Here is a 144179-nt window from a genome sequence, read left to right on the forward strand (position 1 = left end):
TTATTAGCAATCACTAGATAGGCTCATGGAGAAGGCAATGCCAACCCACTCCAGTACTCCTGCCTGGAAAATCCCACAGGCAGAGGAGCCTGGTGGGCTACAGTCCATGGGGTCACGAAGAGTTGGACACAACTGAGTGACTTCACTTTCACTTTTCACTTTCATGCATTGGAGAAGGAAATGGCAGCCTACTCCAGTGTTCTTGCCTGGAGAATCCCAGGGAGGGCGGAGCCTGGTGGGCTGCAGTCTATGGGGTCACACAGAGTTGGACACGACTGAAGCAACTTAGCAGCAGCAGCAGCAGCAGCAGATAGGCTCAAAGAGATGTGTTATCCACAGGTGCTGCACAGGTGCAGGCCATAACGTCCTTCAAGTCCATGAAATTCTCCAAAGCAGGGGAGGGGTTTTGGGAGGTGTTTGCCTTTCTGGTGTCCCTTGTGCTTTCAAGACCATTGAAATCTGTTCATCTAAAAGAAAGAAAGAAAGTGAAGTCCCTCAGTCGTGTCAGACTCTTTGCGACCCTATGGACTGTAGCCTACCAGGCTCCTCCATCCATGGGATTCTCCAGGCAAGAATACTGGAGTCGGTTTCCATTTCCTTCTCCAGGTAGTCTTCCCGACCCAAGAATCAAACCAAGGTTTCCTGTCTTGCAAGCAGATGCTTTATCCTCTGAGCCACCAGGGAACATCCTCCAAATAGCATAGTTAAGCAGTTTTCATCTGCAGAGGTTACTGTGTGGATATTTTCTCTAATATGACAGCAGGAGGGGGTACATTTGGGAATTTGCTGCACTAAGTCACCCAAACTGCCATGTGAGAGGCAGGACCACATAGAGCATTCTTAGACCAGGAGGAAATAGCTTCAAGGCCTAAGAAGTGCATGATGTTGACATAAGTATGGGGCCTGGGAGTCTTGCAGGTCAAATACAGTGGTTAGCAGCAGCAGCAGGGATCAAATGCTAGGAACCAGGAGATATCGTATAAATTCAGTTCATGATCCCAAGGATTTAGTTTTTGTCCTAATGGATTAAACTGAATGCAGATGTTCCAACAACACATGAAAGGTTGATGGTTCCTGTATTCCTGCCTAGAGCAATCATTAGAGTTCTAATTTAATTTTATGGTCTGAAAATATGTAATTTGTGGGAATATCCTGGAGAAAATAAACTCTTGATGATTGTCAATATCTGCAGCAGCTTTTTGAATGAAAGGGCTAGAAATATTTATGGGGCTGAAGATGTGGAAATCAGCTATTTTCAATGTCCTGGGTAGATTTTCCATAAACCGTAGGATTAATAAGACTGCAAAACTTGTAGAGGTAGCATATATACACATTCCTTCCTCTGATTAAGGTAAATACATAAATCTCAGAAGCTGGTGTGAGAATGTATTGTTTAAATCTCTACTGTATGCTATGAACTTTAAAATAATAACAAAAGCAACAAAAGCAGGGGAAAGAGGCAGTCTGTGTGTATATTCATATGAGCACATACCTATTTGGATTAAATATTTGACTTTATGGTCATGTGAGGTTTTTATTATGGTCTCATGAATGGAGAAGAGCAAAGTGCAATCTAAAGTCCCCTTCCAGCTACCTTGTGTCTTTGTGCTGCGCTTCTGTTCCTGTTGGTTGGAGTGCATAGAGGGGAAGCAACTGAGTGGTCTGACTGACGCTTCTAGGGCTTCAGTATTTCAGAGGAGGATTAAGAGAAGAGAGATGTTCAGTGTGTGCTAATAAACTGATATTTTCTGTTGGTGATTAAGCCAGGTAAGTGTAAAAAGAAACTTTTATCATGTAGAAGAAGGGCACTGGTGGAGTGTGTGTGTGTGTGTGTGTGTGTGTGTGTGTGTGTGTGTGTGTGTGAAAGGTCAATAGAGACAGCAGAGACTCTAAGAAAAAGGACCTAAATTTAGCATCTTTGACTCATGATTTGTCTTTCTTTGTTCTGATTTCTTTCTTTCCCTAGTTAAAAAACATTAAAGTTTCTTCTAGAAAAGCTGTAATCCTCTCCAATCTCAGATATTAGGCGTTTTTCTTACTCTCTCTGGTCCTCAGAACTTATTTATCTCTAGTTGATTCTGGATACATTTCATGTTCCTTACATTATCTCTACATCTCTCGGTTTTCTTTCCATCACTGTCTATCGTGGAGAGGCATTTCTTCTGTGTCAGATGAGAACACTGAGTCTTTCATCTGCATTTCCTCCCCTGAACTCTATCTCTCATCCAAAACCAATGCAAGAATTCATTCAGGCAAACATTCCTCTAAAGGTCTGGGATGTTTCCTACCTCTTCCAGCTTCTCATACCTCCTTTGGGAAGGAAGATGGAATGAGAGCAGGTCTGTGCAGGTGGAGCTTCCCTCACTCCCGTGTGCTGGTGCTGTCGGAAGAGGTCACCTCACTCACAGCACAGGACCCAGGAGAGAAGCTCCTTCTCATCCCAACCCCTCCTTGAATTCCCACCTTGGGCCAACCCAGACCCAGCAATCTTCCCTTGACTCCCCAGGGAATGATGGAGGTCAGCGTTCCTGAGAAAATGGACCTGAGCTGTGATTTTTCTGTTTACAGGAAAGAAGGGAAGAAAAACACACTTTTGTATATAGGAGCCAACTAAGAGATCTCTGGAGTTCCATATTTCACATCTGACATGATGATTAAATCATTCACTGACATTTTGGCTGCTATGGGATATGGTAAGTTTAAAAAATGAGTGAAGTGATAGATCTGAATATTTATAATTCTAGACTTCTGCATGGTGCCAGAAAAGATCTGAACAGTGTTTTAGCATATCTGAAGAAAGTAATTTCTATGGACCATATCTGATAAACTCACTTTATCATTTCATCATTCAGTGGCCATATAAAATCTGTATTAACTCTGGGAATCAACATTGCCAAAGATATCAGATTATATTTTCCAGAATCTGCAGAGTCCACAAACTCTAATGGAGAGAGAATGATTAAATAAATAAAAGACTTAGGGAAAGGAAAGCTTTGTGAAATGTAGCAATTATTTTACTTTCAAATACATAATGGACTATCTAGTTTGATGAACAGTCAACTGAGGGGATTAACCAGGCAGAATTAGGACCATATGGAGGCTAAATAACACGCTTCTGAATAACCAACAAGTCATAGAAGAAATCAAAAAAGAAATCAAAATATGTATAGAAATGAATGAAAATGAAAACACAACAACCCAAGACCTATGGGACACTGTAAAAGCAGTGCTAAGGGGAAGGTTCATAGCATTACAGGCTTACATCAAGAAACAGGAAAAAAACCAATTAAATAACCTAACTCTACACCTAAAGCAATTAGAGAAGGAAGAAATGAAGAACCCCAGAGTTAGCAGAAGGAAAGAAATCTTAAAAATCAGGGCAGAAATAAATGCAAAAGAAACTAAAGAGACCATAGCAAAAATCAACAAAGCTAAAAGCTGGTTTTTTGAAAAAATAAACAAAATTGACAAACCATTAGCAAGACTCATTAAGAAACAAAGAGAGAAGAACCAAATTAACAAAATTAGAAATGAAAATGGAGAGATCACAACAGACAACACTGAAATACAAAGGATCATAAGAGACTACTACCAGCAGCTCTATGCCAATAAAAGGGACAACTTGGATGAAATGGATAAATTCTTAGAAAAGTATAACTTTCCAAAACTGAACCAGGAAGAAATAGAAGATCTTAACAGACCCATCACAAGCAAGGAAATCGAAACTGTCATCAAAAATCTTCCAGCAAACAAAAGCCCAGGACCAGATGGCTTCACAGCTGAATTCTACCAAAAATTTAGAGAAGAGCTAACACCTATCTTACTCAAACTCTTCCAGAAAATTGCAGAAGAAGGTAAGCTTCCAAACTCATTCTATGAGGCCACCATCACCCTAATTCCAAAACCAGACAAAGATGCCACAAAAAAAGAAAACTACAGGCCAATATCACTGATGAACATAGATGCAAAAATCCTTAACAAAATTCTAGCAAACAGAATCCAACAACATATTAAAAAAATCATACACCATGACCAAGTGGGCTTTATCCCAGGAATGCAAGGATTCTTTAATATCCGCAAATCAATCAATGTAATACACCACATTAACAAATTGAAAGATAAAAACCATATGATTATCTCAATAGATGCAGAGAAAGCCTTTGACAAAATTCAACACTCATTTATGATTAAAACTCTCCAAAAAGCAGGAATAGAAGGAACATACCTCAACATAATAAAAGCTATATATGACAAACCCACAGCAAGCATCACCCTCAATGGTGAAAAATTGAAGGCATTTCCCCTGAAATCAGGAACAAGACAAGGGTGCCCACTCTCACCACTACTATTCAACATAGTGTTGGAAGTTCTGGCCACAGCAATCAGAGCAGAAAAAGAAGTAAAAGGAATCCAGATAGGAAAAGAAGAAGTAAAACTCTCACTGTTTGCAGATGACATGATCCTCTACATAGAAAACCCTAAAGACTCTACCAGAAAATTACTAGAGCTAATCAATGAATATAGTAAAGTTGCAGGATATAAAATTAACACACAGAAATCCCTTGCATTCCTATATACTAACAATGAAAAAACAGACAGAGAAGTTAAGGAAACAATACCATTCACCATTGCAACAAAAAGAATAAAATACTTAGGAGTATATCTACCTAAAGAAACAAAGGACCTATACATAGAAAACTATAAAACACTGATGAAAGAAATCAAAGAGGACACAAACAGATGGAGAAACATACCGTGTTCGTGGATTGGAAGAATTAATATTGTCAAAATGGCTATTCTACCCAAAGCAGTCTATAGATTCAATGCAATCCCTATCAAGCTACCAACGGTATTTTTCACAGAACTAGACCAAAGAATTTCACAATTTGTATGGAAATACAAAAAACCTCGAATAGCCAAAGTAATCTTGAGAAAGAAGAATGGAACTAGAGGAATTCTTTTTTAAATCCACAGTAAATTTTTACTTTTTTTCAATTTTTTTTCTTCCAGGTTTATTAAAAGTTAATAGGCAACACTGTATACATTTAAGGCATAATGAAAGGCATCTTTTGCCTTTCATTTATCATGAAATGATTATCACAATAATTTTAATGAACATCCTCATCTCATACATATTTATAAAATAGGAAAAATTTTCTTGTGATGAGACCTCTTAAGATTTATTCTCTTAACAATGTTCACCTATAATGTAGAGCATTGTTAATTACCTCTCAGTTCAGTTCAGTTCAGTTCAGTCACTCATTTGTGTCTGACTCTTTGCGACCCCATGAACCACAGCACACCCGGCCTCCCTGTCCATCACCAACTCCTGGAGTCCACCCAAACCCATGTCCATCGAGTTGGTGATGCCATCCAACTATCTCATCCTCTGTCATCTGCTTCTCCTCCTGCTCTCAATCTTTCCCAGCATCAGGGTCTTTTCCAATGAGTCAGTTCTTTGCATCAAGTGACCAAAGTATTGGAGTTTCAGCTTCAACATCAGTCCTTCCAATGCACACCCAGGACTGATCTCCTTTAGGATGGACTGGTTGGTTCTCCTTGCAGTCCAAGGGACTCTCAAGAGTCTTCTCCAACACCACAGTTCAAAAGTATCAATTGTTTGGTGCTCAGCTTTTTTTATAGTCCAACTCTCACATCCATACATGACCACTGGAAAAACCATAGCCTTGACTAGACAGACCTTTGTTGGCAAAGTAATGTCTCTGCTAATTACCTCTATCAGGTTGTAAATTATATCCTTATTAGTTATGCTGGGAAAACTGGACAGCTACCTGTAAAAGAATGAGATTAGAACATTTTTCTCACACTATATACAAAAATAAATTCAAAATGGATTAAAGACCTTAATGTAAGACCAGAAACCATGTAACTCCAGAAGAGTACATAGGCAGTACACTCTTCGACATGTTTTAGCAATATTTTTTTAGAACTTTCTCTTCAAGCAAGGGAAACAAAAACAAAAATAACAAATGGAACCTAATTAAGTTTAAAAGTTTTTGTGCAAAAGAAAAGACAACCTACTGAATGGAAGAAAATATTCAAAAATGATATGACCAAGTGGGTTAATATCCAAGATATATAAACAATTCATAGAACCCAATATTAAAAAGAACTGATTTATAAAAGGGCATAAGAACTGAAAAGATGTTTTTCCAAAGAAAATATAGAGATGAGCAACAAGCCTTAGGATCCTTTTTTAAAAAAATCTCTCAGAGATCTTTTTTCAATGTCTCATTTATTTTTTGTTTTACTTATTAGAGTCTTCTTTTTTCTTAATCATGTCTAGCTAAGTGCTTGCAAATTTTATCTTTTTAAAAAAATCTCAGTTGTTGTTTTGTTAATTTTTTCATTGTTTTTGTTTGCACTGAACCTTATTGTCTCCATTTTTTTGCTAACTTTGAGTTTAGTTTATTCTTTTTATAGTTCCTTGAGACATAACATCATTTATTTGAGATCATTTTTCTAAAACTTTGGAGATATTTTTAGTGTAATCTTTTATAACTATAAACTTCCCTTTTAGTACTACATAGGCATATATGTAATAATCCTCAGTCAAAAACTAGCAAACTGAATTCAACAGCACATCAAAAAATTATACACTATGACCAAGTGGGATTTTACCACTGGGATACAAGATTGGTTCCATGTACCCAGATCAACAACATTATCACCTCAATAGATGCAGAAAAAGCATTTGACAAAATTCAACATCTATTCATGCTTTAAAAAAAGAAAAATTCCAAAAAAAATAGATATAAAAGGAATTTAACACAATAAAGGCCATATGTAAACAGCCCAAAGATAGCATTATAATTAATAGTAAAAAGCTTTTTCTTTAAGATCCTGTACAAGGCAAGCATGCCCATTCTCTCCCTTCCATTCAACCTAGTAATGGAAATACTAGCAAGAGCAATTACACATAAAAAAATCAAAGCTATCCTAATCACAAAGGAAAAGTAATATTTTCTCTATTCCCAGATTGCATGCTTCTACATGTAGAAAACCATAAAGATGTCACCAAAAAACTTCTAGAACTCATAAACAAATTATATAAATTTTCAAGATAAAGAAACACAAAATTCAGTACCATATCTTTATATTAAAACCAAAATATCCAAAAAAGAAACCAAGAAAACAGTCCCATTTACAGAAAACAATCCCATTTACAGAATCATCGAAAAGAACAAAATACATTTAACCAAATACAAATACAAGGAAAGTTAAAGATCTATATACTGAAAACTACAAAATATTGATTAAAGAAATTTAAGAAGACACAAATAAATGGACAAATATCTTATGTTCATGGATTGGAAGAATTAACAGTATTAAAATGGCCATACTACCCATAGTAATCCACAGACTCAATGAAATTCCTAAAAAAATCTCAATGGTATTTTACATAGAAATAGAAAAATCAGTGAAACCATCAAAGACACAAAAGATCCAAAGCAATCTTGAACAAGAATAAAATGGAGATATAACGCTTCCTTGATTTCAAATTACACTAATCCAAATGATATGGAACTTTGGAACTGTCATGCAAACAAACATATAGACCAATGAAACAGAATAGAGCCCAGAAAAGAGCACATGCATATAAGGTCCACTAATTTTTCAGCAATGGGGAAAGGATAGTCTTTTCAAAAGTGCTTGAAAAGCTATACATTTACATTAAGTTGAAAACAATGCAATCTATATGTAAACGGCAATGGCAAGAGTGTGATGGATGTTTGTCCATATAAGTCATTCAGGATGATAATAGTATATACACTATAGATAAGAGGCAGAAATAAAATCTGTGAAATAGTCTGTGAGAAACAAACTGAAAATTAGCCTTCTCACTTCCGACTTGATGGACATGGGTTTGAGTAGACTCCAGGAGTTGGTGAGGGACAGGGAGGCCTGGCATGCTGCCATTCATGGGGTTGCAAAGAGTCAGACACAACTGAGAGACTAGACTGAACTGAACACCTCTCTAGAACACAAACACAAATTTTCTTAATTATTCTTCTGTTTAAGTAAATGAAGAATACTTTCCTTTTGATTTTTAGTGATCAATACAGAGAGAGAACATGAGTAATATTTTTCTTTAGTGTTATACTAGTGCTTATCCTATTTGTGAATTTTTCAGTACATTTTTGTATTCTTTGTCCCCACTGGCATTTACATACTTATTTTTAAATTTCCTCTTTTCTATCCATGACTTCAGGAAAATGGCAATTTTATATAACTTTGTTGGTAACCAGATTGTTCTATCTTAATCTTTTATAACTTTTATTCTTCAACTTTAATCTGTCCCATTGCTCTATTTCTTTCACTTTTACTTTGCTTACTAACCATAATTTTTCTTTTGCTTTTAGTGATCAGTACAGAGAGAGGTGAGTAATATTTTTGTTTAGTGAACTCCAATGATTACCATATTCTTTGAGATGTTGAGATGAGAGTTACCGAGGTATAAAGATGTTGAGATGAGAAGTACTGATGTATAGAGCCTGAAATCACTATTTGTAGAATAGCTTCTTCAAAGCTTTTTAGATTTTGGTTACTTGTTGCAATTTCTGATATAGCATTTCCTTGAAGCACTCATTTTAATTTTTCCAAATCTTCAAGGAGCCTAACTGTATCCAAGTTAAGTTAAAAAGTTAAGTCACTCAGTCGTGTCCGACTCTTTGCGACCCGGTGGACTGTAGCCCACCAGGCTCCTCCGTCCATGGGATTCTCCAGGCAAGAATACTGGAGTGGGTTGCCATTTCCTTCTCCAGGGGATCTTCCTGACCCAGGGATCGAACCCAGGTCTCCTGCATTGCAGGCAGACACGTTACCCCTGAGCCACCAGGGAATTTCTTTTTGGTGACTATTACTTCAGAGAAATTCTTTTTAACTGACATTCATAAGAAATCTTTATTACCATCTTAAAAGATCAAAATCATAATTTCTCCTTTGTCACTCTGTCATTGTTGAATGCTCCCATTTATGATTTGTCAGAAGACGTTGCTTTGGGAACCTGTATCACCAAACTGAATGATTTATCTGCTTCCTCATTTTATTGACTGAATTCGATCTTTTCTGCACAGCTTTGTCAAGAAACTGCTCAGAAGCAAAAGAAGATGAGTTTCATTGTCCTATTTACATCTACTTATTCGCTACTGCTATTTTTTTTTAGCTTTTCAGTTTTTCCCTTGGACTTTCACCTTCCATTGTATTTCTTTATGGTCCTAGGCATATTGCTAAGTCATTTCAGTCGCCTCTGACTTTTTCAGACGCCATGGACTATTGCCCTCCAGGTTCCCCCATCCATAGGATTCTCGAGGCAAGAATACTGGAATGGGTTGCCATCTCCTCCTTCAGGGGATCTTCCCGACCCACGGATCAAACCCATGTCTCTTATGTCTCCTTCTTTGACAGGCAGGTTCTTTACCACTAGCGCCACCTGGAAAAATGTATCTCTCAGATTGAGGCTTGCGTATGCTCAATCACTTCCAACTCTTTGCGACCGCATGACTGATTGTATCCCTCCAGGTTCCTCTGTCCCTGGAATTTTCCAGGCAAGAATACTGGAGTGGGTTGCCATTTCCTACTCCAGAGAATCTTCCTAACCCAAGGATCGAACTCACATCTCCTGCGTTGGCAGGTGGATTCTTTACCACTGCATCACCTGAGAAGGTGTATAAATAATATTTAAATTTGACTCTCAGACTGAAGGTTACATGATTTTTAAATGTACCCTTTCTTCCACGCATTGCCTTCTTTTTTCTTCACACCTACTCTGATTCTGACATTCCACCTCCCTCTTTCACTTATCCTTGTGGTTGCATATGACCCACCCAGAAAATCAAAGATAGCTTCCCCATCTGGATGTCAGCTTAATCACATTTGCAGAGTCCCTTTTGCTATATAAGATAGCATACTCACAGAATCCAAAGATTAGTATGTGGGCATTTTTAGAAGACCATTATTCGTTCTATCACAAAATATGCTTCTGCATCATTGTCAACTATATATGGAGATATTTTGTAGTTTTTGTGCTTTAGAGATTTGTTTGTAAAATATTGTATATGCATACAGTGCCACAAGATTGTTTTGATAAAGAGAAATCCTCAAAAAATCACTATGGATTTTTTAATACAAATTTCAGGAAACCAGACCATTTTTGTCTCTTTTTATGTTTTATATAAAAATTATTCTTTTATATTGGAGGAGGGCCTGGCAACCCACTCCAGCATTCTCGCCTGGAGAATCCCCATGGACATTGGACCATGGGGTGGCAAAGAGCTGGACACGACTGTGTGACTAAGCACACAGCACACATTCTTTTATATAGATTTTTGTGAATATGGAATGACACACTATGTCCTTATTTTATCTTCTGGCTTCTTCCAGTCAGTAATTATTTTGATATTCATCTGTGTTATTTATTACTGAGTAGTATCTTATTATATGAATATGTCACAATTGATTCATCTACTAACCCGTTCACAAGCACTTAGTTTGTTTCCATCTTTTTGGATAGTAAATAAAACTGCTATGTAATTTTTGGGAAAGTATTTGTATAGATGTATGATTTCATTTATCTTGAAAGTGGAATAGCTATATCATATATTTTCTAGTTAATTTATTTCTACTCTAATCTCTATTATTTTATTCCTTCTAATTTTCATGGATTTCATTTGCTTCTATTTTCATCAGATATTAGGTTGGAGGTTTAGATTTTTTTAAAATTTTCATACAATTTTTAAAGGTTACTCTCCATTTACAGTTATTAATGAAATACTGTTTATATTCTCAGTGTTAAACAATACATTCTTGAGCCTTTCTTACACCCAATAGTTTGTATCTCCCTGGCCCTAATCCCTATATTGCCCTTTTCACCTCCCCACTGATAACCACTAGTTTGTTCTCTGTATCTCTGTCTGCTTCTTTTTTGTTACATTCACTAGTTTGTTGTATTATTCAGATTCCACATATAAATGAAAGTATACAATATCCCTTTATCTGTCTGGCTTATTTAGCAAAGTCGTGCCCGACTCTTTGCAATCCCATGGACTGTAACCTGCCAGGCTCCTCTGTCCATGGAATTCTCCAGGCAGGAATACAGGAGTGGATTGCCATTCCCTTCTTGACGGGCTCTTCCCAACCCAGGGATCAAACCAGGTCTCCCAAAGTGCAGGCAGATTCTTTACTATCTGATCCACCAAGGAAGACCTGATATTTGGCAAGAAGAAAAACTAAATGGAAAGAATTTTTTATGGCAAAGACTTCTCTTTCCTTTAATATTCTCCATCTTTAACATTTGCCATTTTAATTCTTAAATGACTTAGTGTAAATCTCTTTGAAATCACCTCACTTATGACTCTGTGCTTCCTGGGCCTAGCTACCTGTTTCCTTCCCCAGGGTAGAGAAGTTTTCAGCCATTATGTCTTCAAATGTGTTTTCTTTTCCTTTCTTTCGTCTCCTCCTGGGACCTCTATAATGTGAAAGCAAGTATGCTTGATATGGTTGCAGAATCCCCTTAAACTCTCTGCAAATTTTCAATTCTATTTCCTTTTGCGGTTTTGATTAGGATCCATAAAAAGTCTCCACAAATTTTCTTTCCTAGTTTAGTCCTCTGTGGCTAAATTAAGTTAACCAACCATTCATTGGCCATTTTTCTAAGGTGTACTTAACCTTTTAAGGACAAGAACTCCTGGAGATCCAACTAATACATCACATAACTGTAGGGAACCTTCCTGAGCAAAGAAAGTGTAATTCTGTTTCGATGTATTTCCAATCACAACTAGTGTAATATCACAAACATAGCTGATGTTAAAAAACATGTTTTGTTTTTTTGAACAAAAAGACAACCTTAAATTCCTCCAGATGGGAGAAGAAAAATCAAAGTGGGTTCTTTTAGGGTGAAAGGGTAGTAAGAATGAATATTGAATCTAACTGTACATGTCTATATTTTGTTTTGCATTTCAGAAAATTTTTCATGGAAATTTATAATGGAACTGCTTGGAACTGGATTGCTCATAATGACTGTATTTTCCTATTGCAGAGAAATCCACAAGAAACTGGGTAAGATTTTAAAACGCATTACAATAAATTATGACAAAGCCAATAAAATGAGTGGGAGAATGAAAATAAGGAAAGGGTAATATCAATTTTTGTCCTGCACTGTTTAGGAAAAAGCAAGATTCTCAGAGAAGGAAAAAAAATTCCCCCATCTCTGTCTGTTCTTTTGCTGATCTAATAATGAAATTGACACAGGTAGATTAACAGAAGAAAAAAATTAATTTTGTCCATACAGAGGTCTCATAAATGTGAAAACTAAGAAGTAATCAAAGTAGGATGTTTATATACTTTTTAAACAAAGAAGCAACAAGTTTGTGAAGAAGTGACATAGCAAAGAAATTTAGGCCATGTTACTAATTAATGAAGAAGAAATTATTTTGGAAATACACATTATCATGTACCCAAGTGTTCATGGCAGCACTATTTACAATAGCCAAGACATGCAAGCAACACTAATGTGCATTGAAATAAAAGACAAATATTATATAATATTCACTTTTATATGGAATATTAAAAATAATACCAAAATCCTATTTACAAACAGAAACAGACTCACAGACATTGAAAACAAACCTCTGGTTATCAAAGGAAGAGTGGGTAGGATAAATAGAAGTAAGGAATTAACAAATACACACTACTACTTATAAAACAGATGAAAAACAAGGACCTACTGTATAGCACAGAGAAGTATATCCTATACATTATAGTAACCTATAACGGAAATAAATTTGAAAAAATATGCGTGTGCATATATATATGAATTACTGTGCTGTACAGCTGAAATTTAAACATAATTTTGTAAATCATTATACTTCAACTTAATGAATGCCTAACTGATGTCAAAAGTGATTAAAAACCTTTTAAAAAGGTTACTTCTAGGACTAGCATTCCTAAAATACTCTCTCAGTATAGTAAATTGACTTAATTTTTTCCCCCTCTGAATTTATGGAGATACAGTGAGCAAATGGAGGGTTTCTCACTATGGATGTGTTAGGTTGTGGGTATCGATATTCCTATTTGAGCTCTTCTGTGTATATGCATGTTCTATCTGAGTGTTTTGTGTGCATGTGTGTGTTTCTGAACACTAATAAATTGAACTGTAAATGCAAATTTTACAGTAGAATAGAGTTATTATGTGTTTGTATCTTTTGATATTTACATGGATCTCTTTATTTTATTTTTTGAATATTTTAGGGGGAAAATTGGTAAATATTTTGGACAGTTCTCCCATAACCATTTGAATGATTACTATCATTCCCTCCCTTTCTGTCTCTTTGGCATCCATTCACTCATTCTTCCCCTCATCCCTCTCCAATTGTTAGTATATGGACTACTTTCATATCAACTACTTCTGTTTTTCCCTAGTTCCAACTCTTCCTATTCCTTGCTTTTCATTATATACCTAGTCTTTTCTACAAACTTCATTGGTTTTCTTTCTTCCTTTTAATGTCTCCTGAGAGTTGTCTTGATTTGATTCTAATTTTTGTAGGGATGAGGGCTATCAGGCTGATCACCACATCACTCCCATGCAACAGATGTTTTCATGCAAATGACCATTGATGTTGAGTCATTGTGACCTTTCAAGTTCAAGGGACAATAACTATGTGATCGATACTGACCCAAAACTTAAGTGAACAGAAGATTCCAAATTTGTTGAGTAAATTATTCCACCTTCTGCTCTTTCAAAGACTATTAATTCAGATGATGTTCCTTGATTACATGTGACCTCTAAACCTACTCTCCCATTCCCCTGATCTTATTTCCCAGTTGTTCACGAGTACACAATGCTTTATCTAATAAGGAAGCCCCAGAGTATTGTGCAGCCTTTCAATTCAAAATTTCTGTTGGTGCAAAATGCATACTTTAAAGGTTTATTCAGCACACAATAATTCAAACTACAGTTTATCTCCTTTATTCTCTTGATGTTTTTCATTTATAATTTTGTTTCAGAGGAAATAGAATTTAGCAGTATAGTAGGAGGCTAAAAGTGGTTACTGATCCATGTGTACTAAACGTCCCTTTATATTTCCTCATCACTTTTTAAATATGCTGCTCATACATCAATTCATGCTAATTTTCTATTCTGAGATAGGTAGAAGTGCTAACACAAAACCAAGGATCTGATACTGTTGAACTCAAAACTCCTAATTTAACTCTTCTGATGAGGCCATTTCCAATCTTGGGTCATTTTGCACAATGGAATATATGGAATGAAAATGGTTATTTCTCATTAGTATGGTGGACTTTAAAACTTTTGGTTTTAATTCTAATAAATGGTGGTCCATTTAAACCAAAAGAAAACTAAGGAAGTTTTCCCAATTTTTGACCTAATCGCTTTCTGACATTGTTCTCTTTTTTGAATGAATTGAATTTCTTTTCCTTTGTTGATCATTTAGAGTGAAGAAGGAAAACATATGATACATAATGTATTTCACTATGATTATATGTATGGTTTCATCTGTGTTTTTATACCTTTCTTTACTCAACAATCTATTTCCATGTTTCTAAACACCATCATACAAATAGCTTACATGATTTGTCTTTTTATTTAATCTTCCCAAATTTAGTTTGCCTTCTGCATTTGGCATTCCATTTTCCCCATTAGTACTTCTGTGATTTTCTCTTCTTCCTACAATCTAGGCAGACGTTTCTTTTTTGTCAACAAAATGTTAATATTCATATATTACAAAGATTTACCAGTTTCAAGCTTCTGAAGTGTGAGTTTTCTCCAATATATGCTCAGCCTTTTGATGCACAAACCCTTTCACTATCATTTAGTACTCATACATTTTCTTCATGTGTTTTCATACATGAAAGACCTGCCTCACTTAGACTTTAGCTAAAATAGAAATTTGCATAACACTATTTTATATATATATAAAAGGTCAGTTTTCATTCCAATCCCAAAGAATGCTCAAACTACAGCACAACTGCACTCATCTTACACTCTAGTAAACTAATGCTCAAAATTCTCCAAGCCAGGCTTCAACAGTACCTGGACCGTGAACTTCCAGATGTTCAAGTTGGTTTTAGAAAAACAGAGGAACCAGAGATTAAATTGCCAACATCGAAAAAGCAAGAGAGTTCTATTTCTGCTTTTTGACTATGCCAAAGTTCTTGACTGTGTGAAACACAATGACCTGTGGAAAATTCTGAAAGAGATGGGAATACCAGACCACTTGACCTGCCTCTTGAGAAATCTGTATGCAGGTCAGAAAGTAACAGAACTGGACATGGAACAACAGACTGTTTCCAAATAGGGAAAGGAGTACATCAAGGCTGTATATTGTCACCCTGCTTATGCAACTTATATGCAGAGTACATCACGAGAAATGCTGGGCTGGAGGAAGCACAAGCTGGAATCAAGATTGCTGGGAGAAATAGCAATAACCTCAGATACGCAGATGATGCCACCCTCTTGGCAGAAAACAAAGAACTAAAGAGCTTCTTGATGAAAGTGAAAGAGGAGAGTGAAAAAGTTTGCTTAAAATTCAACATTCAAAAAACTAAGATCATGGCATCTGGTCCCATCACTTCATTGCCAATAAATGTTGAAACAGTGGAAACACTGAGGGACTTTATTTTGGGGGGCTCCAAAATCTCTGCAGATGGTGACTGCAGCCATGAAATTAAAAGATGCTTGCTCCTTGGAAGAAAAGCTATGACCAACCTAGACAGCGTATTAAAAAGCAGACACATTACTTTGCCAACAAAGGTCCATGTCTAGTCAAGGCTATGGTTTTTCCAGTAGTCATGTAAGGATGTGAAAGTTGGACTATAAAGAAAGCTGAGTGTTGAAAAATTGATGCTTTTGAACTGTGGTGTTGGAGAGGACTCTTGAGAGCCCCTTGGACTGCAAGGAGATCCAACCAGTCCTTCTTAAAGGAAATCAGTCCTGAATATTGATTGGAAGGACTAATCCTGAAGCTGAAACTCCAATACTTTGGCTACCTGATGGGAAGAACTGACTCATTTGAAGAGACCCTGATGCTGGGAAAGATTGAAGGCAGGAGGTGAAGGGGACAACAGAGGATGAGATGGCTGGATGGCATCACTGACTCAATGGACATGAGTTTGAGTAAACTCCAGGAGTTGGCAATGGAGAGGGAGGCCTGGCATGCTGCAGTCCATGGGGTTGCAAAGAGTCAGACATGACTCAGCGACTGAACTGAACTTAACTGAGTTTATATATTCATTTATTGACAAACATGTGAATAGAATCATCCAGTCTACAAACCCTGTATTTCTTTGACAATACTGCTTCAACATGTTGCACAATCTTTGTAGCTCTTAACATTTTAGATACTACAATCATCAATTTAGCCCCATCTATTAAGTAACAGACAAATTTTTAGAACCAATAAACTGAATAATTATACATTAGTACCATCAACGTAGGTAAAGATCATCTTGAAAAGGTCAACTTCAGAACTGACATTTTAATACTTTTACCCAATTAAGACAAGACTTTTATTTTTACAGTATACAGGAGAATATTATATTTAAAAAACAAAATGAGCTCTTATTCACAGTCCACAGTGTATGTTTTCTTTTTCTTTTTTTTTCTTCTTTTTTAAATTAAATTATTTCTTTTAATTGGAGGCTAATTACTTTACAATACTATAGTGGTTTTTGCCATTCATTGACATGAATCAGTCATGGATGTACATGTGTCCCCCATCCTGAAACCCCTCCCATCTCCCTTCCCACCCCATCTTTCAGGGTGGTCCCAGTGCAACAGCTTTGAGTGCCCTGTTTCATGCATCAAACTTGGACTGGTGATCTATTTCACATACGGTAATACACATGTTTCAATGCTGTTCTCTCACATCATTTCACCCTCACTTTCTCTCACAGAGTCCAAAAGTCTGTTCTTTATATCTGTGTCTCTTTTACTGTCTCACATGTAGGGTCATCATTACCATCTTTCTAAATTCCATATATGTGTGTTAATATACTGTGTTGTGGTTTTTCTTTCTGACTTACTTCTGTCTCTAATAATAGGCTCCAGTTTCATTCACCTCATTAGAACTGATTCAAAGTCATCCTTTTTAATAGCTGAGTAATATTCCATTGTGTATATGCACCACAGATTTCTTATCCATTCACCTGCCAATGGACATCTAGTTGCTTCCATGTCCTAGCTATTGTAAACAGTGCTATGATGAACATTGGGGTACATGTGTCTCTTTCAATTCCTATTTCCTTGGTGTGTATGCCCAGCAGTGGGATTGCTGGGTCATATGGCAGTTCTATTTCTAGTTTTTTAAGGAATCTCCACACTGTTCTCCATAGTGGTTGTACTAACTTGCATTCCCACCAACATGTAAGAGGGTTCCTTTTCTCTGCCCCCTCTCCAGCATTTATTGCTTGTAGACTTTTGGATAGCAGCCATTCTGACTGGCGTGTAATGGTACTTCATTGTGGTTTTGATTTGCATTTCTCTAATAATGAGTGATGTTGAGCATCTTTTCATATGTTTGTTAGTCATCTGTTTGTCTTCTTTGGAGAAATGTCTGTTTCGTTCTTTGACCCATTGTTTGATTGGCTCGTTTATTTTTCTGGTATTGAGCTGTATAAGCTGATTGTATATTTTTGAGGTTAATTCTTTGTCATTTGCTTCATTTGCTGTTATTTTCTCCCATTCTGAAGGCTGTCTTTTTACCTGGTTTATAGTTTCCTTTGTTGTACAAAAGCTTTTAAGTTTAATTAGGCCCTATTTGTTTATTTTTGCTTTTTTTCCATTACTCTGGGAGGTGGGTCATAGAGGATCCTGCTGTGACTTATGTGAGAGAGTGTTTTGCCTATGTATTCCTTTAGGAGTTTTATAGTTTCTGGCCTTACATTTAGATCTTTAATCCATTTTGAGTTTATTTTTGTGTATGGTGTTAGAAAGTGTTCTAGTTTCATTCTTTTACAGGTAGTTGACCAGTTTTCCCAGAACCTCTTGTTTTCTCTGTGTTTGTGTGTGTGCCTTCTGATAGCTATCATTTTAAACATGATACGTGTATGATACATGATATCATATGTATCAATATTTTCCATAAATTTTATTTCTTGATCTTCCATTTCCATGATTGACCTTAAACTTTCCATTTTATTTTTCTAAAGAACCTCAGGAAAGGACTGACAAGTAAAACTTATTACTCATAAATGAATTTTACACGACTAATTTCTTGACGCCTAACAATTCCCACTCTCTTAATCCTTAGGTTTCCTTGTCTTGCCCTTCCCCTGGATCTGTTTAATATCTCCAAATTTGTTATAGACTTATTCAGAGGATGTTCTTTCCATTTAGTTTCTCCTCCTGGGCCATTTCACTTTCCACTTTTCCCATTCCACATCATTTCTTTCCTACACATATCAGTTTTTTCTGTTTTCCAGAGGCTTCTTATAGGCCCACTGAAAACTTAATGAGAAAAAGGACATTAAATTTAAAGCACAGGATTCCATCCTATTTATCTTCTGGGAACATTCCTAGTCAGGAACTTCACCATTTTCTATTTTAAAGGACACACATTTAGGTCAATGAGACTTCCCTAAATCTTCAGAGATGAAAGAAGACACCTAACAGGCTGAGAGAAGTTTACCTATTTATTGTCCCTTCAAAGTCTGTGTAAATTCTGCTTTCTTTCCTTGGTCCATAAACTTGATATATTCTTTTATGGTACCCAAATACATTACCCTAGCATTCCCAGACATAAGAATATTTCCAGTTATTCTTGGAATTTTTTTCTTCCAACAATGGTAGTTTTTGTTTTTTCTTTTATTTGATTCTTTGTTTTCATTTTGAATGCCACAATGAACATCTTGGCAACCCAAACTTTGTTTAATGTTTTTAGAAGAAATATATATTCCAGGAAATTTTCAGTTGTGTGTTCTTAACTTTTGATGTGAAAGTCAAAGAAAATATTGTCATAGGAAGTAAATAAAGAATATTTTTTCCTACAACAGGAAATAATCCTTGAAACTTTGACATTTCTTAAAGACATTTTTAATGATACTGTTCTTTTCAAAAATAATTCAATTCAGTTAAACATCAGATTTATTTATATAGCATGTTTTATCTGACTACAGTTACAGCTAGAATTGTGGACAGATGGGTGCCTTTATTCTGTCCTTCTCATGTCTCTCTCTCTTTTTTTTCCCCACTATTTTTTATCGTGGTAAAATAAACAGCATAATATTTGCCATTTTAAGTGTAAAATTCAGTAGCATTAAGTACATTCACATTTTTGTCCAACCATCAGCACTCTCCAACTCTAGAACTTTTTCATCTTCCCCAGTTAAAACTCTGTTCCCATTAAACAATATTGTAAAATAATTAGCCTCCAACTAATAAAAAAAAAAATCAATCAATAAATAAAAAATAAAATAAAAAAAAAACAAAACTTTGTTCCCATTAAACAAACATTCCATTTCCTCTCTCCCCACCATGTGGCAAACACCATTCTATTTTCCATCTCTGAATTTGACTTCTCTACCTCTCTGATAAATGAGTTGATACATGGTTTCCTTATGCTCTGGAAAAGGTGGCAGGCCCAATGAAAGAACCATGATTGATGATAGATTTTTATCCAAGAAGGGCTGCTATACTACCACTTTACCTGTGTCATTATCAATAATATTCTTTTTTGTACCTAGGCAAATATAGAAGCATAACATTATTTTATAATTAACGAGATAGTCTTGGAATCTCACGGTTTCAGTGCTCAGAAACATGTGTCTGTGAGAACCTCACAGATAACTACAATAAGTTGAAAATTTTGTCCTCTTTCCTTCCTGACTTTTTATTTTCATTTTGAGTGAATTTTTTATTTGTTCCTTTGACTTTATGAATAAATGTGGGGGGAAAGTGGCAAGTCCTATTAGTGTTTTTCCCTGTGTACCTAGTCATGGATCCATCTGATATTGTATTTTTGTCATTAATGTTTAGTTACAATCATTTTCAAAGATATTGTATGAACATTCCTGTATGATTTTTCTCTCATTTCTTTGTCCTTTCAAGGACATTTGGCTTATTCTGCTGTTATTCAGTTTTCCCCATTGGTACTCTTATGATCCATCCTAGAGTTGCAATCTCTGCAGATGTTTTATTCTGATCCAGTTAAAGCTAGTGATCACATACCTCTGAAATACTGTCATACTCAGTGTGACTGATGTAATATGTTTGTCTAATACAGATTGTTGTCCTGTAATTTAGAACTTGTTTCACTGGAATTGAATGTTTTATTTCCCTTCCTTTCATGAGATTTAATTCAAATGATTTCATTTAGGCATTGGCTCAAATGTGTGCATGTGTGCCAAGTCGCTTGTCATTTATGATTCTTTGTGACAATTTGAACTGTAGCCTGCCAGGCTCCTCTGTCCATAGAATTCTCCAGGCAAGAATACTGGAATGGGTGGCCATGCCCTCCTCCAGGGGATCTTCCCTATAGAGGATTGAACTGGAGTATCCTACACTGCAAGCAGATCCTTTATCATCTGAAACCTTAGGGAAGCCCAGAGATGCATTTGTTGTTGTTCAGTCACTCAGTCTGTGTCTAACTCTTTGCAACCCCATGGACTGCAGTATGACAGGCTCCTCTGTCCTTCACTATCTCCTGGAGTTTGCTCATCACCATCCAACCATCTCATCATCTGTCACCCCTTTCTCCTCCTGCCTTCAACCTTTCCCAGCATCAGGATAATTTCCAAAGAGTTGGCTCTTTGCATCAGGTGGCCAAAGTTTTAGAGCTTCATCTTCAGCACCAGTCCTTCCAATGAATATTAAGGGTTGATTTCCTTTAGGATTGACTGGTTTGTTCTCCTTGCTGCCCAATACACTCTCAAGAGTCTTCTCCAGCTCCAGAGTTTGAAAGTATCAATTCTATGGCCTTCAGCCTTCTTTATGGTCCAGCTCTCATATCCGTACATGGCTACTGAGAAAAAAAACATAGCTTTGACTATGGAGACCTTTATCAGCAAAGTGATGTCTCTGCTTTTTAATATGCTGTCTAAGTTTGTTAAAACTTTTCTTCCAAGGAGAAAGTATCTTTTAATTTTATGACTGAAGTTACTATCTGTAGTGATTTTGGAGTCCAAGAAAATAATGCCTGTCACTGTTTCTATTGTTTCCCCACCTTCTTGTGATGAAGTGATGAGACCAGATGTTATGATCTTGGTTTTTTAATAAAGACCTAGAATGTTGAGTTTTAAACCAGCTTTTTCACCCTCCTCTGTCACCTTCATCAAGAGGCTCTTTAGTCCCTCTTTGCTTTCTGCATTGAGGTGGTGTCATCTGCCTGTCTGTGTTTGTGGATACTTCTCCTGGCAACCTTGATTATAGCTAGTGATTCATCCAGCTGGGCATTTCACATGATGTACACTGCATGTAAATTAAATAAGCAGAGTGACAGTATACAGCCTTGACATACTCCTTTCCCAATTTTGAATCAGTCTTTGTCCATGCCTGGTTCTAACTGTTGCTTCTTGACCTGCCTACAGATTTCTCAGGAGGCTGGTAAGGTGGTCTGGTATTCTCATCTCTTTAAGAATTTTCCACAGTTTGTTGTGATCCACAGTTAAAGGCTTCAGCATAGTCAGTGAGGCAGAAGTAGGGGTTTTCATGAAACTCTCTTGATTTTTCTATGAACCAACAGATGTTGCCAATTTGACCTCTGCTTCTTCCACCTTTTCTAAATCCAGCTTGTACATCTAGAAGTTCTCAGTTCACATACTGCTGAAGCCTAGCTTGAAGGATTTTGAGCATTACTCTGCTAGCATGTGAAGTGAGTGCAAATGTGTGGTATGCTTGAGCATTCTTAGGCATTTTCCTTCTCTAGGACTGGAATGAAAATTGACCTTTTCCAGTCCTGTGACCACTTCTGAGTTTTCCATATTTGCTGCTATATTGGGTACAGCACTTTAGCATCATCTTTTAGCATTTGAAATAGCTCAGCTGGAATTCTATCACCTCCACTACTGTTTGTAGTAGTGTTTCCCAAGGCCCACTTGACTTCACACTGCAGAATGTCTGGTTCTAGTTGAATGACCACACCATCATGGTTTTCTGGGTCATTAAGACCTTTTTTTGGTATGGTCATTTTGTGTATTCTTTCCACCTTTTCTTAATCTCTTCTGCTTCTGTTAGGTCCATACTGTTTCTATCCTTTATTGTGCCCATCTTTGCATGAAATGTTCCCTTGGTATCTAATTTTCTTGAAGAGATCTCTAGTCTTTTCCATTCTATTATTTTCCTCTATTTCTTTGCATTGTTCACTTAAGAAGGCTTTCTTATTTCTCCTTGCTATTCTTTGGACCCCTGCATTCAGATGGATATATGTTTCCCTTTCTTCTTTGCCTTATGCTTCTCTTCTTTGCTCAACTATATGTAAGGTCTCCTCAGACAACCGTTTTGCCTAGTTGCATTTCTTTTTCTTGGAGATGGTTTTGGTCACTGCCTCCTGTACAATGTTGCAAACCTCCATCCATAGTTCTTCAAGCACTTTAACAGATCTAATCCCTGAGTCTATTTGTCATTTCCACTGTATAATTGAAAGGGGCTTGAATTGTTATTCCTGAATGGTCTGGTGATTTTCCCTACTACCTTCAAGATGTGTAGCAGCACCCAAACAGCTTGTTTTGTCTTACAGACTGAAAAAGACAGCCAAAATAATGACAAATAGAATTAAGAAATTTTTTAAAAGGTAAATCCCAGGACTAAGTTTCTAAATTTATTTCCAAACATATTACATTTACTCACTTTATGACCCTCTCCATTTCTGGAGAATATCCTTCATCAAGAGCAAGATTTGCCAATGTGGACTTGTGAGCATATTTGTGTGTGTGTGTTCTTATATATTCATGTCTTCCATAGAGGTGTTCCTATTATGTGTGTGTATATCTGTACATTTATTAATTTATAGCACATGCAAATCTCTGTAAAATTTTTCAATACAATTGAATTATCTTTTTTCTTTTGATATTTACATTTTATTTTTCAGAATTTATGGGGAAAAATTGATCATTTTTTCTGACACTCTTTGCCCCATAACCTTTAAATGAATGCCTTTCTATGTGTATGCCACCCATGGTTCATCCTCCCCTCCCAATTTTTTGGATGTAGACTATGCTGTATTAATCTCTTTGATCTGTTTTTACTAATTCCTTCCTTGTTCATTTCTTATTTTTCATTGCATACCTTTTCTTCTCTGTAAGTATTAGGGTTTCATTGTACATATTGTCAGTGAAGTGCCCTTATTTTATTGATTTTTGTAGGCATGAGAGATATTAGGCTGGGTATTAGAAGTTCACCTTCTGTGATTGTTATTCAGTTTTCTCCATTAGTACTTCTGTGATTTCTCATTTTGATGTATCTAGGAAGACATTACTTTGTGTCAACTAAATGTGAGTGATGGTGCTTTTCATACTTTTGCCATTCTCAAGATTAATTAAAGTGTGGGTTTTCTCCAGTATATGCACCATCCATTGTTTGATTTATAACCAATTTCACTATCATTTAGTAGTGAAATCCCTTTTTCATGTGATCTCATTAAGACATGCATCACTCAGGTTTCAGCTAAAGTAGAAATTCACATTTTATTTCAAGAGTTTATGTATTCACCAGTTGACTTAAGAGTGAATAGAATCACACAGGAAATGAACCAGGCATTTTCTCTATGTCAATGGTTCAAGATGTTATTTCAATGTTCATGTCTTCTTAATACATTTTAGCTATTACAATAATAAAGTTGACTCCATCTGCTTAATAACTGCCAAAGAACCTATTGGAGTTAATAAAAAAATATTAGCCCTAGTAATAACTAAATAGATAAAGAGCATATTTTGAAAGTAAACTTCAAAACTTCTTTTAATACATTACCTCCATTAAGACACACAGTTTTAACTTTTACCCTATTCTCATATGGAAGAAGAGTCTCCTGACAAAATTAGCTCTCAACTACTTTGTGTGTGTGTGTGTGTGGTGTGTGTGTGTGCCTATTGTGTGTGTTTGTATATGTTTTCAGATAGCTATAATTTTGAATATGAATTTTTCAATAAATTTTGGGTTTTTGGTGTTCCACTTCCATGATATTGCCCTCAAACTTACATTTTATTTTTCTAAAGAAACACAGGAAAGAAATGGTATGTACGCTAAAAACTTGTTGCTCACAAACCGTTTTACATGATGGAATTCTTGAGGCCTTAATATTCCCAGTCTTTCCTTTGCTTACCCTTCTCCTTAATTTGTACATTTACTCCAAGTAATGTTATTTTAAATGAAAATTCTATTTTAAGAGGAATTCAATTCAAGCATTTATTGATTCAATACTTCTATAAAATTGTGTATGAGTTAGCAACCGTCTATAAGTTTAGCAGGAGGAGAAGGGGATGACTGAGGATGAGATGGTTGGAGGGCATCACTGACTCAATGGACATGAGTTTGAGAAGGCTCTGGGAATTGGTGAAGGACAGGGAAGCCTGGCGTGCTGCAGTCCACAGGGTCTCAAAGAGTCAGAAATGACTGAGTGACTGAACTGAACTGAAGTTTAGTAATGCAGAGAGTATTGGACAAGTGCTTCTTTCTGCGTATGCCTTTTTTTTATTCTTAAAAAAGTCAAAAGCCCAATAGAAATCAGTGATTGATGTATCCTATAGTCTTTAACCCAGGCTTCCCAGGAGGCACTAGTGGTAAAGAACCTGCCTGCCAATGCAGGAGACATAGAGAGGTAGATTCGATTCCTAGGTTGGGAAGATCTCCTAGAGGAGGGCATGGCAACCCACTCCAATATTCTTGCCTGAAGAATTCCATGGAAAGAGGAGCCTGGTGGGCTACAGTCCATAGGGTCTCAAACAGTCAGACTCAACTGAAACAACTTAGTATGCATGCACATAGACTTTAACCCAGAGAGAGTACTATTCCACTGCCTTGCATTCTGTGATTTCTGCTTAGTCCCTTATCATCAAGAGATATGCAGAAGTGAAATAAAACTTCCTTTGATTAGTGAGATGGTCCTTGAACACTGAACTTTCAATTATCAGAAAGCAACTGTCAGAAACAACTTTGGAAATGCTTGAAAGTTTTGTACTCCTCCTTTGTGACTTTGTGCCTCATTTTGAATGAATGGTTTCTTTCTTTTTGTTATTGACAAAGGTGAAGAAAAAAACATAAATTCCATAAATATGCTTCCCTGTGTACCTAAGCATGGTTTCAACTCTTTATTGTTTAGTCACTAAGTGGTGTCTGACTCTTTTCAGTCCCATGGACTGTAGCCTGCCAGTCTCCTCTGTCCAAGGCATTTCTCAGGCAAGAATACTGGAGTGGGGTTACCATTTCCTTCTCCAGAGCATCTTCCCAATCTGTGGGTCGAGCCCATATTTCCTTCTTGGCAGGTGGATTCTTTACCACTGAGTCTGGTTTCAACTGTTACTTGTATTATTACCTTTATTTCAACTTCCAAACATTATTTTTCTCAACTCCAAGATATGCATATTTTACATGATTTTTTCACTTCAATCTTATCTTTACAACTAAGGGCTCCACCTTCATTAGCTATTCAATTATCCCCCAGTATAGCTGTTTGATTTGTCCTATTGCTGTAATGTATGCAGACATTCCTATTGACTCATGTAAATTTTATCAATAATATTTCTCTAAAGTATTGTCTGTGCTTGCTTCGGCAGCACATATACTAAAATTGGAATGATACAGAGAAGATTAGCATGGCCCCTGCTCAAGGATGACACACAAATTTGTCAGGTGTTCCATATTTTTTACTGGGAGAATAAGACTGAAATCCAGATGCAAGAGGCTTAAGCCCAAAACCTGAGGACACCAGAGAATTCCTTACTACAGGGAACATTAATAAGAGGTCATCCAAACACCTCCATACCTACACTGAAGCCAACCACCACCCAAGAGCCAATAAGTTCCGGAACAAGACATACCACGCAAATTCTCCAGCAACACAGGAACATAGCCCTCAGCATCAATATGCAGGCTGCCCAAAGTCACACCAAACCCATAGACCCCTACTGAACACTCCATTGCACTCCAGAGAGAAGAAATCCAGCTCCACCCACCAGAAAACCGACACAAGCTTCCCTAACCAGGAAACCTCGACAAGCCAATCGTCCAAACACACCCATCAAGAGAAACCTCCACATAAAAAGGAACCACAGACCACCAGAACACAGAAAGGCTACTACAAACACAGCAATCTAAACAAGATGAAAAGGCAGAGAAATACCCAGCCGGTAAAGGAACATGAAAAATGCCCACCAAGCCAAACAAAAGACGAAGAGATAGGGAATCTGCCTGAAAAGGAATTTAGAATAATGATAATAAAAATGATCCAAAATCTTGGAAACAAAATAGAGTTACAGATAAATAGACCGGAGACAAGGATTAAGAAGATGCAAGAAATGTTTAACAAGGACCTAGAAGAAATAAAAAAGAGTCAATTAAAAATGAATAATGCAATAAATGAGATAAAAAACACTTTGGAGGGAACCAACAGTAGAATAATGGAGGCAGAAGATAGGATAAGTGAGATGGAAGATAAAAAGGTGGAAATAAATGAAGCAGAGAGGAAAAAAGAAAAAAGAATCAGAAGAAATGAGGACAACCTCAGAGACCTCTGGGACAATGTGAAACACTGCAATATTCGAATCATAGGAGTCCCAGAAGAAGAAGACAAAAAGAAAGGCCATGAGAAAATACTCGAGGAGATAATAGCTGAAAACTTCCCTAAAATGGGAAACAAAATAGTCTCACAAGTCCAAGAAACCCAGAGAGTCCCAAACAGGATAAACCCAAGGCAAAACACCCCAAGACACATATTAATAAAATTAACAAAGATCGAACACAAAGAAAAAATATTGAAAGCAGCAAGGGAGAAACAATATATAACACACAAGGGGATTCCCATAAGGATAACAGCTGATCTTTCCATAGAAACTCTTCAGGCCAGAATTGAATGGCAGGGCATACTTAAAGTAATGAAAGAGAAGAAACTACAACCCAGATTACTGTACCCAGCAAGGATCTCATTCAGATATGAAGGAGAATTCAAAAGCTTTACAGACAAGCAAAAGGTGAGAGAATTCAGCACCACCAAACCAGCTCTCCAACAGATGCTAAAGGATCTTCTCTAGACAGGAAACACAGAAAAGGTGTATAAACTGAAACCCAAAACAATAAAGTAAATGGCAACAGGATCATACTTATCAATAATTACCTTAAATGTAAATGGGTTGAATGCACCAACCAAAAGACAAAGACTGGCTGAATGGATACAAAAGCAAGATCCATATATATGTTGTCTACAAGAGACCCACCTCAAAATAAGGGACACATACAGACTGAAAGTGAAGGGCTGGAAAAAAAATATTTCATGCAAACGGAGACCAAAAGAAAGCAGGAGTCGCAATACTCATATCAGATAAAATAGACTTTAAAATAAAGGCTGTGAAAAGAGACAAAGAAGGACACTACATAATGATCAAACAATCAATCCAAGAAGAAGATATAACAGTTATAAATATATATGCACCCGACATAGTAGCACCGCAATATGTAAGGCAAATGCTAACAAGAATGAAAGGGGAAATTAACAATAACACAATAATAGTGGGAGACTTTAATGCCCCACTCACACCTACAGATAGACCAACTAAACAGAAAATTAACAAGGAAACACAAATGACACAATGGTCTAGCTAGTCCTAACTGATATCTATAGGACATTTCACCCTGAAACAATCAATTTCACCTTTTTCTCAAGAGCACACAGAACCTTCTCCAGAATAGATCACATCCTGGGCCATAAATCTAGCCTTGGTAAATTCAAAAAAATTGAAATCATTCCAGTCATCATTTCCGACCACAAGGCACTAAGATTAGATCTCAATTACAGGGGAAAAAAACTATTAAAAATTCCAACACATGGAGGCTAAATAACACCCTTCTGAATAACCAACAAATCACAGAAGAAATCAAAATATGCATAGAAATGAATGAAAATGAAAACACAACAACCCAAAACCTATGGGACACTGTAAAAGCAGTGCTAAGGGGAAGCTTCATAGCAATACAGGCTTGCCTCAAGAAACAAGAAAAAAGTCAAATAAATAATCTAACTCTACACCTAAAGCAACTAGAGAAGAAAGAAATGAAGAACCCCAGGGTTAGTAGAAGGAAAGAAATATTTAAAATTAGGGCAGAAATAAATGCAAAAGAAACAAAAGAGACCATAGGCAAAATCAACAAAGCTAAAAACTTGTTTTTTGAAAAGGTAAATAAAACTGACAAACCGTCAGCCAGACTCATCAAGAAACAAAGGTAGAAGAACCAAATCAACAAAATTAGAAATGAAAATGGACATATCAAAACAGACAACACTGAAATACAAAGGATCATAAGAGACTACTACCAGCAGCTATACACCAATAAAATGGACAACTTGGAAGAAATGGACAAATTCTTAGAAAAGTATAACTTTCCAAAAGTGAACCAGGAAGAAATAGAAGATATTAACAGACCCATCACAAGCATGGAAACTGAAACTGTAATCAGAAATCTTCCAGCAAACAAAAGCCCAGGACCAGATGGCTTCACAGCTGAATTCTACCAAAAATTTAGAGTAGAGCTAACACCTATCTTACTCAAACTCTTCCAGAAAATTGCAGAAGGCAAACTTCCAAACTCATTCTATGAGGCCACCATCACCCTAATACCAAAACCAGACAAAGATGTCACAAAAAAAAAGAAAACTGAAGGCCAATATCACTGATGAATCACAGTGCAAAAATCCTTAACAAAATCCTAGCAAACAGAATCCAACAACATGTTAAAAAGATCATAAATCATGACCAAGTGGGCTTTATCCCAGGAATGCAAGGATTCTTTAATATACACAAATCAAGCAATGTAATACACCACATTAACAAATTGAAAAATAAAAACCATATGATTATCTCAATAGATGCAGGAAAAGCCTTTGAAAAAATTCAACATCCATTTATGATAAAAGAAAAAAAAAAAAAAAAAAAACCCTCCAGAAAGCAGGAATAGAAGGAATATCAGTCAGTTTAGTTCAGTTCAGTCACTCAGTCATGTCCAACTCTTTGCGACCCCATGAATCACAGCACACAGGCTTCCCTGTCCATCACCAACTCCCGGAGCTTACTCAAACCCATGTCCACTGAGTCAGTGATGCCATCCAACCATCTCATCCTCTGTTGTCCCTTTCTCCTCCTGCCCAATCCGTCCCAGCATCAGGGTCTTTTCCAGTGAGTCAACACTTCGCATGAGGTGGCCAAAGTACTGGAGTTTCATCTTCAGCGTCAGTCTTTCCAATGAACACCCAGGAATGATCTCCTTTAGGATGGACTGGTTGAATCTCCTTGCTGTCCAAGGGACTCTTAAGAGTCTTCTCCAACACCACAGTTCAAAAGCATCAATTTTTCACTGCTCAGCTTTCTTCACATTCCAATTCTCACATCCATACATGACCACTGGAAAAACCATAGCCTTGACCAGATGGAAATTTCTTGGCAAAGTAATGTCTCTGCTTTTTAATATGCTATCTAGGTTGGTCATAACTTTCCTTCCAAGGAGTAAGTGTCTTTTAATTTCATGGCTGCAGTCACCATCTGCAGTGATTTTGGAGCCCAAAAAATTAAAGTCTGACACTGTTTCCACTGTCTCCCCATCTATTTCCTATGAAGTGATGGGACCAGAAGCCATGATCTCAGTTTTCTGAATGTTAAGCTTTAAGCCAACTTTTTCACTCTCCTCTTTCATGTTCATCAAGAGGCTTTTTAGTTCATCTTCACTTTCTGGCATAAGGGTGATGTCATCTGCATATCTGAGTTTATTGATATTTCTCCCAGCAATCTAGATTCCAGCTTGTGTTTCATCCAGCCCAGCGTTTCTCATGATGTACTCTGCATATAAGTTAAATAAGCAGGGTGCCAATATACAGCCTTGACATACTCCTTTTCCTATTGGGAACCAGTCTGTTGTTCCATGTCTGTTGGTCCTTTAATGGACCAGAACCTGGTGGGCCAGAGTCGACGATAAGAAAGTAAAGAGAGAAAGAGGCTGATATCCCCTGGTTTACACGGAAAGCCAATAGTCCTGTTCTTAGGGCTCGCGCTGCTGCACGTAGGCACCAGGCGCCCTCTCGAGTGGGTGAAGGCACAGTGCACCTTCTCGAGAGAGTCTTAGAAGCCCAGGCAAGAAAGTGAGCTCAGCGGGCCTCCACGCTCCAAGGAATTAGCCAGAAATAGAGAGAGAGACAAAGACAGGAAGAATAAAAGGAAAGAAAGACACGGAGACCAAAGCTCTGATGGAGCAAAGGTGTTTTAATCAACATGGCATGGGCATATATACTGTCTTACAAGGTGGTTATTCTCAGCAAAGGCAAAGATTAAAATTCCAGACTTACAAAACATAAGATGATCCCTATCAAAGAGAGAGTTGCAAACAATCACCTTTTACCATTTCGCTCATAATAAGGAAGAGGGTACTTATCACTGTAATGAGAAATGCCTGGATTCCTCAGCTCCTGGAAAGGCGTGCCTCTCCTCTTAATTCCTGAATATTCAGGAATCAATAAGGGCCAGAGGGTTCCTGAAAGATCCAAAACAGCACACAGGAAGCCTTTTGTTAAATGCTTCCTGACACATGTCCAGTTCTAACTATTGCTTCCTGACCTGCATACAGGTTTCTCAAGAGGCAGGTCAGGTGCTCTGGTATTCCCATCCCTTTCAGAATTTTTCACAGTTTACTGTGATCCACACAGTCCAAGGCTTTGGCATAGTCAATAAAGCAGAATTAGATGTTTTTCTGGAACTCTCTTGCTTTTTCGATGATCCAGCAGATGTTGGCAATTTGATCTCTGGTTCCTCTGCCTTTTCTACAACCAGTTTGAACATCTAAAGTTCACAGTTCACATATTACTGAAGCCTGGCTTGGAGAATTTTGAGCATTACTTTGCTAGTGTGTGAGATGAGGGCAATTGTGTGGTAGTTTGAGCATTTTGGGGGTTGCCTTTCCTAGGGATTGGAATGAAAACTGATCTTTTCCAGTCCTGTGGCCACTGCTGAGTTTTCCAAATTTGCTGGCATATTGAGTGCAGCACTTTCACAGCATCATCTTTCATGATTTGAAATAGCTCAACTGGAATTTCATCACTTCCACTAGCTTTCAGAGTGATGCTTTCTAAGGTGCACTTGACTTCACATTCCAGGCTGTCTGGCTCTAGGTGAGTGATCACACCTCAACATAATAAGAGCTATATATGACAAACCCATAGCAAACATTATCCTCAATGGTGAAAAATTGAAAGCATTTCCCTTAAAGTCAGGAACATGACAAGTGTGCCCACACTCACACTACTATTTAACATAGTTTTGGAAGTGTTGGCCACAGCAATCAGAGCAGAAAAAGAAATAAAAGGAATCCAGATAGGAAAAGAAGAAGTAAAACTCTCACTGTTTGCAGATGACATGATCCTCTACATAGAAAACCCTAAAGACAATACCAGAAAATTACTAGAGCTAATCAATGAATATCATAAAGGTGCAGGATATAAAATTAACACACAGAAATCCCTTGCATTCCTGTACACTAACAATGAGAAAACAGAAAGAGAAATTAATGAAACAATACCGTTCACCATTGCAAAAAAAAAAAATGTATAATACTTAGGAGTTCATCTACCTAAAGAAACAAAAGACCTATGTATAGAAAACTATAAAACACTGATGAAAGAAATCAAAGAGGACACATATAGATGGAGAAATACACCGTGTTCATGGATTGGAAGAATCAATATAGTGAAAATGAGAATACTGCCCAAAGCAATCTATAGATTCAATGCAATCCCTATCAAGCTCCCAACGGTATTTTTCACAGAACTAAAACAAATAATTTCACAATTTGTATGAAAATACAAAAAACCTCGAGTAGCCAAAGCAATCTCTAACACCATACACAAAAACAAACTCAAAATGGATTAAAGATCTAAATGTAAGGCCAGAAACTGTAAAACTCCTAGAGGAGAACATAGGCAAAACACTCTCTGACATAAATCACAGCAGGATCCTCTATGACCCACCTCCCAGAATATTGGAAATAAAAGCAAAAATAAACAAATGGGACCTAATTAAACTTAAAAGCTCTTGCACAACAAAGGAAACTATAAGCAAGGTGAAAAGACAGCCTTCAGAATGGGAGAAAATAATAACAAATGAAGAAACAGACAAAGGATTAATCTCAAAAATATACAAGCAACTCCTGCAGCTCAATTCCATAAAAATAAATGACCCAATCAAAAAATGGGCCAAAGAACTAAACAGACATTTCTCCAAAGAAGACATACAGATGGCTAACAAACACATGAAAAGATGCTCCACATCACTCATTATCAGAGAAATGCAAATCAAAACCACAATGAGGTACCATTACACTCCAGTCAGGATGGCTGCTATCCAAAAGTCTACGAGCAATAAATGCTGGAGAGGGTGTGGAGGAAAGGGAACCCTCTTACACTGTTGGTGGGAATGCAAACTAGTACAGCCGCTATGGAGAACAGTATGGAGATTCCTTAAAAAACTGGAAATAGAACTGCCATATGACTCAGCAATCCCATTCCTGGGCATACACACTGAGGAAACCAGATCTGAAAGAGATACATGCAGCCCAATGTTCATCGCAGCACTGTTTATATTAACCAGGACATGGAAGCAACCTAGATGCCCATCAGCAGACAAATGGATAAGGAAGCCATGGTACATATACACAGGGGAATGTTATTCAGCCATTAAAAAGAATACATTTGAATCAGTTCTAATGAGATGGATGAAACTGGAGCCCATTATACAGAGTGAAGTAAGCCAGAAAGATAAACACCAATACAGTATACTAACGCGTATATATGGAATTTTAAAAGATGGTAACAATAACCCTATATGCAAAACAGCAAAAGAGACACAGATGTATAGAAAAGACTTTTGGACTCTGTGGGAGAAGGCGAGGGTGGGATGTTCTGAGAGAATAGCATTGAAACAAGTATACTATCAAGGGTGAAACAGATCGCCAGCCCAGGTTGGATGCATGAGACAAGTGCTCAGGGCTGGCGCACTGGGAAGACCCAGAGGGATGGGATGGGGAGGGATGTGGGAGCAGGGATTGGGATGGGGAACACATGTAAATCCATGGCTAATTCATGTCAATGTACGACAAAAACCACTACAATATTGTAAGGTAATTAGCCTCCAACTGATAAAAATAAATGAAAAAAAAAAGTGAACAACAAATTAATAATTCAAAAAATGAATAAATGAAGTATTGTCTTTTCAAGTGGCTGAAGTGAAAATTTTATCCAAAATGTGCTCAGGTCACTTCATTTAGATCTACATCACTGACTTTTAATATTTTTTTTCTATTCATGGAAATAAGAAAAACTTTATTTGTGCATATTTAAAAGATAAATTTGCATGCACCAAGTTATATATTCCTTAGGTGATGAAAATATTCTTAATAGAGGAGGCCAGGTAATATACCCTATAGTACCTCTGGGAGCAGTGGTCTAAGATCCTCCAAATCAGTGTTTGTGGCTATTTTATAACATATAGATGTCATAATAACCAGATTGAATACACATGTTAATTAAAAGGCAAAGTAATTATTACAACATACAAAGTGAAAGTGAAAGTCTCTCAGTCGTGCCCAACTCTTTGCAATCCAGTGGCCTATATAGTCAATGGAATTCTCCCGGCCAGAATATTGGAGTGGGTAGCCTTTCCCTTCTCCAGGAGATCTTCCCAACCCATGAATTGAACCCAAGTCTCCTGCTTTGCGGGTGGATTCTTTACCAACTGAGCTATCAGGAAAGCATACAAACTGAATAATAAAAACTTAACTATCTCAAAGAGGAGAAGGAGAGCTGAGAGCTGCTATTTCTAAAAATTCTCTCAAGTCAGAATGCTCATTCATTTTATGCCCATTTTCACTTTGAGAACAACACTCATTAGATAAAACTGAACTGTCAGCTACTGGGCATATATGTGAATGTGTGTGCCTTCCTGCAGTGTTAAGTACATGTGTGTATTTGTGTGCACATTCATGTGGGTTCAATTTGAAAGATAGATTTTGCCTTAAATTGGAATTATCTTCCCATTTTTATATTTATTTTGATCTTTTTGTTTTCTTCAGAAAGGACTCCAGTGAAAATAGATAAAATTTTCAAAAAAACCTATTGCTCCCAACACCATTAAAATGATGGTTTCTCGGTGCGTTGATGTCTTTTGCCTTTTAATATATAACGATCCATTGGCTTGCTCTTCTCTGATATATCTACCTTCCTTCTCAATTAAATATTTATGCACTTCTTTCTTAAGTTTCTTGAAGTTAATTTCCTTTTACTTTCCCATTTTCCTTCATTTTCCATTCTTACTTCATTAATTTTATACCATTCTTTACCTATGGACTTAGACTTTTTTTGTTTTCTGGAGAGTTGCAATAGCTTCTTGGAGAAACTGGTGAGATGAAAGGCAATTAAGTTGACAGGTATATTTTACTGTCTTTCTAAAACACATCCAAAGATAGGAACTCTCACATATACCAAGTTCAAGAGATCATGTCTATCAATATATCAATGATATATCCTAAATATTTAGAGACAAGAGAAGATGTCTATCTTCTCTTGTTTTCTCCATCCATTGTCCTCTGAAACATGAGTAAATTTCAATCACTATTTAATATGAATTTGAGGCTCATTTATTAAATTCTTTTTAAAATGTTCTCAAAATATTTCCAGGTATACAAATAATTTTACATGATTCTCTTGGAAAATTTTTAATGAGCAATCATTCTGGTTTTTTTATTTTTATATTTTCATTAACATAATTTTAATTGCCTAATTGGCCCTCCTGATACACAAAGACCTATATCTCAGGAATTGCTCTATTATACATATCTCTAAAATATCAGTTTTCATTAAAATTTCATGAGATGCAATTACCAGAGATGATGTCAAATATTTTTCAACTACAGGGATATATATATTTTTTTAATTGAAACATCAGTTCGCTTCAGTTGCTCAGTCATGTCCAACTCTTTGCAACCGCATGGACTACAGCATGCCAGCCTCCCTGTCCATCGCCAACTCCCGGAGTTTATGCAAACTCAAGTCCATTGAGTCGGTGATGCTATCCAACCATCTCATCCTCTGTCGTCCCTTTCTCCTCCTGCCTTCAATCTTACCCAGCATCAAGGTCTTTTCAATGAGTTAGTTCTTCCCATCAGGTGGCCAAAGTATTGGAGTTTCAGCTTCAACATCAGTCCTTCCAATGAATATTCAGGGCTGATTTCCTTTAGGATGGACTGGTTGGATCTCCTTGCAGTCCAAGAAACTCTCAAGAGTCTTCTCCAACACCACAGTTCAAAAGTATCAATTCTTCGGTGTTCAGCTTTCTTCACAGTCCAACTCTCACATCCATACATGACCACTGGAAAAACCATAGCCTTGACCAGACGGACCTTTGTTGGCAAAGTAATGTCTCTGCTTTTTAATATGCTGTCTAGGTTGGTCATAACTTTCCTTCCAAGGAGCAAGCATCTTTTAATTTCATGGCTGCAGTCACCATCTGCAGTGATTTTGGAGCCCCCCCAAAAAATAAAATAAAATAAAATCTCTTACTGTTTCCACTGTTTCCCCATCTATTGCCCATGAAGTGATGGGACCATATGCCATGATCTTAGTTTTCTGAATGTTAAGCTTTACGCCAACTTTTTCACTCTCCTCTCTCACATTCATCAAGAGGCTCTTTAGTTCTTCTTCACTTTCTGCCATAAGGGTGGTGTTATCTGCATATCTGAGGTTGTTGATATTTTTCCCAGCAGTCTTGATTCCAGCTTGTGCTTCATCCAGCCCAGAGTTTCTCATGGTGTACTCTGCATATAAGTTAAATAAGCAGAGTGACAGCATACAGCCTTGACATACTCCTTTCCCGATTTGGAACCAGTCTGCTGTTCCATGTCCAGTTCTGGCTGTTGCTTCCTGACCTGCATACAGATTTCTCAAGAGGCAGGTCAGGTGGTCTGGTATTCCCAACTCGTTCAGAATTTTCCACAGTTTGTTTTGATCCACACAGTCAAAGCCTTTGGCATAGTCAATAAAGCAGAATTAGATGTTTTTCTGGAACTCTCTTGCTTTTTTGATGATCCAATTGATGGCAATTTGATCTCTGGTTCCTCTGCTTTTTCTAAATCCAGCTTGAACATCGGAAAGTTCACAGTACATGTACTGTTGAAGTATGACTTGGAGAATTTTGAGCATTACTTTGCTAGTGTGTGGGATGAGTGCAATTGCACGGTAGTTTGAGCACTCTTTAACATTTTCTTACTTTGGGTTTAGAATGAAAACCGACCTTTTCCAGTCCTGTGGCCACTGCTGAGTTTTCCATATTTGCTGGCATATTGAATGCAGCACTTTCACAGCATCATCTTTTAGGATTTGAAGGAGCTCAACTGGAATTCAGTCACCTCTACTAGCTTTGTTCATAGTGATGCTTCCTAAGGCCCACTTGATTTCTCATTCCAGGATGACTGGCTCTACTGAATGATCACACCATCGTGATTTCAGGTGTACAGGAAAGTAATTCATTTATATAGACATGTATCTATTTTTTTCAAATTTTCCCCGTTTGATATATAATAAACATTAGGGTAAGTAGAGTTTCCTGTACTATAGAGTAAGTCCTTGTTGACTATTTTCCATATAGTAGTGTATATCCATACAATTTTTGTCCTATTAACATTAGCTTTTTCCTATTTTACTGAAGTAAAAGTCGCTCATTCGTGCCCAACTCTTTGCAATCCTGTGGACTATAGTCTACTAGACTCCTCTGTTCATGGAATTCTCCAGTCAAGAATACTGGAGTGGGTTGCCATTCCTTTCTCCAGGGGACCTTCTCAACCCTGGGATTCAACCCAAGTCTCCCACATTGTGGGCAAATTCTTTACTGTCTGAGCCATGAGGGAAACCCTTTTAGTGACTTGTTATAGGTTCTCTAAGATATTGATGAAATTAAGAAAATTAAGGTAAAAGGCACTGGGCTCCACTCTGTTTATCTCCCAGGATATATCCCTAGTTAGCACTTTCAAGAAAATCTAATTTCATGGGTCCACATTTATGTCAATGAGACCTTCTCAAACCTGCAGTGATGAAAGAAAATGACTGAGTCAAATTTGCATATTCATTGTCCCTTCAAAGTGAAAGTGAGTGAAAGTCACTCAGTTGTGTCCAACTCTGTGCAACTCCATGGATAGTCCATGAAATTCTCCAGGCCAGAATACTGGAGTGGGTAGCTGTTCGCTTTTCCAGGGGATCTTACCAAAACAGGAATCAAACCAGGGTTTCCTGAATTACAGGTGGATTCTTTACCAGCTGAGCTACAAGGGAAGCATTGTCCCTTCAAAGCCTGTGCAAATTCTGTTATCTTTCCATCATTCATAAACTTGAGACACATTCTTCCATGTCCTTGAGTACATTACCCAAACACTCCTAGTTTTAAGAATATTTCCAATATTATTTTTAGATTTTTTCTTCCAAGAATAGTAATCATCTTTTTATGCTTTTTGTTTTATATTGTGAATGACAGCTCATCATGGCAATCTGAATTCTGCTAATGATTGCAGAAGAAATTTATATCTCAGGAAATGGTCCATTGTTTATATTATTCTCTTTTCCTCCTTGACTTTTGATGTGAAAGATAAAGAAATTATTACCTGGGAAGTCACTGAGAATTATGTTTTCCTACAAGAGGATAAAATTTTAACAATTTTAATATCCTTTAATGACAATTTTCAGTAATAACTTTTATTTCAAAGATAATTCAACTCAGGAATATATCAAATTAACATATTTGACAGGAGTTAAATGATGATAGTTACAGGGTAGATTTGTGGACAGAGGAACTCTGTCCTCCTCATGTCTTCTCAAGTACCTCTCTTGCAAATGAGTTTTTGTTTGCTGTCTATGTGTTCTGAAAAAGAAATGGCTTAAGGCAAGACCTACTACTGATATGATTTTTATCACTAAGGGTGAGCTATACTACCTGTTTGCTTGGTGTCATTTTCAATCTTATTCTTTTCGGAACTCAGGCATAGAAGATGTACTACTCATTTCCCTCTAATTGCTGAAATAGGCTTTGAAATAGGCTCTCATGGTTCAAATATTTATAAATGTATGTTGGTTAGAACTCCACAGAAAAATATGGCAGTGTTGGAAAATATTGTCCTCCACCATTCCTAAAAGGTTACTTCTTTAGGCATGGATCATCTATTTGTGCCTTTGATTTTGTCAGCAAGTGTTAAGCAAAAAAAAAAAAGGCAAATCTTGTTAACATATTTCCCAGTGTACCTAGTCATAGCTTCATTTTTCTCTTGTAAGTTTGCCTTCGATGCTCGATCATCATCTTCCTCAGAGTCAGTACACACATTCTTGTATGATTTTATCTCATTTTTATGTCCTTTCAATGGCTGTGTGCCATATTTACTTGCCAGTCAATTTCCCACATAGGTGCTTCTGTGATTTGTCCTGTTGTTGCAATCTCTGTTGCACTGTATAGCACTGATGAAGTTGACTCCATTTATAGAGTAAAAGCCCAGGGACAAATTAGACATAATAAGCTGAAAAGCAACAGCAGTAGTATATTCAATATAGCTAGTGAATATTTTTAAAATGTAGACTTTAGAATTATTTTAAAATTTTTTTCACAATTAATACAATACTTTTACTTTTTACCCATATTCCTTTTGGGAGAATAGTCTCTTAACCAAGTGAGCTCTCAGCCACTCTGTGTATGTGTGTGGGCATGTTCGTGTATTTCCATTTAGATAGTTAAGAAATAAACATGAATTTTATAATACATTTTGTTTCCTAATGTACCATTTCCATGACATTGCCCTTAAACTTCTCATTTTATTTTTCTAAAGAAACTTAGGGGGAAAATGATAAGTATTCTTAAACAGGTTTCTCACAAACCTAATTTACATAAGTGGTTTTTTGAGGCCTTGACATTCCCAGTCTCTTAATCCATACACTTTCTTTGTATTGCACTATTTTTGTATGTCTACTTTTATCTCTCCAAATGTTAGCTATAGATTTGTCCATAGAGAGTTCTCTTCATGAATTTCCACTTCTAAAAACCTATTTCAATGCCTCCTTATTCCATTCCATATCGTTTCTTTCCTGTTAACATTAGCTTTATTTCTTTTTTAAGCAATGTTATAGGCTTACTTAAAAGGTGAGGAAATTAAGGATATTAGGTTGACAGGAACTGTGTTCCTTCTCTTTATTTGTCAGAACATATCACAATTAGGTCCTCTGCCTAATTCCAATATCTAGGGCCCACATTTAGGTCAATGACACTTCCCCAAACCTGCAGAGATCAGAGAAGACCACTAACAGGTGAGTAAAGTTTGGCTACTCATTGATTCCTCACAGCCTGTATAAATTTTTCTTTCTTTTCTTGGCCCGTTAACTTGATACTCATTCTTCCACTGTGCCTGAACACATTTTCAGATATAATAATATTTCCAGTATTATCTTGGCAATATTTTCTTTCAGTATTAACAATCTTCTCCTTTTTCTTCATTATCTTGCACTTTGAATAACACATGATCTTCTTTGCAACCAAATTTTATTTATTGGTTTTAGAAGAAATATCAGTTCAGTTCAGTTGCTCATTCGTATCTGACTCTTTGTGACCCCATGAATCGCAGCACGCCAGGCCACCCTGTCCATCACACAATCCCTGAGTTTACCCAAACACATGCCGATTGAGTCGGTGATGCCACCCAGCCATCTCATCCTCTGTCGTCCCCTTCTCCTCCTGCCCGCAATCCCTCCCAGCATCAGGGTCTTTTCAAATGAGTCAGCCCATCGCATGAGGTGGCCAAAGTATTGGGGTTTCAGCTTCAACATCACTCCTTCCAATGAACACCCAGGACTGATCTCCTTTGGATGGACTGGTTGGATCTCCTTGCAGTCCAAGAGACTCTCAAGAGTCTTCTCCAACACCACAGTTCTAAAGCATCAATTCTTCAGCAATCAGCTTTCTTTATAGTCCAACTCTCACATCCATACATGACTACTGGAAAAACAATAGCCTTGACTCGATGGACCTTTGTTAACAAAGTAATGTCTCTGCTTTTTAATATGCTGTCTAGGTTGGTCATAACTTTCTTTCCAAGGAGTAAGCTTTTAATTTCATGACTGCAATCACCACTGCAGTGATTTTGGAGCCCACAAAAAATAAAGTCTGACACTGTTTCAACTGCTTCCTCATCTATTTGCCATGAAGTGATGGGACCGGATGCCATGATCTTAGTTTTCTGAATGTTGAGTTTTAAGCTAACTTTTCACTCTCCTCTTTCACTTTCATCAAGAGGCTCTTTAGTTCTTCTTCACTTTCTGCCATGAGGGTGGTGTCATCTGCATATCTGAGGTTATTGATATTTCTCCCAGCAATCTTGATTCCAGCTTGCACTACATCCACCCCAGGGTTTCTCATGATGTACTCTGCATATAAGTTAAATAAACAGGGTGACAGTATACAACCTTGACTTACTCCTTTTCCTATTTGGAACCCGTCTGTTATTCCAAGTCCAGTTCTATCTATGCTTCCTGACCTGCATACAGATTTCTCAAGAGGCAGGTCTGCTGGTCATGTATTCCCATCTCTTTCAGAATTTTCCACAGTTTATTGTGATCCACACAATCAAAGGTTTTGGCATAGTCAATAAAGCAGAAATACATGTTTTTCTGGAACTCTCTTGCATTCTCGATGATCCAGCAGATGTTGGCAATTTGATCTCTGGTTCCTCTGCCTTTTCTAAAACCAGCTTGAACATCTGCAAGTTCACAGTTCACGTATTGCTGAAGCCTGGCTTGGAGAATTTTGAGCATTACTTTGCTAGCATGTGAGATTACTGCAATTGTGCAGTAGTTTGAGCATTCTTTGGCATTGCCTTTCTTTGGGATTAGAATGAAAATTGACCTTTTCCAGGTCTGTGGCCACTACTGAGTTTTCCAAATTTGCTGGCATATGGCGTGCAGCACTTTCACAGCATCATCTTTTAGGATTTGAAATAGCTCAGCTGGAATTCCATCACCTCCACTAGCTTTGTTCATGGTGATGCTTCCTAAGGCCCACTTGATTTCACATTCCAGAATGTCTGGCTCTAGGTGAGTGATCACAACATTGTGATTATCTGGGTCATGAAGATCTTTTTTATACAGTTATTCTGTGCATTCTTGCCACCTCTTCTTAATATCTTCTGTTTCTGTTAGGTCCATACAATTTCTGTCCTTTGTTGAGCCCATCTTTGCGTGAAATGTTCCCTTGGTATCTCTAATTTTCTTGAAGAGATCTCTATTCTTTCACATTCTATTGTTTTCCTCTATTTCTTTGCACTGATAAGGCTTTCTTATCTCTCCTTGCTATGCTTTGGAACTCTGCATTCAGATAATTATATCTTTCCTTTTCTCTTCTCTTCTCTTCACAGGTATTTGTAAGGCCTCCTCAGACAGCCATTTTGCCTTTTTGCATTTTTTTTCTTCATGATGGTCTTGATCCCTGTCTCCTGTACAATATCATGAACCTCCATCCATAGTTCATCAGGCACTCTGTCTAACAGATCTAGTCCCTTAAATCTATTTCTCACTTATACTTTACAGTCATAAAGGATTTGATTTAGGTCATACCTGAATGGTCTTGTGGTTTTCCCCACTTTCTTCAATTTAAGTCTGAATTTTGCAGTAAGGAGTTCATTATCTGGGCCACAGTCAGCTCCCAGTCTTGTTTTTGCTGACTGTATAGAGCTTCCCCATCATTGGCTTCAAAGAATATAATCAATCTGATTTTGGTGTTGACCATCTGGTAATGTCCATGTGTAGAGTCTTCTCTTGTGTTGTTGGAAGAGGGTGTTTGCCATGACCAATGCGTTCTCATGGCAAAACTCTATTAGCCTTTGCTGTGCTTCATTCTGTACTCCAAGGCCAAATTTGCCTGTTACTCCAGGTGTTTCTTGAATTCCTACTTTTGCATTCCAGTCCCCTATAATGAAAAGGACATTTTTGGGGGGTGTTAGTTCTAAAAGATCTTGTAGGTCTTCATAGAACCATTCAACTTCAGCTTCTTCAGCATTACTGGTTGGGGCATAGACTTGCATTATTGTGATATTGAATGGTTTACCTGGGAAACGAACAGAGATCATTCTGTCATTTTTGAGATTGCATCTAAGTACTGCATTTCAGACTCTTTTGTTGACTATTATGGCTACTCCATTTCTTCTAAGGGATTCTTGCCCACAGTAGTAGATATAAAGGTCATCTGAGTTAAATTCACCTGTTCCAGTCCATTTTAGTTCACCGATTCCTAGAATGCCAATGTTCACTCTTGCCATTTCCTTTGACCACTCCTTGACCAGTTCCAATTTGCCTTGATTCATGGACGTAACATTCCAGGTTCCTATGCAATATTGCTCTTTACAACATCGGACCTTGCTTCTATCACCAGTCACACCCACAAGTTGGTGTTGTTTTTGCTTTGGCTCCATCTATTCATTCTTTCTAGAGTTCTTCCTCCACTGATCTCCAGTAGCATATTGGGCCTCTACCCACCTGGGGAGTTCATCTTTCAGGGTCCTATCGTTTTGCCTCTTCATACCATTCATGGGGCTCCCAAGCCAAGAATATTGAAGTGGTTTGCCATTCCCTTTTCCAGTGGAACACATTTTGTCAGAACTCTCCACCATGATCCGTCCATATTGGGTGGCCCTACACAACATGGCTTAGTTTCATTGAGTCAGACAAGGCTGTGGTCCATGTGATCAGATTGGCTAGTTTTCTCTGATTGTGATTTCAGTCTTTCTGCCCTCCGATGCCCTCTCTCAGCGCTTACCGTCTTAGTGGGGTTTCTCTTACCTTGGACATGGGGTGTTCCTTCATGGCTGCTCCAGTAAAGCACAGCCGCTGCTCCTTAGCTTGGACGTGAGGTCTTCCTCTCAGCCACCGCTCCTGACGCAGCACTGGGAGCGGCGGAGAGGAGATAACCCATGTCCAAAGGATCTTTGACATCCCTTTATTCCCAAAAGACTTTAAAATGCTTGCTTTCCTGATGTCTTAACCATATACCAGTTTTCAGTCAATATACCATCCTTGCCTTGCACTATCCAGATCTCTGCCAGTCTAAGGCAATGTTTTGCTTGTTGACTTCTCCATGGTACTCTCTTTTCTGGTCTTTCAAAGCCTAAATTATATCTGAAATCATTCATTGGTTACAAGTAAACTTGAGGGTCATTCTTACACTGCCCTAAATTCTACTACTCCAAGTATTAAAATACTTTTCTTCATTTTCCCCTCCAATTTGTTTTATATCTGAAGAGAAGAATTTTAATTCATTGTTCCTTACTTTTATTAACACAACTGTCAATTTGGTCAACTGCAAGTACTTCAAATATTTGTGGAAAGATTTGGTATTGTTAGGAACTTTAAAAATAATACATATCTCTTAACTTGAATATTTTATGTGAATGAAGCAACAAACTATAGTCTTTAATGCTTTCAAAAAATTTTCCCATAAGATGCAAAATTATCCATTAAAATTTAAATATCCTATTTTCTAATGACATTTTTCAGTGTATTTTTATTTGCAGAGAAAAATCAGATTACCTCTTTAATGCATTCAGGCACTGCTACATACTCTACTTTGAACAAATGAGTGATTCTTTTTCTCCTTAGTTCCTCATCTCTTTTTAACCAATTCTGTTTTCATGGACACATGTTTACTTTTTTTTTTCTGAAAAGGCAGTGACGATAAGATGAGCTTCATTTTGCCATGGGCTAAAATAGCAGTTCACCAGAAAGAAAATCATGTCATCATTGCTTAACAAAGTATGAATAGAGGTTCCTAAGAACCAATCCCTGCATTTTCCTCTTGAAGCAGTCCAGTATTCTCTAATTCACTGTTTGTGGATGCTTTATGCAACATAGCTACAATAATTGTGAGACTTAATAATGTATATTTAGTAGCAGCCAAAGAATTTATTAAAGGTAATCTACCAAACCATAACAGCCCATGAAGTGTCCAAATAATTCAAGAACATTTTTGCAAGGTACACACCACTACTAATATGCCTGAAATTTTTCCTCGAGTCAGCAAGATTGTTCCTTTTCTTCCTTTAATTTTTGATCAAGACCAAAGGAAGCTGTCAGAAACTTTGGCACATTCTGCATATCAGCACGTTTGTGTATGTGTTTGCACGTGTTTAAATCTTATTACATTTTATGTGAATTTTTCACTAAATTTGAATTTCCCTGGTGCTTTAAGCCCTCTATACTTACCTGTGGGTTTTCTTTTAATTTTTCCTTTAATCTTTGGAAAAAAATAGATAAATTTCCCTGAAAACATTTTTATTCCAATAAGCTTTAAACAACTACTTTCTTGGTTCTTTTCACATTCCCATTCTTTTTATCTATATGCCCAAATTTCATTCACACTTTATCTTACTCTTTACTCTTCTCTCCTCAATGTTTTTGTTTATGGACTTCTGTCACATTAAATTTTTTCTATCTATTACCCTAACCTGATTCTTTCTCAGTGCTTCTTGTTTCATTTCCTATATTCCCTCCCTATATACCCTGTCTTCTTCTCTCATCCAGAGCCTTGTCAGTTTCACTACGAATTTTGTGAGATGAAGGGGATGAGTCCGATGGGCATGTGGTTTACATTCTGTATTTATTTTCTGGTACTCTTTCCATAACTTAGGGTTTCTGTCATGTATTCAAAGTTCAAGGAGTCTTTAATATGCCACTGATACCTCTCCAAACTTTAAGACCAGACTCTATATTTGCTGACTGAGTTTTTTCCAAGTCTTATCCTTTCAAAGACTGTGCAAATTCAGGTGTACCTTATAGATCCAGTGTGGTCTGTAGGGTCAAGTGTTCAATGCCCTAGACCATTCACTGGAGTCTTCTCTCAGGCACAGATACTTTACATACCACTTTCGGCTTAATTTTCTCTCAAACCATAGGAATTTTATTGTCTTTTTCTTGCATTTTATTGACATAAGTATTCATTTATTGCACTGCAATAACTTTTAAGTGTTTGCAATAACTTTAAAGTGGAAGGACTTTATATATTGAGCAAGATTGTTTATAACATATTTCTCCATTTTGAAATTTTGTATGAATGACATGAGAGGCTAGAGTTCTAGGATACTCATAAATATATATATATATATATATATATATATATATATACTTTTTAACAAAACAATATTATAACCATTAAAAGCTTAACAACCTTCCTTTTACAGAGATTTTTCAATTATATTTTGGGATACAGATTAGATGGAACTAAGGAATACATCTCTTTAATGCATGAAGGACTTCATAAGACTACTGCTATCGATAGAGTTTTAGCTAGATGGGAGCTTTTGTTGTAGGCTCCCTCATGATTTCTTAAGCACTTTAAGCACTCATGTATGTGTGCATGTTTGGATTGTATTCTGAAAAAAAGGAGAAAGACCAGTGAAACATGTATGATTGATACATATTGTTTATCCCAGAGGAAATCTTCTTCTACCTCATAGTGTCATTTTCCATCTCTATAACTTTTGCATCAGGTGGTGTGCATGTGTGTGTGTGTGTGTGTGTGTGTGTGTGATATACCTTTGCCCCTGTTTGACAAGGCGTCCTTTGGGAATATTTGCCTCCAATTTAAAAAATATTGGTCATTTTGAAACTTGGAGTAAGCTACAAAAGCATTCCATATTTCTGTTCTCTTCCCATCAGATGTAGCCAATTTCTTTGTTGCAGTTTTCATTGCTGTTTTCTTTGTTTATATCACATTAATAGAGTTATTTTAAACTTAACATCCTTCTAACTAAATTTTCTATTACAATTTTATCTTCAAAGAGAATGGAATTTAGGAATATATTTCTTTAATGCATGTAGCAGGATTCATATGACTATTGTTATACATTGTTTCTGAAAAATGAATGCCTTTTCTCTCTGCTTCCTCACCTCTTTTTAAGCTATTCTCTTGTTCAAAGCTGTGAGTCCCCAATTTATTCTGAAAAATGTAGAAGGTTTAATATAGGACCAATGACAGACATTGTTTATCCAAGAGGAAGTTCTATTCTATCTCCTTCCACAGTGTCATTTCTTGTCTTGATTCCTTTAACATCAAAGGGTGAATGAAAGTAAAACAATCTTTTCTCTGATTTCTAGAAAAGTCTTCAAATCTTACAAAAAATTAGGTCATGTTTGAACCACAGAGTAAAGTATGGGAGTTTTTCCAATTTTTCCTTTTTCTTCCTCACATTGGATTATCACTTTAAGTGCATTTTGAGTTCTTTTTCCTTTTTTATGTGAAGAGAAAAAGGTCAAGTTTCCAATGTAAAGGCATCTTCCTTGCTTACCTAGTCATGGATTCATTCTTTTCTGGTACCTTTGTCTTTAAGTCTCTATACATACTTTTGTGTAGTTTTGTCTCATTATTTTGTCTTTTCAAGTGAAATTTACCATCTTTATTTCTCGTTCAATTTCCCCAGTTATCACGTCTTTGTCACTTTGCTTTAACTGGCTTAAACAGACCCTTTCTGCTGTGTAAATTTTATTAATCATGCATTTCTAACATATTGGCATTCTCAGGAACTAATGTGAAAGTTTCTCCCACATATGCCCAGTCATTTTATTTCAATCCCCATATGCTATGTCTAGAGCATCATTTCCTTTCTTTCATGTGATTTAATTAAGATGAACTTCATTTAGCCATCAATTGAAATATTAATCTATGTTTTAAAAGTTATAGTTGACTCAGTTGTATAAAATTTTGTGAAAACAAGCACCCAGGAACCTAACTTGGTATTTTGTCTATTAGCAGTGGTTCAGACTCCTTTAATTCAGTGAGTGTGGCTACTATGTACAGCTAGTGCTAGTAAAATAATAAGCAATAACTCTGTATTTAGTAGCAGTCAAGGAACTTATGAAGGTTAACTTCCAACTAATTAGAAAGTTAAACAATTTGAATGGTATCAACATAATTTTCATAAGATAATAATTGGAAGAAATAATGATTTTTTTCCAATTGAGAAAGTTCACTCATTTTTATCCTTTTCATTTTTTAAAGAAATTCTTTGCAAAAATTACATAAAACCATGTCAGAAACATTTTTTATTACAACTGTCCCAGATATTTTTCCTAAGTAAATTCATTGTTTCTTCTTTTACATTCTTAACCAATATTCTCCTGGAAAAGGTAACTTTCAACTGCTCTGTGTACATGTGTGTGTGTGTGTGTGTGTGTGTGTGTGTGTGTGTGTGTTTGCATGAGTGTGTGTATTTTGTGGGTTGGCCCGCATCCTGCTGCATTTAACACTGCATATGAATTGGCATTAAATTTATATTTTCCTTCTTTTTCTGTTCTCTAACACTTATATGGACCTTTTTACTTTATTTTTCTAATCAGGGTTTGAATTTTGGTAAATTTCTCTGACAACATTTATACTCCAATAAGCCTCTAAGTGACTGCTTCCTCACAGTCTTTCCTATTCCTTTTATCTATATGCCATCTTTGACATACCCTACCCCTCAATGTCTGTTATTTTGCTTCATAAACATCATCTATATTAAGTTGTCTCCATTTCTGTTTTCCTACCCTCTACTGTCGTTCTTTTCCATCCCTTTATTTTTTCAAAACAGATGTTCCTTCCCTATAACCACTGCCTTCTACTCTGTAGTCTTTCCAGAGTTTCAGTGTGCATTTTATAAAACAAAAAAGAAGAAACTGTTGGGTACATGATTACATTCTGTTCTTATTTTCAGAAAACTATCCATTGTTAGTACATTTGTTATATATTCAAAGTTCAAAGGCCATTATTATGCAATCGATACCTCCCCAAATCATAGGAGATGAGCCAAAACTCCATTCTTTCTGAGTGAAGCTTCTTGGTCTATGGTCCTTTTAAGGACTATGTAAACTCAGATATCCTTCATGGTTCCAGTGTGAGGCTGAGACTCCCTCTTCCACTGACCTTGATCATAACACCCAAGTACCCTAAATGCAAACATTTACATGGCATTCCTTGGCTTTATTTTCTTTCATACTGTACTAATTGTTCCATCTTTTCCTTCATTTTTATTCTGACATCATTATTAATTTAGCAATTTATACTTATTTTGGTAGAAGGACTTTTAATTTAAGGAAGTATGCAACACAATTCTCAATGTAAATTGTTATGTGAATGACATGAGAAACTAGAGTCCTACAATACATCTAAAAGATTTTTTCATAATACAGTACTAAAAAAATCCAAAATTTAGCAACTTTGTTTTGCTAATGATGGTTTCCAATCATTTTTTGTTTACAAGTTTAATGAACTTAGCAACACACCTCTTCTTTATACTGAGCAGACTTCATAAAACTAGTTACAGATACAATTTTAGACTGAGGGACACTATTGTAGACCTCTTTATAACTTGCTAAAATGTGACTCATGTATGTGTGCTTGGTTCCCTCCACCCTAATAAAAGAAGGTCCACTGAAAGATGAACAATTGATATTGTTTGCCTTTGTAGCCCTATTCTACCTCCTCTCCTTGAGTCATTATATGTCTTTGCTACTTTGGTCCAGGAATTGGAGTTGGAGATGGTGGGATATAATACAATAGTAACTCTGATTACAAGATGTCCTGTGGAACATTACCTTTACACTTTGGTCAACTTGACTTATGGAGTCAACTACAGAAGGATTTTAAATTTCTGCTCTCTTTTTTTTTTTTTTTTTACATGTGTTAAATTACATGTGTTGTGAGAATAGACTTTGCCTTCTCTACTTTTCCTGAGGATTGGGGTCTCTAAGGAATATATAGTTTCCGGGTTATGCCAAGGAATTGGGCTATTTGTTGAGTGATTTGGGAGGTAAAAGCTGGCCATTATCAGATTGGAGGGAGAGTGGGAGGCCAAAACAAGGGATGATTTCTCATATGAGAAACTGTGTTAGCTCTGAGTCAGTTTCTGATCTCATAGTCAAAGCCTCAATCCACCCTGAAGAAGTGTCTACTAGAGTAAGCATGAGTTTTATTTTTCATGTTGGAAGCATGAGAGTGAAGTCAATTTACCAGTCCTCCCCTGGGATATGGCATTGGGCCTGATGTGTTGGGAGAGGAGCAGATAATGCAAGACTGAGTGATTTGTTGTAGGAGTGAAAGGTTAGGATAGGTGATAAGAGGTCTTAAGAGATGATAAAGAGGTTTAGTGCCTATGAGTAGGGCCTGATGAGTGTGGAGGGCCTGATGAATGTCCATAAGAATCTATGTGGCCACGAGATTTCGGGAGGAGATAGCGGCTCTGTTTTTGTAACCTCTATCCTTGTGGTTGTGCTCCCTCTTGTAATAATCATGGCTTTTCTTCAGGGAAGGAAAGAGGCTTTCTGTTGGGGATTACCATGAGTTGTTGAGCAGGTGATGGGAGTGAGGCTTATTTTGCTTCTCTGTCTGTGGCATTGTTGCCCTGTTTAATGGGGTCTGAGGTCACCTGGTGACCTGGACAATATTTGATGCCTACTTCAGTTGGCATGTTACCTGCATTTAAAAGCTGGAGTATAAATGGGGTGTTAGTTATGGGAGAGCCTTTAATAACTAGGAGCCCTCATTGCTTCAAGATGGCAGCATGTGAGCGTATGATGTGGAAAGTATATTTAGAATCAGTGTATACGTTTGCTCTCTTGTTAGCTATGATGGTAAGTGCTCTAGTTAGTGCAAAAAGCTCTATCTTTTCAAAAGAGGTTCCTGAGGGGATGGGTTGGGAATCAATAATTTCAGACAACTGCATATGCAACTATCTTTTTTTTTCCTTCTGATGTAGAGGAGCTGCCATCAGTATAACTAGTAAAATCAGGGTTATTTAAAGGGGCTGAGGAAATGTGGGAGAAATAGGGCATCGGGTATTCTAACTCCTCTTTGCAATTATGGATGGGGGACTCAGAAAAATTAGGGATAAGTGTGGCAAAGTTAAGTGTAGGACATCATTCAAAGAAGAACTTGGGAGATTCAAGAAGGGTGTCATGAATTAGTTGGATGTGTAAAAGAGAGAGAAGGGTCATCGATTTGTGAGAAAGTAAGTCCTTAAGTCATGTGGTGAACGAATGACAGTGGGTGCTTCAAAAGTAAGTTTTTTACTTTCCTGAAGAAGGAGTGCAGCTGCTACCAGAGCACATAGACAGGCTGGCCATCCTTGAATTGTGGTATCTAATTGCTTTCATAGATAAGTGATAGGGTTGATGTGGGGGGTATGGGGGGGCTGATTTTGTCCCAAAACTCCTAGGGCAATTTGTGTCTCTCAGTAGTGTAGAGTATAAAGGGACAAGAAAGGTCAGAATGTGTTAGAGCTGGGGCTGAGATAATGGCTTGCTTAAGGGTGTTAAAGTCTGAATGGCTATCTGATTTTAGCTCTAGGGATTCTGAAATATCTCCTCTGGTGGTTGATATAGGGGTTGTGCCAAGAAGGCAAAATTAGGAATCCAAAATTAGATATCCAGCTAAGCCCAAGAAGGACAGCATCTCTGCTGAGAGCTGCTCAGTCATGGCTGACTCTTTGTGACCCCATTGACTATATCCTGCAAAGAGTTGGCATAACCGGAAAAAAAGGTTGCTGAGAATCTTAGTCTATTTCACTGGCTGCCAAATGTAGACCATATGTTACCTTGGTATGCAGAGAACACACTCTCAAAACACAGGAAATAATCTGAGAAGAAGAGGTAGAAATTTTACATCTCAAAGACAAAAGGACAAAAGTACAAGTTCCCCCTTGGAGGAGTTTTTTTGTTTTTTTTTTTTTCCTTTAAAGTCAGAATTCTAAATAGATGATCCATCAAGCAAGGTCTTTTTTATTTTTCATTTTATTTTAAAATTAACTAATTAATTTATTTTACTTTACAATATTGTATTGGTTCTGACATACGTTGACTTGAATCCACCATGGGTGTACATGTCTTCCCTATCCTGAACCCCTCTCCCATCTCCCACCCCATCCCATCCCTCTTGTTCATCAGAGTGCACCAGCCCCGAGCAGTGTATCATGCATCGAACCTGGACTGGTGATTTGTTTCACATATGATAATTTACATGTTTCAATGCCATTCTCCCATATCATCCCACCCTCACCCTCTCCCACAGAGTCCAAGAGACTCTTCAATACATCTATGTATATTTTGCTGTCTCGCATACAGGGTTATCATTACCATTTTCTAAATACCATACATATGCAATAGGAAACTGTATTGGTGTTTTTCTTTCTGGCTTACTTCACTCTGTATAATAGGCTACAGTTTCATCCACCTCATTAAAACTGATTCAAATGTAGTCTTTTTAATGGCGGACTAATATTCCATTGTGTATATGTACCACAGCTTTCTTACCCATTCGTCTGCTCTTGGACATCTAGGTTGTTTCCATGTCCTGGCTATTATAAACAGTTCAGTGATGAACATTGGGGTACATGTGTCTCTTTCAATTCTGGTTTCCTCATCGTGTATGCCCAGCAGCAGGATTGCTGGGTCATATGGCAGTTCTCTTTCTAGTTTTTTAAGGAATCTCCACACTGTTCTCCAGAGAGGCTGTATTAGTTTGCATTCCCACCAACAGTGTAAGAGGGTTCCCTTTTCTCCACAACTTCTCCAGCATTTATTGCTTGTAGACTTTTGGATAGCAGCCATCCTGACTGGCGTGTAATGGTACCTCATTGTGGTTTTGATTTGCATTTTTCTGATAATGATTGATGCTGTTGAGCATCTTTTCATGTGTTTGTTAGCCATCTGTATGTCTTCTTTGGAGAAATGTCTGTTTAATTCTTTGGCCCACTTTTTGATTGGGTCTTTTATTTTTTTGGAATTGAGCTGCAGGAGTTGCTTGTATATTTTTGAGGTTAATTCTTTGTCCATTGCTTCATTTGCTATTATTTTCTCCCATTCTGAAGGCTGTCTTTTCACCTTGCTTATAGTTTTCTTTGTTGTGCAGAAGCTTTTAAGTTTAATTGGGTCCCATTTGTTTATTTTTGCATTTATTTCCAATATTCTGGGAGGTGGGTCATAGAGGATCCTGCTGTGGTTTATGTCGGAGAGTGTCTTACCTATGTTCTCCTCTAGCAGTTTTATAGTTTCTGGCCTTACATTTAGATCTTTAATCCATTTTGAGTTTATTTTTGTGTATGGTGTTACAAAGTGTTCTAGTTTCATTCTTTTACAAGTGGTTGATTGGTTTTCCCAGGACCACTTGTAAAAGAAATTGTCTTTTCTCCATTGTATATTCATGCCTCCTTTGTCAAAATAAGGTGTTTGTAGGTGTGTGGATTTATCTCTGGGCTTTCTATTTTGTTCCATTGATCTATATTTCTGTCTTTGTGCCAGGACCACACTGTCTTGATGACTGTGGCTTTGTAGTACAATCTGAAGTCGGGCAGGTTGATTCTTCCAGTTCCATTCTTCTTTCTCAGGATTACTTTGGCTATTCAAGGTTTTTTGTATTTCCATACAAATTGTGAAATTATTTGTTCTAGTTCTCAAGAATACCATTGGTAGCTTGATAGGGATTGTGTTGAATCTATAGATTGCTTTGGGTAGTATACTCATTTTCACTATATTGATTCTTCCGATCCATGAACACGGTATATGTCTCCATCTATTTGTGTCCTCTTTGATTTCTTTCATCAGTGTTTTACAGTTCTCTATATATAGGTCTTTTGTTTCTTTATGTGGATTTATTCCCAAGTATTTTATTCTTTTCGTTGCAATGGTGAATGGAATTGCTTCCTTAATTTCTCTTTCTGTTTTCTCATTATTGTTGTATAGGAAAGCAAGAGATTTCTGTGTGTTAATTTTATATCCTGCAACTTTACTGTATTCATTGATTAGGTCTAGTAATTTTCTGGTGAAGTCTTTAGGGTTTTTTATGTAGAGGATCATGTCATCTGCAAACAGTGAGAGTTTTACTTCTTTTCCAGTCTGGATTCCTTTTATTTCTTTTTCTGCTCTGATTGCTGTGGCCAAAACTTCCAAAACTATATTGAATAGTAGTGGTGACAGTGGGCACCCTTGTCTTTCTCCTGACTTTAGGGGAAATGCTTTCAATATTTCACCATTGAGGATAATTTTTGCTGAGGGTTTGTCATATATAGCTTTTATAATATTGAGGTATGTTCCTTCTATTGCTGCTTTCTGGACGGATTTTAGCATAAATGGATGTTGAATTTTGTCAAAGACCTTCTCTGCATCTATTGAGATAATCATATGGCTTTTATTTTTCAGTTTGTTAATGTGGTGTATCACACTGATTGATTTGCAGATATTGAAGAATCCTTGCATCCCTGGGATAAAGCTCACTTGGTCATGATGTATGATCTTTTCAATATGTTGTTGGATTCTGTTTGCTAGAATTTGGTTAAGGATTTTTGCATCTCTGTTCATCAGTGATATTGGCCTATAGTTTTCTTTTTTTGTGGAATCTTTTCAGGTTTTGGTATTAAGGTGATGGTGGACTCATAGAATGAGTTTGGAAGTTTACCTTCCTCTGCAATTATCTGGAAGAGTTTCAGTAGGATAGGTATTAGTTCTTCTCGAAATTTTTAGTAGAATTCAGCTCTGAAGCTGTCTGGTTCTGGGCTTTTGTTTGTTGGAAGGTTTCTGATTACAGTTTCAATTTCCGTGCTTGTGATGTGTCTGTTGAGATTTTCTATTTCTTCTTGGTTCAATTTTGGAAAGTTGTACTTTTCGAAGAATTTGTTCATTTCTTCCAAGTTGTCCATTTTATTTGCATATAGTTGCTGATAATAGTATCTTCTGATCCTTTGCATTTCTGTGTTGTCTCTTGTGATCTCTCCATTTTCATTTCTAATTTTGTTGATTTGATTCTTCTCCCTTTGTTTCTTGATGAGTCTGGCTAATGGCTTGTCAATTTTATTTACCTTCTCAAAGAACCAGGTTTTGGTTTTGTTGATTTTTGCTATGGTCTCTTTTGCTTCTTTTGCATTTATTTCTGCCCTAATTTTAAAGATTTCTTTCCTTCTACTAACCCCGGGGTTCTTCATTTCTTCCTTTTCCTGTTGCTTTGGGTGTAGAGTTAGGTTATTTATTTGACTTTTTTCTTGTTTCTTGAGGTAAGCCTTTATAGCTATGAACCTCCCCCTTAGCACTGCTTTTATAGTGTCCCATAGGTTTGGGGTTGTGTTTTCATTTTCATTCATTTCTATGCATATTTTGATTCCTTTTTTAATTTCTTCTATGATTTGTTGGTTATTCAGCAATGTGTTGTTCAGCCTCCATATGTTGCAATTTTTAATAGTTTTTCTTCTGTAATTGACATCTAATCTTACTGTATTGTGGTCAGAAAAGATACTTAGAATGATTTCAATTTTTTTGAATTTATCTAGATTAGATTTATGACCCAGGGTGTGATCTATCCTGGAGACGGTTCCGTGTGCGCTTGAGAAAAAGGTGAAATTCATTGTTTTGGGGTGAAATGTCCTATAGATATCAATTAGGTCTAACTGGTATACTGTATCATTTCAAATTTGTGTTTCCTTGTTAATTGTTTACTTGATCTATCCATAGGTGTGAGTTGAGTATTAAAAATTCCCACTACTATTGTGTTATTATTAATTTCCCCTTTCATACTTGTTAGCATTTGTCTTACATATTGTTGTGCTCCTATTTTGGGTGCATGTATATTTATGATTCTTATATCTTCTTCTTGGTTTGATCCTTTGATCATGATGTAGTGTCCTTCTTTGTCTCTTTTCACAGCGTTTGTTTTAAAGTCTATTTTATCTGATATGAGTATTGCTACTCCTGCTTTCTTTTGGTCTCTATTTGGTCTCCATATATTTTTCCAGCCCTTCACTTTCAGTCTGTATGCATCCCTTGTTTTGAGGTGGGTCTCTTGTAGACAACATATATACGGGTCTTGCTTTTGTATCCATTCAGCCAGTCTTTGTATTTTGGTTGGGACATTCAACCCATTTACATTTAAGGTAATTATTGATCAGTATGATCCTGTTGCCATTTTCTTTATTGTTTTGGGGTTTGAGTTTATACACCTTTTCAGTGTTTCCTGTCTAGAGAAGATCCTTTAGCATCTGTTGGATAGCTGGTTTCGTGGTGCTGAATTCTGTCAGCTTTTGCTTGTCTGTAAAGCTTTTTATTTCTCCTCCATATTTGAATGTGATCCTTGCTGGATACAGTAATCTATGCTGTAGGTTATTTTCCTTCATCACTTTAAGTATGTCCTGCCATTCCCTTCTGGCCTGAAGAGTTTCTGTTGAAACATCAGCTGTTATCCTTATGGGCATCCCCTTGTGTGTTATTTGTTGTTTCTCCCTTGCTGCTTTTAATGTTTGTTCTTTGTGTTTGATCTTTGTTAATTTGATTAATATATATCTTGGAGTGTTTCACCTTGGGTTTATCCTGTTTGGGACTCTCTGGGTTTCTTGAACTTGGGTGATTATTTCCTTCCCCATTTTAGGGAAGTTTTCAACTATTATCTCCTCAAGTATTTTCTCATGGTCTCTTTTTGTTCTCTACTAGCACTCCTATGATTGTAATGTTGGGGCATTTAACATTGTCCCAGAGGTATCTGAGGTGGTCCTCATTTCTTTTAATTCTTTTTTCTTTTTCCCTCTCTGTTTCACTTATTTCTACCATTCTGTCTTCTACCTCACTTATCCTATCTTCTGCCTCCATTATTCTACTGTAGATTCCCTCCAGAATGTTTTTTATCTCATTTATTGCATTATTCATTATATATTGACTCTTTTTTATTTCATCTAGGTCTTTGTTAAACCTTTCCTGCATCTTCTCAATCCTTGTCTCCAGGCTATATATCTGTAACTCCAATTTCCTTTCAAGATTTTGGATCATTTTCACTATCATTATTTGGAATTCTTTATCAGGTAGAGTCCCTATCTCTTCCTCTTTTGTTTGGTTTGGTGAGCATGTATCCTGTTCCTTTACATGCTGGGTATTTCTCTGCCTTTTCATCTTGTTTATATTGCTGTGTTTGGGGTGGCCTTTCTGTATTCTGGCAGTTGGTGGTTCTTCTTTTTTGTGGAGGTTCCCTGCTGTGGGTGGGGTTGGACAGGTGACTTGTGAAGGTTTTCTGGTTAGGGAAGCTTGTGTCGGTGTTCTGGTGGGTGGACCTGGGTTTCTTCTCTCTGGAGTGCAATGAAGTGTCCAGTAATAAGTTTTGAGATGTCATGGAGTTCAGGTGAAGGGGAGAAGTATGTTTTCGGTTCCTTTGTTGGTCACCAAACCAAAATTTTTTACTGAAAAACAAATGCACAAGCTAAAAGTTTCAAGCTATGTTTTATCTGGGGACCTTACTCAGGACTACAACCTGGGAGACAGGATCTCAGAGAGTTCTGAGGAACTCTTCCAGAGAGGTAAGAAAGGATTCAAGATATCTTGGAGTTTTTACTGGGGTGAACTGTAATAGGAACACATCAAGATTATCTCTGAGAATAATTTTAAAAAAGAAACAAAACAGGCATCTCAAGTTCATGATGTTAATGCCTTTCTATGTCTGGTAAGATACAAGTGTCTGGGCTCACTGAAATTATTCCTTTGATGTGCATCATAAATACTGGGCCAGTATACTGTTTTTCTCCATTCTGAATCTCCTCTTGGGTTCTGATGGCTTCATGGTGAGCAATATTCTTTGCATACCAAAATATCAGGTAAGATTTTTTTCTCTGCAAGAACAAATCTTCCATTCTTCCCAAGATAAAAATATTGTGTCCTTGGTATTTTTCAGGACTTTTTGTTTCTTTGGTTTTTTTTCTGATTACATACATCTTATCTATTCACTGATCAGGGGAATTTTAATTCCACTTTCATAAATTATACTTTTTCTTTGAAATTTACATGAGTTTTTCCATTATATTTTTCAGAACTCAGGAAAGAAAATGGTAAGTTTTATCACTTTTTTTTAAAAGATTCATTTCCTAGATATATTTTCCTCTTATTTTATTTTCTGTATTGCCTTTCCTTGAAATTTACAAGAGTTTTTCCATTGTATGCTTCAGAACAACTCAGGAAGGGAATTGGTAAGTTTTATGACTTTTTTAATAAGATTTATTTCCTAGATATATTTTTCCTTTTATTTTATTTTCTGTATTGGTTTTCCTTGAATTGACATGAGATTTTCCATTATATTTCTCAGAACAATTCACAAAAGAAAAAGGTAAGTTTTATGAAATTTTAAAAAAGATTTATTTCCTAGATATATTTTTGCTCTTATTTTATACTCTGTATCGGTTTTCTTTGAAACTTACATAAGTTTTTCCATTATAATTTCAAAACAATTCACAAAAGAATATGGTAAGTTTTATGATTTTTTTATAAAGATTTATTTCCTAGATATATGTTTGCTCTTATTTTATTCTCTATGTTAGTTTTCCTTGAAATTGGCATGATTTTTCCATTATTTTTTCAGAACAACTCACGAGAGAAAATGGTAAGATTTATGATTTTTTAAAAAAGATTTACTTCTTAGATTAATTTTTTCCACTTATTTTATATCCCATTTTGGTTTTCCTTGAAATTGATGTGAGTTTTTCCATTATATTTTTCAGCACAACTCATGAGAGAAAATGGTAAGTTTTATGACTCTTTTTAAGAGATTTATTTCCTAGATGTATTTCTCCTCTCATTTTATTTTCAATATTGGTTTTCCTTGAAATGGACATGCATTTTTCCATTATATTTTCCAGAACGATTCACAAAAGAAAATGGTCAATTTATGACTCTCTTTAAAAGATTTATTTACTAGTGATTTTTTCCCCATGTTTTAAATTCTGTTTTGTTTTTCCTTGAAATTGACATGAGTTTTTCCATTATATTTTTCAGAACAACTCAAGAAAAAAAATGGTAAGTTTTATGGCATTTTTCAAAAATGTATTTCCTAGATATATTTCTCCTCTTATTTTATTTTGTATATAAGTTTTCTTTGAAATTGACATGATTTTTCCATTATTTTCTCAGAGCAACTCACAGGAGAAAATGTTAAGTTTTATGACTCTTTAAAAGAATTATTTCCTAGATATATTTCTCCTTTTATTTTATTTTCTATATTGGTTTTCCTTGAAATTGACATGAGTGTTTCCATTATATTTTCCAGAACAATGCACCAAGGAAAATGGTACGTTTCATGACTTCGGGATTGGGAATACATGTAAATCCATGGCTGATTCATATCAATGTATGACAAAACCCACTGGAAAAAAAAATATATAATAATAATAAAAATAAATTAAAAAAAATATTTATTCCTAGATATATTTTTCCTCTTATTTTATATTCTGTATTGTTTTTCCTTGAAATTTACATGAGCTTTTCCATTATATGTTTCAGAACAACTCAAGAGGGAAATTGGTAAGTTTTATGACTTTTTAAAATAGATTTATTTTCTAGATATATTTTTCCTCTTGTGACATTCACCACTTACACACCGCCGCTTTCCTTTGCCTTCTTGTGAATTTCGCATTACCTTCTCCAGTTTCTTTTTGTCTTCATGAACTCATCCTATATTAAGTATCTTAATTCCCTCCTCTAGCTTTTATTCTTTCCTTTTTATTTCATCTTCCTGGTGATTACCATGGAAGGAAAGTTATGACCATCCTGGATAGCATATTTAAAAGCATAGACATTACTTTGCCAACAAAAGTCCGCCTAGTCAAGGCTGTGGTATTTCCAGTGGTCATGTATGGATGTGAGTGTTGGACTGTGAAGAAAGCTGAGTGCCGAAGAATTGATGCTTTGAACTGTGGTGTTGGAGAAGACTCTTGAGAGTCCCTTGGACTGAAGGAGATCCAACCAGTCCATCCTATAGGAGATCAGTCCTGGGTATTCATTGGAAGGACTGATGTTGAAGCTGAAACTCCAATACTTTGGCCACCTCATGCGAAGAGTTGACTCACTGGAAAAGATCCTAATGCTGCGACAGATTGGCGGCAGGAGGAGAAGGGTATGACAGAGGATGAGATGGCTGGATGGCATCACCGACTGGATGGACATGGGTTTGGGTTGACTCCTGGAGTTGGTGATGGACAGGGAGGCCTGGCATGCTGCAATTCATGGAGTCGCAAAGAGTCGGACATGACTGAGCGACTGAAATGAACTGAACTAAGGTTTTATTCTTTCCTTTTTACCTTATGTTCCTGGAGATTACCATGACTTCATTATAAGGTTGATGGGAAAAAAAAAAAAAAATGGTATGATCAAAGGATTAGGCTAAAAAGAATGTGGTTATTTCCATTCAATAGAAAGCTTATTTTAACTTCAGTTTTTTCTCATGTGCTCTGAGATGGAGTCCCCATATTTTATATATATTACATTCTTTCAAATTAAGAATAGTGTTCAGACTCCAAAGCTGCTGAATAAATTCCTCCTTTGTTGATCTTTCAAACACTTTGCATATACTAATATCAGGTAATCTTGATACACTTTGCTTGACCATAATCTCCAGTAATCTAAAGTATATAAATATTTTTACATGAATTTGCATCATTTTTTCTATCCAAGCAAAATTACTACTGTTTATTCTTTTTTATTTTAACTATTTAATAGCTAGTTCAAAAATTTCTCTTCCTTCAGGGTCTTGAACATGCATTTTTCAGTCACTCAAACAAACTTCATTGGTAATTTACATGTAAATTCTATGGCTATCTTCTAAAGTAATTCTACATTATTTTTAGTAACCCACTACAAGAATTATTAAATCTTCATGCCCTTTCATATCTGATTATACTCTTCAAATTATAGTGAAGTTTCCAGATGGAATGAACTTCACACATTTCTTTCTTTGCTTTTGAAATGGACATTACTTAGCAAGTTTCAGACACAAATATTGAGTGATGTATGGTGTTACTTGCATCTTCTTTATGATGTTAAGAACATCTGTTTATATATACATGCATGATTTTGTATTTTCTTTCAGAGAAGAAGAAGGCTCAATTCAAGTCTGGTGAGTAATGATTATCTCTCAGACACCTTTACTGTTCTGTTTTTCTTAGGTTCTGCCCTTACCCTAGTGGGATAGAATGCAAAAATATTTTTTTAAAAAATGCTTAGTGTAAGCAAAACAGCACTGGAAGCATTATCTTTATAAATATCAATGCTTTCAAAAAATTCCCTCTGAAGTGAAGCAACTACTGATCACTCAGCATGTAATTCCTCTCCCTTTAGTTTGTTTGTTCCTTCCTACTGTCTATGCTCCTTCCTTCATGCTTCTATCCCTGCCACCTTTGTTTTTTCTCAATTTCTATCTACCCTTCACCTGATAATTTTATCACCATGTTTAAAAATTGGAATATGAGGATATAGGATAAAAAGAGAAAGTTCAAAGGATTCAGTAGAAGAAATAGAACAAAGACAAATATTTCTTATATTTGCTTTTAATATAGCAAAAAAGACAATGAAAGAAGACATGCAAGAACAAAACTTAAGTTTTTTCTATTTTGTTCTTTTGCAGCATGAAGGGAAATACCATTATATGCTGGTGAGCAACATGGACTCTGATGAAGAAAATTCTATTATCAAAGATATTTTAAATGAACACCTACTGTGTGCAAAATGCTTTGCTGAAAATTAAGGAAACTCCAAGGCTTTATTCCATGAATTCAGTAGATTACTCATTATTCTAACAGATAATAATGGGTTTAGAACATTACATTTTAATAGTTTTATTATTTATAGTTGCCTATAACATTGTGTTTTGAGTGAAGGTAGAATGGTTATCATCTACTAAAATCTGAAGAATCTAAAGTGAACAATAAGAAATTTTTTCAGGCCCATTATATCCTGTATTTCCTTTCAAACATCCTAAATAGATTACAAATATTTTTCCTATATGAGTTTTGAATGAGGAGAGCATAGCGTTGGCACAGGTCTTCAAGTCATACATAATTTAACATCTTGTAAAAAGAGGTTCAAGTATATAAAAAGAGGTTGGTTTTTCCTATCTTTTTTGGTTGCTGTTATTCTTCGATTAAGAAGTATTTTACCATAGTATTCTGGACAGACAGGAAGCTCTGTCTGTTAGATGGTGGATTCTTATGTTCATTTGCTTTTTGCAGATTGGAGGAAAGAAGAGTTCCAGACTGGTGAGTCTGTAATGATTCAAGACAGACCCAGCTCCTTGTGGGCTAGTCCCAGGGAAGATGGGGAGTTGGGTTGTGGTGGGGAGGTGAACTGGATCTTTCCAGGGCCAGAGGAGCCCTCATAGAAGGGAGACTCTTGCCTAAGCCTACTGAGACCCTCCCAGAAATCTGATGATCTCTTGTCTTTGCAGTAAATCTGACTCTGGATTCAGCCACTGCCCATCCTGCGCTCTTTCTGTCTGAAGAGGGGAGAAGAGTAACCTGGCAAGAACCATGTCAGGAACTTCCCAGCTGCTCACAGAGATTTGTCTCCCTTCCCTGTGTGCTTGGTCAGCTGCATGTCAGCTCAGGGAGATACTTCTGGGAGGTGGAGGTTCAGAACACACATTCCTGGGACCTGGGAGTTTGTAGGAATAATGTAGCAAGGAATGGGAGGGTCACAATGTCACCACAGAATGGTTTCTGGGCCATTAGGCTCTATGATGGGGTGTACTGGGGCCTCACATCCCCAGAAACTTCTCTTATTCTAAAAGAAAAACCCTGTAGGGTGGGAGTATTCCTGGATTATGAGGCTGGAGATGTATCTTTCTATAACATGACAGATGAATCCCACATATTCACATTTTCCAAACAAAAATTTTATGGTGTCCTAAGACCACTTTTTAGACTTTGGTCCTCTGACTCAGGTCCTCTGATCATTGTCCAGATGGAGGAGAACACAATGATGCTGTAATTCATATGCCTAACCTTCCACGATGATTATAATTCTTCCCACTAGACACAAATTTATACTTTTCTTCCTCCTTTACTGATTTATCCTAAGTTGAAGCTCTGATACACAGACTGATGGTTGTCTCCCATATTACTTCTCCCTTCTTCCTAAGTTATAGATCCCTCTTCTTCTCACTCTGCCTATGACAGCCTAGTACAAAGATTAGTATTCCTGGCATCCCCTGCTGAATGTGACTAAATTATGAGCAGTGCATTTTAAGATGAATTATGCTGTATGACTCTTTGGAAAAGACCCTGATCCTGGTAAAGATTGAGGGCAGAAGGAAAAGAAGTTGACAGAGGATGAAGCAGTTGGATGGCACCACCAATTCAATGGACATGAACTTGGGCAAACTCTGGTAGATGGTGAGGGACAAGGAAGCCTAGTGTGCTGTAGTCTGTGGGCTTGCAAAAAGTTGGACACGACTTGTCGACTAAACAACAACATTCAGTATGATCTCTGGAATGTGTTCTTAAAGGAAAACTATGTGATTTTCTTCTTTTCTCTATTTGAATGGCCAGAACGTGGCATGATGGATGGATCTCTAAGAACATCTCTGATCATGTAATATCATACAGACAGAAAAGAAGATACTAATAGAATAAATCTAGAGTTTTGACAGCTTTATGAGACTACTATATTCTCACTTTCTGAATTACTTCCAGTAAGAAACAAATTTTGTATCTTTAAATCATTTGTATGTTGTATTTTTGTCTATTGTGACTGAATCCAGTACTATCTCAAGCATGCTGCCTTTAAGGATGGTAGCAGATGACATCCACAGTTGAATATTCAGATGAAACAGAAGTGTAAAGTCCTGTACTTGCTTGCTCAGCTACTCCAGTGTGTCAGTCTCATTTAGGGTCTTTCAATTTCTCCTGAATCCTCAGCCCCTCTTGACTTTACTTCCTATCCTCTTCTTTGTGGGTACCATGGTTAATAATTTTAAGTATTATCTTAAGAGTGAGTAAAGATCCCTGGCCTCATTGCCCTTATATCACATGTACTTGAAAAAAAACTCCAAATATGGATAAATCTAATTACCCATCTCTCATACTGGCAGTTAAACATGCTATACAAATCCACACATGTGAGCAGACTGTTCCTCTTTACATGTGTGATTACCTATCACAACTTGGACACCAGCACTATCAAGTAATCCTCTCATTCATTAAAAAATCTACCTTCATTCAACTTCCAAATCTACTCCCACCTTATACTCAATGTATGACTGTGTTCTCACTATGAAAATTATTAATAACAATACTCAATTAGAAGACAATTACCTCATCTTTGCAATAATAAATGTAACAAATCTGAATCTCTACCTCTCCATTACTCCTCTCTCACTGTGTTATTAAGAGAAGTATTTCCCTTTCTTCACAGGGAACACCAACCCATCTTTATCTCCATTTATTCTGTACCGTGCTCTCTGGACTTCGATCTTGCAGTTGTTCCTCTCAGACTTTCCACAAGCTTTTTCCCACGAATCTTATGTTTTTCAAAATTTCCTCCACCTTAAAAATCAAAACAATACAATTTGCTACCAACTCTAGATCCTCCTTTATACTCTTCTATCTTTCATAAATTTCTCAAACTAATTATATAAAAACTGGATGTATTTCTCTGATTCCCATTTCCTTCTGAATATACTCTAGGTTATGTGTTAAGCTATATCTCCCTCACCACCTCTCTTAAATTCAAGTATTGAAAGCCCTAACGTCCAATCCCTCAGAATGTGACTTTGTTTGGAAATAAGGTCATTGCAGGTATGATTAAAGATGTGCATCCCTAATACAGTGAGACTGTTGACCTTAAAAAGGGGCAGGGGGGGGGGGCGGGGATTTAGACATCGACATAGGCACAAGGAGAATGCCATGTAAAGTTTGAAGTCTGATTCAACAGACAAGGAATGTCCAAGATTGCTAACAAAATATTAGCTGCTACGAGAGAAGCTTGAGAGAGATTCCTCCCCAGCACCTTCAGAAAAAGCACAGCCCTGCCACACTCTAGTATCACAATTCTTGCCCCCAGAACTGTGATATAATAAGCTTCAGTCATTTAAGGTAATCAATGTCTGATACTTTATTATAGTCTGTTAATAGTCCCAGTTAGCCAATGTACTCTTTTTTATTTTGTTTTGTTAAACACAATCGGATCATTTATTCTTTTAAAAAAATAATAACCCAATACTTGTTACAGAAACTCCAGAGAATTTCTGCCTTTATATAAACTTCGAGAAACAGTTGAAAACCAACATAGGAAAACAGTTCTAAATTCTACGACTGTAATGAATTTGTGTAAAGTACTTAATTCTATGATAATTATGTCTATATTTCAGTGTTCATACTTCCTCATGACTTAATACCCATTGTTTCATGTTAAAGCTATCAATATCCTTAATTCTTACTTTATAGATGAGTAAAGCAAGGCTTTGGTTATTTATATTGTTATCAGACTTTTAATATTCTCCAAAGTCACGCATTTACTAGACGTCAGAACTAGAACTAGAATCTTAGTCATTTAACTTCACAAATCCAAGGCAACTTTTGCTAAACAAACTCACTCTTTTCTTATTTATATAGACCAAAGCATCATGATACATATACTTCATGCTAAGGACCAGTTACAGGTTTATGATTAAAGAAGTAAAATCAACAGCAGTGTGACCAAAGAAAGTTATAGTAAATGTATGTATGCTATGCTCAGTTGCTTCAGTTGTGACCAACTCTTTGTGCCTCATGGACTGAAACCCACCAGTTTCCTCTGATCATGGATTTCTCCAGGAAAGAATACTGGAGTGGACTGCCATGACCTCCCCCAGGGGATCTTCCCAACCCAGGGATCAAACCAATGTCTCTTACATCTGCTCAATTCGCAAGTGGTTTCTTTACCACTAGCACCACCTGACAAGCCCACGTTATAGTTAAAAAGTGGATGTTAAGGCTCTTAGTTTAAATGACCACAAGCTATTCATTCTCAAAGTATGGTTCCAAGGAACATTAGTTCTGCGATAGCCTCTTGCTTAAATAAAGCTCTCAAACTCTTTTCTAATGTAAAAATTATAAAATTCTATAGGCTGCGGTATTTTCTAGAAAGTACTTCTAAATTATTCCAACCCTAAAAGTGAAGCAGTCAAAAGAAATGAATCTGCCAGCTTGCCCTGCCCTGTGGATTTCAGATTTGATAGTCCTCACAATAAGTAAACCAACTACCCTACCCCCTCATAATAAGTAAGCCATGGAAGCCAATTCTGACTCCATGATGCAACTGTTTCTTTGACTTACTTTCATTACTTTTATTATTATAATCATACAGAATGATTTGCCTCAGAATCCTGCCCCTCTATGCCTGACTGTAAAACTAAAGTGCCTTTGTTCAGAACCCTGTCCACCTGTGGATGGCCGGAAGGAAGATAATAACACATCCCATGCCTGAGGCTTGCCAATGGGGGCCAAGGAATTGGTGCTAAAAATAGAGGGAGGAATGTGGATACCCAAGGATGAAACACCAGATAAAACCAAGGAGGGTCTTGGAATGCAGGAACTGAAAAACCAGACCCTTATCATCCTGCCCTCCACCATGTTATAACAATTAACGGAGTTCAGGTCCTCCTGAGCAGTATAACCTGTCTCTCCTCCTACCCCACAAAGGGAGAAGGTATTTGCCTTACTCTTCCCCCACCAAATATATGTGCCTCATTCAATCAGCAAATGACCCGCAAGACACCTATCCCATTCCTTGAACCCTGGGTATAAAAGTGGACTAAAAATCCCTGTTCAACTTCAGTTGTCCCTTTAGCTGGCCCACTGTCCTAACAGGGTCTCCCACTCTAATAAACTTTATTCTCCTTTAATTCTGCCTCACCTCTGGATATTCTTTTCCAATCCACACTTATACCATGGCATTTTCAATGGCCTGAATGGGGACTTGGGGTCTCTACCCCACCTCTTCACTTCTCCTTTCTCATAGCGACCCACTGTGAACAGGCAAGTGCTATGGAAGCAACTGAGGAATTCTGGCCAGGGTTACCCTCTGGTGTGTTCCAAAGGCCCTACTGCTCACTGCGCCCCAGTAACTGACAACTGAATTAGTGAAGGTCTCTCCTTTAGACTCCTTTCTAACTGAGGACTAGGCCAACCAATATTGTGTGGGTACGGGTCAGGCACTTAAAAGCCATTAGGGTGCCTGCCACATGAAGATGCCCATGTGAGGATAAGGGGGACACAGAACAGAACAGGCTACAAGGGCCACACTCTGCAAGACAACTTCCCTGTACTGCGTCAGGCTCATAGTGGTTGAAGCAAAACAGAGACCATTGTCCCCTGGCCATCGCCTCCCTGATAGGATTGTAAGGCGGATTCCCCAGCCTTCTTCCCTGTTACTTTGACTTCTTCCCCTTTTGGTCCAAATTGATTTACAGGAGCCTAGGTGTTGCCTCTGAGTCATCCCAAGTGTGCCTTCCACGTTTCAGGGAATCACCAAATGGTGAGTCACCCAGTTGCTCCCGGGAACGTCTGTCTGCCCAAGTCACGTGGTGCCTTAGCCGCTTGGTTGTATCACATGGTGCTTTAACTGTCACATGGTGCCTTAGCCACATGGTTCTCAGGAGTCACCTCTCACTCCGGATGCGACGTTGGGACAGATGGCCATTTTTGCGCCATTAGTCGCATGGAGAGATCACTGGGACCAAAGGGACAACTTTCTGTCAGCCGGTGACTCTCAATATCCCCATTCTATGGCAGGAAGGCTAAGAGTGGGTTCTGGTACATCGAGCCTCTCTCAGACTCACTCCTTGTCTACACTCTCAGAAACTGGAAAATTTTGACCCTGCAAAAGGCATGGCCCCAATACAAACTGGGGGACCCCCACCCAAAAAATGGCCTCTGAATGGCACAGTAGCTTTTGCAAAAAACAGAGAGAACACTTAAAATTTCCTTACCTTCAGTCCTTCAAAGCCCTCAGTCAGGATCCGGATTTGAGAGACTCATGCTGCATGTGTCTTTCTGTTGCCTCCCTATCTCTTGTCCCTCTCTGTCTCTCTCCATCATATTTCCAGACAACCCCTACTCAACCTTTCAGTTCCACGTGATCTCTAGGAAAGGATACTGAGGTTCCATTTGGTCCAGGTCTTTTCCTATTTTCAAAAGTCTGAGGGATCAAATTTGCCCATTCCAGTCCATTTTAGTTCACTGACTCATAAATGCTGATGTTCACTCTTGCCATCTCCTGTTTGATCACTTCCAATTTACCTTGATTCATGGACTTCATATTCCAGGTTCCTATGCAATATTGTTCTTTACAGCATCAGACTTTACTTCCATCACCTGTCACATCCACAACGGGGCACCGTTATCACTTTGGCTCCATCTCTTCATTCTTCCTGAAGTTATTTCTTCACCCTTCTCCAGTAGCATATTGGGCACCTACGACCTGGGGAATTCATCTTTCAGTATCATATCTTTTGGCCTTTTCATACTATTCATGGGGTTCTCAAGGCAAGAATACTGAAGTGGTTTGCCATTCCCTTCTCCAGTGGACCACGTTTTGTCAGAACTCTCCACCACGATTTGTCCATCTTGGGTGGCCCTACAGGGCATGTCTCATAATTTCACTGAGTTAGACAAGGGTGTGGTCCATGTGATCAATTTGATTAGTTGGATCCAACAACTGTTGGATCATCAAAAAAGCAAGAGAGTACCAGAAAACATCTATTTCTGCTTTACTGATTATGTCAAAGCCTTTGACTGTGTGGATCACAACAATCTGTGAAAAATTCTAAAAGAGATGAGAATACCAGACCACCTTACCTGCCTCCTGAGAAATCTGTATGCAGGTGAAGAAGCAACAGTTAGAACTGGACATGGAAAAATAGACTGGTTCCAAATTAGGAAAGAGGTACATCAAGGCTGTATATTGTCACCCTGCTTATTTAACTTATATGCAGATTACATCATGCAAAATGCCAGGCTGGATGAAGTCAAGCTGGAATCAAGACTGCCAGGAGAAATATCAATAACCTCAGATGTGCAGATGACACCACCCATGTGGCAGAAAGCAAAGAACTAAAGAACCTCTTGATGAAAGTAAAAGAGGAGAGTGAAAAAGTTGTCTTAAAACAACATTAGCACTCAGAAAATAAAGATCATGGCATCCGGTCCCATCACTTCATGGCAAATAGATGGAGAAACAATGGAAAGAGTGATAGACTTTATTTTGGGGGGTCTCCAAAATCACTGCAGATGGTGACCACAGCCGTGAAATTAAAAGACACTTGCTCCTTGGAAGAAAAGTTCTGACCAACCTAGACAGCATATTAAAAAGCAGAGACATTATTTTGCTGACAGAGTTCCATCCAGTCAAAGCTATGGTTTCTCCAGTAGTTACGGTTTTTCCAGTATGGATGTGAGAGTTGGACTATAAAGAAAGCTGAGCACCAGAGAATTGATACTTTTGAACTATGTTGTTGGGGAAACCTTTGAGAGTCCCTTGAACTTCAAGGAGATCAAACCAGAAGGTCCTAAAGGAAATCATTCCTGAATATACATTGGACGAACTGATGCTGAAGCTGAAGCTCCAATACTTTGGTCACCTGATGTGAAGAACTGACTCCTTGGAAAAGACCATGATGCTGAAAAAGATTGAAGTCAGGAGGAGAAGGGGATAACAGAGGATGAGAGGGTTGGATGACATCACTGACTCAATGGACATGAATTAATTAACATTAAGCATAATATTTTTATTGTGCTTAGGTTTATTATAAGTTCAATATTGCTATATCTGTCACAAGTTTGTCAACAAGGAAAGTGCCTCTAGAAAAAAAAAAAACTCCTAAAAAATATAAATGAGATATGAGCTTTAGATAAACTATTAAAAATAATTATACTTTTAAAATGTCTGTCTAAAATAGTCTCTCCAGATTTTGGTAACATGAATTACTATTATTGCGCTAAACTAAGTGATGAAAGTTTATTGAATAGCTAGGTCATTTCCAAATAAAATCAGATTCTGAAACATTCACTACTTAACACTAACTTCCTCTTACACAGAAACTAATGAGATTTTTTAGTATTAATGAACAGTGTTTGGTGCCATCCTGAGATGTTCTCTATAAGAGAGCAAAATTGTTTTTAGAAATTTTCACTGGTATTTATGTTCACTGATCTATAGAATGCTAATATAAAAGTCAGTTTTTTGGTTGCTTAAAGAAAGTAGGATGTATGTTTCATTAATAAAGAAGGTATAAGGAATGAAACTGCATTTTATGAAGGGAAAAAGAAGTAGTTCTGATGTACAGGTGGCTGTTTCAGGAGAGAAGAACAAAGGAATGGGTACAGAAAGTGATAAGGAGGTTTTTATGAAAAGTGGGCCCCCAGAAAAGAGTTTTGCACATATTACAAGTTTTCTTGAGACGTTGAACTGCCTTTGATAATGGATTTTAAGTTTCTTTACCTTATCACAGAAGTGATCTGTTCTATGTTTACCTTTGAAATCTTCTCTTAACTTTGGCTAAGCGAATGACTGTTTCACAGTGACTTATATGATCCTACCTGACTGTTATAAACCCTTTTGATATTAATTGACAAAACTTTCTAAATAATTTGACTTCTAGCTAACTTTGGGATGGTTCAGAGGGCCCCTGAGAGATTAAAGAGAGTATTTAATCCCAAAGAGAGTATTAAACTACCTGAGTTCATTTGACATGTTAAATTACATGGGAAGTATTGTTAGAAGAATGATTAATCCTCTCAGGTTATAGTGTATGGTGATGTTACTAATATAGATATCCTAGAAATTATGTGAAATTCATGAAAATCTGATATGTCCTGGTAAAATGTTGTCAGTTATAACTCTAGTTAACATATTAAAGTGTTACAAGTTATAGCAATGACCAGGTTACTTTGTCAACTGCAATTTAATCAGATTTTAAACATGCCTTCTATGATTTCATTCTGATGCCTTTGCAAGAACGCTGATATTGCAAGATGTATGGAAGGCTTTTCTAAAGTTAACAAATAAACAAATTTTGTTTGTTTGTTATCTGGTAAGCTGGTACCAGACTGGAATTTAGTCTACTCTCTATGTTAAGAGAACAAAGTTTTCTTAGAATGCAGCTTTCACTAACAGATTATGAATTCCTTAAACTTTAAGTGATTTATATTTGTTTTCAAAATCTTTTGTTACTTTGGTAACGCAAATAAGCACTACTTAAGATTATGGTACATGTAGAAAAGCTCATTCTGCCTCTACAAAAGTAACACCTCACAGTTAGAATTTTGCTATCCTGATGTCCTTAAAACATGGCATAGTCTGCTCCTAAATCAGGGAATTAAAAATGGATGAACAATAGCTGTAATCAAAGAGTCAGGGCTATGGGAAACCCAAGATGGTTGCTTGGCTTTTCTCGGCTCCCTGAAAAACCTCATTTTTATTTGATGGATTAAAGCCTTCCCTGGCTACAGGGTTAATGTCCTCACAATGACAAAAAATTATATTTCACTTGATATTAAGTTCTAGTTTTGTTAATTAAGGCCTGTGTTTACAACTCACTTCTGAGCTAGTTCCTTGTTATTATGTTACATTGCTAAAAGGTTTAAATTAAGTTATTAAAAAGGACACTCTAAGTTTGCTTCTAAAGCTTATCTCAGTAACCAATCTTTGGATCAAGGTCAGATGCTCCATGAGGAGAATAACAAGGAGATTAACACCTGGCTATAATCATTTAACTAAGTCAGATGACCTGCATTATACTGGGCTACATCTAATGAAAGTTCTTGACTTAAATTCTTGCTTGTGACCTTACTAATAACTGCTAGCTATATTATTTTCTATGTCACTTGTTTCAGAAGATTGTTTCTTACGTTACAAAATGTGTGACTGAGCCTGTGATAAAATGCTGATATGCAGTTTCATATGAGATCAATGGCTATAATAAAGTAATTCTAGATATGGGAAGAAGCAACAAGAGGGAATATTTTCCTGGGCCAAGAGGCTAGTAAGACAGGTATGGTCCAGAGACTCTTGCTATTTGCAAGGCCTGGTCTAGTAACAACACCATGAGTGGCCTGTCAATGGAATCTTCATTAGACCTGGGAATGAGACTTCCCAGCACCATGGGACACAATGGTCATGAAATGCCCCAAAGCATGGTCAAATATGTGGCTATGAAAGGACGCTGCTGACTAGAAGTTGGCACTTGCCAGCTGCCTCTACAAAGATAAATCATGACCACTGCAAGCTGCTTACCTTCAACACCCCTTGAAAGTAATTCAGGTTAGAGATCAGAAATAAGGCACTCTGTGCTCTGGGAAAAAACCTGGAAGAACAGGCTTTGAGATAGTCAGGTGTTTTGAGATAAACATTTTATGAGCCCAAATTCTTGCATATTCTCATTCCTAGTGAAACACTAATGTCACAAACCAATGTCTAGTCCTAGTTCTCCTGGCTACCTCCTCAGCAGATTTTCTACTTCTATTGCAGGAAGAGGGACCCTTTCCAGGGCCCAAAACTGGGCTCTTGTCTAACACTTGGAAATCAATTGCCCGAGGAGACACATGTACTGACAAAGCAAGAGATTTTATTGGGAAAGGGCACTCAGGTGGAGAGCAGTAGGGTAAAGGAACCCAGGAGAACAGCTCTGCCACATGGCTCACAGTCTCAGGTTTTATGATGATGGGATTAGTTTCTGGGTTGTCATTAGCCAATCATTCTGACTCAGATTCCTTCCTGGTGGTGCACCCCTTGTTCAGCCAAGATGGATGCCAGAGAGAAGGATTCTGTGAGGTAGTCAGACAGGTGCTGTCTCCTTTTGACCTTTCCTGAACTCTTCCAGTTGGTGGTGGCTTAGTTCCATGTTCCTTACCAGGACCTCCTGTCATAAAGCAACTCATTCAATGGTTACTATGGTGCTTGGCCAGGGTGGATGTTTTCAGTCAGTGTGCTTCCCCTAATACTTCTATTAATCTTTGGGCCATGTATCTTTAACTTTCTTGAGAAGTCTGCCTCTTCTAGAATACAACAAATCTCCAAGTGGTAGTACAACAAGAATAGTCCCTAGCCAACACCTGGACAATGCTGAAACAAGCTGCCTTACCATCTGTGGACTCTCATCTCCCTCCATAAAGCACACTGACAGCAGGCAAAGAGAACCCCAGACCCCAACGACACCCCTGTACAGCCTGAAGAAGCAAAAACAGTTATCGCCCCTTTTCCTTTGAGATTGGGTTCCCAAAGGCCTGAGAAGAGAAATAGGTAGATATTTAGACATGAGCAGGGTATCAAAAGGGGCCAAAGAACTGGCCCTAAAAATAGAGGGAGGAATGTGGTGACCCAAGGATGAAAGACCAGATAAACTGTTAGGTAGTTAGAATGGGAAACAGGAGTCCAGAATGGAGATAGCTAAAAGACAAGGGAGGGGAAAGCCCCCAAAAATAGAACAAAGGAAGGTCCAGTGCTCTTTGTCTCTCTTTCTCTCTCTCTCTCTCTCTCCTCTTTGTGTCTTTTGGTCAGCATTCCCCCACGCCTCGAGGATGTATTTTCCTTTGTTTTCTAAATAAAACTGAGGGAGCTATAACATTGTCCAAGAGCTGTGACGCGCGAAGGGCTTTAATGTCCGTTGCTTCAAATTTTTGTTGAGAAGTGACAGAACCTAGATTACACTCCCCCGACATATGTGGTGCCGTGACTCCTATTTAACCTGGCTGAAACAACCTCCGTGCGGTCCACGCAAGGAGGAGGCCAAGAACAGCAGGAGCCCAACTTGGAGAAAGCTCCCGCGGTGGAAGCAGAACATGAAGAAAACCCAGCACAAGGGAAGTGACAAGAAGCCCATCATGCTGGAAAGTGGGACAGTGAAAAATGAAGTCAGCAGAAAGCTCACGTGGCTCAGTCTTAGATCAAGAAGACCTCTGGTTAAGATAGAAGGTCCTCTTAAAAGCTTTTGCACAACAAAGGAAACTATAAGCAAGGTAAAAAGACAGCCCTCATATTGGGAGAAAATAATAGCAAACGAAGCAACAGACAAAGGATTAATCTCAAAAATATACAAGCAACTCCTGCAGCTCAATTTCAGAAAAATAAATGACCCAATCAAAAAATGGCCCAAAGAACTAAACAGATATTTCTCCAAAGAAGAAATACAGATGGCTAACAAACACATGAAAAGATGCTCCACGTCACTCATTATCAGAGAAATGCAAATCAAAACCACAATGAGGTACCATTACACGCCAGTCAGGATGGCTGCTATCCAAAAGTCTACAAGCAATAAATGCTGGAGAGGGTGTGGAGAAAAGGGAACCCTCTTACACTGTTGGTGGGAATGCAAACTAGTACAGCCGCTATGGAAAACAGTGTGGAGATTTCTTTAAAAACTGGATATAGAACTGCCATATGACCCAGCAATCCCACTTCTGGCCATACACACTGAGGAAACCAGATCTGAAAGAGACACGTGCACCCCAATGTTCATAGCAGCACTGTTTATAATAGCCAGGACATGGAAGCAATCTAGATACCCATCCTCAGATGAATGGATAAGGAAGCTGTGGTACATATACACCATGGAATATTACTCAGTCATTAAAAAGAATTCATTTGAACCAGTTCTAATGAGATGGATGAAACTGGAGCCCATTATACAGAGTGAAGTAAGCCAGAAAGACAAAGACCAATGCAGTATACTAACGCATATATATGGAATTTAGAAAGATGGTAACAATAACCCTATATGCAAAGCAGAAAAAGAGACACAGAGGTACAGAACAGAATTTGGGACTCTGTGGGAGAAGGCGAGGGTGGGATATTTTGAGAGATCAGCATCAAAACATGTATATTATCTATGGTGAAACAGATCACCAGCCCAGGTGGGATGCATGAGACAAGTGCTCGGGCCTGGTGCACTGGAAAGACCCAAAGGAATCAGGTGGAGAGGGAGGTGGGAGGGGGGATCGGGATGGGGAATACATGTAAATCCATGGCTGATTCATGTCGATGTATGACAAAAACCACTACAATATTGTAAAGTAATTAGCCTCCAACTAATAAAAATAAATGAAAAAAAAAAAAAAAAAAAAGATAGGAGATCCTCACTCCTACGGCTGAAGGGACATATGGCTAACGAAATCTTGATTCTTTTACAATCTCTCATTTCTTGTTTCCTCGAACCTCCCACAAACAGGAGAGTGGCAGTGCACAACTGGGGGAGTCTGGAGAGGCTACTCCTCAGTATGTCCCAAAGGAGTACATACAGTACTCCCAGCTGAGCCCCAGTAGCTGTCACCCAAGCTGGTGGGGATTCTTCTGTCCTTAATCTTTGTGCCAAGGATCAGTCCAGTGAAAACTGTGAGCATAGGTCAGGTATTTATGAGATCTTCTGGCAGGCTATGAAGGGGATTCCTTGGCACATCTTTCCCGCTGCGTTTTCCTCCCATCATTCAGCTCTCTCTCCAGCCCAGCCAAAACCCATGATGCCTGGCTTCAGGACCTAATGAAGCTCAGGCTCTGATGTCTCATTGCAAAAATTCAGTGAGAGACACAGCCATAGCTAAGAGGTGGATTTATTAGGATTCAGAGAGAAGTACACTCTGCAGGGTGTGGTCCATTCTCTTAGGCCACGGAATGAGGCCTGGCTAGGTGAATTCATATGCTAATGAGTGGGAGGATCATCCCAACCATTGTGGAGTCACCCACTCCTCCATCTTTTGACAGTGCCTTGGAGCTGTCCTGACACCTCTGAGTGTGCCATTTAGCTTACAGATTGGGGGTTAAGGTTTATTTGAATTTGACGTGTCATCTTGGACCCAACTGATTTTAATCAGTTTATGTTATGCCCTTGTGCTATGTCATTCTTTCAAAAGTTATGCCCTGCTCTCTTCCCTCCTGTCTCATGCTCTTTTCCTGAGCCCTAGCCCGGCCCACAATGTTGCCTCTATAATCTTCTGGAGGGCAACCAGAAAACAGCTGGCCCTTGGGAGGGAAATACTTTATAATATCCAATCCCTCTCGATATTCAGGCATTCATCTTCCATGTTTTCTACAACATGTTCAACATCAGCATCTCTCAGTGAACCCACTAGGGCAGGTGACAGGCACACAATGCTTGCTACAAGTCCATCTGTTGGCAGCCCTTCAAAGGCAATTGGGCTTCCAGGAATAATGTTTGCCACTTTGGGAGTTGGTCCTGCAGGCCGTTGGGGCCCAAACCCTTACCACCCTTCTCACAAAATTATAAACATACCCCAGGATCAAATCTCCACTCCACTTTTATGGACCATCTGGTTTTTGTTGCCTCTTAAAAAATTTGTTCTTAAGCCAATTACTAACTCCTACAATCAGGACCTTGCCCTCTTGTAGGCTCTACCCAGTCTATTATTAAAATACCTTAATGCCCCTAACAGAGCCAGATAACCCACTCCTTTGTCATTACTTCTGTTATTACCTAAAGTGGGTCTATGACAATGAATGTTTACCACTGGAGACACCCTAACCTGCTATTACGAAGGACTAGGGGAGGAAATCAGTGACTTACAATCCCTTAAAGCAGTAAGAGGATAAGGCTTATGACCACTTCACCAGGTTCCCAGTCTCAGGTCACAGGCTTGGATTGCTTTACATCAGGGCATCTAATCCCATCTGCAGTGAACAAACTGGAAATGAGTTAAAATTGCAACCCCTTAATCCTACCCAGCACTGGTCACGCTGGAGACCTTGGGAACACCCAACTCCAGTCCGGGGACCCCAGGGGGTCAACCTGCCTTGACCAGCCTAGGGATCTGGTCCTCGAAAATTTGTCACGCCTCAACCTGCTCAGGGATTCGCCAATCCAGGGGCCTCAGGAGGTCATCACACCTCGACCTGCCCAGGGACCCAATTCTCAGGAGGCCAATCTGCCTCGATCTGCCTGGGGATTTGATCTCCAGGAGGCTGTCATGCTGCAGCCTGCCTGGAGATCTGCTCCCTGACCCAGGGATGCCTGGCTCTCAGGTTGCAACAGTACTGGGTAGGATAAGCTTCAGAAAGACTCACCCCTAAGGATGTCCACCCATGGAAATAGAAGGAAGCCTATTACTTGTGGGACTGTGCCCCGTCTCAGCAATAACTCAGGAGCCCAACGAGAACCCCATTGCCTTTCTGGAAAGGCTAAAAGAGGCCCTCCAAAAGTTTACCAATATGGACTTAGACTCTTACGAGGGACAGGTGATTTTAAAGGACAAATCCCTGTCCCAATGTGCATCCAATATCAGAATAAAGTTACAACATCTACAGCAGCAGGACCCTGCTGCCTCTTTAGATGAGATGGTCCAAACAGCCATCAATAAAAGGTATAAAAGGTATTGACCTTTTATAACAGAGAACATGAGAAGGAGGCCAAGGCCCAGGAGAGGGAGAAAAGGATGCTGACTGCCCTCCAGGGAAGCCCTATGGCAAACCCTGAGTTCTTAAAGGACAAGGAACATGCATAATCTGCAGACAGGCAGAGCATTGGGCCAAAGAGTGTCCAAACCCGTGACAAGTCTTCTAAAATGGCTTGCTACAAATGTGATCAACTGGGACATTGGGCAGCACTCTGCCCTTGGGACCCAAGAGCCTCAAGGTTAAGCGCCAAGCCTTCCCTCATGATGGTTCAACAGGACTGAAGTGGCCCACTCTAGCCAACCCACCTATCACAGATAACCATCATGGGGCTGGAGCCAAAGGTGCAACTGGATGTGGCAGGTAGGTCCGAGAATTTCTTGGTTAACACGGGGGCTACATACTCTGTCTTGATCTCTTACTCTGGAATCTTCTCCTCCCAAACCTGTAGCATTTGGGGTGCTACCGGAAAAACAATTACTAAAAGATTCACCCGAGCAATTCTTGGTAGCTGGGATGGACAAATATTTCCCCACCAGTTCCTGGTGGTCTCTGAGTGTCCTACTCCCTTATTGGGAAGAGACATACTTACTAAACTGGGGACCACCCTTGTGATGGGAAGCTTTTCAGCCCCTAGAGCCCTACAGCTTCTGGTTACTATTGAAGAACCCATTACAACCTCTCCAATAGAGAGGGACCAAAAACTATGGGAGGACAAAATTAACCTCCAGGTGTGGGACCACAAGACTCCTGGATGAGCCCACCATGCTGAACTAGTCATCATTGTCCTCTGAGATTCCACTCGGTTTCCTAACCAGAAACAATATCCCCTCAGAAGAGATGCTCAGGAGGGACTACAGCCTTTAATAAATAAATTCCTTGCTTGGGGGCCTTTGGTTCCCACCAATTCTCCCTGTAACACACCGATCCTCTCTGTAAAGAAAAAGGATGGAAACTGACGAATGGTTCAAGATCTCTGGGTCATAAATGAAGCTGTAGTTCCCCTACATCCCACAGTACCCAATCTCTATATAATACTGGGAGAAACCCCCCCCCCCCCCCCAGTACCAAGTGGTTTACAATCTTGGATCTTAAAGATGCATTTTTTTGCATCTTTAAATGGCTAAAGAATCCCAATATCTTTTGCCTTCGAGTGGGAGGCCCCAGGAGAAAAGCACCAACAGATGACTTGGACAGTATTACCTCAAGGGTTCAGAGATGGTCCCCACCTGTTTGGACAGGCCCTTACCCAGGATCTCCTAGATCAGGACCTGGGAACTAATGGGAAAATATTACAATATGTAGATCACCTACTAATCTGCACTCCAGATGAGAAAAATGCCCAACAGCATGCAATTCAGGTTCTAAACTTTTTGGCCGAGAGAGGATATAAAGCCTTCCATGCTAAGGCACAGATGGTCGAGAAAAGGTCACTTACCTGGGAGTTCAGAATACACACGGGTCCAGGAGGCTGTCCTCTGATCAGGTACAAGGAATCCTCCAGTTGCCCTCCCCCACGATTCAAAAACAATTGCGAACTTTCCTGGGGCTAACTGGGTATTGTACAGTCTGGATACCCAAATATGGTCTAATTGCCCAGCTCTTATATGAAAGCTTAAAGGGATGGGATGATTCAATCCCACTGATGTGGCATACTCCTCAAAAGAAGGCAGAGGCTACACTGAAATGAGCCTTAACTCAAGCACCTGCCTTGAGGTTGCCAAACCCAGAAACAGCATTCCAACTTTATATCCATGAAAGAGAGGAAACAGCCCTGGGAGTGTTAACTCAAAGGTTGGGATCTGAGCCCCAGCCTGTAGCTTACTTATACAAGACGATCAAGCCAACCACCCGAGGCTGGCCTCCCTACCTTCGAAATCTTGCAGCTATTGCAATCCTGATAGAAGATGCTTTAAAACTCTTTTGGGGGCAAACTACCTATTTTTACCAGCCACCAAGTGAAACAACTCCTAAATGGGAGAGGCCATTTATGGATGTCTCATCAAAGAATCCTCAGGTATCAAGTAGGGCTGATGGAAAATCCAGGCCTCACTATATCCCCTTGTGAGCTTCTTAACCCAGCCACCCTCCTGCCTACCCCTGAGGGCTCTCTCCCTTTTCACTCTTGTCTAGAAACCTTGGACCACTGGATAAAACCCCGAGAGGGATTGCCGGAAGATCCTCGAACCAATCCTGAGGAAATCTGGTACACTGATGGAAGCATCTTTGTCTTGGATGGAAAAAGAAGAACCGAATATGCAGTAGTCTCCAATTTTGAGACCACAGAGGCTAAACCTTTGCCACCAGGTACTTCAGCCCAATTAGCTGAGCTCATAGCCCTGACTCGAGCTTTAGAGCTGGGAAAAGGAAAAAGAATAGTCATTTACACTGACTCCAAGTATGCCTTTCTGGTGCTTCATGCACATGCTGCTATTTGGAAAGAAAGGGGACACTTGACCACCTGAGGGTCCCCAGTCAATATGGTGATCAAACATTTAGACTCTTGGAGGCAGTTCATCTGCCCACTGAGGTTTCAGTCTCCCACAGTAAAGGACACCAAAAAGGGAGCACGGAAGTGACACGAGAGAACCAAGCAGCTGTCTACAGCCATAACACCCTGAATGCGCCCGATCTTGTCTGATTTCGGAAGCTAAGCAGGGTCGGGCCTGGCTAATACTTGGATGGGAGAACCAAGCAGCTATCAGGCAGCTAAGAGAGCAGCATTACAGAACAATGAGCTAATAGGGATTGCCACCTTAGTTCCACAGACTAATTTGCCAGAAACTCCTTCATATACTGAAGGTGAGACTCTTAAAGCTAAGAGTGAGGGCTTTCAGGAAGATCATATGGGGTGGTTCCAAAAGGAGGGACTCCTTTTTCTGCCTGGGAAACTCCAATGGAAGTTGGTTAACTCTTTACATGCCACCACTCATTTAGGGGAAAAGGCCCTCCAAAGATTACTAGAAAGGTCCTTCAGAGGAATAGGCCTCCAAACGACTATAAGGCAAGTGGTCTACTCTTGTCCCACTTGCCAATTAAACAAGGAGCTCGAAGACCCCAGCTGGCCCAGCACATCCAACGACGTGGGGTCTACCCAGGAGAAGACTGGCAGATGGACTTCACCCAGATGCCAGTTTCTCAAGGGTATAAATACCTATTAATCATAAAAGCACATTCACAGGATGGATTGAAGGCTTTCCCACTCTGACTGTGAGGGCTGAGGAGGTAGTAAAAAAAAAAAAAAAAAAAACACAAAAACTGCTCCATGAAATCATTCCAAGATTTAGTCTGCCCAGATCATCACAAAGTGACAATGGGACATCATTTACTTCTAAGGTCACCCAAGCAAAGCAAGCAAGCAAAGTCACTCAGTCGTGTCTGACTCTTTGTGACCCCATGGGCTATGGCCTACCAGGCTCCTCTGTCCATGGGATTTTCCAGGTAAGAATACTGGAGTGGGTTGCCATTTCCTTCTCTAGGGGTTCTTCCCAACCCAGGGATCAAACCCAGGTCTCCTGCATTACAGGCAGACCCTTTACCCTCTGAGCCACCAGGGAAGCCCAGAGGGTCTCTAAAGCATTGGGCATTACTTGTTATCTCCATTGTGACTAGATCCTCAGTCTTCAGAAAAGTAGAGAGTCAACCAATTATTAAAATCAGCAATAATAAAGATAACCCAGGAGACCTCCCTGGAATGAAATGAGGCTTTGCCAATAGCTCTCCTCCACACCTGTATTGACCCTAAGGAACAGGTTGGTCTTAGTCCTTATGAGATGCTATATGAGAGACCTTTTGTTTATGTCAATGACCACTTCCTAGATCTAGAGGCTCAGACCCTCCAGTCTTATACCATGGCCATTGGTCAATTCCAACAGAATATACATTTCTGGGGTGTGAACCAGGACCCAAAAGATTCTAAGGAGTCACCACTATATACTCCAAGGACTCAAGTCCTAATTAAAGTCTGGAAAGGTGGGTCCCCAAAGGCTCAACTCCAGCCCACATGGAAGGGCCCCTACCCTGTAATACTTTCCACCCCCACAGCAGTCAAGGTACAAGGACATGACTCCTGGATTCACTACTCATAATCACCATGGAAGAAAACAGAAGAAGGCACTCAATACACCTGTGAGTCCCTGGGAGATCCTCAGATACCTATTCAGAACTACAAATGAGTGCCATTCTAATGAACACCCCCAAAATCTAGTTTCTGGGGATAAGATTTCTCAGGACAGCTCAAAGAGCCAACACAGCTTGGCAGGGGTTGTACTCCAAAACAGACAAGAGATAGATCTTTTGATCCCTGAACAAGGAGGGACTTGAGCCATCTTGGCGATGGGAAATTGGAATTGGCTAATGCCCCTATTAGTCCTTGTTATGCCATCTTGATGCTCCTTATGATTGCTCCATGTATTATCAATTGTCTAACCCATTTTGTCTCTGCCTAGGTCAACAATCTGCAACATGCAGTGCCAGTTCAACAAGGATCTATAAAATTACAGCCGACCATGGAAAACATCACTCACCCTTAGATGGACACTGCTATAAGGACTCTGAGGCCTGAGACTAGCAAGCGGGGGAGACCCAATGCCCCTCACCGTCCCAGTTCAGAAGGAAGCCAGAAAGACTTTCACGCCCCTATTCCCAAAGAATTGGGCCTCCCATCTCTTGAGGGAGGAATGTTAGGTAGTTAGGATAGGAAACAGGAGCCCAGAACGGCAGTGGCTGAAAGACAAGGAAGGGAAAAGCTCGTGAAAGTAGAACAAAGGAAGGTCCAAGGACCTGAGTGAGGACCTCAGGTGGAACAAACAGCACTCCTGGCTAGCCCAATTTATATAGGGCAGTTCCCAGGGGGAGGAAAAAAGCATATAAAAAGAGGAGCCAAAGGCCAAGGTCTTTATCTTTCTGGCTTACTTCACTCTGTATAATGGACTCCAGTCTCATCTATCTCATTAGAACTGATTCAAATGTATTCTTTTTAATGGCTGAGTAATATTCCATTGTGTATATGTACCATAGCTTTCTTATCCATTTGTCTGCTGAAGGGCATCTAGGTTGCTTCCATGTCCTGACTATTATAAATAGCACTGTGATGAACATTGGGGTGCACGTCTGAATAGCATTGAAACAAGTATACTATCAAGTGTGAAAAAGATCAGCAGCCCAGGTTGGATGTATGAGACAAATGCTCAGGGCTTGTGCACTGGGAAGACCCAGATGGATGGGATGGGGAGGGAGGTGGGAGGGGGATGAGGATGGGGAACACATGTAAATCCATGGCTGATTCTTGTCAATGTATGGCAAAAAGCACTACAATATTGTAAAGTAACTAGACTCCAACTAATAAAAATAAATGGGAAAAAAAAAAAAAGGCCAGGGTCTCTCTCTCTCTCTCTACCCCGCACGAGCACTCTCTGTCCCTTTTTCTCTTTCTCTCTCTCTCTCTCTTGTCTCTTCGCATCTTTTGGGTTGGCATGCCCCCATGCCTCGAGGAGGTATTTTCCTTTATTTTCTAAATAAAACTGAGGGAGCTATAACACTGTCCGAGAGCTGTGACTAGCCAAGGTCTTTAATATTCGTCACCTCAAATTTTTGTCGAGACAAGACAGAACCGAGGAGATCACACTCCCCTGACAAAACCAAGGAGGGTCTTGGAATGCAAGAATGGAAAAATCAGACCCTTATTATCCTTCCCACCCCCATATTGTAACTATTAATGGATTTCAGGTCCTCATGAGCAGTATAACCTGTCTCCCCTCCTACCCCACACAGTGAGAAGGTATTTGCCTTCCTCTTCTCCCACCCAGTGTAGGTGCCTCATCCAATGAGCAAATGACCCCCAAGACCCCTATCCTGCTCCTTATACCTTGGATATAAAAGTGGACAAAGGACCCCTGTCCAACGTAGGTTCTCCCTTGAGCTGGGCCACTGTTCTAACAGGGTCTCCCACTCTAATATACTTTATTCTCCTCTCATTCTGCCTCATGGAAATACTTTTCCAACGCACGCATGGATCACAACACTGGACCTCTTCAAAATGTAGCTTTGCTTACCAGGGTACCTCTGATTCTGGCTCTATATTTTTGTTGTTGTTGCTGTTGTTTAGTCTCTAAGTCTGGCTTGACTTTTTGCAACCCCATGGATGGTAGTATGCCAGGCTCCTCTGTCCTCCACTATTTTCTGGAGTTTGCTCAAATTCATGTCCATGAGTTGGTGATGCTATCTAACCATCTCATCCTCTGCCACCCCCTTATCCTTTTGCCTTCAATCGTTCCCAGCATCCATGTCTTTTCCAATGTATCGGCTCTTTGCATAACGTGGTCAAAGTACTGGAGCTTCAGCTTCAGCAACAGTCGTTCCAATGACTATTCAGAGTTTGTTTCTCTTAGGATTAACTGGTTTGATCTTGAGAGAGTAACAGGCAGGAAGGCTAGAGGTCACCAGGCAGAAGAAATAGACTACAAGCATCAGACTTCTTTTTTTTTTTTTTTTTTTTTTCTTTTTTTTTCCTCTCTAAAGCAGCAGGAGTAAACAAACTGCAAATGGCCTACATTTTTGTTTCCTTCTCCATACAAATCAAAAGGAGGCTTCTTTTAAAATTCTGGGTTGTCATGACTCCACCTGGTTCCACCTGAACTTAACTTTTCTCAAACCTTGAGCTAACCAATGTGTTTCTCTTATGGAAATGTTTTTCTTAACCTATGTTAATAAACTATGCATTTGCTTAGAATCTTCCTTTCTTCAAGTCATTTCTGCCTAAGACTCAAATCTTGAACCAGTAATGAACAAACCAGTCTTACTCAAGGAAATGTTCTCTTAAGCTATGCTAACGAAACTCTGCATTTGCTTGAAAAGCTGCCTTTCTTTAAGATTCATGTCCATTGTTTTATGGCCAGGAATGACTCACCTTGTGCCCAGGCTATCTCAAAATGCATGTTGTGGGAGAGGGGCCTGATGGAACTCTCTCAGTTTTGAGGTGATTCTTTAACAGATATATCAGTTCAGTTCAGTGCAGTTCAGTCACTCAGTTGTGTCTGGCTCCTTGCGACTCCGTGGACCAAAGCACACCAACTCCTGGAGTTTACCCAAACTCATGTCCCTTTAGTCAGTGATGTCATCCAACCATCTCCTCCTCTGTCATCCCCTTCTCTCCCACCTTCAATCTTTCCCAGCATCAGGGTCTTTTCAAATGAGTCAGCTCTTCGCATCAGGTGGACAAAGTATTGGAGTTTCAGCTTGAACATCAGTCCTTCCAATGAACACTCAGGACTGATGTCCTTTAGGATGCACTTGTTGGATCTCCTTGCAGGCCAAGGGACTCTCAAGAGTCTTCTCAAACACCACAGTTCAAAAGCATCATTTTTCTGCACTCAGCTTTCTCTATAGTCCAACTCTCACATCCATACATGACTACTGGAAAAACCATAGCATTGACTAGACAGAACATTTTTGGCAAAGTAATGTCTCTGCTTTTTAATATGGTATCTAGGTTGGTCATAATTTTCCTTCCAAGGAGTAAGCGTTTTTTAATTTCATGGCTGCAATCACCATCTGCAGTGATTTTGGAGCCCAGAAAAATGAAGTCTGACACTGTTTCCATTGTTTCCCCATCTATTTGCCATGAGTGATAGTACCACATGCCATGATCTTAATTTTCTGAATGTTGAGTTTTAAGCCAACTTTTTCACTCTCCTCTTTCACTTTCATCAAGAGGCTCTTTACTTCTTCTTCACTTTCTGCCATAAGGGTGGTGTCATCTGCATATCTCAGGTTATTGATATTTCTCCCGGCAAACTTGATTCCAGCTTGTACTTCATCTAGCCCAGCATTTCTCATGATATACTCTGCATATAAGTTAAATAAGCAGAGTAACAGATATATAACTCATTGCAAACAGCTAGCAAAGGGAGCACTCTTTCTACTCCCTTCTGATGTATATGTCAGAAGCTTCCTTTATCCCTTTATATTTTAATAAAACTTCATTACACAAAAGTTTCAAGAGATAAAGCCTTGTCTCTGACCCCAGGTCGAAATCCTCTCCTCTGAAAGTCACAACTCCCGGTATAGTTCATGGTTCCTGGCTACAAACTTTCAATCTTCTTGCAGTCCAAGGCACTCTCAAGAGTCTTCAGCACCACAGTATGAAAGCATCAATTCTTTGGTGCTCAGCCTACTTTATCGTCCAACTCACATTCATAACATGACTACTGACAAAACCATAGCTTTGACTATGCAGACTTTTGTTGGCAAAGTGAGGTCTCTGCTTTTTAATACACTGTCTAGGTTTAACATAGCTTCCTTCCAAGGAGCAAGTATCTTTTAATTTCATGACTGCAGTCACTGGCAGCAGTGATTTTGGAACCCATGAAAATATTGCACTCCCCTTAGCCCCCACAAATATGCCATATGCCTTCCTCAGTAATCAGTGCAAAGAAATAGAGGAAAAGAATAGAATGGGAAAGACTATAGATTTCTTCAAGAAAATTAGAGACACCAAGGGAACATTTCATGAAAAAATGAGCACAATATAGGACAGAAATGGTATGGACCTAACAAAAGCAGAAAATATTAAAAAGAGGGGGCAAGAATTCACAGAATAACTATTAAAAAAAAAAGATCTTCATGACCCAGATAACCACAATGGTGTGATCACTCAAATAGAGGCAGATATCCTGGAATGCAAAGTCAAGTGGGCCTAAGGAAGCATCACTATGAACAAAGCTAGTGGAAGTGATGGAATTCCAGTTAGGCTATTTCAAATCCTAAAAAAATGATACTTTAGAGTGCTGCACTCAATATTCCAGCATATTTGGAAAACAGCAGTGGCCACAGAACTGAATAATGTCAGTTTTCATTCCGATTACAAAGAAAGGCAATGTCAAAGAATGTTACTGCACAAATTGTGCTCATCTCACACGCTAGCAAAGTAATGCTCAAAATCCTCCAAGCGAGGCTTCAATAATATGTGAACCATGAACATCAAGATGTTCAAACTGGATTTAGAAAGGTTGAGGAACCAGAGATCAAATTGCCAACATACATTAGATCACTGAAAAAGAGAGTTGCAGAAAAACATCTTCTTCTGCTTTATTGACTATGCCAAAGCTGTGTGGATCATAGTAAACTGTAAAATTCTTAAAGAATTGGGAATATGGGACCACCCAACCTGTCCCCTGAGAAGTCTGTATGCAGATCAAGAAACAACAATTAGAAATGGACATGGAACAACAGGCTGTTTCCAAATAGAGAAACAAGTATGTCAAGGCTGTATATTGTCACCTTGCTTATTTAACTTATATACAGAATACATCATGAGAAACGCTGGGCTGCATGAAGCGCAAGCTGGAATCAAGATTGCTGGGAGAAATATCAATAACCTCAGATATACAGATGACACCATCCTTATGGCAGAAAGCAAATAACTAAAGAACCTCCTGATGAAAGTGAAAAAGGAGAGTGGGAAAAGTTGGCTTAAAAATCAACATTCAGAAAACTAAGATCCTGGCATCCAGTCCCATCTTTTCATGGCAAATAAATGGGGAAACAATGGAAGCAGTGACAGACTTTATATTGGGGGGCTCCAAAATCACTGCAGATGATGACTGCAGCCATGAAATTAAAAGATGTTTGCTCCTTGGAAGAAAAGCTATGTCTGTGCGTATTAACAAGCAGAGACATTACTTTGTTGACAAAGGTGCTTCAAGTCAAAGCTATGGCTTTTCCAGTAGTCATGTATGGACGTGTGAGTTAGACTATAAAGAAAGTTGAGCACCAAATAATTGATGCTTTTGAACTGTGGTGTTGGAGATGACTCTTGAGAGTCCCTTGGACTACAGGAGATCAAACCAGTCAATCCTAAAGGAAATCAATCCTGAATATTCATTGGAAGGACTGATGCTGAAGCTGACACTCCAGTAAGTGTGGCCAGTGCCAACCACTTTTGAAACTTTTTCCAGAGCTTTGAACACTGACCAAATTCACAGCCTCCACTGCATCTTAGACTTTGGAATAGAGAGTCTGTGTCACCTAGACCTGAACCGACACTTTCTAATTCACTTGACCCTCAGAAGCCTGGCTATTCCTTTTCTTGTCAAAAGTGAATGTGAAAGTGTTAGTCACTCAGTCCTATCTGACTCTTTGTGACCCTATGAACTGTAGCCAGCCAGGCTCCTCTATCCATGGAATTCTCCAGGCAAGAATACCAGCATGGTTATCCAATCTCTTCTCCAGGGAATCTTCCCCATCCAGGGATCAAACTCACATTGACCGCATCTCAGGCAGATTCTTTACCATCTGAGCCATAAGGAAAGTCCCAAGAATACTGGAATGGGGAGCTATTCCCTTCTCTAGATCTTTCTCTTTAAATTTAGATCAATCTGCACACTCTGGGTTCTGAAAGTTTTACTCTTCGTATTCTAATGCTTAATGGCCTTGAACACTTGCACTCTGAATGTCAATTACCACTATATACTACACCAACCATAACATTTATCATATTTTACAAGGTCCCTGGCCCACAGAATTATGAGAACTTTTCTAAAATCATACACACACACACACACAAAAAAAAAAAAAACACCTGTTGTAGAGTCAGGAAAGTCCTAGTGGCCCATCGACATCACCTTCTTATTTAAGTCTAATAAACCTGCCTTTTCTGGTTCCAGTACTAGAGTTTGGGTGGCAGCTGGACAAGCTAGACAGGAAGGCTAGAGAAACTAGACATACTGAGGTAGGTGGTGAAGATAAGGCAGATATTAGACTCAGTTTCAGCAGCAAGAAGAAGAAGGAGTCCATCAAGGCAGGAAGGTCTCAGATAAGAGCAGGGACAGGTACACAGGTAGCCAACATCAAGGAGGGCCCTTCATGAGGACAAAGCAGAAAAATCTACAGAGAGTCTGATGGACATGCCCAGGAAGCAGAAACCAAAACAGATAGATGGTTGGTATAGGAAGGACAGAATCTAGTCCTTGGCAAACAGAGATCCAGTTTGGATGGTAGAAAATATGTTCAAGGCAGAAGAACATTACCACCAAATCAGGGTTAGAGTAGTCAATTGTTGTTTTTTAGTCACTAAGTTGTGTCTGAATCTATTGCTGCCCCATGGATTGTAGCCCGCCACATTTCCCAGGCAAGAATATTGGAGCATGTGGCCATTTCCTTCACCAGGGGATCTTCCTGACCCAGGGATTGAACCCATGTCTCCTGCTCAGCAGACAGAATTCTACCACTGAGTCACCAGGGAAGCTAAAGTAGTCAGTTAGGCTACAGTTATAAACTGACTAAAGTAATCTACATGAGGTTAGATTCCATGGAGAGTGAATGCTTCTGGAGGCCAAGACTCTCAAAGACTGGGAGAAATATGATGAGAGCAGAGAGAACAGCAGGCTCTGGGAAACGGGGCATCTCTAAGTGCTTAGGACAAAGAACAAGTGTGAGAAACTGGAATTGTCTGTACAGGTAAATCATGAAAGTGGTCCAGCTGCATTTTTGCCTCTTATTTAGTTGTGCTTCTGTTTTGTCACCATTTGGCTCTTTCAAGAGGGGAGCTCAAACACTGCCAAGTCCCATGAGGTTTGTATCTAATTACTTTATTATATTATAATAATAATTATCATTATACTAATAATTATCTAATTATTACAACACCTAGGCTGAGCCCAGAGTCATCCCCTATATATGCAGTACCAACAACCTTCACAGTCATCATTATATCTTGATATAGAAATAATCTTCCAAGATTCTGTCAGCTCCCTCCACATATTTGCTCTTGTCTTTCTCAAAAACTACTTTGACCTGTATTATATTCGATTGTTAAAATCTTTTCAAATCTCCTTTTCTCTAATTGCTCTTGTGCACCATTTCTGTCAGGATTTTGCCTCTGAAATGTCCCAATATGTTTTTGAACCTGGAAGATTTTCTCGGTTTTAAAAATGAAACATGTATAAAGTTTCTTATCAAGTTACTTTCCCAGCAATAAAACTATATCTCTCCCCTCCCTTGTGGACAAAGGTCAACCATATATAGCCCAGATATCTTTGCTAACTCATCAATTGTGGCTGAGTTATTATTGCAATCATTCTCATGTAGACAATAAAATCTTGTAAGACTTGATTTCTCATTATCTAAAGTAAAATGATTAAAGATAAACAATATACCAAAATGGAAGAAAAAAGAGAGAGAAAGAGAGACAGGCACTTATTACACTCAGTAGAGAGTTCTTAAACAGCAAAAAGAGATGAGAAAATCAGTAAACTTTGGGGGGAAACGACTTGAAGATTATTCTATATGACTTACCTTGAAAATACAGGTGGCAATACAATGGGATAGACAGTAAATATATGGAAACATGAAATTCATTCATTCAGTTGTTCATTTGCTGTTAATGTATTTACTAGGTTTTAACCCTGTTTCACATTGTGCAAGTCAGTAACAAAATTAAAAAAAAAAAAAAAAAACCCATAGCTATTATGTCTACCTGCATCAGCGTGTGGGTTCTTTACTACTAGTACCACCTGAGAAGTCCAAGAGTGAGTTTATCTGACAGAAACTCCGGATATTTTTCATGGAATTTTTATGGTAGGACTTGACTGTTACTTTTTTGCTTTTAGATTTTTCCTAAACTTTTTCTATTTGACAATTACCATAGAACTAACAATTTGTCCAGTAAAAAGAGAGTTACTAGTGATTACTAGGTAGACTCAGAGAGATGAGGTATTCATACGTGCTACACAGTTGCAGGCCATTATTACATCCTTCAAGTCCCTGACATTCTCCAAAGCAGGGGAGAGGTTTAAGGAGGTGTTTTCCTTTCTGATGTCCCTTGTGCTTTCAAGATCACTGAAATCTGTTATTAATCTTCTCTGTTAATCTAAATGAACATCCTCCAAATAGCACCATTCAGCATTTCTCATCTACAAAGGTTTCTGTGTGCATATTTTCTCTAGTTGAACAGCAGGAGGGGATAGGTTTGAGAATTTTTTGCACTAAGTCACCCAAATCACCATGTGAGAGACAGAACCTTGTACAGCATTCTCACACCAGGTGTAAACACCTCCAAGGCAAAAGAAATGCATCATGTTGACATCAGTGTGGGACCTGAGAACCTTGAGAGTCAGTTACACTTGTCTATCAGGGATCAAATGCAAGATACCAGGAGACATCTTGTAAATTCAGCTGATGATCCCTAGGATTTAGTTTTTGTCCTAATTGATTAGACTGAATGCACACGTTCCACAACACATGAAAGGTAGATGGTTCCTGTGTTCTTGCCTAGAATAATCATTAGAGTTCTAATTTAATTTTATGGGCTGATAATACATAATTCATGGGAATATCCTGGAGAAAATAAACTCTTGATGATTGGAAATATCTGCAGCAACTTTTTGAATGAATGGGCTAGAAATATTTATGGGGTTGGAGATGTAGAAATCAGCTATTCTCAACATCCTGGGTAGATTTTCCATAAACTGTAGGATTAATAAGGCTAAGACTGCAAAAACTCGTAGAGGTAGCATATATACACATTCCTCCCTCTGATCTAAGTAAATACATAAATCTGGGAAGCTGTTGTGAGAATGTATCATTTAAGTCTCTACTATATGCAATGATCTTTAAAATAATAATAAAAGCAATAAAAGCAGGAGAAAAGGCAGTCTGTGTATGTGTTCATATGAGCACATATATATATCTGAATAGTACTTGGCTTTATTTTCATGTGAGGTTTTTATTATGGTCACATGAATGGAGAAGAGCAGAGTGCAGTCTAAAGTCCCCTCCCTGCTATCTCCTTTCCTTGTGCTACACTTATGTCCCTGTTGGTTGGAGTACATAGAAGGGAAACAAGTGAGTGGTCTAACTGATGCTTCTAGGGCTTCAGTATTTCAGAGGAGGCTTCAGAGGAGAAGAGAGATGTCCAATGTATGCTAAGAAACTGATATTTTCTGTTGGTGATTAAGCCAGGTAAGTGTAAAAAGAAACTTTTATCAGATAGAAGAAGGGCAGTGTTAAACAGAGAAAGAGAGTGTGTGTGTGTGTGTGTGTCTATGTGTGAAGGATCTGACAAAGGTCAATAGAGACAGCAGAGAATCTAAGAAAAATAATTTTAGCATATTCAACTCTCATGATTTGTCCATCTTCGTTCTAGTAGAAAAGCCTTAAGGACTCTTCTAGAAAACCTGTAATCCCCTCCAACCTTAGATATTAGGCTTTTACCTTGCTCTCTCTGGTGCTGAACTTATCTAGTTCTGTCCTAGTTGGTTCTGGATCCACTGCATGTTCCTTACATTATCTCTACGTCCCTTGGTTTTCTTTCCATCACTGTCTATCCAGCAGAGGCATTTATTCTGTGTCAGATGAGAACAAGGTGAATCACTTTTCACCTGCACTTCCTCACTTCAGCTCAATTACTCATCCAAAACCAATGCAAGAACTCATTCAGGCAAACCTTCTTCTAAAGGTTTGCAATCTTTCCTACCTCTTCCACCTTCTTATACCTCCTTTGGGAAGGAAGATGAGAATGATAGCAGGTTTGTGGTCAGGCAGCGGAGCTTCCCTCACTCCCCTGTGCTGGTGCTGTCAGATGAGGTTACCTCACTCACAGCGCAGGACCCAGAAGAGGAGCTCCTCCTCATCCCAACTTCTCCTTGAATTCCCACCATGGCCCAACCCAGATAGAAATCTTCCCTTGACTCCCAGGGAATGATGGGGTTCTGTTTTCCTGAGGAAAACAGACCTGAGTCGTGATTTTTGTTTGTTTACAGGAAAGAAGCAAAGAAAAACACTGTTTTCTATATAGGAGCCAACTAAGAGATCGCTGGGATTCCATTTTTCACATCTTACATTTTGATTAAATTATTCAGTATCAACTCAACTGCTCTTCTAATCATCATGCCTGCTTTGTTTTACCAAGGCATCTCTCAGAAGCCTGGAGGAAATGGTAAGTTTAATAAATGAGTGAAGTCATAGATCTGAATATTTATAACACTAGGCTTCTGAATGGTGCCAAGAAAAGATGTGAACAGTGTTTTAATGTATCTGAAGAAAGTAATTTCCATGGACCATATCTGATAAACTCACTCTATCATTTCATGATTCAGTGGTCACATAAAATCTGTATTAACTCTGGGATCAACAATGCTAAAGACATCAGATTATATTTTCCAGAATATGCAGGGTCCACAAACTTTAATGGAGAAAGAATGAATAAATAAATAAAAGATTTAGGGAAAGGAAAGCTTTGTGAAATGTAGCAATTATTTTACTTTCAAATACATAATGGACATCTAGCTTGATCAATAGTCAACTGAGGGTATTACTCAGGCAGAATTAGGACTAATCTGTACAAATTCTTTTTTAAATACACAGTAATTTTTTTCTTTCAAGTTTAAGATGTAACAGAACTATATAAGTTTAAGGCATAAGGCATCTTTGCCTTTCATTTATCATGAAATGATTATCACAAGAATTTTAATGAACATCCTCATCTCATATAAATACATATTCATAAAATAGAAAAAATTTTCTTGTGATGAGACATCTTAAGATTTATTCCCTTAACAATGTTCATCTATAATGTAAAGCACTGTTAATTACCTCTGTCATGTTGTTTATTATTTAGCAATTATTCATCTTATAGCTGAAAGTTTGGTGCTGGGAAAACTGGACAACTGCATATGAAAGAATGAAATTAGAACATTTTCTCACACTATATACAAAATAAATTCAAAACAGATTAAAGACCTTAATGTAAGACCAGAAACCATAAAACTCCAGAAGAATACATAGACAGTATACTCTTTGACATGTCTTAGCAATATGTTTTTAGAACTTTCTCCTCAAGCAAGGGAAACAAAAGAAAAATAAACAAAGACAACCTACTGAATGGAAGAAAATATTTGCAAATGATATGACCAAAATGGGTTAATATTCAAACTATATAAGCAGTTCATATAACTCAATAGGAAAAAAAAAAAACTGATTTATGAAAGGGCAGAAGAACTGAATAGAAGATGTTTTTTCCAAAGAAAATATACAGAGGAGGAACAGGCCTTAGTATCCTTTTTTAAAAATTTCTCAGGCATCATGTTTAATGTCTCCTCACTCATTTTTTATTTATTGGAGTCTTTTCTTAATTTCTTTGTCTAACTAAGTGAAAGAAAGTGCCAGTGAAAGTGACTCAGTCGTGTCTGACTCTTTGTGACCCAAGGGAATTCTCCAGGCCAGATTATGGGAGTTAGCCTTTCCCTTCTCCAGGGGATCTTCCCAACCAAGGGATCCAACCCTGGTTTCCCACATTGCAGGTGGATTCTTTACCAGCTGAGCCGCAAAGAAGCCCAAGAACACTGGAGTGGGAGCCTATCCCTTCTCCAGGGGATATTCCCAACCCAGGAATCAAACTAGGGTCTCCTGCATTGCAGACGGATTCTTTACCAACTGAGCTATCAGGGTCTGGCTAAGTGCTTGCAAATTTTATCTTTATTTAAAATCTCACTGTTTGTCTTGTTAATTTTTTTCATTGTTTTTGCTTTCTGCTCTGAACCTTACTATCTCCTTTCTTTTACTAACTTTGAGTTCAGCTTATTGTTTTTATATTTCCTTGCTGTGCTAAGTCACTTCAGTCATGTCAGACTCTTTGTGACCCCATGGACTGTGGCTCACCAGGCTCCTCTGTCCATGGGATTCTCCAGGCAAGAATACTGGAGTGGGTTGCCGTTTCCTTCTCCATAGTTCCTTGAGGTATAACATTAAATTTATTTGTTTTTTATTTTAAATTTTGGAGGTTATTTTTTGTGTAGTCTTTTTAAACTATTGACTGAGTGACTAACACTTTCATTTTCTTTCCATTTTACCTGCCTGCAAGGCAGATGACCAGGGTTCAATGCCTGGGTCAGGAAGATCCCCTGGAGAAGGGAATAGCAACTCACTCCAGTATCCTTGCCTTGAGAATCCCAAGGACAAGAAGAGCCTGACGGGCTACAATCTATGGGGTTGCAAAGAGTTGGACACAACTGAGCGACTAACACTTTCACTTTCTTTTATAACTATAAACTTCTCTCTTAGTACTGCTTAGACATAGATGTAATAATCCTCAGTCAAATGCTAGCACATCAAAAAATTATACACTATGACCAAATGGGATTTACCCCTGGGATACAAGGTTGGTTCTACATATACAGATCAATCAATGTGATACAACATAACAGAATGCAATATTTAAAACAAAAAGGTCATCTCAATTGATGCAGAAAAAGCATTTAACAAAATTCCACTTCCATTCAGACTTTTAAAAAAAGAAAAATTCCAAACAAAATAGAGATAGAAGGAACTAAACACAATAAAGGCCATATGTGAAGAGCCCACAGCTAGCATTATAATTAAGAGCGAAAAGCTTCTTCTTAAAGATCCTGAAAAAGGTGAGCATGCCCACTCTCTCCCTTTTATTCAGCATGGTAATGAAGGTACCAGCAAGAGCAATTACACATGAAAAAGGTAAAGCTATCCAAGTCACAATGGAAAAGTAAAATTATTTCTATTCCCAAATTGCATATTCTACATGTAGAAAACCATAGACTTCACACGAAATCTTCTAGGACTCATAAACAAATTATATAAATTTTCAAGATAGAAAACCACAAAAATCATTTATTTACAATAACAGCAAAATATCGAAAGACAAAATCAAGAAAACAATCCTATATATTTAACCAAGGAGATAAAATATCTATATACAGAAAACTACAAAGTATTAATGAAAAAATTTAAGAAGACATTATCCTAGGCATATTATGATCCTAGGCATATTGCTAAGTCGCTTCAGTCATGTCTGACTGTTTGAGACCCCATGGACTGTAGCCCGCCAGGCTCCTCTGTCCATGGGATTCTCCAGGCAAGAATACTGGAGTGGGTTGCCATCTCCTCCTCCAGGGGATCTTCCCCACCCTTGGTTCAAACCCACGTCTCTCATGTCTCCTGCATTAGCAGGCAGGTTCTTTACCACTAGAGGCACCTGGAAAAATTTATCTCTCAGATTGAAGCTTGCATGTGCTCAATTGTGTCCAACTCTCTGTGTCGCCATGGACTGTAGCCTGCCAGGCTCCTCTGTCCCTGGAATTTTCCAGGCAAGAATACTGGAGTGGGTTGCCATTTCCTACTCCCGGGAATCTTCCTGGCCCAGGGATCTAACTCATGTCTCCTGCATTGGCAGCTGATTCCTTACCACTGTCTCACCTGAGAAGGCATATAAATATATTCAAATTTGTCTCTCAGTTTGAAGCCTACACAATTTTTAAATGTACCTTTCTTCCACACATTGCCTTCTTTTTTCTTCACACCTCCTCTAATTCGGACATTCCACCTCCATCTTTCACTTGATCCTCGTGATTGCATTTGACCCACCAAGAGAATCAAAGATAGCCTCCCCATCTGGATATCTTTAGCTTAATCACATTTGCAGAGGCCCTTTTGCTATGTAAGATAACAAACTCTCAGAATACAAGGATTAATTAGTATTTGGGAATTTTTAAAAGACCATTATTCTTTCTATCACAAAATATACTTCTGCATCACTCTCAACAGTATATGGAGATGTTTTGTAGTTTTTGTGCTTTACTCTCGGCAAATTTTAAATTATATTTCCTTTCACTGTTTTGATTGGGTGCCATAAAAAGTTTCTGCAAGTATTCTTTCCTAATTTAGTCCTCTATGGCTAAATTAAATTAACCAACCATTCATTGGCCAAACACAGCTGACGTTAAAAAAACATGTTTTTGTTTTTTCGAACATAGAGACAACTCTTAAATTCCTCCAGATGGGAGAAGAAAAATGAAAGTGGATTCTTTGGGGATGAAAGGGGGCAAAAAATGAATATTGAATCTAACTGCACATGTCTATTTTTTTTTTCAGAAAAATTTTCATGGAAAGATACAACTTTAATTGAAACTGGAGTAATTGGAATAATTTTCATAATAATAATGATAATCCCATTTTTCTGTTGCATAAAAAGATGCAAAGAACGGGGTAAGATATCAAAAATGCAATGAAATAAATTATGACAAAGCCCAATAAAATGATTGGGAAAATGAAAATAAGGAAAGAATAATATCAATTTTGCCCTGCATTATTTGGGAAAAAAAGAGATTCTCAGGGAAGGAAACAAATTCCCTCACTCTCCTTTTGTCTTTTAGTTGGTCTAATAATTAAGTTGACACAGGTAGATTAGCAGGATAAATAAATTAATTTTGTCCATACAGAGGTCTCATAGATGTAAAAACTAAGAAATCATCAAAATAGGATTTTATATACTTTTTAAACAAAGAAAATAAATTTGTGAAGAAATGACATGGCAAAAAAAACCTGATGCTTTGGTGCTAATTAACGAGGAAGAAATTATTTTGGAAATATACATTATCATATTTTCTCATTTTTAAATTATTCTTATTCTGATCAAAACTTACTTGTTCAAGATGTAAAATTTCCTCATATATTGTCATATCAGGTTAACTAAATATTTTATGAGAGCCTTGCATTCATACTTATAAATCTCATTTATTCCATAATAATTCTTTTCTCAGGTTTATAGGATATTCTAATTAAATTTCAGGTAAATTTGGCCAAGACCCATAAAATATCAAGCCTTACATAATATAACTATTAGTGAATATATTTTTGAATAGCTAAAAGAATTGAAAACAGTAGGATTTAAAAGCTTTACACACATGATAATGACTAAAAATAATTTTTCTGAAAATTATTAAACAACTATAGAATCATATAAAAGAAAACTATAACATTTTGACTTTTTATAACATTGATTATTATAATATTATGCTTCTGATCTCTATTCCCCATCAGTCTAAGAGGCCTAATGAAAGATTCCCTTCCCTTTCAGGTTTTCGCCGAGGACACTCAGGTAAGATTGAACTATTAATCCCCCCAATAGAAATAATTAAATTACTTAAGCATAAAAATAAGATAATGTTATAAACTATAACTTGGTGCTAGTGATAAAGAATCTGTGTGCCAACGTAGGAGACATAGGAGGCCGGGGTTCGATCCCTGGGGTGGGAGGATCTCCTGGAGAAGGGAATGGCAACCCCCTCCAGTATCCTTGCCTAGAGAATTCCATGGACAGAGGAGTCTGTCGGGCTACAGTCCCTGAGGTCGCAACGAGTCAGACACAATTGAGCACATCTTCCTCCTTTCAGAGCTTATTTATGAAGATTTGCTTATCAGTTTGCTAGAGCTTCCATAACAAATTGGATAGGTTAAGTAACAGAAATTAATTGTCTTATAATTCTGGAGAATATACATCTGAGATCAAGAGACAGTAGTGTCCAACAATCATAAGTGTGCATATTATTGGTTTATCACAAAACGAACACCTGTGTCACCAACAATGAGATCAGGAATAGAACATCAACACACACAAAAGGCCTCCTTCTTGCACCTCCCAATTACAACACCCTTATCCACAAAGAACCACTATTCTGACACCTATTAGCACTATAGATGATTTTTTTAAACTGTCATAATTTAGTGCATCTATTAGAAATAAAAATGTCAGAGAATTAATTTCATGTGTATAAGGTCAACTGCTAGATGACTACTGATATTTGACAGATATATAGAAGAGACATACATTTGTAATAGAGTGTAAATTAAGAATTTGATTATATTGTTTGTTTTTTTCAAATATTCAACAGTATGAGTTGTCTGTATATTTGGAAAATTAAGCCCTTGTAGGTTGCTTCATTTGCAAATATTTTCTCCCAGTCTGTAGGTTCTCTTTTCATTTTGTTTACAGTTTCCTTTGCTGTGCAAAAGTTTATAATTTTGATTCGGGAGATGAGGGTTGGATCCCTGAGTCAGGAAGATCCCTTGGAGGAAGAAATGGCAACCCACTCCAGTATTCTTGCTGGGGTAATCCTATGTAAAGAGGAGTCTGGCAGGCTATAGCCTACGAGGTCACAAAGAGTCAGGCATGACTGAGCAACTGAGCATCCATACATCTATTTGTTTATTTTTACTTTTATTTCCTTCTGGAGCTCCTCTTGTGACTGAGCATGAAAGAATCCGACTACCAATTAGGAGAAATGTGTTCGATCCCTGGGTTGAGACGATCCCCTGCAGAAGGAAATGGCAACCCACTTCAGTAGTCTTGCCTGGAAAATCTCATGGGCAGAGGAGACTGGTGGGCTACATTCCATGGGATCACAAAAGAGTCAGACACGACTTAGCAACTAAGCAACTGTGCTCTTAATGGTACCTACTTATTGTTAAAATCCTTATTTATTTGTCTTAGGAAACTGATCTAAGAAAATATTGCTATCATTGATGTCAGAGAATGTTTTGCCTATGCTCTTTTCTAGGAGTTTTATGGTGTCATGTCTTATATTTAAGTCTTTTAGACATTTGGATTTTATTTTTGAGTATGGTGTTAGGGTATGTTCTAACATCACTGATTTACATGTGACTGTCCAGCTTTCCAAAAAGGCTGTATTTTCTCTACTGTATATGCTTGCTTCTTTTATCAAAGGTAATTGACTATAGGTATATGGGTTTATCTCTGGTTTCTTAGGCATATGGGTTTATTTCTGGCTTCTCTATTCTCTTTCATTGATCTATATGTCTGTTTTTGTGCCAATATCATACTGTTTTGATTACTGTGGCTTTGTAGTATTGTCTCTAGTCTGGAAGGGCTATGCCTCCAGCTTTGTTCTTTTGCCTCAGGATTGCTTTGGCAATTCTGGGTCTTTTGTGGACCCATAAAAATTTTAGGATTATTTTTTCTAGTTTTGTGAAAAAGGTTATAGCAATCAAAAACTGGGAATAAGGGAAAAAGTAGGCATAGGACCTAAATAGACATTTCTCCAAAGAAGATATACTGATAGCCAAGAGGCACATGAAAAGATGTTCAATATTGCTAATTATTAAAGGAAATACAAATCAAAGCTACAGTGAGGTATCACCTCATACTTGTCAGAAAGGCCATTATCAAAAAGTCTACAAATAATAAATGTTGGAGAGGGTGTGGAGAAAAGGAAACCTCATGCACTGTTAGGGAGAATGTAAACTGGAGCAACCACTATTGAAAACAGTATGGAGGTTCCTTAAAAGCCTAAACACAGAGTTGCCATATGACCCAGAAATCCCATTCCTGAGATATCTGGAAAAGACAAAACTTCTAATTTGAAAAGTTAAATGTACTCCAGTGTTCATGGCAGCACTACTTACAATAGCCAAGACATGGAAGCAACCCAAAAATGAAAGATAAATATTATGTAATATCATTTTATGTGGAATATTAAAAATAATACCAAAAACCTATTTGCGAGCAGAAACAGACTCACAGACATTGAAAACAAGCCTATGGTTACCAAAAGAGAAGGAGGGAGGATAAAAAGGAGTATGGAATTAACAAATACACATTAGTACCTATAAAATTGATGAACAACAAAGACCTACTGTATAGCACAGAGAACTATATTCAATACACTGGAATAACTTATAATGGAAATGAATCTGAAAAAATATTTGTGTATATGTATGTATATATATATATACATGAATTACTTTGCTGTACCCCTGAAACTTGAACGCAATGTCGTAAATCAGCTATATGTATGTCTATTAGTCTCTCAGTTGTATCCAACTCTTTTGGACCCTATGGATTGTAGCCCACCAGGCTCCTCTGTCCACAGAATTCTCCAGGAAAGAATACTGGAGTGGGTAGTCAGTCATTCCCTTCTCCCAGGGTAAATCAGCTATATTTCAACTTAAATAAATAAAATTTTTTAATAAAATATATAAACAAAAAAGGAATTTGGTTGTGGTTATGCCAAACTTAAGATAAGTAGGACAAATCTGAGGTAGAATGTAAAGTTAGAAGTTTAAGATATAAATTTGGAATTTAGAATAAAATTAGCAATTGAATAAAATCATGTAATTAGTCTTTTTATTGGGGTATAGTTGATTTACAATGTTGTGCTAGTTTCAAGTGTACAGCAGAGTTAATCTCTTACATATATACATATATTCATTCTTTTTCAGATTTTTTTCCCATATAGATCTTTACAGAGCTTGGAATAGAGTTCCCTGTACTATAGAGTAGATACTTTCCAGTTATCTATTAAACTATGGATTTAAATAACATGAGACATAAAAGTTGACAAAGAAAGGAAGCTAACCAAGACATCAGCCCTAATATATACTAATATTTAAAGATTGGGAAGAGAAGTAAGAGAGGGCCAGAAAGAGACATAGGTAGTTACATAGTGGGTGGAAACAAGAAGGATGATGATTCCAAAATATTTTAAAAAAACAACGTGTTTCAAGGATAAAAGATAAAGATTAGTTTCTACTTGAATGTGTAACACAGGGTTTATTGGCAACCCTCTAAACAGTGTACTGCCATCTTGGAGTTATCATCAAAGCTGAGTAGATTTAAGAGATATCCAAATTAAAATGGTAAATTAAACATATGTTAATCTGTCTTTAGTGAAAGTTTTCTTTAAAATAAAACCAACAGGATTTTTGAAAGATGACAGTTTTATGTAGATACAGGTAATAACAGAGAAGACAAGAGCAGTATTTTCAAAACTACAAGTCAAACGTGCTAGTGGTTCCTGACTTAGAAAATCCAGGTTAACTGAACACTACATGGATGATATGATATAGTAGGAGGCAATAATAATGAAGCACAGAGCCACAGAAAAACAGACAAATTGTGAAAAAATTATTCCTTTGCAGAGGGAAATGTTAAATGCTATTGAAATTCTATTTAAGCTTCTCTCCATCTCTGTATGAATTGAAAACTGTGTTTCTCTCATCCAAAGATGGGAGATTTATGTTCCACAAAGGATGATCAGAGCAATCTAAGGGACATGAAACACTGAAAACTTGGGCTTCCAGAGCCCTAATAGCCAGGCATATAGTCCACTAATAATAACAAGAGATGGTAGGAATGAACATCAATGTTTTAGGAATCAGTGAACTAAAATGAACTGGAATGGGTGAAGTTAATTCAGATGACCATTATATCTACTACTGTAGGCAAGAATCCCTTAGAAGAAATGAGGTAGCCCTCACAGTCAACAAAAGAGTACAAAATGCAGTACTTGGGTGCAGTCTCAAAAATGACAGAATGATCTCTGCTCGTTTCCAAGGCAAACCATTCAATATCACAGTAACCCAAGTCTATCTCCCAACCACTACTGCTGAAGAGCCGAAGTTGGACAATTCTATGATGACCTACAAGACCTTCTAGAACTAACACCAAAAAAGATGTTCTTTCATCATAGGGGACTGAAATGCAAAAGTAGGAAATCAAGAGATACCTGGAGTAATAGGCAACTTTGGCCTTGGAGTACAAAGTGAAGCAGGGCAAAAGCGAATAGAGTTTTGCCAAGAGAATGCGCTGGTCATAGCAAACATCCTCTCCCAACAACACAAGAGAATACTCTGCACATGGACATCATTGAATGGCCAATAGCAAAATCAGATTGATTATATATTTTGCAGCTGAAGACAGAGAAGCTGTATACAGTCAGCAAAAACAAGACTGGGAGCTGACTCTGGCATCAGATCATGAACTCCTTACTGCCAAATTCAGACTTAAATTGAAGAAAGTACAGAAAACCACTAGACCATTCAGGTATGACCTAAATCAAATCCCTTATGATTATACAGTGGAAGTGACAAATAGATTCAAGGGATTAGATCTGATAACAAAAAGCCTGAAGAACTATGGACAGAGGTTCATGATATTGCACAGGAGGCAATGATCGAGACCATCCCCCAGAAAAAATAAATGCAAAAAGATAAAATGGTTGTCTGAGGAGGCCTTACAGATAGCTGAGAAAGAAGAGAAGCTAAAGGCAAAGGAGAAAAGGAAAGATATACCTATCTGAATGCAAAGTTCCAAAGAATACCAAGGAAAAATAAGAAAACCTTCCTCAGAGATCAATGCTAAGAAATAGAGGAAAACAATAGAAGGGGAAAATTTAGAGATCTCTTCAAGAAAATTATTAGAAATACCAAGGGAACATTCAATGCAAAGAGTGGCACAAGAAAGAACGGAAATAGTAAGGAAATATTAAAAAGTGGTGGCAAGAATGCACAGAAAAACTATACAAAAAAGATCTTCATGACCTAGATAACCACAATGGTGTGATCACTCACCTAAGAGCCAGAAATCCTGGAATGCAAAGTCAAGTGGGCCTTAGGCAGCATCACTACGAACAAAGCTAGTGGAGGTAATGCAATTCCAGTTGAGCTACATCAAATCCTAAAAGATGATGCTGTGAAAGTGCTGCACTCAATACGCCAGCAAATTTGGAAAACTCAGCAGTGACCACAGGATTGGAAAAGGTCAGTTTTCATTCCAATCACACAGAAAGGCAATGCCAAATAATGCTCAGACTACAGCACAATTGGACTCTTCTCACACGCTAGCAAAGTAATGCTCAAAATTCTCCAAGCAAGGCTTCAATAGTACATGAACCACGTACTTCCAGATGTTCAACCTGGATTTAGAAAAGAGAGAGGAACCAGAGATCAAATTTGCCAACACCCATTGGATCATAGGAAAAGCAAGAGAGTTCCAAAAAAATATCTACTTCTGCTCTATCGACTATGTCAAAGTCTTTGATTGTGTGGATCACAACAAACTGGAAAATTCTTCAAGAGATGGGAATACCAGACCACCTCATCTGCGTCATATGAAATCTGTATGCAGGTCAAGGAGCAACAGTTAGAATAGAACATGGAACAGTGTACTGGTTCCAAATTGGAAAGGAGCAAGGCTACATATTGTCACTCTGCTTATTTAACTCATATGCAGAGTACATCATGTGAAATGCCAGGCTGGGTGAAGCACAAGCTGGAACCAAGATTGCTGGGAGAAATACCAATAACCTACATACGCAGATGACACCACTCTTACGGCAGAAAACGAAGAGGAATTAAAGAGCCTCTTGATGAAAGTGAAACAGGAGAGTGAAAATGCTGGCTTAAAACTCAACATTCAAAACACTAAGATCATGGCATTTGGTCCTATCACTTTATGGCAAATAGATGGGGAAACAATGGAAACAGTGACAGACGTTATTTTTGGGGCTCCAAATTCATTGCAGATGGTGACTGCAGCCATGAAACTAAAAAACACTTGCTCCTTGGAAGAAAAGTTCTGACCAACTAGACAGCGTATTAAAAAACAGAGACATTCTCTTGACAGCAAAGGTCCATATAGTCAAAGCTATGGTTTTTCCAATAGTCATGTATGGATGTGAGTGTTGGACCATAAAGAAAGCTGAGCGCTGAAGAATTGATGCTTTTGAACTGTGGTGTTGGACAAGACTCTTGAGAGTCCCTTGGACAGCAAGGAGATCCAACCAGTCCATCTTAAATATTCACTGGAAGGACTGATGCTGAAGCTGAAACTCCCATAGTTTGGCCACCTGATGTGAGGAAGGGATTCATTGGAAAAGCCCCTGATGCTGGGAAAGACTGAAGGTGGGAGGAGAAGGGGATGACAGAGGATGAGATGGTTGGATGACATCACTGACTAGAGGACATGAGTTTGAGCAAGCTCCAGGAGTTGGTGATGAACAGGGAAGCTCAGTGTGCTGCAGTCCATGGGGTCTCAGTGTTGGAAATGACTGAGTGACTGAACTGAACTGAATAACAACTTAATAGATAAGCGTTGTGCATTATATACTGAGTGCATACAGTGTTCTGCAGATCTTACATATATCTCACATGATTTGCAAATTTGTATATGAGGTAGGTACCATTAACATACTATTTTATAGATAATGAACCTGAGAGATCTGAGGATAAATATTTTTCCTAGAGTTAAGCCCATTCTTTTGGGGAGGAGGGTCTTCTGAAAGGCCAAAGGGGAATATGCTGTGTTAACATCATATATACCCCAGTAAAATGGCCCAGCTACTTAAATATAGAAAAAGGGATACTTATCAAAAATGAAATGAAGAACATTCATACAGAAATCCCTTGTATCTTATAGCTTTCCACTCTTACATATGAACAAATAAAACGCTATTTCTGGGACAGATTCAGTAGCTTCCTGGAGACAAATGATTTGACCACAACAAATAGAGAAAGAAAAAATGCAAATATTATGTGTTTAAATACATTTAGAAGAAGCAAAATGTCAACTTGATATCAGTGGATTCTAGAGCATCAAGAACCATGAAAGATGAGCTGACTTTTTGCAGCCACTGTCACCCAGTAAACATTTGCCAATTCTGAGTTCAGTCAAAAAACTAAAAATCAAGACATTTCTCAAGACAAAAGATTACAATCAAGTCAAGCACATCCATATTTTTTCAGTCTTGTGAGGCTGAATGATAGAATTGGAGAATTGAGAGACCTTAAACATACAGCTCATTTTACCACCAAACTATGGAGTGATAAAGGAATGGATGGTGAAAAATATATGCAAACCTCTGAAAACTTGAGAAGAGTTTTCCTTGTCTCATAGATGAAAAAGATTTGATTTCAAGACTCTTCAGGAGGAAAACTTGTGAAATGCAGCTAATTAATGCTTTTGAGAAAATTTATAGCCTTAATAGAAAGCAGATGAAAGTAGCTAATACATAGAAATATATATACACACTGTGCTGTCATGTCCGACTCTTTGCAACCCCATGGATTGTAGCCTGCCAGGCTCCTCTGTCTGTGGGGATTCTCCAGGCAAGAATACTGGGGTGGTTTGCCATGCCCTCCACCAAGGGATCTTCCCAATCTTCCTAACCCAGGTCTCCCAAATTTCAGGCAGACTCTTTATCATCTGAACCACCAGGGAAGCCCAGGAATACTGGAGTGGGAAACCTATCCCTTCTCAGGGGATCTTTCTGACCCAGGAATCGAACCGGGGTCTCCTGCATTGTAGACGGATTCATTACCAGCTGAGCTATGAGGGAAGCCCATAAATATATACTAATGAAATTAAAAACTGTGATAAAAAATAAAAAAGATAAATTAGTTTTAAAAAAACTAATAAAATGTATAACTTAATAGCAATCTTAGAAGTTTTAAAGAATTGATAATAAAAGAAAGAAAAAACACTATAGATATCAGAAATGAGAAAGAAGAAAGCATTACTCTAAAACATTTTAAAATATAATGTGAAAAATTTGAGGGATATTTTTGTCCCAGTTACTTTGACAATAATTGACAAGTCACTGTTTTTAAAAAAATTTGGTAAAACTGAAACAACAAAAATATCTAATAGTCCTCATTGAGAAAAATATTAATTTTTATTAATTTATTTATTTTAATTAGAGGCTAATTACTTTACAATATTGTAGTGGTTTTGCCATATGTTCACATGAGTCAGCCATGGGTGTACACGTGTCCCCCGTCCTGAACCCCCCTCCCACCTTCCTCCCCATCCCATCCCTCAGGGTTGTCCCAGTGCACTGGCTGGGATGTTTCATGCATCGAACTTGGACTGGTGATCTATTTCACATATGGTAATATACATGTTTCAAAGTTATTCTCTCAAATCTTCCCACCTTTGCCTTTTCCCACAGAGTCCAAAAGTCTGGTCTTTATATCTGTGTCTCTTTTGCTGTCTTGCATATAGGGTCATCATTATCATCTTTCTAAATTCCATATATATATGTTAATATACTGTGTTGGTGATTTTCTTTCTGACTTACTTCACTCTGTATAATAGATTCTAGTTTCATCCACCTCATTAGAAATGATTCAAATGCATTCTTTTTAATAGCTGAGTAATATTCCATTGTGTATATTAAAATAAATTTCTGCATAAACAAAACTTCAGACCCAAAAAACTTCACTATTAAAATCTTTCAGGGAGTTCCCTGGCAATCCAGTGGTTAGGACTTGGTGCTTTCAGTGCTATAGATCCAGACTCAATCCCTGGTCAGGGAATTAAGATCTCACAAGCCAGGCAGTGTGGCCAAAAATAAAAATAACACAACACAAAATAAAGTAAAATCCTTCAAACATCTAAGGAAGATTAAAAACCAATTTTAAACAAAACTCTTATAGAGTATTTAGACCATGATAAAACATGTATTCAATGAAGTTTTGAAGCCATCATAACTTGTTATAAAACAAGCCCATGATACTACAAGGAAAATTATTGGTCAATATCCTGTGTTGCACTCATGCTAGTAAAGTCATGCTTAAAATCTTGCATTCTAGGCTTCAGCATTATGTGAATCAAGAACTTCCAGATGTCTAACCTGGGTTTAGAAAAGGAAGAGGAACAAAAGGAATCTAAGGATTCTAAGGATCCTTTCCTTAGAAAAGGAAAAGGATCAAATTGCCAAAATTCTCTGTATCACAGAGAAAGCTAGGGAATTCCAGAGAGATATCTACTTTTGTTTCAACTGTGACAAAGCCTTTGACTGTGTGGATCATAATAAACTGTGGAAAGCTCTTAAAGAGACTGGAATACCAGACCATCTTACCTGTCTCCTGAGAAACCTGTATGCTGGTCAAGAAGCAACAGTCAGAGCCCTGTGTGGAACAACTAATTAGTTCAAGGTTGAGAAAGGAGTACAGCATGGCTGTCTGCTGTCACTCTATTTTAATCTATATGCTGAGGACATAGTAAGAAATGCCAGGCCAGATGAGTTACAAGTTGGAATCAAGATAGGCAGGAGAAAGATAAACAACCTCAGATATGCAGATAATACCACTCTAATGTCAGAAACTGAAGAGGAACTAAAGAGCCTTCTTGTTGAGAGTGAAGGAGGAGAGTGAAAGAGCCAGCCTAAAACTAAATACTAACAAAACTAAGATCATGGCATCTGGTCCCATTACTTCATGGCAAATAGAGGGGGAAAAGGTGGAAGTAGTGGCAGATTTCCTTTTCTTGAGCTCCAAAATCACTACAGATGGTGACTGCCACCATGAAATCAGAAGACATTTGCTTCTTGGCAAGAAAGCAAGGACGAACCTAGACAGTGTGTTTAAAAGCAGAGACATTACTCTGCCTGACAGAAGTCCATATAGTCAAGGCTATGGTCTTCTCATTGGTCATGAACAGTTGTGAGAGCTGGACTATAAAGAAGGCAGCACAAGGAAGAATCAATGCCTTCGAACTGAGGTGCTGGGGAAGACTCCTGAGAGTCCCTTGGACAGCAAAGCGATCAAACCAGTCAATCTTAAGGGAAATCAACCATGAATACTCATTGGAAGGACTGATGCTGAAGCTGAATCTGAAGCTCCAGTATTTTGATCACCTGATGAGAACAGATGACTCACTGGAAAAGTCCCTGATGCTGGGAAAGATTGAGGGCAGAAAGAGAAGAGGGTGTCAGAGGATGAGATGGCTGGATGGCGTCACTGATGCAATGGACATGAACCTGAGCAAACTTTGGAAGATGTGAGAGACAGAGAGTCCTGGCATGCTGCAGTCCATGAGGTCACGAAGTGTTAGACATGACTGGGCAACTGAACAACAACATCCTGCATAAACAGAGATACAAAATTTTTAAACAAATATTAGCAAATTGATTCATGTATATATATAATATATATCATGTGTGTGTATATATATATGAATACATATGCATAAATATCAAAGTTAGTATTTATTCAAGGATAAGTAATTAGCCTCCAGCTAATAAAAATAAATGAAAAAAAAAACAAACTGTAGAAGAGAGAAAAAAAAGAAAAAATCAATGTAAGTTATCCGTTAATGGAAACAGGGATAACATTTATATCATCATCTCAATAGGTACACTGAATATTTGATATAAAGAATATTTGAAGATCTTGACATGTATTTATGCAAAAGTGTATATCCCCAAATATGAAATATCATGTTAAAACCTGAGAACAAATAGCACATGTACTGATGAAGTACTGAAAGTTTCCACCCTGACATTGGTTATCATGTAATAATATATACTATTCCTCCTCTTATTAAAAATGGAATAAAGATGCTAGTCAAAACCAATAAAGCAAGAAAAAGGAAAATTGCATGTGGATGTGAACTGGATGAGAAGAAAAAGAGTATTCAACAAATACATAATTGTATATGTACAAAATTAGAAATAAAAATTGTAGCAAAAAATTTTACAATTAATATTTGAATTAAGAAAAGTTGCTAGATATAAGGTCATGATTTTAAGATAATTGAATTTCATATACTAGCAAAAAACACACATAAAAATTAAGTTCAGAAAAGATACGACTCCCACAATATCACAAAAAAATATCAAACACCTTGAATAAATCTAATAAGAAAAAGGTAGATCTTTACACTGAAAATTAAGAAGTATGTTGAAAATTTGTTTCAAAAAAATTTAAATAAATTAAGGGACATGTCATATTCAAAAAATGAGAGACTCAGTACTAAAAATATGTCCATTCTCCCAACACTGATCTACATATTAACTGCATTTCACAAACACACACAAATTTTCACAGAGTGTTCAGTTATGGAACATTACAAGCTGATTTTAAATTTTATGAACAAAATAAAACTCTAATCTACTACCAAAAGAAAAACCCATTAGAAATAAAAAAAAATTCAGTAAAGTTGCAAGATGGACTAAATCAATTATATTTCCATACACTGAAAATTAACTATCTATAAATAAATGAAAAAAATAATCTTTACAACAGCATGGAAAAGAATAAAATAGGAATAAACTTAACCTAAATAAGTTTAGGAATAAACTTAACTTAAAAGGTGAAATACCTAATAATGAAAACTGTAAAACACTGACAAAAGAAATTTAAAACACAAATAAATGTAAAATTATTTTATATTCTTGAATTGAAAGATTAATATTTTCAAAATGTTCAATCCTCTACCCAAAGTAATATACAGATTCAGTGAAATCCAGGTCAAACTTCAAAGACATTTTTCATTGCAGTAGAAAACCTGATAAAATTCATATTGAGCCACAAAGGAGACTAAATAGCCAAAGCAATCTTGAACAAAAATAACACTGGACTGGCGATCTGTTTCACATATGATAATATACATGTTTCAATGCTATTCTCTCAAATCATCCCACCCTCACCTTCTCCCACAGAGTTCAAAAGACTGTTCTATACATCTGTGTCTCTTTTGCTGTCTTGCATGTAGGGTTATCATTACCATTTTTTCTAAACTCCATATATATGCATTAGTATACTGTATTGGTGTTTTTCTTTCTGGCTTACTTCACTCTGTATAATAGGCTCCAGTTTCATCCACCTCATTAGAACTGATTCAAATGTATTCTTTTTGAGTAATAATCCATTGTGTATATGTACCACAGCTTTCTTATCCATTCGTCTGCCAATGGACACCTAGGTTGCTTCCATGTCCTGTCTATTATAAACAGTGCTGTGATGAACATTGGGGTACATGTGTCTCTTTCAGTTCTGGTTTCCTCAGTATGTATGCCCAGCAGTGGGATTGCTGGGTCATATGGCAGTTCTATTTCTAATTCTTTAAGGAATCCCCACACTGTTCTCCATAGTGGCTGTACTAGTTTCCATTCCCACCAACTGTGTAAGAGGGTTCCCTTTTCTCCACACCCACTCCAGCATTGAAACATGTACATTATCATACGCAAAACATGTCACCAGTCCAGGTTCTATGCATGAGACAGGGTGCTCAGGGCTGGTGCACTGGGATGACCCAGAGGGATGGGATGGGGAGGGAGGTGGCAGAGGGGTTCAGGATGGGGAACACATGTACACCCATGGCTGATTCATGTCAATGTATGACAAAAGCACTACAATATTGTAAAGTAATTAGTCTCCAATTAAAATAAATAATTTTTTTAAAAAAATAAATAAAACACTTTCAAAAAAAAAGAATAACACTGGAGGCATCACATTTCTTGATTTGAAATTATGCTAGAAAGCTACAGTAATCAAAACAGTCTGGTTCTGGCAAACAGACACAGTGGGGCAGAACAGAGAGCCCAGAATTAAACCCACATATATCTGGTCAATTAATCTTCAACAAAAGTGACATGAATGCACATAGACGAAAGAATAGTCTCTTCAATAAATCATGTTGGGAAAACTATGTATACCCACATGCAAAAGAATGGGATTGGACTCTTTTGTTACCATACACAAAAATCAACTCAAAATGATTTTAAATATGAGATTAAATTCATAAAACTTCTAGGCAGGAAAAACCTCCTTCACCTTGTATGCATGCACGCTAAGTTGGTTCTCTTGTGTCTGACTCTTTGCAACCCTATCGACTGTAGCTCACCAGGCTCCTCTCTCCATGGGATTCTCCAGGCAAGAGTACTGGAGTGGGTTGCCATGACCTCCTCCAGGGGATCTTCCAATCCAGAGATCAAACCCACATCTCTTATATCTGCTGCATCGGCAGGCACATTCTTTGCCAGTAGCATCACCTGAGAAGCCCCTCTTCACATTGGTCTTGACAATTATTTCTGGGATGTGACACTAAAGGCACAGGCAACAAAAGTAAAAATAAGCAAATAGGACTATATCATATAATAAAGCTCCTGCACAGCAAAAGAAATGATCAGCATTCGGAAAATGAAAAGACAACTACAGAAAGGGAGAGAATATTTGCAAATTATGTATTTGATAGTGGTTGTATATCCAAAGTGTATAAGAAATTCATATAATTTAATAGCAAAAAACAAACAAACCAATTCTCTAAAAAAAGGGGCAAAAAAACCTGACCACATATTTCTCAAAAGTAGACATCAGTTCAGTTCAGTTAAGTTCAGTCGCTCAGTGTCTGACTCTTTGCGACTCCATGAATCGCAGCACACCAGGCCTCCCTGTCCATCACCAGACACCAGAGTTTACTCAAACTCATGTCCATCGAGTTGGTGATGCCATCCAGCCATCTCAGCCTCTATCATCCCCTTCTCCTCCTGCCCCCAATCCCTCCCAGCATCACAGTCTTTTCCAATTAGTCAACTCTTCACATGAGGTGGCCAAAGTATTGGAGTTTCAGCTTCAACATCAGTCCTTCCAATGAACACCCAGGAATGATCTCTTTTAGGATGGACAGGCTGGATCTCCTTGTAGTCCAAGGGACTCTCAAGAGTCTTCTCCAACACCATAGTTCAAAAGCATCAATTTTTTGGCACTTAGCCATCTTCACAGTCCAACTCTCACATTCATACATGACCACTGGAAAAACCATAGCCTTGACTAGAAGTAGCTTTGTTGGCAAAGTAATGTCTCTGCTTTTTAATATGCTATCTAGGTTGGTCATAACTTTCCTTCCAAGGAGTAAGCGTCTTTTAATTTCATGGCTGCAATCACCATCTGCAGTGATTCTGGAGCCCAAAAAAAATAAAGTCTGACACTGTTTCCACTGTTTCCCCATCTATTTCCTGTGAAGTGATGGAACCAGATGCCATGATCTTAGTTTTCTGGATGTTAAGCTTTAAGCCAACTTTTTCACTGTCCTCTTTCACTTTCATCAAGAGGCTTTTTAGTTCCTCTTCACTTTCCGCCATAAGGGTGGTGTCATCTGCATATCTGAGGTTATTGATATTTCTCCCAGCAATCTTGATTCCAGCTTGTGCTCCCTCCAGCCCAGCATTTCTCATGATGTACTTATAAGTTAAATAAGCAGGGTGACAATATACAGCCTTGATGTACTCCTTTTCCTATTTAGAACCAGTCTGTTGTTCCATGTCCAGTTCTAACTGTGGCTTCCTGACCTGCATACAGGTTTCTCAAGAGGCAGGTCAGGTGGTCTGGTATGCCCATATCTTTCAGAATTTTCCACAGTTTATTGTGATCCACACAGTCAAAGGCTTTGGCATAGTCAATAAAGCAGAAATAGATGTTTTTCTGGAATTCTCTTGCTTTTTTGATGATCCAGAGGATGTTGGCAATTTGATCTCTGGTTCCTCTGCCTTTTCTAAAACCAGCTTGAATATCTGCAAGTTCACTGTTCACATACTGCTGAAGCCTGGTTTGGAGAATTTTGAGCATTACTTTACCAGCATGTGAGATGAGTGCAATTGTGCAGTAGTTTGAGCATTCTTTGGGATTGCCTTTCTTTGGGATTGGAATGAAAACTGACCTTTTCCAGTCCTGTGGCCACTGCTGAGTTTTCCAAATTTGCTGGCATATCGAGTGCAGCACTCTCACAGCATCATCTTTTAGGATTTGAAATACCTCAACTGGAATTCCATCACCTCCACTAGCTTTGTTCGTAGTGATGCTTTCTAAGGCCCACTTGACTTCACATTCCATAGCCAATTAGTAATTTAAAATGTGCTTCACATCACTAATCCTCAGGGAAAGGCAAATCAAAACCATGATGAGATATCACTCACACATATTAGAAGGGTATTATCAAAGAGACAAAAAAATGACAAATGGTGGGAAAGATATGCAAAAAGGAGAACTTTAAAAACTGTTGGTAAGAATGTGAATTAGTACAGCCATACGGAAAACAGTATGGGCATTCCTCAAAAACTTAAAAATTGTGCTGTGTATTTATCCAAAGAAATGAAGTTAGTATTTCAAAGAGAGATTTGCAATCCCACAATCATTGCAGCACTATTCACATTAGGCAAGATATAAATAGATGGGGAAACAGTGGCAGACTTTATTTTGGGGGCTCCAAAATCATGGCAGATGGTGACTGCAGCCATGAAATTAAAAGACACTTGCTCCTTGGAAGAAAAGTTATGACCAACATGGACAGCATACTAAAAAGCAGAGACATTACTTTGCCAACAACAGTCCATCTAGTCAAAGCTACGGTTTTTCCAGTAGTCATGTATGGATGTGAGATTTGGACTATAAAGAAAGCTGAGCACCAAAGAATTGATGCTTTCAAACTGTGGTGTTGGAGAAGACTGTTGAGAGTCCCTTGGTCTGCAAGGAGATCAAACCAGTCAATCCTAAAGGAAATCAATCCTGAATAGTCACTGCAAGGACTGATGCTGAAGCTGAAGCTCCAATACTTTGGCCACCTGATGCGAACAGCTGACTCACTGGAAAAGACTCTGATGCTGGGGAAAATTGAGGGCAAGAGAAGAAGGGGGCGACAGAGGATGAGATGGTTGTATGGCATCACCAACTCAAAGGACATGAGTTTGAGCAAACTCGAGAAAATAGTGATGGACAGAGAAGACTGGCGTTCATGGGGTTGCAGAGAGTTGGACTCAGCGACTGAAAAACAACAACAATGAATATAGTAAATCTCACATGACTATGGTGACAAATACAGTTTGGCACAAATACATGGCTTCTCTGTATTCTTCTCCACTTTTTAGTAAGTACCTGTCTTCTGCATGTGTGTACATTTCCATTTTAAAGTGGAAAAGAAAGTCCCAATGATATATAAATGGCTGATATTGTACATCCCAAAAGAATTCCCACCCTAACTCTTCTTAATGGTTTCATTTCCTAATTTAGTTTCTTTTGCACTAAGGGGTGGAAGGATGTAAAATGACACTGTCTCTGACTGATGAGATATCCTTTGCAACCTTATGGCTCCACTTTTTACAAATATGGGTCAAGTTGTACCACGGAGTAAACTATGAAAGGGGTGCCAATTTTTGTTCTCCTTTCTTCCCAAAAATATGCTTTTATGTGGAATGAATTTTTATTTCTTCTTTTACTTTTCAGAGAAGAATGAACAGGAAAGAGGCAAGTACCAATAAGTTATCCATTGTGTACCTTACTATTCTTTTATCTATTTCTTGTATCCTTGAAACTTAATGTTGAAACTTCTGGTAATCACTTGCCATAACTGACAATATGCTTTTACATGATTTTATGTCAGTATCTTAGCTTTCAACTCAGTTACCTAGTGTCATTTGCAATTCAGTTTATGCCATTATTACCTCTTTCATATTTCTATCTATAGCAAGAAGGTAAGGCCCTTCTGTGAGCAGAATTTTAGCACAAAGATATATGTCACATTTGAGTATTTTAATGTTCTGACCTGTCATTTTTCCACAAGATAGGCTTTTTCAATTTAAATCTCTCTTCATTTCCACATAACATCTCTTTCCTATTCCTTCTCTACCCTATTTTATTTGGAAGGATGAGTTTTTCCTCACAGTAATGTATATGAGATTACATTGCTAAGTCGTTTCAGTCGTGTCCGACTCTGTGCAACCCTATGGATAGCAGCCCACCAGGCTCCCCATCCACGGGATTCTCTAGGCAAGAATACTGGAGTGGGTTGCCATTTCCTTCTCCATGAGATTAGATTAGTCTCCTCTCTTTTAAGTTAGGAAGTATATCCTAAAAGACATCTAAATATAGGAAGGTTGTAACTTGAGAGGCAGAGATGAGTATTAATAGTTATTTTAGTCTAGTGAACACAGGAGAGATGGGGGGAAGACCACACAGTGGATTAATACTGCTTGAGAACTTTCCTCCAAAAGTGTAGGACAAGGAACAGTGTGCATAGTGAGTAACATCTTGAAACCTATAAATCGTAAGGACTCCCAAACACTGTCTTTTAACAAGATGTCAATTTCTCTAAATGAGCTAATCTCTTGAAATTTATATGAAAGCTTTATAAGTGACTTCAATATAGCCCAGAGTCACATTATAGAATGAGATAAAATTAGTGCTTAAAGCACAGTCTAACACTTTGCTTTGATTATATGATATAATCATAGCATTTGTTTTCCTCCATTAACTCCATGCTGAAGATTATATGTCCCCCAAATACATGAATCAGTCATCTACATCAACTTTTCCATTTATTTTCTGTTTGTAAAAGATTTGTTTGCTGAAAATCCTTGATAATGAAAGTGAAAAAGTATGGAAAGAATTTGGTTAGAACCATGACACTCAATTTTTTTACTTTCTGAAGTAAATGACAAAATAAGAAAGTATAGTCTTTCAAAGCTAATTTGAAAGTCCTTCTATTGATCACTAATTTATCCCGGTTTTATTAAGTGTAAAGAATTAGAAACCAACAGACTTGCAAAAACATTGTACCCAGACATAGAGTCATTAACTTTCTCAATGGCTGTGGCATCTTCTAAAAATACCTTTTCAGGACTCATACATACGTTTGGTGGCTCAGATGTAAAGACTCTGCCTGAAGTGCAGGAGACCCAGGTTCAGTCCCTGGATTGGGAAAAACCCCTGGAGAAGGGAGTGGCAACCCACTCCAGTATTCTTGCCTGGAAAATTCCATGAACAGAGGAGCCTGGTAGGCTACAGCCCATGGGGTTTTAAAGAGTCAGACCCAACTAACACTTTCACTTTCACCCTAAATATAGAAATGACATTTTCTCTTATGCATGTGTGCTCAGTCATGTCTGACTCCTTCCCAACCCCAAGGACTGTAGCTTGTCAGGCTCTTCTGTCCATGGAATTCTTCAGGCAAGAACAGTGGCGGGGACTGCCATTTCCTACTCCATTTCTCTTACAGACATCTTGTTTAATCTGACATAGTCAGAAACATTTGAAAACTAAAAGTCAATTTCAGTAAACTACTACCAAGATAAAATTATTACAGTAAAATTATTTAATTATTTTATTAAACAGGTATCTTGGTCTAAATTAGAAATACTTATATCCTGTAAAACTCTCCATAAATGAAACATGTATGATATGAAATCCTGGTTTTCATTCTTTCTAAACATTTCCCATGGTTCTTTTATTAAGTCAATTGAGAAACTGATTCCCTTTCTTAACTTCCATGTGTTTCCTTACAATATTTTTCCTTTTTTTTGGGGGGGGGGGGCTGTTTTTGTTTATGTGTTTTTCTTAAATCACATTCTTCCTGCCAATTTTATAAAGTGAGAACATTCAAATTATTTCCGCTTTTGTTTGTTGGTGTTCCTTGACATATGCATGAGTGTTATTCTTTTTGTAACTAATTCATTTATTTTAATTGAAGGATAATTGTAGTGTTGTCATGGTTTTGCCATACATGGACATGAATCAACCACAACTATTCACAAATAGTTCAATATTTAATGAGCAACTTTTTTATGACTTTTTAATGGATATAATTCCTAGAAATATTTTTCTTTGTTTTATTTCCTTCCTTTCATATGTTCTTGGGATTATGTCTTCTACATAACTACCAAAATTTCATTATAAGCTTCTTGACATGAATAGGACAAAACTTAAAAGAATGTGGTTTTCACTATTTAATAGAAAGCTTTCTTTAACTTGGGTTCACATTCACTCTAAGATCATTTAAAGTATATTTTTTATCTAAATTTTTAACTACTTATATTCTTAAAACTATGCATAAAAGAAACATGTACCAGCTCACATCCAAGTTATTTTCTGTCAACATCTTAGCCATTCTTTTTATTCAGTCAATTATGAACTTCATTTCTTTTTCTCACTTTTCTAAGACAAATGGATTTCCTTGCCATTTTCCCATTTTTGTATTGTTTTGTTTTGTTTTCTGATCACATTCATCCTACCAATTTTCTGTGAACTGCAACTTTTTAGCTGATTTTCATGTTCTGTGTTGTTTTTCCTTGACACTTATTTGACTTTTTTCCATTTTGCTTTTCAGGGAAATCTGAGAATGGAAATGGTAACTGTTATTCTGACATCCTTTTAGTGATGTAGTTCTTATAAACATACTTTGTTTCCCTTCCCTCCTCTGATATAATCTTCAGATGATTACATCATGAGATTGTCTCCACGAAAGAGATGAGGCTAGAAGAATGTGGTTTTCTCCTTTTAATAGAAAGTTTCCTTTACCTTGGGTTCTCCAAGGTGTCCTCTGAGAAGCAATGCCCATTGTTTCGTACATGTTATTGCCCCAGTTTCTAGAAGGGTTCAGACTCCAAACCTGGTGAGTGAGAGAAGTTCATACTGAAGGACTCTGTCTACTGATAACAAATGTAATCTTAAGACTTGCTAGTCCACTTCTCTTGACCATACCCTCAAGTGATCCAGTGTATGTAAGTATTTCTGCCAGATTTGGCCTAGTTATTTTCAATTTCCAGCCATAGTTATGAATCCTCTTTCATTTTTATTTTTACTCATTTGATCATTAATTTGCCAAATTGCTATCCCTTGTGGATCTTAATCATATGTTTTTCACGCAAGTAAATCTCATTGATAATATATCACTAAAGTCTAAAGTTATGTCCTGAGATAATTCGAGAACTCTTTTTAATATTCTAGCACAAAAAAAATTTAAAATTCTATGTCAATTATGAAATTCATTCAAATGAATTTGTAAAATGGTTTCCACTTATGAAATGAATTTATAAAATTTATAAACCAGAAAAATGGTTATAGGGATGTACCTCTTTAACAACAAAAAGAACATAACTTGAAAATGTCACAGGAACAATCATGAGGAAAGGTAGAGCTTTAGTGGCAGCTCCTTTATAATGTTCAGAAAACCTGTCTCCTATTTGTGTGTTTAGAAATTTTCTCTCAAAAAGCAGGAGGGATGGTAAAAAGCATGGTTGTTGAGAAACAGCATCTCTCAGAAAACCTACACTTTTCTCTCTCCTGGATTCAGCACCCATGTGATTGGATTAAGTTTCATTCACACATGAATCAGAGAAGGCACTGACAACCCACTCCAGTACTCTTGCCTGGAAAATCCCACGGATGGAGGAGCCTGGTAGGATGCAGTCCACAGGGTAGCTAAAAGTCGGACACGACTGAGCGATTTCACTTTCACTTTTCACTTTCATGCATTGGAGAAGGAAATGGCAACCCACTCCAGTGCTCTTGCCTGGTGAATCCCAGCGATGGGGGAGCCTGGTGGCTGCCATCTATGGGTTCGCACAGAGTCGGACACAACTGAAGCAACTTAGCAGCAGCAGCAGCAGCAGGCATGAATTAAACAGAAACTCAAATGTAACAAGGTAGCAAATTAATTGGTGGCAATCAGAGCTGTAAAAAGAGGCACTCAGAAACCTGCCAGTGTATGATCTATGCCTACGGTGTTTCAATATTCCTTTATACAGTGTTTGTGGCAACTTGACTATACTGTAGCTTCCCCAATGATGAGAATTGACTAGTACATGTAAAAGCAGCCAACGACCATACTAAAGCTAACGAACAAGACAATAGGAGCTTAAATATTGCCAAAGGGATCAAGAATGATTTTACAAATTAACCACCAGAAGTAATAATCCTAAAAAATTTGTCTAATAACTATATTAACTCCATTTCACCTTTCTTTATTTACTCTAGCATGTCTCTGAACAATACTCAGCTCTGAGCCAATTTCTGTGTGTGTTCATCTGAAACTGGACATGGTTAATGTTAAATATGCATTTTCCAATAAATTTTGCATTCTCTTTGTAGTGTTTTCCCATGCCATTTACATTTATTTCCCTTTTTTTTTTTTTTTTCAGAAGTTCTTCGGAATAGACTAGGTAAATTTTCTGATATCTCCTTAGTCTTAATCCCCTTTAAAATGACTGATGCAACATTTAACATTACCTGACTTCTCATCTGTATGCCTTGTATTGGCATGGCTTTCTCCTGCATGTCTACCTAATATTCCATGTTCCACCCTACTATTTTGGTGTGGGAATTCTCCCATTTTAATTCTGTCCATTTCTGTTTCCCTACCTTCTCTACTTTTCCATTCCTTCTCTTTTCACTTCATACCATGCATTCCCTATAAAGACTGGCTTCTTCTGTCTTGCAGGATCTTGCCAGTTTCATTAAGAAGCTGGTGAGATGAAAGGCATGAAGCTGATAGCTAGATGCTTTCTATTCTATATCTTTTTTCTAGAAAGCATTCAACAGTGTAAGTTAATAGAAATGGAAAGAATTTGGTCAGAGCCATGACACTCAATTCTTTGGCTTGTGCAGTAGGTGGTAAAACCAGAGACTACAAGCTTTCACAACTGATTTTGAAAGTCCTTCAGTTGGCAACTAAATTACATATATTGCAATTGTGTTAAGTGTAAAGAATTAGAAACCATCAGCCTTACAAAAGTATTGTACCCGGACTTACTACAGTCACTCACTTTATCAATGCTTGTGACATCTTCCTGAAAGACTTTTTCAGGACTTACACGTGTTTACCCTAAATATACAAATGATGCTTTCACTTAAGGACATTGTGCTTAATCTGATATATACAGAAAGATTTGTACAATTAGCATTTCAATATCATTACACTACAACCAAGATAACATTCACTCTAAGATCATTTAAAGTATATTTTTTGTCTAAATTTTTAACTACTTATATCCTTAAAACTATGCACAAAAGAAACATGTTGGTCTTTTAATGGACCGGAACCTGGTGGTTCAGAGTCGACGATGAGAGAGTGAAAGAAGTAAAGAGGCATATATTCCCTGGGTTACGCAGCCGGCTTCCGCGCTCCAGAGAATCAGCCAGAAATAGAGGGAGAGAGATGGAGAAAAAAAGAAAGACACGGGACCAAAGCTCTGATGGAGCAAAGGTGCTTTAATCAACATGGTATGGGCATATATACTGTCTTAAAAGGTAGTTATTCTCAGCAAAGATAAAGATTAAAATTCCAGACTTATAAAACACAAGGCGATCCCTATTAAAGAGAGAAGAGGGTACTTATCACCATAATGAGAAACTAACAAAGGAAATGCCTGGATTCCTCAGACCTCGGAAAGGCGTGCCTCTCCTCTTAATTCCTGAATATTCAGGAATTAATAAGGGCCAGACGATTCCTGACAATGTACCAGCTCACATCCAAGTTATTTTCTGCCAAACCTTAGCCAATCTCTTTATTCAGTCAATTATGAAATTCATTTCTTTTTCTCACTTTTCTAAGACAAATGGACTTCCTTGCCATTTTCCCATTTTTGTATTGTTTTGTTTTGTTTTCTGATCACATTCATCCTACCAATTTTCTGTGAACTGCAAATTTTCAGCTGATTTTCATGTTCTGTGTTGTTTTTCCTTGACACTTATTTGACTTTTTTCCATTTTGCTTTTCAGGAGAACTTGAGAATGAAAATGGTAACTGTTATTCTGACATCCTTTTAGTGATGTAGTTCTTATAAACATACATTGTTTCCCTTCCCTTCTCTGATATAATCTTCAGATGATTATCATATTTTCGTCATGAGGTTGTCATCATGATAGGGATTAGGCTAGAAGAATGTGGTTTTCTCCATTTAATAGAAAGTTTTCTTTAACTTGGGTTCTCCAAGGTGTCCTCTGAGAAGCAATGCCCATTGTTTCGTACATGATATTGCCCCCGTTCCTAGAAGGGTTCAGACTCCAAACCTGGTGAGTGAGAGAAGTTCATACTGAAGGACTCTGTCTACTGATAACAAATGTAATCTTAAGACTTGCTAGTCCACTTCTCTTGACCATACCCTCAAGTGATCCAGTGTATGTAAGTATTTCTGCCAGATTTGGCCTAGTTATTTTCAATTTCCAGCCATAGTTATGAATCCTCTTTCATTTTTATTTTTACTCATTTGATCATTAATTTGCCAAATCGCTATCCCTTTTGGATCTTAATCATATGTTTTTCACGCAAGTAAATCTCATTGATAATATATCACTAAAGTCTAAAGTTATGTCCTGAGATAATTCCAGAACTCTTTTTAATATTCTAGCACAAAAATAATTTAAAATTCTATGTCAATTACGAAATTCATTCAAATGAATTTGTAAAATGGTTTCCACTTATAAAATGAATTTATAAAATTTATAAACCAGTAAAATGGTTTATAGAGATGTACCTCCAAGGAGCAGCAGCTGTGCTTAGCTGGAACATCCATAAAGAGCTACCCCACATTCAAGGTAAGAAAAACCCAAGTAATTTAGTAGGTATTGCAAGAGGGCATCAGAGGGCAGACACACTAAAACCATAATCACAGAAAACTAGCCAATCTGATCACACGGACCACAGTCTTGTCTAACTGAATGAAACTGAGTCATGCCTTGTGTGGCCACCCAAGACGGTGGGGTCATGGTGGAGAGGTCTGACAGAATGCGGTCCACTGGAGAAGGGAATGGCAAACCACATCAGTATTCTTGCCTTGAGAACCCCATGAACAGTATGAAAAGGCAAAATGATAGGATACTGAAAGAGGAACTCCCCAGGTTGGTAGATGCCCAATATGCTACTGGAGATCAGTGCAGAAATAACTCCAGAAAGAATGAATGGATGTAGCCAAAAAAAAAAAAAAAAAATACCCAGCTGTCGATGTGACTGGTAATAGAAGCAAGGTCCGATGCTGTAAAGAGCAATATTGCATAGGAAGCTGGAATGTTAGGTCCACGAATCAAGGCAAATTGGAAGTGGTCAAACAGGAGATGGCAAGAGTGAATAGTGACATTCTGGGAATCAGCGAACTAAAATGGACTGGAATGGGTGAATTTAACTCAGATGACCATTATATCTACTACTGTGGGCAGGAATCCCTTAGAAGAAATGGAGTAGCCATCATGGTCAACAAAAGAGTCTGAAATGCAATACTTGGATCCAATCTCAAAAATGACAGAATGATCTCTGTTCGTTTCCAAGGCAAAACATTCAATATCACGGTAATCCAAACCTATGCCCCAATCAGCAATGCTACAGAAGCTGAAGTTGAACGGTTCTATGAAGACCTATAAGACCTTTTAGAACTAACACCCAAAAAAGATATCTTTTTCATTATAGGGGACTGGAATGCAAAAGTAGGAAGTCAAGAAACATCTGGAGTAACAGGCAAATTTGGCCTTGGAGTACGAAATAAAGCAGGGCAAAGGCTAATAGAGTTTTGCCAAGAGAACACACTGGTCATAGCAAACATGCTCTTCCAGCAATACAAGAGAAGAATCTACACATGGACATCACCAGATGGTCAACACCAAAATCAGATTGATTATATTCTTTGCAGCCAAAGATGGAGAAGCTCTAGACAGTCAGCAAAAACAAGACTGGGAGCTGACTGTGGCTCAGATCATGAGCTCCTTATTGCCAAATTCAGACTTAAATTGAAGAAAGTAGGGGAAACCACTAGACCATTCAGGTATGACCTAAATCAAATCCCTTATGATTATACAGTGGAAGTGAGAAATAGATTTAAGGGACTTGATCTGATAGACAGAGTGCCTGATGAGTTATGGATGGAGGTTCGTGACATTGTACAGAAGACAGGGATTGAGACCATCCCAATGGAAAAGAAATGCAACAAGGTGAAATGGTTGTCTAAGGAGGCTTTACAATTAGCTGTTAAAAGAAGAGAGGTGAAAAGCAAAGGAGAAAAGGAAAGATATTCCCATTTGAATGCACAGTTCCAAAGAATAGCAAGGAGAGATAAGAAAGCCTTCCTCAGCGATCAATGTAAAGAAATAGAGGAAAACAACAGAATGGGAAAGATTAGAGATCTCTTCAAGAAAATTAGAGATACCAAGGGAACATTTCATGCTAAGATGGGTTCAATAAATGACAGAAATGGTATGGACCTAACAGAAGCAGAAGGTATTAAGAAGAGGTGGCAAGAATACACAGAAGAACTGTACAAAAAAGATCTTCACGACCCAGATGATCACGATGGTGTGATCACTCACCTAGAGACAGACATCCTGGAATGTGAAGTCAAGTGGGCCTTAGAAAGAATCACTATGAACAAAGCTAGTGGAGGTGATGGAATTCCAGTTGAGCTATTTCAAATCCTGAAAGATGCCGCTGTGAAAATGCTGCACTTAATATGCCAGCAAATTTGGAAAACTCAGCAGTGGCCACAGGACTGGAAAAGATCAGTTTTCATTCCAATACCAAAGAAAGGCAATCCCAAAGAATGCTCAAACTACCGCACAATTGCACTCACCTCACACGCTAGTAAAGTAATGCTCAAAATTCTCCAAGCCAGGCTCCAGCAATACATGAACCATGAACTTGCAGATATTCAAGCTGGTTTTAGAAAAGGCAGAGGAACCAGAGATCAAATTGCCAACATCCACTGGATCATCGAAAAAGCAAGAGAGTTCCAGAAAAACATCTATTTCTGCTTTATTGACTAGGCCAAAGCCTTTGACTGTGTGGATCACAATAAACTGTGGAAATTTCTGAAAGAGATGGGAATACCAGACCACCTGACCTGCCTCTTGAGAAACCTGTATGCAGGCCAGGAAGCAGCAGTTAGAACTGGACATGGAACAGCAGACTGGTTCCAAATAGGAAAAGGAGTACATCAAGGCTGTATATTGTCACCCTGCTTATTTAACTTATATGCAGAGTACATCATGAGAAACGCTGGGCTAGAAGAAGAACAAGCTGGAATCAAGATTGCCGGGAGAAATACCAATAACTTCAGATATGCAGATGACACCACCCTTATGGCAGAAAGTGAAAAGGAACTAAAAAGCCTCTTGATGAAATAAAAGAGGTGAGTGAAAATGTTGGCTTAAAGCTCAACATTCAGAAAACTAAGATCATGGCAGCTGGTCCCGTCACTTCATGGGAAATAGAGGGGGAGACAGTGGAAACAGTGTCCGACTTTATTTTGGGGGGCTCTAAAATCACGGCAGATGGTGACTGCAGCCATGAAATTGAAAGATGCTTACTCCTTGGCAGGAAAGTTATGACCAACATAGATAGCACATTAAAAAGCAGAAATATTACTTTGCCGACAAAGGTTCGTATAGTCAAGGCTATGGTTTTTCCAGTGGTCATGTATGGATGTGAGAGTTGGACTGTGAAGAAAGCTGAGCACTGAAAAATTGATGCTTTTGAATTATGGTGTTGGAAAAGACTCTTGAGAGTCCCTTAGACTGCAAGGAGATCCAACATGTCCATCCTGAAGGAGATCAATCCTGGGTGTTCATTGGAAGGACTCAAGCTGAAGCTGAAACTCCAATACTTTAGCCACCTCATGTGAAGAGTTAACCCATTGGAAAAGACCCTGTTGCTGGGAGGGATTGGGGGCAGGAGGAGAAGGGGATGACAGAGGATGAGATGGCTGGATGGCATCACTGACTCCATGGACATGGATTTGAGTAAACTCCGGGAATTGGTGATGGACAGGGAGGCCTGGCATGCTTCGATTCATGGCGTTGCAGAGAGTCGGACAAGACTGAGGTACTGAACTGAACTGAACTGACGCCTTTAATAACAAAAAGAACATAACTTGAAAGTGTCACAAAAACAATGATTAGGAAAGGTAGAGCTTTAGTGGCAGCTCCTTTATAATGTTCAGAAAACCTGTCTCCTATTTGTGTGTTTAGATATTTTCTCTCAAAAAGCAGGAGGGATGGTAAAGAGCATGGTTGTTGAGAAACAGCATCTCTCAGAAAACCTACACTTTTCTCTCTCCTGGATTCAGCACCCATGTGATTGGGTTAAGTTTCATTCACACATGAATCAGAGAAGGCACTGACAACCCACTCCAGTACTCTTGCCTGGAAAATCCCACGGATGGAGGAGCCTGGTAGGATGCAGTCCACGGGGTAGCTAAAAGTTGGACACGACTGAGCGATTTCACTTTCACTTTTCACTTTCACGCATTGGAGAAGGAAATGGCAACCCACTCCAGTGCTCTTTCCTGGTGAATACCAGGGATGGGGGAGCCTGGTGGCTGCCATCTATGGGTTCGCACAGAGTCGGACACAACTGAAGCAACTTAGCAGCAGCAGCAGCAGCAGGCATGAATTAAACAGAAACTCAAATGTAACAAGGTAGCAAATTAATTGGTGGCAATCAGAGCTGTAAAAAGAGGCACTCAGAAACCTGCCAGTGTATGATCTATGCCTACGGTGTTTCAATATTCCTTTATACAGTGTTTGTGGCAACTTGACTACACTGTAGCTACTGCAATGATGAGAATTGACTAGTACATGTAAAAGCAGCCAACGACCATACTAAAGCTAACGAACAAGACAATAGGAGCCTAAATATTGCCAAAGGGATCAAGAATGATTTTACAAATTAACCACCAGAAGTAATAATCCTAAAAAATTTGTCTAATAACTATATTAACTCCATTTCACCTTTCTTTATTTACTCTAGCATGTCTCTGAACAATACTCAGCTCTGAGCCAATTTCTGTGTGTGTTCATCTGATATTGGACATGGTTAATGTTAAATATGCATTTTCCAATAAATTTTGCATTCTCTTTGTAGTGTTTTCCCATGCCATTTACATTTATTTCCCTTTTTTTTTTTTTTTCAGAAGTTCTTCGGAATAGACTAGGTAAATTTTCTGATATCTCCTTAGTCTTAATCCCCTTTAAAATGACTGATGCAACATTTAACATTACCTGACTTCTCATCTGTATGCCTTGTATTGGCATGGCTTTCTCCTGCATGTCTACCTAATATTCCATGTTCCACCCTACTATTTTGGTGTGGGAATTCTCCCATTTTAATTCTGTCCATTTCTGTTTCCCTACCTTCTCTACTTTTCCATTCCTTCTCTTTTCACTTCATACCATGCATTCCCTATAAAGACTGGCTTCTTCTGTCTTGCAGGATCTTGCCAGTTTCATTAAGAAGCTGGTGAGATGAAAGGCATGAAGCTGATAGCTAGATGCTTTCTATTCTATATCTTTTTTCTAGAAAAATTCAACAGTGTAAGTTAATAGAAATGAAAAGAATTTGGTCAGAGCCATGACACTCAATTCTTTGGCTTGTGCAGTAGGTGATAAAACCAGAGACTACAAGCTTTCACAACTAATTTTGAAAGTCCTTCAGTTGGCAACTAAATTACATATATTGCAATTGTGTTAAATGTAAAGAATTAAAAACCATCAGCCTTACAAAAGTATTGTACCCCGACTTACTACAGTCACTCACTTTATCAATGCTTGTGACATCTTCCTGAAAGACTTTTTCAGGACTTACACGTGTTTACCCAAAATATACAAATGATGCTTTCACTTAAGGACATTGTGCTTAATCTGATATGTACAGAAAGATTTGTACAATTAGCATTTCAATATCATTACACTACAACCAAGATAACATTCACTCTAAGATCATTTAAAGTATATTTTTTATCTAAATTTTTAACTACTTATATCCTTAAAACTATGCATAAAAGAAACATGTACCAGATCACATCCAACTTATTTTCTGTCAACACCTTAGCCATTCTTTTTATTCAGTCAATTATGAAATTCATTTCTTTTTCTCACTTTTCTAAGACAAATGGACTTCCTTGCCATTTTCCCATTTTTGTATTGTTTTGTTTTGTTTTCTGATCACATTCATCCTACCAATTTTCTGTGAACTGCAAATTTTCAGCTGATTTTCATGTTCTGTGTTGTTTTTCCTTGACACTTATTTGACTTTTTTCCATTTTGCTTTTCAGGGAAACTTCAGAATGAACTTGGTAATTGTTATTCTGACATCCTTTTAGAGATGTAATTCTTATAAACATACATTGTTTCCCTTCCCTCCTCTGATATAATCTTCAGGTGATTATCATAATTTCATCATGAGGTTGTCATCATAATAGGGATTAGGCTAGAAGAATGTGGTTTTCTCCATTTAATAGAAAGTTTTCTTTAACTTGGGTTCTCCAAGGTGTCCTCTGAGAAGCAATGCCCATTGTTTTGTACATGATATAGCCCCCATTCCTAGAAGGGCTCAGACTCCAAACCTGGTGAGTGAGAGAAGTTCATACTGAAGGACTTTGTCTACTGATAACAAATGTAATCTTAAGACTTGCTAGTCCGCTTCTCTTGATCATGTTCTTAAGAAGCCAAGGTATTTAAATGTTTTTCTTGATTTTGCCTTGCTATTTTTGTTTCCTACTGTAGCTATTCTTCTTCTTTCTAATTTGCTTAGATTAGTTCAATTATTCAACACATTGTTCATCATTCAGGGTCTTTTGTATTTCATTTTGACTCAAATAAACTTCATTGATAATATATCACTAAACTTTAAAATTATTTTTTCCCAATTATTTTTATTAGTTGGAGGCTAATTACTTTACAATATTGTAGTGGTTTTTGCCATACATTGACTGAATCAGCCATGGATTTACATGTGTTTATAAGATATTCCTATACAAGTTTAGTAACCTATTATAAAAATATTTATATCTTCATCACTCTACATATCAGACTGCATTCTTCATACTCTTGTAAATGTTTCATATGCAAGGAACTTAAGAGATTTCTGTCATTATTTTTGAATAAGCAATACCTGATCAGTATGCAAACACAAACATCGGCAGATGTGTGGCTTAATTTCATCTTCCTTATAATGTTAAGAAATCCCGTCTCATATATGTGTGTTTGTATATTGTCCCTCAGATAAAAGGAAGGCTCAATTCAAACAAGGTGAGTAATGCTTAGCTCTCAGAAAGCTCCATTCTTGTGTTTATCTTGAGTCTTGCCTCTAGTGCAGTAGGATGGGATGCAGGAACAAAACAAAAATGTCTGTAGCCAGCAAAGAGGAATTCCTAGAATTACCTGCTAAATTTCTGTAATTTCAGTGAATTATCTTTGAAGAGTCAATGATGAGTGACTCAGCATGTTTTTCCTCCTTTCGTGCTCCTCATCTTTATTTAATCTTCCTCACACTCGTCCAGTGTTCCTCTGATCTTTTGCTGCTTCTTTATTTCTACCTTTCCTACACCTGACCACTTTTATTTTCATGTTTGAAAAAAACAGAATATGAAGATAATACGGGATAGAAAGAGAAAGCCCAAGAGAGTAAAAAAAGAAAGGGAATAAAGACAGCAGAAAAAGAAAATGATAGTAAGAGAAATTAGATAAGGAAAAAAAAATTAAAGGGTTTCCTATTTTGTTCTTTTGTAGTCTGGAGGAATGCACCATTATATCCTGGTGAGTTACATAGACTCTGCTGAAGAAAATCCTATGATCAAAAATATTTTAAATGAACATCTACTGTATGTAAAACATATAATGAAAATCAAAGAAACTCCAAAGCATACATAACATGAATTTCATAGATTACTCAATACTATAAGAGACAATAATGTGTATAAAGTGCTAAATTTTAGCAGATTTTTTAATTGTATCTCACATTCTGTATAAACTGGTTTTCATTGGCTAAAAATCTGAGGAAACTAATGTGATCAACAAGTTACTTTGTCAAACACCATGTTCCTTATTTCCTCTTAAACACTCTAAATAGAGTCTAAGTATTTATCGTGCAGGAATGTCAACATAGAGGGCATAGGGATCAGTCCTGTCTCAAGTCACACATTATCTAGAAGATTGTTAAAAAAAAGAAAATGTTAACTTACGGAAGAATATTTTCTTTCATTGTTATTATTCTTTAATTAATCTTAGGGAGTTTATACTCATAGTATTTTGGACAGACAGGCAGCTGTGTTTTTCAGATGGTAGGTTCTCATGTTCACTTGTTCCTTGTAGATTGGAGGAAAGAAGAATTCAAAACTGGTGAGTATGCGATGATCCACGAGGGACCTTGCTCTTTGTGGGACAGCCTGGAGGAATGTTGGGCGGAAGTAAGCTGATCTACCCAGGGTCAGAGGAGACCTCACAGAGTGAGAACCCTCTGGCCCAGGCCTACTGAGGCCCTTCCCAGAAACATGATTTTCCACTTGTCTTTGCAGCAAATGTGACCCTGGATGCAGCCACTGCTCATCCTGCTCTCCTCCTGTCTGAAGACGGGAGACGAGTTTCCTGGCAAGAAAGGCATCAAAATCTTCCCAGCTCCGTACAGAGATTCGACTCCATTCCTTGTGTGCTGGGTGACAAGAGATTCAGCTCAGGGAGATATTTCTGGAAAGTAGAGGTTGGGGATGCCCGTTCCTGGGACCTGGGAGTTTGTAGGGATAATGTAACAAGGACGGGGAGGGTCACAATGTCCCCACAGAATGGTTTCTGGGCCATTAGGTTCTATGAGGGGGAGCATTGGGCCCTCACCTCCCCAGAAACCCATCTTACTCCAAGAGAAAAACCCTTTGTTGTGGGGGTATTTCTGGATTATGAGGCTGGAGATGTATCTTTCTATAATATGACAGATGGATCCCACATCTTCACCTTTCCCCAGAACACATTCTATGGTGCCCTAAGGCCACTTTTCAGACTTTGGTCCTCTGAGTCAGGCTCCCTAACCATCTGTCCAGGTGAATGAGAATGTGCTGATGGTGTAATTCATATGCCTACCCCTCCGGGAGAAATGATTACTTTGATCCCCAGCGAAAATCACAATTCTCCCCCAATGAGATACAAATAGATATTTTTCCTGTTCCTTACTGGTTCATTCTCAAGTTGAACCTCTGGACACAGACTGATGATTCAGTCAGTTCAGTCGCTCAGTTGTGTCCGATTCTTTGCGACCCCATGAATCGCAGCATGCCAGGCCTCCCTGTCCATCACCAACTCCAGGAGTTTACTCAAACTCATGCCCATCGAGTCGGTGATGCCATCCAGCCATCTCATCCTCTGTCATCCCCTTCTCCTCCTGCCCCCAATCCCTCCCAGTATCAGGGTCTTTTCCAATGGGTCAACTCTTCACATGAGGTGGCCAAAGTATTAAGAGTTTCCGCTTCAGCATGAGTCCTTCCAATGAACACCCAGGACTGATCTCCTTCAGGATGGACTGGTTGGATCCCCTTGCAGTCCACGGGACTCTCAAGAGTCTTCCTCAACACCATAGTTCAAAAGCATCAATTTTTTGGCGCTCAGCTTTCTTCACAGTCCAACTCTCACATCCATACATGACCACTGGAAAAACCATAGCCTCGACAAGACGGACGTTTGTTGGCAAAGTAATGTCTCTGCTTTTTAATATGCTGTCTAGGTTGGTCATAACTTTCCTTCCAAGGAGCAAGCATCTTTCAATTTCATGGCTGCAGTCACCATCTGCAGTGATTTGGGAGCCCAAAAAAATAAAGTCTGACACTGTTTCCACTGTCTTCCCATCTATTTCCCATGAAGTGATGGGACCAGATGCCATGATCTTAGTTTTCTGAATGTTAAGCTTTAAGCCAACTTTTTCACTCTCCTCTTTCACTTTCATCAAGAGGCTTTTTAGTTCCTCTTCACTCTCTGTCATAAGGGTGGTGTCATCTGCATATCTGAGGTTATTGGTATTTCTCCCGGCAATCTTGATTCCAGCTTGTGCTTCTTCTAGCCCAGCGTTTCTCATGATGTACTCTGCATATAAGTTAAATAAGCAGGGTGACAATATACAGCCTTGATGTACTCCTTTTCCTATTTGGAACCAGTCTGCTGTTCCATGTCCAGTTCTAACTGCTGCTTCCTGGCCTGCATACAGGTTTCTCAAGAGGCAGGTCAGGTGGTCTGGTATTCCCATCTCTTTCAGAAATTTCCACAGTTTATTGTGATCCACACAGTCAAAGGCTCTGGCCTAGTCAATAAAGCAGAAATAGATGTTTTTCGGGAACTCTCTTGCTTTTTCGATGATCCAGTGGATGTTGGCAATTTGATCTCTGGTTCCTCTGCCTTTTCTAAAACCAGCTTGAACATCTGGAAGTTCTTGGTTCACGTATTGCTGAAGCCTGGCTTGGAGAATTTTAATTCTCCCTTCTTCTTTATATTTGTACTTTCCTATGACAACCTCATATAAATATTAGATTTCCTTACCTCCTCTACTGAATGTGAATAAGTGATGATGCTGTATTAATAAGCAGAACTATAAGGATGTGTCCATAAAGATAAATTGTGCCTTTCTATTCTTCTTTACTTTCTGCTGGCTGTAATATGTCATGATGGCTAGAACTCAAAAACTGTATGACATGTAATATGACATGGATGTAATACGACATGGATGGTGAAGAAATTAAAATGAACTGGATTTTTGACAATTTCTTGGGGCTACTCTATTATGCAGTTCTAGAACTCTTCTCTGTGAGACATAAACTTGTATCTTTAGTCAACGTATATGTTGGGTATTTGTCATTTGTGATTCTTACCCTTACTGAAGCACTTTCCCTTTTAAGTATGGCAGCAGATGGCACCCGAAATTGAATATGCAGGTGAAACTCGAGGGGTAAAGTTCTGTACTTGATCACTTAACTACTCCTACGCCTTTCCAGTGTGTCAATCTCATTAAGCCCCTTTATTTCTACTAATTCATTAGTCACTCCTGACTTCAAACCTTTCCCTATTTATGTATCATGGCTAATAATTTTAAGTATTCCCTTACTAATAAAGGAAAATCCTGTTGTCATTATCCTGTCACATCAACCTGGCAAATTCCAAATATGAATTGATCTAATTATCCACATCTTACAATTAGCATGCTATAACAATTCACGCAAATGAATAATTGTTTTCTTTACACTTGTGTAATCACCTACCAACTCTTGCACACTAGTATTATCTGGTAATGCTCCTGTGCATCTCTAGCCATTTGCAGTTCCTTATTTTGCAATCAACTTCATTAAAAAAGGTCAGGGATATATATAGTTATGACTGATTCACATTGTATGGCAGAAACCAACACAATGCAACACTGTAAAACAACTATCCTCCAATTAAGGAGTAAATAAATAAAATAAAAACATAAATACCTACTCAGCAATATCTCCTAGGGAATAATATAAATGAAAGATATTTTTAAAATAAACACAATAAAAAACTCTAATTAAGACTGATGAAAAATTTTCATCAAAAATTTCCCTTTCTTTAAACTTCCAACTCTTATTGCTGTTCAGTCACCCAGTCATGTCTGACTCTTTGCAACCCCATGGACTGCCATACACCAGGCCTCCCTGTCCCTCACCATCTCCCAAAGCTTGCCCAAGTTCATGTCCATTGCATCGGTGATGCCATCCAGCCAGCTCATCCTCTGATGCCTTCTTTTCCTCCTCCCCTCACTCTTTCCCAGCATCAAGGACTTTTCCAATGAGTCAGTACTTTGCATCAGGTAACCAAAATACTGGAGCTTCAGCTTCAGTATCAATCCTTCCAGTGAGTACTCAGGGTTGAGTTCCCTTAAGATGGACTGGTTTGATTTCCTTCCTATCCAAGGGATTCTCAGGACTCTTCTCCAGCACCACAGTTCAAAGGCATCAATTCTTTGACATTCTGCCTTCTTTACAGTCCCGCTTTCAAAACCATAGGTGACCACCGGGAAGACCATAGCCTTGACTATATGGACATTTGTCAGTAGTTATGTCTCTGCATTTCAACACACTGTCTAGGTTTGTCATAGCTTTCCTGCCAAGAAGCAATCGTCTTCTGATTTCATGGCTACAGTCACCATCCACAGTGATTTTAGAGCCCAAGAAGAAGAAATCTGTCACTATTTCTACTTTTCCCCCCTCTATTTGACACGAAGTAATGGGACCAGATGTCATGATCTTAGTTTTTTCAATATTTAGTTTTAAGCCAACTCTTTCACTCTCTTCCTTCACACTCATTAAGAGGCTCTTTAGTTCCTCTTTGCTTTCTGACATTAGAGTGTTATCATCTACATATCTGAGGTTGTTGATATTTCTCCCTATCTTGATTCCAGCTTATAACTCATCCAGCCTGGCATTTCTCATGATGTGCTCAGCATATAGGTCAAATAAAAAGGGTGACAGCAGACAGCCCTGTCATACTCCTTTCTCAATCTTTAGCCAGTCAGTTGTTCCATACAGGGTTCTAACTGTTGCTTCTTGACCTGCATACAGGTTTCTCAGGAGACATGTAAGATGGTCTGGTATTCCCATCTCTTTAAGAGCTTTCCACAGTTTGTTGTGATCCATAGAGGTTTTACCATAGTCAGTGAAGCAGAGGTAGTTGTTTTCCTGGAATTGTTTTGCTTTCTCTATGATCTAGAGAATGTTGGCAATTTGATCTCTGGTTCCTCTTCCTTTTCTAAACCCAGTTTGGACATCTGGAACCCTTAGTTCACATAATGCTGAAGCCTACAATGCAAGATTTTAAGCATGACCTTACTAACATGGGAGATGAGTGCAATTGTCCAGGGGTTTGAATGTCCTCTAGTAATAGCCTTCTTGGGAATTGGGATGAGGATTGACCTTTTCCAGTCTTGTGGCCACTACTGGGTCTTCCAGATTTGCTGACATATTGAATGCAACACTTTGATAGCATCATCCTTTAGCATTTTTAATAACTCTACTGGAATTCCATTGCATCAACTAGCTTTATTAGCAGCAATGCTTCCTAAGGGCCACTTGACTTCACACTCCAGAATGTCTTGCTCTAGGTGACTGACCATACCATCATAGTTATCCAGTTCATTAAGATCTTTTTTTTATGGTTCTTCCATGTATTCTTTCCATCTCTTTGGCATCTAGTAGGTAGACACTGTTTCTATCCTTTATTGTGCCCATCTTTGGGCTAAATGTTCTCTTGATATTTCCAATTTTCCTGAAGAGATCTCTAGTCTTTTCCCTTCTGTTGTTTTCCTCTATTTATATGCACTGTTCATGGAAGTAGGCCTTCTTGTCTCTCCTTGCTATTCTATGGAACTAAGCATTTAGTTGGATGTACCTTTCCCTTTCTCCCTTGCTTTTTTGCATCTCTTCTTTCTTCAGCTATTTGTAAGGCCTCCGCAGATAACTACTTCACCTTCTTGATTATCTTTTTCTTTGGGATGGTCTTGTTCTCTGCCTCTGGTATAATATTATGGGCCTCCATCCATAGTTCTTCAGGCACACTGTTTACTAGATCTAATCACTTGAATCTGTTCATCACTTTCACTGTATATTCACAGTGGATTTGATTTAAGTCATACCTGGCTGACCTAGTGGTTCTCCTTGCTTTCTTTGGTTTAAGCCAGAATTTTGCCATGAGAAGCTGATGATTTAGCCACAGTTAGCTCCAGGTTTTGTTTTTGCTGACTGTGTACAGCTTCTCCATCTTCAGATACAAAGAATGTAATCAATTTGATTTCAGTATTGACCATTTGGTGATGTCCACGTGTAAAGTCATCTGTTGTGTAGCTGAAAAAGTGAGTTTGCTATGACTAGTGCATACTCTTGGCAGAATTCAGTTAGCCTTTGCCCTGCTTCATTTTGTTCTCCAAGGTCAAACTTCACTATTACTCCAGGTATCTCTTGACTTCCTGTTTTTGCATTCCAATCCCTAATGATGAATAGAACATCTTTTTTTAGTATTAGTTCTAGGAGGTCTTCTAGGTCTTCATAGAACTGATCACCAGCTTCTTCAGCATCAGTGGTAGGGGCATAGACCTGAATTACTGTGATGTTGAAAGGCTTGCCTTGGAAACAAACAGATATCATTCTAACATTTTTGAGGTTGCACCCAAATACTGCATTTTGGACTTTTTTGTTGATTATGAAGGCTATTCCAACTCTTCTATGGGATTCTTGCCCACAGTAGTAGATATAATGGTCAGCTGAATTAAATTCACCTATTCCCTTCCATTTTAGTTCACTGATTCCTGAGATGTTGATGTTTATTTTTACATCTCCTGCTTGACTACATCCAATTTACCTTGATTCATAGACCTGATATTCCAAGTTCCTATGCAATACTGTTCTTTGCAACATCGGATTTTACTTTCATCACCTGATACATCCACAACTGAGCATCATTTCTGTTTTGACCCAGCAGCTTCATTCTTTCTGGGGCTATTAGTAGTTGCAGAAACAGAAACAAACACAACATTGTAAAGCAATTATCCTCCAATTAAAAAGTAAATAAATAAATAAAATAAAAAGACAAAAACCTATTCAGCAATATCTCCTAGCCAATAATATAAATGAAAAATATTTTTCAAATAAATACAATAAAAAATTCTAATGAAGACAAAAAAAATTTTTCATTAAAAATTTCACTTTCTTTAAACTTCCTACTCTATTGCCTCCTTATTCTCAGTTTATGACTGCATTCCCTCTTATGATAATAATAATAAGCAGGAGGAGTTGGAGGTGAAGAAGAAGGAGAAGAATCTATGAGAAGGGGACTATATGAATTTGTAATAATAAGCTAACAAACCAATTTAATTCTGCATTTTTCCATTATGCTTCCCTTCACTGTTATAAGAGAAGTATTCCTTTTCCTTTATATGAAATACTGATCCTTCTCCTCTTTATCCATCCTGTAATGCCCTTTCTAGTACTTGGATCCATTAGTTATTCCTCTCAAACTTTGTACAACTTCTCCTCATGAACCTTAAAATCTTAAAAGCATTTCCCATATTAAAAACAAAACAATACAATATTCCATCAACTCTGTGTCCTTTCATATACTATTCTCTTTTCATAATAAAACTTCTCAGAGTAGTTATCTAAATAGTCTATTCATATTTCCTTGTTTCCCATTTCTCCTCTGCACACTCTAGATTATGGGTTGAATTCTGTCACCATATTATGGGCTACAGACAGTAAAGAATCCACCTGCAATTTGGGAGACCTGGGTTCAATCCCTGGGTTGGGAAGATCCCCTAGAGAAGGGAACAGCTACCCACTCCAGTATTCTGGCCTGGAGAATCCCATAGACAGAGGAGCCTGGCAGGCTACAGTGGATGGGGTTACAAACAGTCAGGCAGGACTGAGTGACTTTTACTTTCACTTTCTCTTGCCATACTCCAGTCCCTCAAAATTCACATGTTGAATGACTAACCTCCAGTATTCAGAATGTGATCTTCTTTGGAATCTGGGTCACTGTAGATGTAATTAACCAAGATGAGGTCATAATGGAGTTAGGGTGGTTCTCTAATCCAAAATGACTGGTATCCTCATAAAAAGGTGAAATGTGGACACAAACATGCACAGAGGGAGAACATCATATCAAGACTGGAGTTTGTTGCCACAACCCAAGGAATCCTCAGTATTGCTGGCAAACCACCAGAAGTTAAGAGAAAGGCACAGAATAGACCCTTTTCTAGTGCTTTCAGAGCAAGTATGACCCTGTCGATACCTTGATCTCAGATTTCTAGCCTCCACAGCTGTGAGATAATAAACTTTTGTTATTTAAGCTACTCAGTTGTGGCACTTTGTTATAGCAGCCCTAGAAAATGAATAAAGTCTATTTTTATCCCAAGAACTCCACTGAACTTTTCACACTAAAACTACCATTCTCACACTGGGTATCAGTAGGTATAGTATCAGTGATGTTTAACAACATGTGTCCTCAGTAAATGCCAAGATTTCTCTGGAAGTACAATCTTAGACTCCAGTATTTCCTGTGGTCAACTGTGTATAGCACTCAGGTATTAAGTGCTAGGCATTAAGAATACAAGCCACACACCAGTGAAGAATCATCAGTTCTTTTAAAATAGTTTCCTATAGGGGGAGGAGCCAAGATGGCGGAGGAGTAGGACGGGGAGACCACTTTCTCTCCTACAAATTCATCAAAAGAATAACTGAACGCAGAGCAAACTTCGCAAAACAACTTCTGATCGTTAGCTGAAGTCATCAGGCGCCCAGAAAAGCAGCCCATTGTCTTCGAAAGGAGGTAGGACAAAATATAAAAGATAAAAAGTGAGACAAAAGAGCTAAGGACGGAGATCCGTCCCGGGAGCTCTTAGGCGGCATTGCTTGGGGTAGGGTCCGGGCCTGAGTGCCCTGAGGACAATCGGAGGGAGCTTCTGTGAGTTGCCAACTTGAACTGTGGGAGACCAAAAGAGAGAGAGTAAATTAACCGGCCCGAACACACTGCCGGCCGTTCGCAGAACAAAGAGACCGAGAGGGTCCAGAGAGGAGCTAGCAGGCTGCGGACCGGCCCAGCCCCGCCGGAGGCAGGAGGCAGGGGGGAGGGGAAGGTCGCAGCGAGACACAGGGCGCAGGCACCCGACCGGCGCGGGCGGGGACTGGGGCTGGGGACGCGGAGGGCAGAAGGCGCGCGCACCCGACTGGCGCCGGCGGAAACTGAGACTGGGTCCGCGGAAGGGAGGGGGCGCGCCACACCTGGGTAGAGTGCGCCCACCAAGCCCCTGGCTGCCTGGACCGCTCTGACGGGGAAGGCACAGAGAGCAGGCGCAGCTTTTCGTTCCGCGCTTTTGTGGAACACCCGAGGGCTGGAACCTCGCGAAGCGCGGGGAGCGCTCCATATAGAACAGCTGGGAGCCTGAGCAGCGCAAACAGAGAGAGCAGCGTCAGCCCCTCCCGGCAGCCCCAGCCCATCCCCGTGGCGCAAGCCTGTCCTCACAGCGCCAGCCTCTCCCTTCAGCGCAAGCCCCTCCCCGCAGAGCTACGGAACTAGCTACCTGAATAAGAGTCCACCTCCGCCCGCCTGTGTCAGGGCGGAAATGAGGCTCTGAAGAGACCGGCAAACAGAAGCCAAATAAACAAAGGGAACCGCTTCAGAAGGGACTGGTGCAACAGATTAAAATCCCTCTAGGAAACATTGACTACACCGGAGGGGCCTGTAGATATCGAGGAGCGTAAGCTGGAACGAGGAGCTATCTGAAACTGAGCCGAACCCACACTGACCGCAACAGCTCCAGAGAAACTCCTAGATATAATTTTACTTTTTTCTCTCTTTTTTTTTTTTTTTAATTTTTTCTTTTTTTTTTCTTTTTTCTTTTTTCTCTTTTATTTTCCTTTAAAATCCCCTATTACTCCCCCATTACTCCTTAACTTTCATTTCCATAGACTTTTATGATTTTTTAATTAGGGGGAAAAAAAAATTTTTTTTTCTTTTTTTTTTTCTTTCTTTTTCTTTTTTTTCTTTCCTTTTTCTCTTCTATTTTCTATTTTTCTTTTTCTCTTATTTCTTTTAAAGTCCTCTAGTACTCCTCTACTACTCCGTAATTTTCATTTTCAATACACTATAACCTTACAAAAAAAAAAAAAAAAACAAGAGAAGCCCTATTTTTAAACCAAAGATTATTCTCTCCCAATCTTGACTCTCTGTTTTCTACCTGAGAACACCTCTATTTCCTCCTTTCCCCTTCTCTTCCCAATCCAATTCTCTGAATCTTTGTAGGTGACTGGGCTACGGAGAACACTCTGGGAACAGACAGCTGCGTAGATCTGTCTCTCTCCTCTTGAGTCCCCCTTTTTCTCCTCCTGCTCATCTCTATTTCCCTCCTCCCTCTCCTCTTCTTCATGTGACTCTGTGAACCTCTCTGGGTGTCCCTAATGGGGGAGAATCTTTTAGCCATTAACCTAGAAGTTTTCTTATCAGGGCTGTATAGTTGGAGAAGTCCTGAGACTACAGGAAGAATAAAACTGAAATCCAGAGGCAGGAGACTTAAGCCCAAAACCTGAGAACATCAGAAAACTCCTGACTACATGGAAGTTTAAGTAATAAGTGACCATCCAAAAGCCTCCATACCTACACTGAAACCAACCACCACCCAAGAGCCAATAAGTTTTAGAGCAAGACATACCACGCAAATTCTCCAGCAACGCAGGAACATAGCCCTGAACATCAACATACAGGCTGCCCAAGGTCACACCTAACACATAGACCCATCTCAAAACTCATTACTGGGCACTCCATTGCACTCCAAAGAGAAGAAATCAAGCTCCACGCACCAGAACACTGACGCAAGCTTCCCTAACCAGGAAATCTCGACAAGCCAATCGTCTAACCCCACCCACTGGGTTAATGCTCCACAACAAAAAGGAACCACAGACCTCCAAAATACAGAAAGCCCACTCCAGATACAGCAATCTAAACAAGATGAAAAGGCAAAGAAATACCCAACAGATAAAGAAACATGAAAAATGCCCACCAAGTCAAACAAAAGAGGAGGAGATAGGGAATCTACCTGAAAAAGAATTTAGAATAATGATAATAAAAATGATCCAAAATCTTGAAAACAAAATGGAGTTACAGATAAATAGCCTGGAAACAAAGATTGAAAAGATTCAAGAACTGTTTAATAAAGACCTAGAAGAAATAAAAAAGAGTCAATTACAAATGAATAATGCAATGAATGAGATCAAAAACACTTTGGAGGGAACCAAGAGTAGAATAACGGAGGCAGAAGATAGGATAAGTGAGGTAGAAGATAAAATGGTGGAAATAAATGAAGCAGAGAGGAAAAAAGAAAAAAGGATCAAAAGAAATGAGGACAACCTCAGGGACCTCTGGGACACTGTGAAACGCCCCAACATTCGAATCATAGGAGTTCTAGAAGAAGAAGACAAAAAGAAAGGCCATGAGAAAATACTCGAGGAGATAATAGCTGAAAACTTCCCTAAAATGGGGAAGGAAATAGCCACCCAAATCCAAGAAACCCAGAGAGTCCCAAACAGGATAAACCCAAGGCGAAACACCCCAAGACACATATTAATCAAATTAACAAAGATCAAACACAAAGAACAAATATTAAAAGCAGCAAGGGAGAAACAACAAATAACACACAAAGGGATTCCCATAAGGATAACAGCTGATCTATCAATAGAAACCCTCCAGGCCAGAAGGGAATGGCAGGACGTTCTGAAAGTAATGAAAGAGAATAACCTACAACCTAGATTACTGTATCCAGCAAGGATCTCATTCAGATATGAAGGAGAATTCAAAAGCTTTACAGATAAGCAAAAGCTGAGAGAATTCAGCACCACCAAACCAGCTCTTCAACAAATGCTAAAGGATCTTCTCTAGACAGGAAATGCAGAAAGGTTGTATAAACGTGAACCCAAAACAACAAAGTAAATGGCAACGGGACCACACCTATCAATAATTACCCTAAATGTAAATGGGTTGAATGCCCCAACCAAAAGACAAAGATTGGCTGAATGGATACAAAAACAAGACCCCTATATATGCTGTCTACAAGAGACCCACCTCAAAACAAGAGACACATACAGACTAAAAGTGAAGGGCTGGAAAAAAATATTTCATGCAAACGGAGACCAAAAGAAAGCAGGAGTCACAATACTCATATCAGATAAAATAGACTTTCAAATAAAGGATATGAAAAGAGACAAAGAAGGACACTACATAATGATCAAAGGATCAATCAAAGAAGAAGATATAACAATTATAAATATATATGCACCCAACATAGGAGCACTGCAATATGTACGGCAAACACTAACGAGTATGAAAGAGGAAATTAATAGTAACACAATAATAGTGGGAGACTTTAATACCCCACTCACAACTATGGATAGATCAACTAAACAGAAAATTAACAAGGAAACACAAACCCTAAATGACACAATGGACCAGCTAGACCTAATTGATATCTATAGGACATTTCACCCCAAAACAATCAACTTCACCTTTTTCTCAAGTGCACACGGAACATTCTCCAGAATAGATCACATCCTGGGCCATAAATCTGGTCTTGGAAAATTCAAAAAAATTGAAACCATTCCAGTCATCTTTTCTGACCACAGTGCAGTAAGATTAGATCTCAAATACAGGGAAAAAAATGTTAAAACTTCAAACACATGGAGGCTAAATAACACGCTTCTGAATAACCAACAAATCATAGAAGAAATCAAAAAAGAAATCAAATTATGTATAGAAATGAATGAAAATGAAAACACAACAACCCAAAACCTATGGGACACTGTAAAAGCAGTGCTAAGGGGAAGGTTCATAGCATTACAGGCTTACATCAAGAAACAAGAAAAAAACCAAATAAATAACCTAACTCTACACCTAAAGCAATTAGAGAAGGAAGAAATGAAGAACCCCAGAGTTAGCAGAAGGAAAGAAATCTTAAAAATCAGGGCAGAAATAAATGCAAAAGAAACTAAAGAGACCATAGCAAAAATCAACAAAGCTAAAAGCTGGTTTTTTGAAAAAATAAACAAAATTGACAAACCATTAGCAAGACTCATTAAGAAACAAAGAGAGAAGAACCAAATTAACAAAATTAGAAATGAAAATGGAGAGATCACAACAGACAACACTGAAATACAAAGGATCATAAGAGACTACTACCAGCAGCTCTATGACAATAAAATGGACAACTTGGATGAAATGGACAAATTCTTAGAAAAGTATAACTTTCCAAAACTGAACCAGGAAGAAATAGAAGATCTTAACAGACCCATCACAAGCAAGGAAATCGAAACTGTCATCAAAAATCTTCCAGCAAACAAAAGCCCAGGACCAGATGGCTTCACAGCTGAATTCTACCAAAAATTTAGAGAAGAGCTAACACCTATCTTACTCAAACTCTTCCAGAAAATTGCAGAAGAAGGTAAGCTTCCAAACTCATTCTATGAGGCCACCATCACCCTAATTCCAAAACCAGACAAAGATGCCACAAAAAAAGAAAACTACAGGCCAATATCACTGATGAACATAGATGCAAAAATCCTTAACAAAATTTTAGCAAACAGAATCCAACAACATATTTAAAAAATCATACACCATGACCAAGTGGGCTTTATCCCAGGAATGCAAGGATTCTTTAATATCCGCAAATCAATCAATGTAATACACCACATTAACAAATTGAAAGATAAAAACCATATGATTATCTCAATAGATGCAGAGAAAGCCTTTGACAAAATTCAACACTCATTTATGATTAAAACTCTCCAGAAAGCAGGAATAGAAGGAACATACCTCAACATAATAAAAGCTATATATGACAAACCCACAGCAAGCATCACCCTCAATGGTGAAAAATTGAAGGCATTTCCCCTGAAATCAGGAACAAGACAAGGGTGCCCACTCTCACCACTACTATTCAACATAGTGTTGGAAGTTCTGGCCACAGCAATCAGAGCAGAAAAAGAAGTAAAAGGAATCCAGATAGGAAAAGAAAAAGTAAAACTCTCACTGTTTGCAGATGACATGATCCTCTATATAGAAAACCCTAAAGACTCTACCAGAAAATTACAAGAGCTAATCAATGAATATAGTAAAGTTGCAGGATATAAAATTAACACACAGAAATCCCTTGCATTCCTATATACTAACAATGAAAAAACAGAAAGAGAAATTAAGGAAACAATACCATTCACCATTGCAACAAAAAGAATAAAATACTTAGGAGTATATCTACCTAAAGAAACAAAGGACCTATACATAGAAAACTATAAAACACGGATGAAAGAAATCAAAGAGGACACAAACAGATGGAGAAACATACCGTGTTCACGGATTGGAAGAATCAATATTGTCAAAATGGCTATTCTACCCAAAGCAATCTATAGATTCAGTGCAATCCCTATCAAGCGACTAACGGCATTTTTCACAGAACTAGACCAAAGAATTTCACAATTTGTATGGAAATACAAAAAACCTCGAATAGCCAAAGTAATCTTGAGAAAGAAGAATGGAACTGGAGGAATCAACCTGCCTGACTTCAGACTCTACTACAAAGCCACAGTCATCAAGACAGTATGGTACTGGCACAAAGACAGAAATATAGATCAATGGAACAGAATAGAAAGCCCAGAGATAAATCCACGAACCTATGGACACCTTATCTTTGACAAAGGAGGCAAGGATATACAATGGAAAAAAGACAACCTCTTTAACAAGTGGTGCTCGGAAAACTGGTCAACCACTTGTAAAACAATGAAACTAGAACACTTTCTAACACCATACACAAAAATAAACTCAAAATGGATTAAAGATCTAAATGTAAGACCAGAAACTATAAAACTCCTAGAGGAGAACATAGGCAAAACACTCTCCGACATGAATCACAGCAAGATCCTCTATGACCCACCTCCCAGAATATTGGAAATAAAAGCAAAACTAAACAAATGGGACCTAATGAAACATAAAAGCTTTTGCACTACAAAGGAATCTATAAGTAAGGTGAAAAACAGCCCTCAGATTGGGAGAAAATAATAGCAAATGAAGAAACAGACAAAGGATTAATCTCAAAAATATACAAGCAACTCCTGCAGCTCAATTCCAGAAAAATAAATGACCCAATCAAAAAATGGGCTAAAGAAATAAACAGACATTTCTCCAAAGAAGACATACAGATGGCTAACAAACACATGAAAAGGTGCTCAACATCACTCATTATCAGAGAAATGCAAATCAAAACCACAAGGAGGTACCATTACACGCCAGTCAGGATGGCTGCCATCCAAAAGTCAGCAAGCAATAAATGCTGGAGAGGGTGTGGAGAAAAGGGAACCCTCCTACACTGTTGGTGGGAATGCAAACTAGTACAGCTGCTATGGAAAACAGTGTGGAGATTTCTTAAAAAACTGGAAATAGAACTGCCATATGACCCAGCAATCCCACTTCTGGGCATACACACTGAGGAAACCAGATCTGAAAGAGACACGTGCACCCCAATGTTTATCGCAGCACTGTTTATAATAGCCAGGACATGGAAGCAACCTAGATGCCCATCAGCAGATGAATGGATAAGGAAGCTGTGGTACATATACACCATGGAATATTACTCAGCCATCAAAAAGAATTCATTTGAACCAGTCCTAATGAGATGGATGAAGCTGGAGCCCATTATACAGAGTGAAGTAAGCCAGAAAGATAGAGAACATTACAGCATACTAACACATATATATGGAATTCAGAAAGGTGATAACGATAACCCTATTTGCAAAACAGAAAAAGAGGCACAGAAATACAGAACAGACTTTTGAACTCTGTGGGAGAATGTGAGGGTGGGATATTTCAAAAGAACAGCATGTATACTATCTATGGTGAAACAGATTACCAGCCCAGGTGGGATGCATGAGACAAGTGCTCCGGCCTGGTGCACTGGGAAGACCCAGAGGAATCAGGTTGAGAGGGAGGTGGGAGGGGGAATCGGGATTGGGAATACATGTAAATCCATGGCTGATTCATATCAATGTATGACAAAACCCACTGGAAAAAATAATAATAATAATAAAAAAAAAAAAAAAGAAAAGAAAAAGAAATAAAAGAAATAAAAAAAAAATAGTTTCCTATAATGCACAACTTTTCTCTTCCAAAGAAGTATTTGAACCCAACATAGTAGCCAAGCTTCATTTGCCTGTTTCATGTTTAAACCCCTATGGGTTTCATACAGCTTAAAAGATGGCCAGATTCTAAGGAGAGGATGTTTCCTTATATTTAGTAAAATGGCAGATATAGAGTAAAGGCTTAAAAATCCGAAAAAAAATTTGTGGGAATGTGGGGGGAAATTTCTATCAAAATAATTCATCCTTCAATGTTGTTTCTTGAGTGAACAAGATTTTCAGCAAGGAGAAATAAACTTCAACCTACAGAGTAATAGTGCTCCTTCTCTGTCTTGGTACAAACCAATTCAGTCATGCTACATCACAAATATGGTTTATAGCTCTAGAGTAATTAATGGTATAGAGACATGAAGTCTCTACTAATGACAGAACAACTATGTGTTCATACTGAACACCAAAACATATGCAGTGATTTCTGGGACTGGCACCACGGATCCCATTGTTACTAAACACAGGTCCAGCTACTCACCACTCAAAAGCCATTAAGGAAGCCAGGTTGGTGGAAAAGAAAGTTTGCTTTATTTTAGATGCCAACCACCAGAGCAGGGAGGGTGGATGCCTGTCCAAAGGCTGAAACTCCCCCTCACCTCCCAACAATCATGGGGAAAGAGCTTTTATAGACAGAAGAAGGGGGTTACATGCCTGAACAATACAGTCAGCTTTGACAGTCATCTTGAAATTGGTCATCAGTGGCCTGACCAATGTCATCTTGTTTTAGGTATAGTTAATCTTCAGTGTCACAGTTGGTTTGTTCCCATTTCTTTGAAGCCAATTCTCAGAAATGGAGCCACTTATGTCAGGGCTACACAGGTGGTAGTAAAGAATCCGCCTGCAATGCAGGAGATTCCAGTTTGATACCTGGGTTGGGAAGATCCCCTGGAGAAGGAAATGGCAACCCACTCCAGTGTTCTTGTTGGGAAATCCTGTGGAGAGAGGAGCCTGGCAGGCTACAGTCCATGGGGTCGCAAAGAGTCTTGACACGACTTAGCAACTAAACAATGTCAGAACTACAATCTATTCATCATGGAATTAACTTATTCCAGTTTCAGTATCTATAGAACAGCTCACAGGATACAGCTCAGGATACCATCTATGGCCCTTGAGAATGAAATAAAGGTGTTTGACTATACTTTATTATTTGGTCTCCTTT

General features: G+C 38.2%; 1 protein-coding gene, 1 long non-coding RNA gene and 1 other non-coding gene across 3 annotated transcripts; all 3 read left to right on the forward strand.

Moving 5' to 3' along the window:
* The first annotated feature begins 1568 nt into the window (after positions 1–1568).
* Positions 1569–63111, forward strand: LOC133059608 (golgin subfamily A member 6-like protein 7). Its single transcript, XM_061146961.1, has 15 exons — positions 1569–1767; positions 2569–2693; positions 8385–8402; positions 11983–12078; positions 57077–57094; positions 57212–57232; positions 57349–57369; positions 57622–57642; positions 57761–57781; positions 58035–58055; positions 58306–58326; positions 58539–58559; positions 60124–60150; positions 60658–60684; positions 61477–63111. Exons 2-14 carry the CDS (start codon positions 2648–2650, stop codon positions 60660–60662), a joined length of 357 nt encoding a protein of 118 aa, XP_061002944.1. The 5' UTR covers positions 1569–1767; positions 2569–2647; the 3' UTR covers positions 60663–60684; positions 61477–63111.
* On the forward strand, positions 25725–25831 carry LOC133060075 (U6 spliceosomal RNA). The gene has a single exon (XR_009693737.1). It is a non-coding gene; the product is annotated as a U6 spliceosomal RNA (small nuclear RNA).
* Positions 63112–90185: 27074 nt separating the features above from the next.
* On the forward strand, positions 90186–96404 carry LOC133059086 (uncharacterized). The gene is made up of 4 exons (XR_009693481.1): positions 90186–90368; positions 91169–91344; positions 95310–95423; positions 96295–96404. It is a non-coding gene; the product is annotated as an uncharacterized LOC133059086 (long non-coding RNA).
* The last annotated feature ends 47775 nt before the right edge of the window (positions 96405–144179 follow it).

Source organism: Dama dama, chromosome 7 (genome assembly GCF_033118175.1).
Source record: "Dama dama isolate Ldn47 chromosome 7, ASM3311817v1, whole genome shotgun sequence".
Taxonomy (NCBI): Eukaryota; Metazoa; Chordata; class Mammalia; order Artiodactyla; family Cervidae; genus Dama; species Dama dama.

Excerpts from the sequence above, each read along its gene's own strand:
- LOC133059608 (XM_061146961.1), top strand. The coding sequence starts at position 2,648 with ATGATGATTAAATCATTCACTGACATTTTGGCTGCTATGGGATATG. Across the intron at positions 57,370-57,621 it reads ACAATTCACAAAAGAAAAAG|AACAACTCACGAGAGAAAAT; the intron begins GTAAGTTTTATG and ends TTATTTTTTCAG. Across the intron at positions 58,056-58,305 it reads ACAACTCAAGAAAAAAAATG|AACAATGCACCAAGGAAAAT; the intron begins GTAAGTTTTATG and ends TATATTTTCCAG.